The 120,059-nt window shown below is 44.3% G+C and overlaps 13 protein-coding genes and 1 long non-coding RNA gene across 32 annotated transcripts; 3 read left to right on the top strand and 11 right to left on the bottom strand.

The window, feature by feature from the left end:
* Positions 1-6,242: 6,242 nt before the first annotated feature.
* aqp10b (aquaporin 10b) lies at positions 6,243-9,506 on the bottom strand. The gene is made up of 6 exons (XM_062486509.1): positions 9,417-9,506; positions 7,546-7,672; positions 7,262-7,399; positions 7,041-7,159; positions 6,643-6,860; positions 6,243-6,532 (listed from the first exon to the last, which is right to left on the bottom strand). The coding sequence occupies exons 1-6, from the start codon at positions 9,501-9,503 to the stop codon at positions 6,361-6,363; spliced, it is 861 nt and encodes a 286-aa protein (XP_062342493.1). The 5' UTR covers positions 9,504-9,506; the 3' UTR covers positions 6,243-6,360.
* Positions 9,507-14,273: 4,767 nt separating this feature from the next.
* LOC134040563 (uncharacterized) lies at positions 14,274-16,189 on the bottom strand. The gene is made up of 3 exons (XR_009932888.1): positions 16,041-16,189; positions 15,836-15,937; positions 14,274-14,684 (listed from the first exon to the last, which is right to left on the bottom strand). It is a non-coding gene; the product is annotated as an uncharacterized LOC134040563 (long non-coding RNA).
* Positions 16,190-18,712: 2,523 nt separating this feature from the next.
* Positions 18,713-21,241, bottom strand: hax1 (HCLS1 associated protein X-1). The gene is made up of 7 exons (XM_062486506.1): positions 21,058-21,241; positions 20,556-20,812; positions 20,176-20,396; positions 19,959-20,019; positions 19,574-19,707; positions 19,255-19,375; positions 18,713-19,169 (listed from the first exon to the last, which is right to left on the bottom strand). The coding sequence occupies exons 1-7, from the start codon at positions 21,126-21,128 to the stop codon at positions 19,093-19,095; spliced, it is 942 nt and encodes a 313-aa protein (XP_062342490.1). The 5' UTR covers positions 21,129-21,241; the 3' UTR covers positions 18,713-19,092.
* Positions 21,242-21,738: 497 nt separating this feature from the next.
* ubap2l (ubiquitin associated protein 2-like) lies at positions 21,739-37,842 on the bottom strand. Of its 8 annotated transcripts, none has more exons than XM_062486493.1 (30): positions 37,720-37,842; positions 36,059-36,196; positions 35,665-35,742; positions 35,382-35,492; positions 35,060-35,234; positions 34,828-34,923; positions 34,632-34,677; positions 32,613-32,657; positions 31,841-31,947; positions 31,128-31,196; positions 30,947-30,999; positions 30,662-30,747; positions 30,258-30,438; positions 29,794-29,995; positions 29,379-29,707; positions 29,062-29,234; positions 28,807-28,927; positions 28,429-28,468; positions 28,074-28,263; positions 27,868-27,934; positions 27,440-27,740; positions 27,252-27,340; positions 27,114-27,167; positions 26,888-26,969; positions 26,294-26,511; positions 25,992-26,091; positions 25,182-25,307; positions 23,907-23,974; positions 23,536-23,730; positions 21,739-23,375 (listed from the first exon to the last, which is right to left on the bottom strand). In XM_062486493.1, exons 2-30 carry the CDS (start codon positions 36,152-36,154, stop codon positions 23,280-23,282), a joined length of 3,594 nt encoding a protein of 1,197 aa, XP_062342477.1. In that variant the 5' UTR covers positions 36,155-36,196; positions 37,720-37,842; the 3' UTR covers positions 21,739-23,279. The 8 variants fall into 8 exon arrangements, with proteins under 8 accessions (XP_062342477.1, XP_062342476.1, XP_062342479.1 ...); XM_062486492.1 differs by lacking the exon at positions 37,720-37,842 and adding an exon at positions 37,543-37,713; XM_062486495.1 differs by lacking the exon at positions 37,720-37,842 and adding an exon at positions 37,543-37,713 and having other exon boundaries at positions 28,074-28,254.
* A 1,413-nt stretch (positions 37,843-39,255) lies between these two features.
* LOC134040958 (protein C1orf43 homolog) lies at positions 39,256-42,427 on the top strand. 2 transcript variants are annotated; one of them, XM_062487159.1, is made up of 7 exons: positions 39,256-39,639; positions 39,818-39,919; positions 40,031-40,139; positions 40,241-40,294; positions 40,397-40,563; positions 40,689-40,747; positions 41,138-42,427. In XM_062487159.1, the coding sequence occupies exons 1-7, from the start codon at positions 39,580-39,582 to the stop codon at positions 41,343-41,345; spliced, it is 759 nt and encodes a 252-aa protein (XP_062343143.1). In that variant the 5' UTR covers positions 39,256-39,579; the 3' UTR covers positions 41,346-42,427. The 2 variants fall into 2 exon arrangements, with proteins under 2 accessions (XP_062343143.1, XP_062343144.1); XM_062487160.1 differs by having other exon boundaries at positions 39,275-39,328.
* A 282-nt stretch (positions 42,428-42,709) lies between these two features.
* tuft1b (tuftelin 1b) lies at positions 42,710-54,389 on the bottom strand. Of its 3 annotated transcripts, XM_062487158.1 has the most exons (12): positions 51,502-51,879; positions 50,804-50,898; positions 45,997-46,092; positions 45,841-45,924; positions 45,560-45,625; positions 45,347-45,436; positions 44,635-44,745; positions 43,915-44,138; positions 43,510-43,615; positions 43,173-43,256; positions 42,937-43,031; positions 42,710-42,813 (listed from the first exon to the last, which is right to left on the bottom strand). In XM_062487158.1, exons 4-12 carry the CDS (start codon positions 45,871-45,873, stop codon positions 42,741-42,743), a joined length of 882 nt encoding a protein of 293 aa, XP_062343142.1. In that variant the 5' UTR covers positions 45,874-45,924; positions 45,997-46,092; positions 50,804-50,898; positions 51,502-51,879; the 3' UTR covers positions 42,710-42,740. The 3 variants fall into 3 exon arrangements, with proteins under 3 accessions (XP_062343142.1, XP_062343140.1, XP_062343139.1); XM_062487156.1 differs by lacking the exons at positions 50,804-50,898; positions 51,502-51,879 and adding an exon at positions 54,117-54,389 and having other exon boundaries at positions 44,635-44,740; positions 45,345-45,436; XM_062487155.1 differs by lacking the exons at positions 50,804-50,898; positions 51,502-51,879 and adding an exon at positions 54,117-54,389.
* Positions 54,390-56,591: 2,202 nt separating this feature from the next.
* On the bottom strand, positions 56,592-70,595 carry cgnb (cingulin b). 2 transcript variants are annotated; one of them, XM_062487083.1, is made up of 21 exons: positions 70,425-70,595; positions 66,329-67,508; positions 65,922-66,022; positions 65,761-65,824; positions 64,062-64,177; positions 63,788-63,920; positions 63,476-63,688; positions 63,061-63,209; positions 62,517-62,543; positions 61,902-62,004; positions 61,485-61,697; positions 61,305-61,385; positions 60,856-61,101; positions 60,560-60,730; positions 60,294-60,455; positions 60,089-60,178; positions 59,912-59,995; positions 59,654-59,772; positions 59,257-59,365; positions 58,850-59,013; positions 56,592-58,047 (listed from the first exon to the last, which is right to left on the bottom strand). In XM_062487083.1, the coding sequence occupies exons 2-21, from the start codon at positions 67,481-67,483 to the stop codon at positions 57,912-57,914; spliced, it is 3,636 nt and encodes a 1,211-aa protein (XP_062343067.1). In that variant the 5' UTR covers positions 67,484-67,508; positions 70,425-70,595; the 3' UTR covers positions 56,592-57,911. The 2 variants fall into 2 exon arrangements, with proteins under 2 accessions (XP_062343067.1, XP_062343068.1); XM_062487084.1 differs by lacking the exon at positions 62,517-62,543.
* Positions 70,596-71,038: 443 nt separating this feature from the next.
* On the bottom strand, positions 71,039-75,871 carry pygo2 (pygopus homolog 2 (Drosophila)). 2 transcript variants are annotated; one of them, XM_062487257.1, is made up of 4 exons: positions 75,393-75,868; positions 74,626-74,776; positions 74,120-74,169; positions 71,039-73,913 (listed from the first exon to the last, which is right to left on the bottom strand). In XM_062487257.1, exons 2-4 carry the CDS (start codon positions 74,681-74,683, stop codon positions 72,297-72,299), a joined length of 1,725 nt encoding a protein of 574 aa, XP_062343241.1. In that variant the 5' UTR covers positions 74,684-74,776; positions 75,393-75,868; the 3' UTR covers positions 71,039-72,296. The 2 variants fall into 2 exon arrangements, with proteins under 2 accessions (XP_062343241.1, XP_062343242.1); XM_062487258.1 differs by lacking the exon at positions 74,626-74,776 and having other exon boundaries at positions 75,393-75,871.
* Positions 75,872-76,320: 449 nt separating this feature from the next.
* Positions 76,321-82,967, top strand: LOC134006762 (SH2 domain-containing adapter protein E-like). Its single transcript, XM_062445775.1, has 6 exons — positions 76,321-77,469; positions 78,922-79,048; positions 79,860-80,111; positions 80,240-80,453; positions 80,619-80,738; positions 80,933-82,967. Exons 1-6 carry the CDS (start codon positions 76,975-76,977, stop codon positions 81,114-81,116), a joined length of 1,392 nt encoding a protein of 463 aa, XP_062301759.1. The 5' UTR covers positions 76,321-76,974; the 3' UTR covers positions 81,117-82,967.
* Positions 82,968-85,183: 2,216 nt separating this feature from the next.
* s100s (S100 calcium binding protein S) lies at positions 85,184-87,393 on the bottom strand. Of its 2 annotated transcripts, none has more exons than XM_062487154.1 (3): positions 87,336-87,393; positions 85,586-85,739; positions 85,184-85,394 (listed from the first exon to the last, which is right to left on the bottom strand). In XM_062487154.1, exons 2-3 carry the CDS (start codon positions 85,736-85,738, stop codon positions 85,197-85,199), a joined length of 351 nt encoding a protein of 116 aa, XP_062343138.1. In that variant the 5' UTR covers position 85,739; positions 87,336-87,393; the 3' UTR covers positions 85,184-85,196. The 2 variants fall into 2 exon arrangements, with proteins under 2 accessions (XP_062343138.1, XP_062343137.1); XM_062487153.1 differs by lacking the exon at positions 87,336-87,393 and adding an exon at positions 86,078-86,125.
* A 2,163-nt stretch (positions 87,394-89,556) lies between these two features.
* Positions 89,557-94,309, bottom strand: s100u (S100 calcium binding protein U). Of its 2 annotated transcripts, XM_062487170.1 has the most exons (4): positions 94,100-94,309; positions 91,109-91,239; positions 90,528-90,733; positions 89,557-90,485 (listed from the first exon to the last, which is right to left on the bottom strand). In XM_062487170.1, the coding sequence occupies exons 2-4, from the start codon at positions 91,226-91,228 to the stop codon at positions 90,245-90,247; spliced, it is 567 nt and encodes a 188-aa protein (XP_062343154.1). In that variant the 5' UTR covers positions 91,229-91,239; positions 94,100-94,309; the 3' UTR covers positions 89,557-90,244. The 2 variants fall into 2 exon arrangements, with proteins under 2 accessions (XP_062343154.1, XP_062343153.1); XM_062487169.1 differs by having other exon boundaries at positions 89,557-90,733.
* A 990-nt stretch (positions 94,310-95,299) lies between these two features.
* s100a11 (S100 calcium binding protein A11) lies at positions 95,300-96,814 on the bottom strand. Its single transcript, XM_062487144.1, has 3 exons — positions 96,662-96,814; positions 96,408-96,554; positions 95,300-95,818 (listed from the first exon to the last, which is right to left on the bottom strand). The coding sequence occupies exons 2-3, from the start codon at positions 96,534-96,536 to the stop codon at positions 95,687-95,689; spliced, it is 261 nt and encodes an 86-aa protein (XP_062343128.1). The 5' UTR covers positions 96,537-96,554; positions 96,662-96,814; the 3' UTR covers positions 95,300-95,686.
* An 865-nt stretch (positions 96,815-97,679) lies between these two features.
* On the bottom strand, positions 97,680-105,973 carry pbxip1a (pre-B-cell leukemia homeobox interacting protein 1a). 4 transcript variants are annotated; one of them, XM_062486618.1, is made up of 11 exons: positions 105,536-105,973; positions 104,716-104,832; positions 104,398-104,482; positions 104,187-104,272; positions 103,160-104,009; positions 102,190-102,426; positions 101,730-101,753; positions 100,906-100,940; positions 100,732-100,821; positions 100,410-100,590; positions 97,680-100,182 (listed from the first exon to the last, which is right to left on the bottom strand). In XM_062486618.1, exons 2-11 carry the CDS (start codon positions 104,779-104,781, stop codon positions 99,146-99,148), a joined length of 2,691 nt encoding a protein of 896 aa, XP_062342602.1. In that variant the 5' UTR covers positions 104,782-104,832; positions 105,536-105,973; the 3' UTR covers positions 97,680-99,145. The 4 variants fall into 4 exon arrangements, with proteins under 4 accessions (XP_062342602.1, XP_062342604.1, XP_062342603.1 ...); XM_062486620.1 differs by having other exon boundaries at positions 104,205-104,272; XM_062486619.1 differs by lacking the exon at positions 105,536-105,973 and adding an exon at positions 105,416-105,499 and having other exon boundaries at positions 104,716-104,829.
* cks1b (CDC28 protein kinase regulatory subunit 1B) lies at positions 104,978-109,211 on the top strand. Of its 2 annotated transcripts, none has more exons than XM_062486622.1 (4): positions 104,978-104,997; positions 107,013-107,081; positions 107,242-107,369; positions 108,383-109,211. In XM_062486622.1, the coding sequence occupies exons 1-4, from the start codon at positions 104,981-104,983 to the stop codon at positions 108,430-108,432; spliced, it is 264 nt and encodes an 87-aa protein (XP_062342606.1). In that variant the 5' UTR covers positions 104,978-104,980; the 3' UTR covers positions 108,433-109,211. The 2 variants fall into 2 exon arrangements, with proteins under 2 accessions (XP_062342606.1, XP_062342608.1); XM_062486624.1 differs by lacking the exon at positions 104,978-104,997 and adding an exon at positions 106,511-106,649 and having other exon boundaries at positions 107,011-107,081.
* The last annotated feature ends 10,848 nt before the right edge of the window (positions 109,212-120,059 follow it).

Genomic DNA, 120,059 nt, shown 5'->3' with positions numbered 1-120,059 from the left:
ACCAAGCTTAAACTCATTATTTGTTGGAGAGTGTAACAAGAGAAAAGGTGAGTTCCTTGTAGTTACTTTTGTGATAGGCTCTACAGAAGGACAACCACAAAAAGTGCAAAGTGAAATCATGACTGATAGATTGAAGTTCAAGTTCAAGTCTTTTATTGTCAGATGCACAGAACAACACAAAGTCAACCTGGCATAACATAATATATAAGTACTATAAGAACATAAATTACACCTTAGATAAGCAAAAACATAATAAACCTCCTAAATATACAAAATAATATACAATACAGTATACTCAACCTCTAATACACATAAATACCTATACTGACCTTATAGACCTATACTAACCTAAAGAAAAATGGGGTAACAATTTTGCTGATCGTGAAACCAGTAGCTGAAAGTGACAGTGTGTAAAGTGGCTTGTGAGAAAGTGGTGGAACCAGTTGGAAACTACATTGACTAACTACAGTGTTCAAGTGTAAGGCAGCATCAGGATGTACATACATTTTGCAACAATCAATCGAGACAAACACAAAAGGTAACAGACAGGAAGAAGTGGAAGCTCTCTCCCTTGTTTGATCTTTTTGGCACTTTTCTACAGATACAAAGCCACCAACGCTCCCACATGGTGAGATGACAGAATTCAAGATAGTGGTGGTTTGCCTCTCTGCAGTGGTGTCTATGGCAATGGTCCTGGTCATCGTTGGTCAACGACAGGCTGTGGCCACGATATTGCAGCAACACATTCTGCAGGAGAAGAATTTACAGCTGTACATCCAAACAATAGAGGACAGTACTGGCTCTCACCACCTACTGGAAATGCAGTTACACAAATCTTTGAATGAAATAAAAGAACAGGAAGATGAAATAAAGAAACGGGTCAGTGAGGGTGGTATGAAGAACACTCAGTTTAAGACCTGTCAGGAGGAGAAGGTAAGAGAGAAAGAACCTTTATATGACAAACTATCCAGTTAACTCCTGTCTATTCAGTTAACTCCTGTCTATCGAGTTAACTCCTATAAATAAAGGTTGAGAGCACTGCATTTGTGTTCATGGTGTATAGCTGTTTGCCTAAGATATGCCAAACTGCTATGTTACATCGTGTTTGATCCCTTTGAGTATCAGGGGTATGCACCATGAGTTAAGTCACACAAACTCTTGGTACCCCATGTCTCAATATGAACTTTTGTGGGGAATATTCTCTCGAGCCAGAAGTATGCCTGTGTGTGTGTTGGGGGGGCTTACGTTCAAGTGTTATGGAAGTGTTATGTGCTTTGAACATCACTGTCTCCAGCAGCACGATTTGTCAAAAGATTCCCTTCCCCTTTTGATTTATTCAAGTCTGATTTGTGAGTGGCTAATACACAATATATTTAATATTTTACCTGCTAATGTTTTGATTATCAGACTAAAAAGGCGGAAGAACTGTTAACAATAGAGAAGGAGCATAATGATCATGAAGGTAAGTGATTTATTTAGAGGGTCTTGTCCAACGTGAGATTGGTCAGCATTGCCACCTTGTGGTGAACATGAATGTTAGTCTTTTATGCTTTTTTGCTTAAGTGTTTAGGTCTGCATATTTCTGAGTAGTTAATGTAAAAGGAGACAAGACATATACATTAAATCCCCCAACTCTTTTGGTGTTCAGCTGCCTTTAAAACGGAAACAGAGTCTTGGACTGCAGAGGTTACCAATCTCAAGCAGCAGATGGAGAAGACCAGCCAAGTGTGTGAATTTGTCAAACAGGACTCAGCAGATGCAAAGTGAGTCCACGTTTAAAGAACCTTTATGGCCACTTATCACAGCTTTGGATTCATGTACCGTTATTGTTACATTCTTGTTATTGCTTTAGTGTAATGTCATACTAATACTAAAACATTTTGTTTCCTCTAGGAAACTGTGTCCTGCCAAAGAGCCTACAGCAGCTGCAGCTGCCCAATGATGAACAATACTGTTTCCTTCTCTCTGGTTAGCTCTGGTTGTGTGACACAGCAATGTCTTTTGGCAATTTGATTTCTAGTTCTTTATTGGGTATTATTAGATTTCCCAAAACTACTATTTCAAAGCTTTTTAAATATCTTGTTCAGACTGAAAGAAGGCATGTTGAAGAACAAAGGTTGAAGAATAAAACGAAACATCTAAAATCATTAAGAGTTTATAATTTATAAGTTTATAATTTCTGTACCAATTACTATGTTGAAAAATAAAGATAAAACGAAACTGTGAAAACATCTCCAAATTGTTGTCATTATTTTGTCATTAAATGAATGAGATTCTGTTATTTGGCCATGTCATGACAAAGATCATTGAAGACTGCATCTCTGTTTTGATGACTTGTCATGAGTTGTTCTTTTCGAGACCATTTCAATCTCCCTCAGCAAATGTTCCCTGTTATAGGTGATGTTCTGGCCAGCCAGCCAGCTCCATCAGCTCAGTAATCATCTCTGGACTGTAAGCTCCTTGGAATGTTTTGTATTTCTCTCGCAACTTACTCAAGTCCTCAACTAGAAAATAAAGCTGAACATGTTAGAATGTAATCCTTAAAAAGTTGCACTGTATGCAGCATATGAATTAGGCATTGAATTGCAATTACCTTATTGGCCAAATTAATTATTAGACGTTATTATTATTTGTGATGCATTTACAATGTGCACTAATGTCTTACTTTTACAGTTCACCGTGTTGAACAATGGCATGTGGATCACAGTTGGAGCGTTGATGCCTTTGAAGATGTAAACCAACCGTTACCAACAACAGTTGGTAATGGAATTTTCATCTCCTTACATTTTTGTGTGCCTCCACAAATGTCTGAAAAAAGTAATCAGGAATGTTGAAGTAAAATGAATGAATGACAAATACTGAATATCTTTGCTTTGTGAAAGTTGAGGACAGCTAAAATGACCAGTGATCAGTACTGTATGTACATTTGTAAATATATCTAACTACCTCCATTGGGTTTCCTGCACCAAAGTCAAGGGAGATGATGAGATCTATTTGTCTCTCAGGCCTCAGAACACAGAAATATGGAGAATTCACCAGTAAACCAGCATCCTCAAAATGTCTGATTTGTTCAGTCAGAATTTGTGGAGCAACATCTGGAGCTGGAAATTAGACCAGAACATGTGTTGCATGTAACACAAATCTGCACCCATAGTCAGTCGCCCCCTCTGTAAAAACAGAGGTGCAGTTCTACCATCTTCTGGAGCACCAAAGAGCCTGGGCTGTCAGTCTTCTTCAGCCTGCTTCTCTCTCATACAAACAGAAAACAGTGAGTTACTGTCATTTCTAATATAAAGCACATATCCTAGATGAGTAGAGGTAGTGCACACATTGGGCTAAGTTTTGGGGTGGTGCAGGGTGTGCCTTTCCCAACATTTACAGTTACAAAAAAAGGATGAAAGGACATTATTAAATATGTTTCAGTTACAGAGCATTGGACGCCCAATCGCGCTGTGGGTCCCGTCTCGTCATCTTTCACCACCACACTGCTCATTTGCTTTGTCTGCACCTTCGTTTCTTTCCACATAAAGCGAACTTATTTTCTACATTTCGTACCGTTCTCTGTATTACATGCACCAACATTTTTGTACGCAGCATCGTCCATACCTTTTTCATACGGATTCGTCGGCTGAACAGTTGCGTCCTGAAGGCGTACAGTATTGCTATAACTCTTCACCCTGCCATCCTCTCAGAGCCACTGTATAAAGAAGCACTCTCGCTGGTCCCTAAGCTGTCGGCCATCTTTGTAATAAAAAGGCAGTGAAAAACTGTTCCATTCTCAAATCAGTGTCAGATAAAGCTTAGAGGCACCAGAAGCAAAAAATGGAGTACGAGGAGAATTTTAAACACTGATTTTAATGAATATTGACTTTGTAAACATTTTTGCTGCCAGTCTCATCTTAAGATGAAGCGCTATCGCCTGGTTAAAAGCGGTTCCATCTCTGTTGTTTGAACTTTTCGGTAGGAGTGGAGGTTACACACAGTTGTTGTAGCCCGTGTGGTGTGAGTGGTGGTGTTGTCTACAGTGAAGCTAGAACAAGAGAAATACGGAGTCTTGCCATTAGTGCACAACCTGTACGTTGTGATGTAAATACATATACAGTACACAAAAAGAAAAGCTTTTGAGTTTTGTTACTCGTTATGAAAATGTGAATACGTATAGTATTTGTACATGTACTGTTTGGTTTCTGCCCCCCCCCCCCTTGTCTTTCAATAATGTGTATGAGAACAAACATATATCTCTTTGATATGTTTCTTTTTGTAATATACAGAATCAGTGCTTGCTGTCCTCCAGTTTCATTTTCGATTAGTTTCATTACGACCTTTATGGTCTTGTGAAAAAGATCTTTTTGTATGGATTTAGTTATGTTCGTTTTTTTTTTATCACCTAATATCATATTCATATAATAGTGAATCCATGTTTGTCCTTTTAATTTTCTATGGTTGTGGTCTGCTTGATGAAAATGCCATACACTTTTTGTGTCATTTTGAAATAAATGTCTGAAAGTGAACATGGGTTAATTCAGTAATAAACGATAGACTAGTAACTTGTCACACTATTTACACCTATTTAAGTGCTTTTGTAATTGGGTGTGCTTTGCCTTCGGCAAGGGCACAACCTTTGTTCTCTCACATATATATTATTATTATTTTTTTTTTTTTTTGCCCCCCTAAAACTCAGTCAATATTTGGCCTACATAGACAACCTAGGTGTCAAAAGTTTCGTCTTGGTAGCGATTGAGTTGCTTCTATTGGAATTTACGTTCCGTTGCATGGTTTAGGCTCAAGTTAAGTTTTTGTGGCGAAAAGTGAAGCTAACGGTGGCTAATTTGCTAGCCACAGTCACTGACGTTACTAACGTTACTATGTCACTAACGTCACGAAAACACCTTTGGCAGAACATTCGTTTCGCATCTGTTAACTTGGGGGATAGCTAGGCTAACTATAGCTTTACTGCAAGGCAGCTGCAGAAACGCCACAAGCAAAGAGGCCAGGGTGATAACTATTTACTCATTTTACTTTGTGATATGACACACAATTGTGATGTGTAATGTACAATATAACCTGATATTATTAAGGAAGTACATCTACTTTCGGAAACAGTAGTCTACTATTTCACTGAAGTATTAGCATCATGACATTAGCCTGTGTTGCCCGGGCAACACATACTACAGTGGTCTATGATGTATCTGTTTTCAATCGTTAAAATAAACATTCCTCACATATACATTTTCGTTGTAGGATTTATTCTGACATTAGTAAACGATTTGTTGGTGAAATTACCATTACCTGTGGTTTCAAACCAGTGTAGCTCACTGCAACGCTGTAGCTTACGCGAGACACACTACAAAAACATCTACAGTACACAGCTGTTTAGGAACGACGGCGACAGAACATGTTCGGCACTCCCCTTACTTAAATCAAAAGTCTATCTAACTACTAACCTGAACTTCATTGCCACAGCCTAAACGTTGTCAATCTGTTCATGAAAATAATTAATTTCAGCCTAAACCTTACAACGGAACGTTAAATCCAAATCAACCAACGCAATCGCTACCAAGACGAACACAGCAGTAATCTCTAGTACTGTACTGTAGTAGTAGAATTTACCGGAGCAGCTTCTCCACACAGGGCTATATCGCATTTTGCGTTGTTACTGACAATGATCGCTACCAGTGAGCTTTTTATGAATGAGCGATTTTCCACTAAATAAATGTCAAGCTTATTTACGTTTTGGGGGGCATATTTTCAGTTAGCAGATGGTACTGTTTGAATCGCGATTCCATCTTCTACTGCCGGTAACGTCGTAGAATAATCTTCAAAGGGGGTTCTTTATTCATGAATGAATGCAATATGAGTAGGCTAAATGCCTGAAAATATCACGAGAAGGGAAAAACTTAAAAGGACGTTTAAGTCATAGAGATTAGGTCAATTTTTTACACCGGTCTGCCAAATGTATTCGTTTTGATTCAGCTATGAGGCTGCCTCTTGCAGGGGAAATGAGAAGACATCTATTTCATTCTACACTTCACTCGTATTTTCAGTTGTAAATGAGCAGCAAAAAAAATATGCTTTTAAATCTATGTAATCTTTATAAATAATAAGTGTGAATTTTTATATAAAATATACAGCAATATCAGTTGTAAAAATGTCATTAAAAAACGGACCCCTGTGCAACCGACGCAAGCAAGCACACCCTACAATTTCCCCAGAAATTGTACCCTCTCTAGTTAGTCTTATTCCCTCTATGAATGGGAAGCCACAACATGTATGGGTACGACTGATCCCAATGCTTTTTTCCTTTACATTGCCGTCCCACACTGCAACTCCTTTGGGTAGTAAATTAGGTCTGGTTCGCCCTCAACTTTGTCCAACGTGCTTGCCCTCAGCGTTCATATCAAGGCCAGGAGGTTCGGAAGAGGGCCCCGGCTCTAGATGGTGGACCTCGATCACAAGCTCGTAGATGAGTGTACCCACCAGGGCACCGATATTAGTGGCCACCAGCGGCACCCACCACCACCCATCTCCGGCACTGGGAGGGACAAACAGGGAGCATTAGAGTAGAGTGAGTCAGTGTCTACCATAACCCTTTGAGAGGAAAGGAGAAAGAGAGAGGGGGGAGTCTGTGAGTGTTTGTCTGACCTGAACACCTCTCCACCCCAGCCAGCGATATAAGTGAAGAGACGGGGCCCCAGGTCCCTGGCCGGGTTCAGGGAGTAGCCGCTGTTGGAGCCCATGGACACCCCAATGCACAGGATCACGGCCCCCACCAGGACCGGCTCCAGACCAGGAAGGGCCGGGGAATTCCTACGGTCCCCCAAAGCCAGAACGCACACCAGCAGGGCAGCTGTACCAATTACCTGAACAGCATGGACCAAACACGCCACAAGTCACACGATGGTGAGTCGATAGTATATAGGCCCTTTTGCTCTTCCTTGATTCTGTTTGGTATAAACGATTTGTCATCAATAAACCTTTGCCCAGGAAGATACGTGATATATGTTCTGGAGAAGTGTGAGTAGATACTTCTGGTTTCTGACCTGGTCTATGACTCCACCCCACAGACTGAGGTAGTCAGCAGGATAGGTTGAGAAGATGCCCGCTGTAGCAGTAGGTCCGGTCACAGTCAGTTTACCTCCACCGAAGAACATTATGGCGTCTTTAAATACATACACACAAACACACACATATTAGATTTTAGCCAGACATTTGACAGTATACCTGTAGTGAGGTAAGGAACATGTTTTGATAGATTCAGTACCGTAGTACTGCAGGGCAACAGTGGCTGCACCCAGAAAGGCCCCCAGCACCTGGGAGAACACATAGAAGGGCAGGTGGAACCAGGGATGCCGGCCCAGGAAGCACAGACTCAGAGTCACAGCAGGGTTCAGGTGGGCACCTTAGAACAATAATACATGTTATTCATTACAGTTACATGTTTATTCATTTGATTTGAGAAAAAAATACAAAGAGCCAAAAGGAAAGTTTTTCTAGTGACCTGGTTTCAATGCATTTCAAGTATAGATATAATTTCCCAGCTTGTACCTGACACCCCACGAGAAACATGGATCCCAAAGGTGGTCCCCAGAGCAAAGCCCAGGTTGATTGACAGGTATTGGCCGTTCTTGTCCTTTGAGGTTGTTACCTGGGCGACGGATCCACATCCAAACAGCTGCACTCACATGCCACAACACAACACATAACCACATCAACACAACACATAACCAACACAACACATAACCACATCAACACAACACATAACCACATCAACACAACACATAACCACATCAACACAACACATAACCACATCAACACAACACATAACCACTAAATGTAACAATGAGCAGGTTGTAAAGCCCCATGCTGTTGTACTGTTGTTATGTTTAGAGGTCTGTTCTGTGGAAATGTATCAGTTAATGATTTGTTCCATCGTTGCAACTGGCTGTAGAAGGTCATCTGTGATTGAGGTTTGGATGAATCACAACATTCAGATTATTATGTGCACCTTATTGCATAGGGTGTAACCGTAACCCTATAACCTTATTGCAATTTATTTTTTATACATTTTGATCGCTTAATTTGGACCCCCCACCCTCTCCGCCATGTTTTGCGCTCTCTGAAACCTCAAAGTCCCTGGTTAGCTATTGTGAAGATCCGCTAATTTGTGTACACAAGAGATTTTGTCTGTAGGCGCTGGTTTTGTTCTGGTGTTTTCATTTCTGCTAAATCAACTAATTAAAGCAAAGTAAAGATGGAGGAAAAGATAATGGACTGTGTATTATTGCATATTTGTACAGAAAGATTACAGGCATTACATCTAATAAACAGGAGAAGATTGAAAGTCTTATAAAGGAAAATAATACAGTAAATTACTGTAGGAATCATGAATCACTCCTGTTAGGACTTAATCCCCACATGGACAGATGTTAGTAATTTAAAGCCTTTAGAACCAAAGCAACCATATTGTTCTCGTGACTTCTATGCTTTCCTGTACTTAGCAGATACCTAGCAGATGGATATATTAGATAAGACTAGCATGAATAGTAGACTAGAAAAGTGGTTTATACAGGATTAGGACTTAGTTATAATAAATGCAATTATTTATTATAGATTAAGATATTCCAGTAGGAAACTGTCAAGAGGAGCAGAACCGCAAAATACCGATGTACTTGTTACAAATGGCAATAAACTTAAAACTTTAACTTGATTTTGATATATATAAGAATCTAAATACCGTATTTCTTCGAATTAACGCCGCCCTCGAATAAAAGCCGCTCTCGAATAAACACCGCACTGAAAACGGTTAGGCTTTTTAACTGGTTAAACTCAACCCCAGTATTTATTACACATGTACATAACTTTCTGCACAGCTTTCTGTTTGAAAGCTAACGTGTATGAACGTTTCAGCATGCTGCTTCAGATTTCTACACAATGTAGAACACTTGTATTTGAGACAGTTGTAGGCTACTACCAATGCACACCTAATTGATGGCCAATGAGAAAGGGAGTTGCCGCACTCATAGACCCACAAAGAATAGACAAGGAGGTCAGCGGTAGTAAATGAAACCTGCGTTTTTATCTGCATGATTCATTTGTCACAATGCCAGCAACGAAGATGTCTGTGGCTGCACTGCAGTTAATTCACGAAATCTCTTTTAATAATTAAACGCCGCCCTCGAATAAACGCCGCACCAAAATGAACGTTATTTAATAAACGACGCAGCATTTATTCGAAGAAAAACGGTAGTACATAATCACAGGTGAACAAACGGAACAATACATAGGCTATATATTGTACTTTGTAAACCCCAAGACAAGCGGTTAAACAATCGTAACCTATTACTGACAGCAACATTCGTGTTTGCTGATGAGTCAATCCAGACAAACGTGCAACTCCCCACAGTCTCAACACTCACGATTATAATGAAGACCCCGAGACACTCCGCCAGGCACTTCTTGACCAGGCTGCTTCTGATGCAACATTTCTTCAACAGTCTGTCCATACCTAAAGTACAATGAGGCTTTAAGGTCTAAGTCTAATGGGTCAGTGACCTAACCCCTTACGCCCCCCCCCTCCCCCCCCCCCAGCTCCTTCTGACTTCAGCCAAAAAAATTACATGTTGAAGGTATGGAAAAACTCCGTTAGGGCTTTCAGTAATATGGATTTCTTTTTATGATTCCCCAGTGATTGTCTGGTTGATAATGGGCAAAGTAGGTTTCACGTTTACAAATAAAAGTGAAATCAACCTCGAAACTCTTCCTACTCACGTGTTCTCTAAGTTATTGTATATTGGTCTTTTGTGAAGGGCTTTTGACAGATAGTAAAGTGTAGCATTGGCGTTTAATATGAAACCCTGCAATTTCATATCGGTTTAAGTTTTAATCTGTATTTATTTTTATAGAACATACACAGGCTAGTAAGACGTTAACAGTAGAGTCTTTTATCTTGGTTAGCCACTGGTTGTTCTTTGCGTGCGTGTTTGTACAAAGAAAAACCTTTTATCATGCATATTGGACAAAAAACTCCCACTCCAGAGCAGGCAGACCGTGCTGGTCCTAGTGGAAGCACTTCCCTGTCTCTCGGTACCAACGGTGTTGTGCCATAAGATGAACTGCTTCCATGAGAGGCACCCCTTCGCGGGAGCGAGCGCGAACCAGTCGGAATCAAAAAGTGAAGGATGTCGTCTTGATATCGCAATCAAACGGAGGGGAGTCATATCTCACATTTCTTTTATAATTACATATTCTATTATATATTCATATCTTACATATTCTTTTTTACAAACTTTCTTTGTTATAGAATTCAAGAGAAGAATGTCGGTTATCGGTGTAAATAACAGATGTTATTCTCAACACAAAATCATTCAAACTCGTCATTCAAACCGTATTGTAACGAACGCGAACCAACATTCTTTCTCCACGACATCGCAATCCGAGGAAATATACCACAGCTATGATTACCAAAAGTAATGTATTTGTTTAGCAGGTTAAAAGTATTTCACATGGCTCTTCATACTAATGTATAGGTTCAAAGGCATGCGATTTTAATGCAGTTAGACTGCGCGTATATAGGTGGGCTACTCAGACAGGTCGAAAACGACCTGTCTGACCTTCTGATCCATAATATCAACAGTCCTGAAAACGGACCAAAGGTTCACATGCCTACAGAAAGTGCCGACTTGCACTTTCATAGTGTTGTGGCCAACTTTATCCTTAAAAAGGAAATTACTGTGCAGCAGGGGTCAGAAACACAAACACAGAACAGCACTGCCAAATGCCTACATTACACAACACAGGACACAATGGAGACACACCTTCCCCCAAACCCAATGGGACAGTAGCCTACAACAGGAATCCATCAAAATGGCCATTGACAGGAAAAAAAATAATTAATAAATACTCACCTACTATATCGACAGAAAATAAATCTAGATGTCAGCCAAGTGAATTCAGGTTCCTAATAGCCACAGGAATAAAGTAATCTCTGGCACGACCAGTTCTTAACCTAGGTAGCCTAAAGCGGCGACCTTAAGGGAGCAGATTAAACTCCCCGAAGAGTGGGTGATCAGGCAGTTAAAAATGTGTATAGCCTTACCCATAACTTGTTTATCATATATGTCTTGCAGCGGGGCTAGCTGTACCCCAACCACCTTAGATGCTACATTTATCAGCTTTGTAAGCTTACGCTTGCTGATCATTGTAAGACCACTGTACCACACCACAATGCAAAATGTCAAGACAGATTCAATAAAACACTGGTAAAACAAAGTCATCAAAGTCATGCACACCCTGAATGATTTATTCTTCCTCAAAAAGAAAAGTCTCTGTTGGGACTTTTTACACACAGCCTCTGTATTGCTCTCAAAAGATAATTTGTTGTTGATGATGGTTCCTAAATATGTATATTCAGCTACAGTGTCAACAATCTTGTTATGAATAACAGTTTGCGAAACATTGTGCTGTGACTTACGGAAATCGAAAATCATGTCCTTGGTCTTGGGAACATTGATAGACAAACAAAAGTTATCACACCAAGCAATGAAATCATCAACTACAGGACCATGCCCCTCTTCCTCATTGCCACGCCAGGGGTGTTGTTAGACATAAAACTCTACTGGGGCACAGGCCCCTATTCATATCCCTTTTTTTTTCTTCCAAGCGTGCTGCGCAAAATGCACTACTCGGCTATAGAAACTCCCCTTGCTTAACCCACTATACAACAGTTCAGGGACGCAAGTTTGATATTGCTTTGGCAGGGACATCAATAGTTAATGCGAGCGCACACATTCGTATTCATTTGAGCGCAAATACAGTTTTTTTGAGCTTCATGTAATATTGTTATTATGTTTTAGTCAAAATAAGATGATCGGCCTATCATTTAGAAACTTTCTTTAGTTTTGTCGTGTTTTCTTAGCCTACCTCAATACTGACTTGTGTGCAGAGTCCGAAACCTGGACTTCTGTGTGCGTGCTGCAGTGGCTATTTGGCAAGCTCATGGAATTCTGCGTGCATCGGTTTGTGTTTTTGGTTAAACTGCTTTGATTTTACAAGCGTTGATTGGGATACTGCATTTATTTTTTCCGGGATTGTCAATCTAAATTAATGCACTGACTAATAAAGTAAATTGTTAAAACGCAAACTTTAGATCTTACTGGGTCACAGCAGATTTATACTGAGGCACGTGCCCCAGTAAAAAGGGTCAAACAACGCCCCTGGTTGTGGCCGAAAACTGTATGAAACTAGTAAGCTAAACTGTCTGATTGTCTTTAGATGAACTATCACTGACCTAAGAACCTGACACAGCATATGGAAGATGGAAAAGTACAAGACAAATGATTATTAACCAAATACCTGTACACTAAAGAGTGGACTTTAGTCCTTTTATGACTGATAGGAAAGTAACAGCTGACGTGTAAGCAACCAGGGACACGACTGAACAACTTTAGTTGGGCTCGTGAACTTGTAGAACAAATATGCGATAACAACCCAGTGGGCACCTTGATATGAATTTGAGGTCAAATATTAGTCAAGACTTGAGCAAGATGCTGTACAACATAATTAAAATTCAGTTTGCATGGCAATTTATTCCAGTCGTAGGTGGGTGAAAATAGGAAGCTAATCCCACACATAAATTGGTTTAATGTTCATGAGTAGGACTCATTCTCAGTCCTGGAGTTTCATGCCTTAGACCGGCGCACTTTAGTTCATGACTGACTAAATTAAAATAATGTAATTAAAACCTCAGAATATAAGTCTGCAATAGTGCACTGTTGTCTGCAGCCTTGTAATTCATTGTATTTAAAAAAAAATCTCATCATTTCCAATTCAGTGCAAATACAGTAGCCTAAGTTTTGCTTCACAGTGGAGATTTATTACAACAGTTAATAACAGTATTCCTTACAACAAAATGTAATTTTAACAGTATCAGAATCTGTAAGAATTAGTGTTCATAAATATCCAAACCTTGAAATGAAAAAATCTAATAAATACATAAAACAAAATAAAAAATAAAGATTAAAATAAAATTTATTGCACTTTCTAATGACACTATCATCTATTTTCAAATAAAGAAGAGCTGCTGAAGAACTACAAGAAAAGTTTTGATACATGAACGGTTGTATGACTCTTAAAAAAACTTCTATATCGTTAAGCAGTAAAAACAGAGATGCACTTTCCACAACACTGCCTGTTGTTTCTGCCAGTACAAGACTCAAAAGACACCAAATAAGAACCTGATTGGGGGAATGCTCAGAGGAGTGTAAAAAAAAAAACTAAACTGACCCTGCATATTAGCTGCACCATCAGTTGAGTTGCCCACACGAGCCAATGTCAATATTAAGGTTCGGTAGCACTTTTTTCAGAAGCTGTACAAACTTCTGGCCAGTAGATGTCTCACAGTCGACCACAGCAATCAGTCTTTCGTGAATGACACCTGTTACATATCAGAGTATGATTGAACACTGGTCTTTGGAGCTGATATCTTGGGTTGTGTCAATTTGAACTGAAAACATGCCAGCATGTCTCACTTCTTCTGCTATAGTCACCTTTATCAGTTGGCTAATGACATCCACAACTTTATTAAATGTTTCTTTTGACAGCAGAGTAACTACAGCGCCTCTGCCTTTTGCACCAGTTTCATGCTGCCTTTTGCTGTTTTCAATGCAAGTGTTAACATGCTGTTGGAGGCAAATGTCATATCTACTCAATAGTAGAATCAACTCCAGGACGTTGCCATGATTAACAGCAATGTTTTCTAAGCTATAACCGGCCTCTTCTTTATCTCCCCTGTAGCTAAGGCCACATTTGCCTATGACATTAACAACATCCACTGTGCGCTCCATCACTGCTCGTTTCTTTTTCACTTGCTCAGCACGTAATGACATTTGGTTGCCAGTCAACAGGCTTTTCACATCTGCCTTTTGTATTTCCAGAAAGAAAGCATCTGCACTATCTGTGTGTCTTACTTTTTTCGTGTTCCACTATAATTTGGTGAATGTGTTTCCAGTCTTTCATGACTCTCTTTATGAAAGGGCCATCACTTATGGAGGATTATAGGGACCAAAACTAAATAAATAAATAAATCATTGAATGGTTAAATACTTGAATAAATAAATTATATAATACAAACCTTAAATAAATGAATAATTATATAATTTAATGCCTAATTGACATACAAAATCTATAATGACCAATTAAATGAGACACTAAATATATAAATGTTACATGTATTTGTGTATATACAGTATATAGATTTCCTTTTTCATGTGTTCACATTTATTTATTTATACTTTCATTTATCCACGGTGTAACTTGTTGCAGCAAAATAAATCTGTTGTCACTTGTCAAAAGTCAGGGGAAGGGTTAAAGCCTCTGATTGGTGAATGAACAGTATTACACACCAGGCAGGCTCAACCAGTCATCAAGCTCTCTTCGATCCAGAGGGATCCTCTATTGTCTCACCTTGCAGCCTCATCTGCTGTACCATCTCGCCGAGGATCGTGAACACATGTCCATTGATGTCTGCGTCAGTCAGGGCCAATATCATTGCCATAATTTCAGCGAAGCTCTCAATATGATGTAAAAACAATGTGAATTGGCAGTTGCCTCCATCTCTTCAGCTACAGCCAACATTCGATTGTCGATTCAAGTTGAACCACCAAGCAGCTTCACAGGAAAACGTAAATCTATATATACACATACACACACAAGTACATGTAATGCTTAGTGTCTCATTTAATTGGTAATTTATAAATTGTGTATGTCAATTAGGCATTAAATTATATAATTAGTCATTTATTTAAGCTTTGTATTATATAGTTATTTATTTATTCAAGTATTTTACCATTCAATGATTAAATTATTTATTTAGTTCGTTTTGGCCCCTATAATCCCTCATAATCACTTACCAAAGGTGCAAATGCCAAACAAACCGAACAGTACAGAGATTGTTTTTTTTCACAGTAAGTTAGCCACTTGGGGTTTGTTCCATCTTTGCTATTGAAAACCTTTGGCATAGGAACATTGGGATTTGTTGAGGATGATAAGAAAAATTATGAGGATATCCTGTGACTGAGGTCGAGCAAAGTCATCAAAACTATCAACAGAATCATCTTTATCTGCTTTGTTCCTAGCTTGTGGTTCTGGGTTCTGCTGCTGAGTTGTTGCCCCTGTTATCTGTCCCTGAGTACACTCTGCTCTGCTATCTGTCCTTGAGTACACTCTGCTCTGCTATATGTCCCTGAGTACACTCTGCTCTGCTATATGTCCCTGAGTACTCTCACACTTTCACACTTCCCCTTTTGTATCGCTAGACTCGAGTGCACCTGTATTTAATCACAATACATTTTGACATTTTCATTTGCTTTGATTTAATTTGAACGTGCTTCCCATGTCAAATATGTTAAAGATTACACAATACTGACTTTTATCCTATTCCCTTTCCCTATTGTGGGCTTTGTATATTCACTCGTTTGATTAAAAACATAATGGGTCACTAGCAACACTTGGGCATAGAATGTTGTTATATTGTAACTAATGTGATCATGTTTGCTTATTCACACACTGTGGTACAACAGCTTACCTGTGTCTTGAGTAGACTACAGTGAGAGTAGTCTCTTGCATGATACAACTGGGTTCTGGCTTTGCTTCTGACACTAAATGAAATTTTAAACATTTTATTTCTCACCAAAAATCTCCCCTTTTTACAATGCTTTCAAGTCAAGTCATTTTCATTCATGTATTTCTGAATCATCAGGTATCACTCAGGGCATTTTTCATTGAGCAGGTGTACACACCATGCTCTTCATTACTATTAGTTACTCAATGACAATCCTACCTGCCCATTCTGGTGTGGTGGGCTCATGACTGGAGCATGGTAACGGACCTGGTTCTTCTCTGTTAGCAGCAAACAGGACTTGAGGCTGCTGCTGCTGAAGAGCTACAAGAAAGGTTTTATACATGAACGGTGGTTTGCAGACAACTTTATTTTGCACGGCCGCTAGCATCTTGCACTGCTCCTAACTACATTAACATTAGCTTACCGGCCGTCTCGTCGTCTTCATTTGTTGTTTTGAGGACAAATGTACTCAGCTTACAACATTTGGTCGCGTCCGTTTCTAGAGCTTTCTTTTTTTTTATTCTGGTCTTTTCAGCGCCGCCTTTTCGCTTTCTATGATCCATTTTTATCTCTGACGTTTTTTATTTTGAGCAAGGTGCCGCTGTCGGGGGCGTTGTCAAGTAGTCAAAAGATAAATCAGAGCCGGATGCAGCCTGCTTTGATTGGGGGTCATAGTGGTCATAGACCTTCTCTGGTGGTGGTGCCGTGAACATTTCCGGGGGGTAGCCTATCATGATTACGGAAAGGGATCGTAAAATATTTTATATTGCTACCATTTTTTAGATTAGCTGCTTATCGATCTGAGTGTTATCAGGCGTGGGCCAGATTTTGTAAACATTCAGGGCTTAGCCCAAATCTAACCCTAACCCTAACCACTTGATGCGACCGGGCGAAAATATTTGTCCTTCATTTGAGCGCAAAATAGTTTTTTGAGCTTTATGTAGGCTATATACACTGTTGCTGTTTTTTCAATTGGTAAATTCTGTTTGCAGAACCGGCTTCATTGGAGTACCGTCATTCAAACCATGCTCGCATTCACCCTCAGCAGCAGTGACGTTGGTACCGAGAGACAGGGACTTGTTTTTTGTGCTTCCACAAGTGCTTCCACTAGGACCAGCACGCTTTGCCTGCTCTGGAGTGGGGGGGTTGTGTCCTAGATCCCTTGTCGCAGGGGCAGTGGTAGATGGTTTGGGGATCAGAAATCGATGCATGATAAAAGGGTTTTCTTTGTACAAACACGCACGCAAAGAAAAACCGGTGGCTAACCAAGCTAAAAGACTACTGTACTAACGTCTTACTAGCCTGTGTTCTATGAAAACAAACAAGATTAAAACTGAAACAGCAGTATGAAATTTACATTTTACATTTAGCAGACGCTCTTATCCAGAGCGACTTACAGAAAGTACAGGGACATTCCCCCGAGGCAAGTAGGGTGAAGTGCCTTGCCCAAGGACAAAACGTCATTTTGCACATCCGGGAATTGAACCAGCGACCTTCGGATTCCCTAACCGCTCAGCCACCTGACTCCAATAGAGTGGGGCTGCGTTAAAATAATAAATAGTGGGGCTGCGTGCACTCACTGCCTGTGAGTGCAGGCAGCCTATGGACAGCATCCATATTTCAACCCAGTGCCATGACAACACTGGCCCTCGCGGCCACAAAAATAGACCGCGATTGGCCAATCCGGTCCTGCTCTTCAATAAAAAAAACCCACTTTGATTAAAACTAGGACAAATTCCCAAAGAGGAAGTCCCATTTTGAGATATAGAAAAAAGAAAAAAATTAGAGTCTCGAGTAAATTGTTAGGTACATAAGTGTCAAGGAAGACAATACATTTAGACAGAACATGAAAAAAAGTAATGACTATAAAATCGTAAGCTAAAAAAAACTGTATGACAGATCGCGATGTTAATTCATGTCCTGGGAGGGTTAACGGAAAAACGGGAGAAAAAGCAAGAGATTAGTGGCCACTAATTCTTAGTCTAAAGTTAAAAATAAAACAAAAAAAGTTCATTAAGACGCACCTAAAACCACAGGAATGAATTTTTGTAAATAAATATAAATAATGGAGCAGATAAAACGTAGTCGATAAATCAGGATAAAGGTAATGGAGCAGATAAAAAACTGAGTCGATAAATTAGATATAGAAAGGTTTGACATTGATGTTAACAACAACTGTACGCGGAAAGCCCACTGCCTGTATCTGTGATGAGATAAAATAAAGTACTTGCATTTGAACTTAAAGAAACAAACCTGACTGTCGTCCCTCCTTGAAAGCAACCTTGCTGAAACTGCCCACCAATAGCCACTGCGTCACATTTTTTGGCATGTCTGAGGTCCTTGTGTGTGTGTGTGTGTGTGTGTGTTTTTGTGGGTGTGGGGGGAGAGACATCTGCTAAGACCGGTAAAATATTACCTTCACATCAATAAAAAGTTTCACATCAAGTTTTTCCTGAGGTAAGAACTGAGGTAGCCTAATAAGGAGGCAAATATCAGCCTTTTAAGCACCAATGCACAATTTTATCAGCAAACTATTGTAAATAGAATGATGGACACTTGTATCACTCTAGCTGAGGGTGAAGATTATTGTCTGTCACCGGGGAGCATTAAAGACATAACACTTATAATCACTACAGTACAATTGTAAACAGTATTGTAAGATACGCCATGTTTTCCTTTACTGGCACAAGGTTTTTTGTGTCTCGTGCCACAATATATAATTCAATTCATTATATATAGATGTATGTCTGTCAGGTCTGCAGACTACTGTTCTGCATCCATAAAAATGAGTGTGCCCGTTTGCAGAGGCTGTCTTTTAGTTAAGTATGAAATAGATTAAAAGTCGCTAAATAATTGTCCAACTACAAAAGAGAAACTTTAAGATGAACTGACGCTGATAAATAATAGAACATATGTCTACTGGTGAAGGTCTTTATCCATCCTATCTTTGCAGCATTTATTATTTAGGAGCTGCAAGTTATCTTTAATGACAAAAGACTTAATCTTGAAGTGTACACTCTATTCTTTTATTGGACTTCATGTTCTGAAAGTATTTAGACGATGGGGTGCAAAAAAAATAAACAACAAACATTTAAATATATTAAGCTTCTTTATTGGTCAAAGAGCAAGATCTAAATAATGTTACAAAAATAAATGTGTATTGTGAACAACCTGGTAATAATGCCTTTTGTTGTATGTTGGTAACTGCATTATCAGCAGTGATTAGCTGCTAAACTTCCCATTTGGCGATCAGAAGTGAATACCACTGTCACATACATCTCTACATAAGAATATCTGTGATGTTTGGCAGTCATTCTCAACACATTGTTGACCTAATAAGAGACGATATAAATATCTGTTTTGATTCAAGCCTTACTGAATTTATAACGTCTAACTAAACAATAATATCACACACAAGCCAAAAACAGAAAATCCTTGCAAGATTTTATATCAAGTTCACAATCAACAGCTTCCTTTTACCCCTTGAAGCCTCCAAAGAACTTTGAAAACAAAGAAATATCATCCTGCATACTTGAAAAGGGATGTTGGTCACCTATGGATAATGAAAAAAGGAAACAATTGAAGAAGAATAAATCCATAAATCATGTTCTGCTGTAGCTTTAAGGCTATGTACTTACCAGGTAGATGAGCTCTAGGATGATCCTGAGTTCCCTCCACACTGCCTGGAGCCCCTGAGCGGGTCACAGTGGTCTCCTCATTCCCCTGGCCATCTCTGACTGTGCGTCTCTCCTCAACACTCTGCCAAACACAACAAACACCACCATCACAACGGCTGACTTGTAACTGTACCTTTAAACTCATACTGCCTATTAACTGCCATGATAAAAATAACATGAAAACTGATGTAGCATTAGCATGTAGATGTAACCAAAATAGCATTAGATAGTAGAGACAACTTGTTTCAACACTGCATTTCAATGTTGACCATAATCTTACCCCATCAGGCTTTACCACCTTGGTGACGGTTACTGACTGGAAGAAGGAGCGGGTTTTGGGCTGGCTGGGGGTGCGAGTCGGTGGAGGAGTTAGGATATGATCCAGACCTCCAGAGGAGACTTGCGAGTCGAGGTCTGTTTGAAGGTGATTTAATAACAAAATTAGACACCAGGGCTGCCGAACCCTGTTACAGGAGAGCTACCATTCTGTAGGTTTTCATTCCAACGTTAATCCAACATGACAGCTGGTGTAGGTAAAACACCTACATGATGGTAGATTTTCCAAATCAGGGTTGTACAGCCTTGTCATACACATAAAAAATACACAATAAACAAGGCTACTTATTGTTGCTACAATTGGGAGGGTAGGAATGTCATGTATCTACCTCTATCTTCTTTCCTCTCCTCTTGACCTCCCTGTGGTCCCCCTCTCCATATGTCATTAAACTGAGGGACAAGAAGGAACCTGGTTAATGAATTCAAGAGCTAAAATATATAGAAAAAAACATTAACGGGAGTGAGCCCATCAAGAAAAGCAGTTTTTCAAAAAGGCAGCTTCAATCTACTGTCAGGACATCTGAGTACAGATTTAACCTCCTGTACCTTAGAGAATGGTGTCCAGTGCTTGAACGGTGTGCTGGGGTAGTGTGGGGACCCAGAGGGAGGGTTGTCGTCATTCCTGGGTTCTCGTGGTGGTCCTGAGGGGGGCCGTTGTGGGGCGTCATCAGAGGACTTCAGCATGAAGTCTCTTAGGGTGTTCCCACTAGAGCTGCCCCCTCTTCCTGGCGTGTCCTGGGGGGGAGGCGACTGAATACTGGGGAAACCTGACATGAAACAGCGGGAAGGATAGGAGAAAGTGATTAAGAACACAAGTGTTATTTTCCAGTCAAAAAGCAGTATTACCTTATCAGCTGGATGAAAGAAGCTCAAGGTTGAATACTTAATGTTCTGAGACTGTAACTAGGAAAGGGTAGTTATCCTACCAAAATTCTCCGCCCCATGCTGTCTGTCCAAGCCACCCAACTGAGAGAAGATCTCTTCCATCTGTCTGAAGACCTCGCCGAACACCTGTGGCTCATCCATCCTCATGCCATTGGGGCCAAAGCTGAACCCAAACCTCCAGGCATCATCAAACGGGTCCTGCTGAGCTCCCCTGAAACCATCATGGTAGAATCCACCATCTTCATCATCCTCTTCGTCATCATCATCGTCATGGGTCATGCCATCAAAGAAGGGGTCCCTGTTGAGATTAGCCATGAACAACAGGGCCAACAGCAACATCCACGTCAGCTCGACCTAATGAAACTACGTAATATCTCATAAAATATTGAATACTGTACCACATAACAGTTATTACAATCTAGTCATGTCTTCTAAATAATGTTTTGGTATGACAGTTGTGTTCTACTAGTACTAGCCAGCTAGATAGCTAGCGTTAATACTCAAACTAGCTAGCTAGCGTTAGCTGGCTTCATTATAACTAACCTTCGGCCCTCCCCACGGTAGTGACCTCCAGGTACTCCAAAAAATCCTCGAAATAGATCAAATACACTCATTTATAGTTTCTGAAGATGCTGGGTAAAACTATACCATGACCAGTCGAAGGCCGGTGACATGTCAACAATGCCGTAAAGTACTAGACGTTTCGCTGTCAATGACGCAACCAGTCGCAAAAAACCGTGATAGATCTATGCGCATCCAGTTTATTGCTGTATTCCGTCTGTCAGCCAGCCACAAAAGGGCGTGAGCTTTTTTGTTCCCAGATTGGGGCACTCAGACATTACTTGATAAATGTCGATTTTTAAAATGTTTAAATATCTGTACTTGTCACCTAATAAACAATGTAAAAAAATATATGGATAGTTTATACACTTTTTTCTCCATTCCTAATTCTATGCCAATATTGCTAAACTATCACTTTAAGGACCAGTAGCTCGTGTAAATGTAATCCTCTAACAAGGCGATATAAATCACCTGAAGTGAAAGTAAAACAAAAGTGGATAATGTATGAAACAAATGGCACAAACTACAATGATATTCTCGTCCTTGGGGACTGGCATTCAAGGCTTAACTGCCAGATTATATAAACTCATGAACTGTAGTTAGCTTTGCTGATGGATAAAAAAAACAGGGAAAAAATCCACATGCAGATGAGTAGAGAAACAATCAGGGTGTTTTGAGTTTTATTTGATACTGCTGAACCTCCAGTCAACTACCTTAGGACAACACAACCTTCCCTCCCTGGACCCTCTCCCTCAGAAGACCTCAGACCACGATGACACACATGGTAACTATTCTTCCATGGAATGAGACAAAGGACAGTCCATGGACCAAGCCAGGACATGAGTTAACCTAAATACAGAATCAAAAAGGACACTGCTCTATTTACAAGCACATGATACAAAAATAAAGTTTCTTAAAAAAAGACATTCACATCCAAAATGATGAAAATGTCTTTTTCCTTTTTATTTCCTTAATATTTATATTTTTTACAAAATAAAAAACATATGAAACAAAAAAAGCTAACAAGTCTGTGAGGTTTTGAGAAAGGGGTAGGGGAAAGCAACTGAACAAACAAGGACTACTGTACTTGTGTATTTTATATATGTACAAGACAAGTTTATCCATTTAAATTCTCTTTAAAACACACAGTACAAAAAAGAAAAATCACTGACAAAAACCCATGGTACAATTCTTTCCCTCGGTATTCAATGCTGCTTACAATATAATGGGGGACAGGTGACCACAGGGTGAAGTGTGTTTGGGGGAGGGGGGGGGGGCTTAGAAAATTAACTTGAACTTCAACAGGGAGGAAGGTGTAGGGTGTGTATTGGCCTTTCATGTAATGCCATTTTCTGTGAAGATTTACTGCATAACATGTAACTTAACTTCAGAAATGGGAACTACTATTACATAAGATGAGATAACTGAGGGGCATGTACCTCACTGATCTGTTTGGCAGTAACAAGAGAAGCAGTACACACCCAAGGCCTCCTAGTATATACATACACACGCACACACACAAAAACACACACTCTGCACATATGTCAAGCTAGTGCGCTCACATTATACATCTTTTTATATATATATATATATTTATATTTGGTAAAAAATAAACTTCACAACTCTTCTGCCAATTTAGAGAAATTTTCCATGGAACTAAAATATTGTAAAAACTTAACAGGGAACAGAAATTATTTGGAGTATTCGGTTAGGGTGATGCAATTCGACGTCTGGGGGGAGGGTGGGGTTCAGAAAAAGAAAACAAGCCTGTCCCCCACCTTCAAATACATCTTCCTTTCTGCCCATCAGTAAAAAATTTAAGGAAAGGAACAGAAAGAACCAACCAAATACATATTCCTTTAGAAAACAGCTCTATGTTACATACAACAGAGAAAGGGAAGGTGAAGGGGAACCGACCAAGGTACAAATTCCAAACACTCAATCATCTTGATGGTTAAATATAACCATTTAGCTGTAGACCTCTCCATTAAGACTGTCCCCTACCCTAACCCCATCACTGCTTTACAGAGCTCCTTATCGACACAGAGGAGGTGGTTGGTACTGCAGGTATGCTGAGCCCAGAGAGCAGGGGATGGGATTTTTTTGTGGGAGAAAGGGGGGTTAACGTGGAGAACACACGAAGGAAAGGAAGGACCCCCTCTTTTCCGATCAGACTTCGGGACACAGAGCTGGGATGATGTGTGTTAGTTGGCCCCCCAGTTGTAGCTGCCATAGGCAGTCTTGTTGATCTGGGACTTCTGTTGAATGGATGCATTCTGGCTGCGCTGTCCAGTGCCACTCTAGTAGGAGAGAGAGAGAGAGGGCAGAGAGGGAAATACAGTGAGGAGGCCCATTTTATCCATCACAGACACACCAAATATTTTTGCTATAAAATGCATGGGATGGATATAGCTGCATCCCTCATATATAGAGAACAAGATGGAACCCAGTGTGTGGTACCTGTCCATCCTGCTGCAGGTGGTGGTGCAGAATCTGGGAGTGGGGTTGCTGGTGCGGAGCCAGAATGTGCATGAAGGGCGCCGGGGCGTAGGCAGCCCCGGCAGGGGGGTTGATGGGTCCCCCGCTGCCCAGGGCCGAGGGCAGGCTGAAGGAAGCGGTTGGCGTGCCAGCGTGGAAACCCTGCTTCTCAAACGACTAAGAGATGGGAGGAAGCCTTATTAGTTAACATTGTAAAACAGTCGCCAGATGGCAGACAAACTACTACAGCTGCTGCCAAATTATCCTTGACCAACCACCCCCCCCCCCCAAAAAAAAAAAAAGAATACAAATATGTAGTTTGAAATCGATGTCCATCAGTCAAGTTCTCCTACCTGTGTCTTTGTGTAAACGGACCCTGAAATGTCTGGTACTCCCGTGTTGCTAGATGTCACTGAAACTCCTGCGTAGAGGACAGACGGAGTACATTGGTAGATGCCCTGTTGTGACGCAATCAATCTCTGCCAGAGTGACACAGGGAAGCCCCTGCCAGAGCCACAGGGAAACCCCAGTGTGACTCCAGCCACCGAGTCACAGCCATCTGTGATGGGCACGGGGAAATTCTAGATCTCTTAGGTTACCAAACATTCTACAGCATTAAAATAATCTCAGAGAGCGCAATTCTTGATGATGGCATGAGAGGATGGTGGTGGAGAAAAAGTTCGGAAGAAAAGAATTATGTGGCCGTGTCAGTTCTGAGCATGATGAAGGCCAGAGTCTTGTTTGGTGTTGAGCTGACCTCCGTCCTTTGGTGCCGTGGTTCTCAAAGTGGGGTCCGCGAACCATAGCCAGGGGGGTCCACAAAATAGTTTGCCATAAATTATAAAATTGTGCTGTATCACAACAAAGTGATACAAATATAATCTACAGATGGGGACCATTTGCAGCAATAAAACAAGAATATTGTGTCAATTTAAGAGCACAAAGGGTATGCTGAATGGGTGTTACGATTATTGGGGGGGGGGGGGGTGTCCTTGGAAAATGTTCTCCCCTGTTTGATAACCCCTGCTTTAATGCTCTGGGACACAGCACTGGGTGCTCCAGAGCAGAGACACCAGGGCACTACAGACTGGATCCCCAGCCACAACACTAGCTAGCCTTATACTCTCACTTTAGGGAAGTAAGCAAGCAGCAACTATCCTAAGCATTGGGCTTCCGTGTCGTCCGTTTTCTCGTTTCCGACACCCAAAGGCCAAACACACAGGTACATCTGAGGGACGAACACTGAGGCGACAGCACCACAGGGGGAGAGCGCAAGCAGCACAGAGAATGACGAGGAGCACCCAGGGCTACGCAACACCTGTGAGAGGCTAAGGACACCTCCACTGACCTGCACACCAGCCCAGGCCAGCTCAGAGACGAGGGCTTGAAAGAAAAAAAAGAAGGGCTTTCAGCTCCATCTGTGGGGTTTCATTGTCCTTGGTGGTGCCAGGTGGTGAGTAGGCCTGGGAGGACCTCTGCAGGAGGTCTGCATGACGGCCGTCAGGATTAGGGCTCCGCTCAGACGTGGTGAGCAGCGATGAAGGAGAGGATGGATGGAGCGAGGAGGTGATGGGAGGACAAGAGGAGGAGGGGGGGGGGGGGGGGGTTTGGCATGTGGCGGCACTCACCGACTCCTGGCCCGGTGACAGAGCTGGCTGGCTTGTTTTGCGCGGAAGCGGTGGCGGCCACGGCAGTGCCGTATCCACCCTTACAGAAATCCCCACTCCCCGAAGCCTGGCCCATATCCTCATAGCCTGCAACAGTCAGACACACAGCCGCAGCCCACAGCGTTAGACACACCAGGCGGGGGGAGGGGGAGTCGGATGGGTAAGGTGGAGGGGGAGGAGAGGGGGGCAGGCAGGGCACGTGGGACACGTGTGGTGGGTGGGGCAGAGGCAGGAAGCAGCGAGTGGTGCAGATTTAGGAGGATAGAGGTGCATTGTGAACCCGCAGGAGGAGAAAGCGTGCAAGCGATGAGGGGCACACTGGATGATGGGCTGAGGCATGGATGAAAAAATAAAATAACAAACGAGGCAGGGGATCCTTGGAGAGGAGAATGAGCACTCAGGTTGGTGTTGAGAGAGAGAGAGGTTTCTGATGACCACTGAGAGAAGGGAGAAGCTGAGCTGAACTCCTGTTGCTTGATGAGCAGAAGCAGTCGAATGCTACACAGCAACAGACGACCCCCCCCCCTCCCCCCCCCACGTAAAAAAAAGAGGACATAACTCAAGTCCACCTTTCCTCACTCATTCAGGTACAACCTAAACAAAAATACACAAAAAGTACTGTGGATTGAGGACAAATCATAGCCATCGTTTTTTTCCATATGTTTCAGTGGATGGTTTTAGGTTGGGGGGGGGGGGCATCCGTTGCCGATCCATGAACCTGAATGAGCTGCCGCTTTGTACAGCCAACGTGTATGTGGCTGTGAGTCTCACCGGTGCTGTATCCGTGGGAACCGTAGCCGGCGTTCTGCTGAAACGGCGTAGCCGAGGCGCCGACGTTCACGCCGTGCTGCTTGGATGAGGTAGGAGCCACCTGGGGGGCCACGCACGGGTCAGAACTGCTCGACGGCCACACACACACACACACGCTCGTCTACAGAGAAACAACCCTGGGGGTTCCCTGCATGCATCAGTGTTACGTCGCCATCACAGCTTCAAAACCCCCTCCTCCTCGGCATTGTGAAACACTGAGCTAGTCGGTTGTCGGCCCCCAAGAGTGAGTGACTGGCGCTTACTGGGAACATGGCGGGGCCGTATTGGAAGGTGTTGGGCAGCCCTGGCACGCCGGTGTAGTAGGGCAGGCTGGTGTAACTGTAGCCGGGGGGCAGCGCCGGGTTGAGGAAGGGCTGCTGGGCGCTGTGGTGGCTCTGGCTCTGGTTCTGCTGCGTCTGGGCCAGCGTGGTGGAGGGGGACGGGGAGGACGAGTCGCCACGGCCGAACTTCGATAAGTCGCCTAAAATTGGGGGGGGGGGGGGGGGGGGGGGGAGATTGTACAAGGTTAGAAAGAGAGGCTGTACAAACAAGATCTTTTCGTCTTTCATTGAAGAGGATGGAAGAACATTTGATGGGGTTAAGTGAGCCAACAACAAAAACTGTAGCAGCTTATCAGTTTTAGTCAGCCACGGTGACAAAGGCCTGACTAGATCTGGTGGCAGCTGCTCTCGTTGTGTAGCACACACTGACCCCGTTTCCCCACGGAGGAGCAGGCCAGGGTCAACTGCGGTGCTTCGTCAAAAGAAACAGATTTCAAAAAGGCATCGGACCAAGTCAGCAACACAGCCCCACAGTGTGTGGAGGGGGGGGGGGGGGGGCAGGAGGCAGGGACTCACCGGAGTAAGGGTTGCTGGTCAAGCTGCCCTCTCTACCTGTCAGTGCTGTTGGGTTGGTAGCAAACGGGATGCTGTAGTAATCCTGAGAAAAAATCAAAAGAAAAAAATCCTGAGACTAGAAATATGATTACAGGATGTTCATTTCAAAAAGGTGGACGGCCTGTCATTCCTCTCCCTCCCCGCCCAAGAGTGCATACTAAAATGTGTCTTCATTGCTTGGACTCACCAGCGGTATTCTGGTCTGCAGCATCTGCAGGTCATCATAGCCATACATCTGAGGCTGAGAGGAACAGGGATGAAATGAATGAGAGAACGGGCTTTCGTTACAACCGAGAACACCGCCTAGACTGCGGGGTGAACTTACAGGGTAGGCATGCAGCAGTCCCGGGGCCATGATGTAAGGGTTGGGCAGCAGAGGGGGCACTCCAGGGGGCAGGTTTGGAGGTGCTTTCCCTGCGAGGACACAAAACGCATGGAGGATGATCTTTCAAAATAAAGGCGTCACCCCCACCCCCCCCCCCCCCAACCTGCCCGTCTGTCCCCGAGCCCCACCTGAGGAGACGGCAGAGCCGCGCGAGGAGGGGACGGAGGAGGTGGCCGTGGAGGCGGCGGCGGGGGGGCCCATGGAGGCGACGGAGGGCGCGCCGAGGCCCATGGCCAGGTTGCCGACGGGCCCCATGCCCGAGGGGGACGACACGCTGCAGACGGAGGAGGCCGGCGCCCCGCCCAGGGACGCCTGCGCCGCCACCGAGGAGCAGGAGGAGAGGGGGGGGATGGAGGAGGAGGCCACCGCCGACACGGACGAGGGGAAGGAGGACGAGGGCAGGCTGGAGTCGCCGTCAACGCCCTGGTGCTGGGGAGCGGGGGGGAGAGTTAGGCGTCAGTATGATGAAATAAGAGCCATTTCCATTATGGTGAAGAGATTTTTAAAAGACTTCTGCTTCCCCTCATCATGGAGAATGCAAACACCCACTACTCACCAGTAAACTAGAATTAGATGTGCGCCCTGATGACTGGGAAATACTATTTTGTTGTGTAGGTAGAGAACTGGAGGGGAGAAAAAAGGACCAATCAGCGGACGGAACACTAAGTAAATGCATAAATGTAACCGGTCCATTCCAAAGAACTAACCGACGAGCACTTCAACACAGTGGGACCAGAGTGTTTGAACATGTTGCGTTCTTACTTGCTGTGCTGAGGCGGGGGCATGGAGCTCGGAGGCAGGTCTTCGTTGTGCCCCAGAACACTGAGGGACGTCTGATTGGATGTGCTCAGCAGAGAGGCGGGTCCTGAGCCTCCGTCGTTCATGCTGGAGGCCGACGCTGGCACGGTCGAATCAGAGGGCGGCTTCACTGACGCTGCAGAGCCTGCTGCAGCTGAAGTGATAGAGAAAGAGAGGGGGGGGGGGGAGAGAAATAGAAAGACAGAAAAGGGGTGGGTGGAGAAGTATAAGGGAGAATTCTGGGATTAATGCCAATCCAATTAAACAGCTAGAGAACATTCTATAATTGACAAGTAGCCACAGAAGTAGAATGACGAACCTTCCACAGACTGCGTCATCTGGATAGAGCTGAATCCGTTCTGTAAAAACAGTCGAGATGACATTGGTGAATGTTTCCATGCCACCAGTCCATTTAACAAAAATTCCCACAAAAGAAAAATCCCCAAGAAAATGAATGAGCATCCAACTTCACCAGCAGAATAGACAATTTAGGCCTTAGTAATAAAATACAAGTATTAATCCTCAAGGTGGGGGAAATTTGGATGTTAAAACAGCAGAAAAGAGCTAAAGTAATGAAGGAAAGTAATATGTACAAATGACTCACGTAACCGCAGGTTTGGTTAAAACAGTAACGGGTTGAGCCCAGACGAGCACACGAGTGTGTGAGGCGGGAAGGAGGTGGTGAAGGGAGCCTCACCTTGGCCTGCAGGTCCTTCTGTGGGGAGGTGGAGGTGGAGGGGGGGTAGCGGCGTCCCTGGGGGGCTCTCTGGTCATACATGTCGATCTGACCGGGGTTGGGGAGAGCAGCCGTCGACTCGCTGGAGGACAGAGGGGATGGGTACATCGTTTCTAGATAGAGGTTCTCCAGTAGAAAGCTTATTAAGGAAGTTTGGGGGTGTAAACCTGTCTGAAACCCCCAGTCTCCTAGTGTGCTGTGGTGCTGAGATGTCACCTGCTGGGGCTGGTGTACAGGCTGTTTGGAGCCTGGTTGCCGGGCGCGGAGGTGACGGGCGGAGAGTCGTACTCTGGGAGCGCTGGTTCAGCGCCGAACTGCAGAGCGCCAAACTGCAGGTTGAGGCCCGAGATGTCTGCAGAGCCAGGCATCTCCACCGCCAGAGCAGGGATCTGAGGTGAACAACGCCAAGAGAACAGGGGAGATCATCAGTACATGATGAGACGGAAAAAAGAAAAAGGTTACAAAGCAAGAGCCCAAAAGGAGTTGGGCGACTCTTCCACTGTCCTCACATTAGACCGGACGACAGCGGCTACCTTCGAGGTGATGGAGGTCCTCTTCTTCTGCTGTTTGAGTTTGTGCTGCTGCAGAGGCAACGGGCTGGAGCCCTGGGCGTCGGACGAGCCGGGCGACACCTGCTGGCCGAGCGAGGGAACGGGCGCCATCTTGGGGAGGCCGGCGGAGGAGGCCGGCGCCACGTGGGACGAGGGCGCGGTCTGATGAGACAGGGAAGCGGAGGAGGAGGGGGGCAGGTCTTTGTTCTGGAGGAAGGCATCTATCATGGAGGGGGTGGATGTGGTGGGCTGGTAGGGCTGGCGCTTGGTGAAGGGGGCGTGGACTACAGGCTCTGCCTGAGCCTTCACATCTGGATGAGGAAGAGAGAGAGAGAGGGGTTGTAAGAGTGGAGCTGGACAAATGCATTCTTACATTCAATACGAGAAGTCTTCTCACCGTACTGCCCCAGCGCAGCAGGGCTGGTGTCCCAGGAGGAGGTGGTTGTGTTGGGGGCTCCAGCCTGGGAGTGCTGGGCGGCCAGCTGGGCCAGAGCCTGGGCAGTCTTGAACTGCTCCAGGAACTGGGAGCCGCTGGTGGTCCCTGTACAGCCCCCTTTAGGGTCCCCCACCTCCCCGTAGCCCTTGCTCAGCATGCTGACCTGGAGACAGGGACAAGAATGGGAAGTTGTAAGATATCTGCCAGGGAGGGATTACCCCCACAGTGGTGTTAGGCGTCTTAAAGTGGTCGTTAGGCTGTTATCAGGAGGTGACACGTTACAAACACAACAGCTCGTTGAAACCTCCAGCAGTAAAGAGGTTCCCACAACAAGTCATAAACTTTGGGTTAGGTCTGCCGGTGTACAGAGCAGAAACTGACACCCCAGTTGTCAACTTGCAAAGTGCTTCCGAGAGCGTCCTCACCATGCTGTGCTGGCTGTACGGAGTGCTGGAGGGGGGCTGTGACAGCGAGCCCCCCTGCTTGGAGTTGCTGAAGACCAGAGACTGGGAGAGGGGGGGAGGCTGGGCGGCCTCCAGAGGGGGGTTCTCGGCCTCAGAGGACGAGGATGGGGGAGTCTTCCCCAGCAGCACCGCCAGGTCGATCCTGCAGGGGGCACAAGCGCTCACACATCACACTCTGCCTTCAGACGTGGCTGAACGGCCCGACACCCAATCCAGCGCGGGCCATTTAGAAGGACGACGTTGACACGTCAGATGTCGTCGGCTGCAAGTCAGCAAACGTGTCCTAACGGATACGTTTCTTATATGTTATATGTGACCGGCCTACATGAGGAAGGGGGTGGGGGATGGGCGGGGTCCCCAAGTACCTTTGTCCAGCAGTGATGGTGACGTTCTCCTGGGGGAGGGGCATGGATGCTACACTGGAGGCTGTGAATATCTTGGTCTCTGACAGCTGGAGAGAGAAAAAGAGAGCGTGTGTAGAACAAACAGATTGATTGACTGGCAGCAGCACACAAAGTCACAAATGATCCCTTTTGGAGTTCTTCAACTAGGCAAGATCTCAAATCAAAACACCCAAGGTTGGATTTCTCTCAAACTAATTAGGCCTCATCAAATTGCATGTTTGTGAGTTTCAAGGCGGAGATGCTTACGTCCTCGTTCCAGTCCTCGGTGCCCCACTCGTCTGTAGCCGACCTCCAGGCACCTAGGAGAGGAAGAACGGCTCCTTCAACACGGCTCCTTCAACACAGTCGAGTAGGAGGCAAGTAATGTTCTAAACCAGAGCGGGGGATGTGTGTGTGGGGAAATCAAAACAGAAGATGGGGGACTCACTCTTACCAGGAGCGGATTCAAACTTTGGCTGGTAATTTGTTCCCTCACCCGCAGAAGAATACTCCAGCCCTGGGGAGGGGAGGAGGGATGGGGGGGAAGAGGGAGAGAAGAGCAGACGAGATGTTAGCAGAGGAGCCAGACAACGTCAACTGCTCTACCATGGCTTGCCTAGAACAGGGGATTGGCCACTGGGGGAGGTGAAGACACTTCTCAGAGGGCTGTACAGGAGGCCCCGTGTACACTTGGCTTTAAAATGTCTCTTGAGCAATATAGAAATTCAGCATCACAAGGGAGCCTGGCATCGGGAGGGTTGAAGGAGTACAGGATGGAGTTCCTTCACCTCAGAATCATTCGCTCGCTCACTCAATTGCCTTATATTGTTGGTAATCTTCTGTCAAAGTGGGTTACAGCCGACATGCAGTGGGAGGCTCAGACAGACCACTGGGCAGTGACTAATTGAGATACTACTGGGCTGCGAGCCCGGTTCCACGGGCTCCTCGGAAGACATTTGGCCTACGTCTCGGCCGACCGAGCCGTCGCCTCAGTGAGCAATTTAACAGTGACGAGGCGCCAACTTCCAATATCATAATCGCAAAACAAAACATCCGGCACACGGAACGCGGAAGCCTTCACTCTACGCAGATCGAATTTCGAATGGATCAATGATGCATTAGGGCTTGGGAGGCTGGGGGCGGGATGTTTGTAAGACTTACTGGCTCCTTCCTCCGGCTCGACGCTGCCCGTGTTGTTCCAGGTGCTTCCCCCTCCGTAGCCGTCCTCCGTCTGGGCCGGCTCGGCGTAGTCTGCGGGGTTGAACGTTCTAGGAGAGAAGGGGGCACGGTTGAACTCCTACACTCTGCGTAGCAACAGGAGCATCTCACCAGCGTTAGGTGCTCAACTTGTGGTAGAAGCCAGAGAGAGATCAGATAAGACAGAGGGGAGAGTGGAGGGAGGGGGGGCGGAGATGTCTGCTCGTCCGAAGGACAGGGGAGGGGGCGGGGAAAGGCTGAATGAAAAGATGAGGAACAAGCGGAAAGGAGGATTTATCGAGCGCCGTTTTCCTGGCACACGAGTGTGTACGGGACGTCACACTCGATGGCTGGCGCGGCACTGGCACATGGCTTCATAACACAATTACGTAGGGGAAAAATCTTTATAAAAACACCACGCCCTCTTTCAACCTTTTGCACACGCACTAGGTTCACCCGTGCTGATCAGAAGCCTCTTAAGAATGGTCTGGAATTTTGCAGGATGTTTCGCTTTCCGACAGCAGTATCATAGTGGCTTGTGTGAACAGGTTATAACCCCAAGTTCAAAAACATATCTCCTTCATCTCTCCATATCAGGTTCTCTGGCCCTGACACTCCAATCATTCTACATCCTCCATTCTCTGTGGTGGCATTTACAGAACCCCCCCTCCCACTCATCCCCAACACACAGAAAGCAAGATTCACACACTTGACACGCCAGTGGCGGTGCACTCACCTCTCGTCTCCTGAAAAATCATATCTGGGCCCCTTATCAATCTGGCTTTAGAGGAAAAACAACAGCAACGATTACAAGCAGCACAACAGGGGGACAGTGGGGGATGCAATGTACGGGAGAATGACAGACTACTAATAATGTAGGGGGGTGGGGGATTACATGCAAGGATATTATAACGTCACTGCAACACTAACAGTCTGAAACGCACACACAAACCATTGGTGGACACTACATTGTAAAAGGCAGTGACGCGCTCTACAGGTGTGCAAACAGGTTTTCCCAAGAGAGGACCCGGCAACCAAACAGCACGCTCATAAAACTGAACAGGGAACCAGTACTGAATTACAATTGCAGCTGATCATGAGAAGGAAAGCAGTTAGGAACCGAACGCACACCACGCACATGCAAACAGGGGCTCCAGAGGCCACACAGGAACAGCAGCAGAAGCCACATCCACAAAGTGGGACGTCTTGGGGACACACGCACAGGAGCCGTCTCGTCCCCGTCAGTGCAAGCCTATGCGCACCACTCAAGGTTAGTCGCTAATCCAGACCAAGCCAAACTTACCAGTACACACGCACACACACGTTGCTGTTCTAGCACAAACACTGACCCTCTCCCATTTCCACTACACAGTGATTTGTCTATAAAACCTTTGGGACAACAGTAGGAGGGGCTTGTGTCCACTTGTTACTTTAAGCGCTGACAGTGGAAGCTACGAACAGACCCGTGGGGAGGCTCATCTTCTGCGTCCTAACAGAGGTTCATCTTTCCCATGATCCATCACAGTCAAAGCCCCAGCTCTCAGTGCGCAACACTCGACACACAAAACCAGCTGCTTTGGACGTAAACCCTCATTTTTTTTTGTTTCAGAAAAGGTGAATATGGGAAGCTGGCTTGTCCCTGAAGAAGCTTCACACCCTGCAGGCCCCTTGAAGGGGGCCATCTTAGCGCCCAGCTCAACCCCAGCGACAGCCCAAACCATAGTCAATGAAACCATCATCACCAACCACAATGAGTGTCCAGTATTTTTATGCCTCCAGTGACAGTTTTTCCATCCAACCAGCTCTAAGATTGATGGTCTTATGGTTTAATCTGTGTCTCTATTAATGACTAAATTGCAACCCGTTTCACCAAATAGGCAATAAATGAAACCATAAAAAATTATTAGATAAACCAACTAGTAGTAAGTACAAGGAGGTAATTTAATTATTAGTCATTATTCTTTGAGTAAGACTTGAAACATGCTCTTTGACATTTGGCTGGTATGCCATCCTGTACCAAAATATGATCTTAAATTATTTGTTCAGAATCTGAACAATGAGGTCACAACTCCAACTGATTGGCTGTTTCGGTTGTTCTTAAGGAAAAGCATCTTCAAAACGCAGGGGAGGCATAGAAATACAGGTACCAGCCCAGCAGCATACATACTGTACATGCATTTGTCTAATTTAATTCAGATTTGATTTACTCTCATTGGTGCAGGTTTTAATAACTGCTTGTGAGTTGTCCAATGAATATAGTCTGAAAGTAGATCCAAAGACTTCCTTGGTGATGATATCAAGGGCACTCAGTGACCAGGTTTAGGTAAAATACTCGACATAATGACAACTGCACGCACACGCACACAAAACAAACCTAATGCCCCAAAAGACAAGAACACACCATATGCCAGAGACAGAGAGCATGTGAGACCCCCTTACACCCATCTGAATCCCCCCCACTAACACACACACACACACACAAGACCACATGAAATGGGTCTATCAATATGTGACTATAGGCTAAGAAGCAGTAGTTTGAGACCTGTTCTCTCACTGAGGCTTGAGTTACATAAGGGCTGTTCTCAACCCACATGCTTTTATTTGATTGGTTGATGCACATCCCTCCCCCATGTGGATTACGGATAAACAATGGGCTGGGGGGGGTGGGGGTGTCCTGCTCTCTGGTGACCATGGCAACAGGTAAGAGGGCGCATACGGCCCCTCTGGTGCCACAGGAGCACAGGTGTTCACTTACCCCATGCCCTGCGCCGAGAACCTGCCCCCTCGCCTTCCAGAGCCTCCTGGGAAGAGATGGAAGCAAATTCACCCCGCCCTCAAGCCATTTCCTCACTGCTCTCCCTCATTAACTTAAAGGCTTCTGGTTTTTGTTTTTCTTAAAACACACATCAGCTGCAGTGTAGCTGTTGAGCTTGTAAATCTAAATAATTTACCTCTTCCTCTGCCTCTTCCCCTGCGGCCTCTCTCTATGCCCCGGCCTGCGATCCCAGCAGCCTTGCTTCCATCAAGTCCATTTTCCTGACCGCGGACTGAGAGAGGAGCGTGTTAGAAATCGTACTTATTCACGTCACAGACATAGTCCTCAGTTATGTGATGATATTGATATGGTCTCTTCAACAAGAGAAAGACTGAAGCTCTAAAAAAGTCGTGTGACATTCTCCTCACACTCTCGGCCCCTGCTGGCTCCACGGCCGCGGCGCGGGACCCCACCTCGACGACGGGCCACATCCCTTTCTCCTCCTCTCTCCCGGTTCTCCTTGCCCTCGTCCCCGACCTCCGCCTGACCAGACTCTTTGGGGCCCGACACACCTTTCTTCTTCCCCACCATCTCCCAGGAGTCCTGAGGATCAGAGGTATAAGCGAGTTGTTCTGGTAGTGCATTAGCATGGATCTACATGGGTAGCAACCTAGTTTCCTCCGAGCCTTTGGGCTGTGCCAATAAGCGCCCCACAGGCACCCCCCCCCCCCTCACAGAGGTCATACTCACAGTGTCTGGGCTGCCCTCCAGCAGCACATTGATGGCTCTGTTCACATCCCCATTACAGTCGTGCAGAGCAATCATAGACTCGTCCTGGTCCTTGCCTGTGATGTCGATCAGCTGTGCAGGGTGAAGTGAGTAGATGGTGAGGGTGACTGGCGATTATACCTGGTCCCAAAATCGACCCTACCACGGTGGACTTAAAGAGTGCATAACTGATTGGATCAGACAAGCCCATCTGAGATAACGGAGTAGGTCGTCGCAAAAAATGCAGGTTTCACAAGAAACTCACCTGCTTGACCTTCTCTTCAAAGTCAGCATCATTGTGGTCCGAAATCATCTGCGCGAGTCGGATCTGCTCAGCGGTGGCCTGGGAGGGACAATTAGATCAGCTTCTAAGATCACTTTACATTTATGGGTCTCCCTTACATCAATCTCAATTACAGTACTTATTTTAAAGACAACAGACCCAAAGTGCACTGCCCAAATTTAGATTCATATCATTTAAGCTCTGCAAAAATCTAGGTAGTATAGATAGGTCTAGGCACAGCTAGCTGACAAGGTAAAATATCCTTGTGTCTTCTACTCAGGCAGTAAAGCCTATACAATCTCTGAACCTCAGAGAACCTCATCAACATCGTGTGGTTAAGGTAGATGTGTGGATGCGAGTCAGGAAGTAAGGTTACCTGAGGCCTCTGCTTGTGCTGTGTGTGACTCTGTGTCTGGCCCTGTGTCTGCTCCCAGCTGCCCCGGGCTCGATTTCCGCCCACCGATGTCATCATTTACAGTATATACAAATAACAGTATTTACAAAGAAATAACACCTGTCAGAGAAAAAGGAACAGGAAAAGAATACGTTGAATATGATTTCATCAATGTGTAATCAGTTGCAAAAAGTAATCGTTAAAAGAAAATGTGGTCACTGTGATACATCGGTTAAACTGAAAATGAATATTGTTACTTGCTAGTGAAATGGCGGTTAACAACTCGGTGGTAACCAACAACCGAGGAACTGATGCTTACTTAAGGAGCGGCAGAAGTAGTTTACTGTGCCCTCACCACGAGCTGTTTGGACAAACCTTTATCACATTTCTCGCGGGGTTTAACCCGGGAAGTAAGGTTACCTGGACTAAAGATTTGAACTTTACAAGCTTCGTATTGTCTTTTATGGAACCATCTTGCCACCTTATTAAACGTTAAAATACTGACGGATGTGTCGACCATTTATTGCGATGGCTGACATTTTGAGCTGAAAAGCTTCAGTCACATGCACCCAGCTAGCTAGCTAATTACGAGGATGAAACTAGTCTTGGTTGGGTAGCTCTACACTGGTAAATTATGTGCACAAGTAGTAGATGATCTACTGTACTGTAACTAGACATCTGACAGTTAGATTGTCTTCGATTTTGAATGAGTTCAGAGCAATATATGAAGCTGATGAATCGAGGTTCGGTTTTAACCCGACGGCAGTTAGCCAACAATGCCTATACACACCCACTGCTAGCTAGCTACCTCCATCAAAGTAGTGCTATTTAACTGGACAAGTAGAGACCAACTAACTAGCTGGTCAATTAGCTTTTAGCTGACATTACGTAAAAGGGATTTTTTGTACAAACCGCACTAACGACATATCAAAAAAGATCAACTATCTTTGCAAGCAAATCGAGCGACCACATAGTTCAGTTAGAGCTATCAATAGTATAAACATTTGAGGACACCGTGTTCAAACTCATCGAAGCCCTAATGAGCTTCCGTTTCTCACAATCTCACCTCATGGCGAGCAGCCTGTGACTTACAGCTAACGTTAGCTCGTGTATAGTGAGTGGTGGTGGTAGGTAGGAAGTTAGGGTCTAAACGGCCAGTAGGAGCTGGCTAGCCTAGCTAAGTATTAGCAGCTAGCAGTAACCTAATTTCTTAAAAAGTAAACTTGTCGACATGCTCCGTTTATACAAAATAGTATTGTATGTTGAAAAGCGCATTGTCAACCCACACGAATGATAGCTTTATACATTATATAATTGAAGTATGAATTCGCATCAACCACCCACGAACGTGCTCTCTGCTTCAGAAACGCAATAGAAGAGCTCTAGCGTAACACAAGAACCCGAGGCCCAAGGTAGGCCTGCAGTAGGCCCAGAAAATGAAAATAAATAACAGTCGATATACTGACCAGAAACCTAGGCGATTATCAGATATTCTGCTATACAACCGACCAAGTGGTCTCTTTGTCGACCTCCTTGACGGATTTCGACGAAGTAAATCCCCTAAACCCTCAGTTTATACACCAAGCTGAGGAAATATACCGAACCGACTCGCGCAGACAATAAGCGAGAGACTCGGAATTTACCTGTTTCTTTTCCACTGACACACCAGATAGCTGCGTCACGTGGTTGGTTGACAGGACGCTCCAAGGAAACTAGACCCACTCATGTGATCACCCCTTAATAATCACCGATAATTATTATTATTAAACAAACGCATTGATAAATACCTGGCTCACACTAAATGTAATGATGCTTTGTCAGTTTGCACTGCATCTTATAACAAGGAAGTTGCAATACAACTAATGTTAAATACAGTTGGCTACACTGTACAAAACATTGTCTTTATACTTTGTACTTCAAAGCTTTTACTGTGGTGAAGAAATATTTTCGAAAAAAGTTTGGAAAGTGAAAAAAAAGTTTTTGAAAAATATTTTCTAAATGTTTGAAAAATGTTTTGAAAAAAAGGGTTCGCAACTAACTTTTTTCCTCATAGTACCGTCCCGAAGTGCAAAATTAACCGTCCCAAACTGAACTTGACCTGGCCCAAAATGTAAATTCTTGTGTTTTCTTGTGAATTCTTGTGAATTTCAATGTGAATCCATACACAATATAGAATACACCATTTTCTTGATTCTTTCTTGATGTTGCAGCCCAACCAAGTAACAGCCAAAAAGAGAGAAAAAAATCCTGAAATTCCCAGGGGGGAAACACTTTCCTCAGGCCTCCAGGGAAATGTCCCCCCCTGTGTTCTCAGTGTAAAAGACTGGTGTCTGGTGTATAGATGAAACTTGTTTTACATAATGATCACAGTAACATACACCAGCAGCAGCACTGTATTGCTTTATAAATGGCCAGACTGTAATATCAACCCAGTCTCATCCCAACTCGTCAAATATAGACGTTTGGGCAGAGCCCTTTGTCGTCACTATACCGACGCCGGGGGACGCCTTTTTCGTCGTTTGTTGGTAATATACAAGGGGGGAACCACTTTCCTCAGGCTTCCAGGGAAATATGTTCCCCCTGTGTTCTCAGTGTAAAAGACTGGTGTATAGAGGAAACTTGTTATAATGACCACAGTAACATACATCACCAGCATCACTGTCTTGCTTAATGCTAAATGGCCAGACCGTAATATAACACCGACTTGCCTACTTATCATACAATAGTTTATTTGTGCTAGCAACAAAACGTAAGCTTGTGTGTTACAAAACGACGCACACACACACACACACACAATAATACAATTAATACAAATAAACTAAAATATAAACAACCGTCCAAACAAGACAATGCTCACGAAGAACTAGGCATTTTCATTTCAAATTTGGATACATTAGTACTGTAAATTACAGTAGCGCTACTACTGGCTACACTAGACGGCACTAGCTCTAGCTGTTCTCTGAAAGACTCTGAAAACAGGCACTGACTAACGATTGAGTAATACAACTCACTATACAATACTTTAAAGCCTGTATTTGAGTGCAAATGAACTAACCAACATCAAGATATGTACCTTATGCTCATGGAAAGTAGGTAGAGTACATTATAAGATAACACGCGATTATATCACATTCAACTCAACCAAGCAACAAGAGAAAACGTCATGATTTCGCGCACGCGCAAGGAAGGGGGAACAGAGGAACTGAATTCTCCGGAACACCGTAAAGCAATGTGTATGCTGATTGCTATTTGATGCTCATTCCACTTGTTTACATTATCACTTGACACATAGGTAGATATTTGACTACACAGAGTCTACATAAACAAGATCAATGTATTTGCTACTACTAGCTAAATGACTATCTATCGAGCGAGCTGTAGGTTGCAGCCAGTCAGGGCAGGCAGTCAAGTCGAGGTCTGCGTTGCCATTTGCTAGTTAGCAACACAGCAACCTAATAATCTCTTTTCTAAATTGCACCAAAGCTTTAAAAAGTTTTCACAAAATGGCAGAGTCACCTTTATCGGGAGTCAATGTGGTTCTTGTCATGGCCTACGGTAGCTTGGTAAGTGTGACCGATTCTTAGACGCTAGCTACTAAGAAAGCTGGATAGCTACAGTAGCTAGTCTAGCTAGCTTGGTAGTTTACTGTGTGCTAGCATTAGGGTATTTCTCACAAGCAAGTGCTAGCTACTATTATCAGTGGTTAACGAGCTAATTGTAAAAATATTTCGTCCCGTGCAGGTGTTCGTATTATTGTTCATCTTTGTCAAGAGGCAGATCATGCGTTTTGCAATGAGGTCTCGTAGAGGACCCCATGCCCCTATTGGACACAACGCCCCTAAGGTAGACTCCCAACGTGTCACTTAGTTTAAAGCGTGTCCTGATCAATTGTTTCACCGACTCAAAACCAAATCAAACGTGTCTTTGTTAATTCTGTGCATTAATGTTTTGCAGGGTCTGCGGGAGAACATAGATTCTCGCCTGTCTAAGGTCCACGATATTCGTTTCGAACCTCGGCTCCTCTCGGAACAAGATGATAGACTCAAGCCTGGCACCCAGCTTAGTGAGTCACTATATATTATTAAGCTGAACATTTGAATCTCTGCAATATGGCTGTGTATGGAGTTTTAGTAACACTGACATGCAATCATGAATATTTCCTAGATTGCTACAACTACCTGTACAGAATGAAGGCCCTGGATGCTATTCGTGATTCGGGTAAGAACAGGTGGAGAGACACCCAAACGCTTCTCTGCACTTGTCCTTGTGCTTATTTCTTCACAATTTACCGACCTGTCGCTTCCATCCTTCTAACTTCAGGTATCCCGCTGCAAGAGATGAGTCGAAACCCAAATGCTTTGACTGGACGCAGCTTCCTGAACTGGCTGCTGGAGCTGCGGAACTCCCATTCGTTAATTAAGAGCAGCCGCAGCACCCTTATAGACAACCTGTTGGAGGGCTATGACAGTGCCCGCCACGGGACCGGGGTGTGTTTTTATGTGTGCAGGCATCTTGTCTTTGCCTCTCTGTGCTTGGGGTTGAGTTTCTCACTATGCGTTGTTGTTATTTGATTTGCCCTGTGGTTATTGTCATTCTCTGAACTGTGTTGCAGGTTTTTGGGGAAGCAGAGTTTCTGAAATACCAGGAAGCTCTTAATGAACTGGCAGATGTGTAAGTATTTGCAACCAATTCTAGCCAATATAAATACAATAGCTAAGCTGTTTGCAGCATGTCAGACAACATATAGCTATATAACCAAAATATGTGTCTGAATGAGCACACATTCCCACAAACACACTGCTAAATCTTGTCGACAGACTTTCTAGTGGCAGTTTTATAGCCACAATGATGGCACCAACTATATATTTATGCTCAAGGATTTGGAATGGGATGTCCAACAACCTCATATAGGTGCATACAACATGTCAGGTGTCTTTTAAGGATGTTCTTCGAAATATATATATATATTTTTCCCCCTAAGTAATTTTATTGTAGAATAACTTCATTACACTTGCACTGATAAAGAAACAGAGATAAAAGCCAGTTCCCTTCTTCCCTTAGTGTAAAAGCCTACTCCAGCACCACTAGTCTGGACCAGCACCACCAGTCTGCAGCTAAAGATCTGACGTGCTCCCCAACGCGTGGCACTCCCTCCACCATCCAGGTGACCTACCTGCCGTCCACCGGCCAACGAAGCAAGAGGCCCAAGCATTTCCTGGAGCTCAAAAGCTTCAAAGACAATTACAATACCCTGGAGAGCACCCTTTGAGACTTCCTCACAGAATGGGCTGGACTTGACGAGCAGCCTGACCAATGTGGTCATGTTCAATTTTACTACAGAATGTTCACTTACTTGATCAGGCTGGTTGCTCAAGGGGTGGAATGCAGTGTTTTAAATTGCAACACAGTCAGCCAAAAACAATATTACTGTGTAGAGTGCATGGCTGGTTCATTGCAACATTTGTCTCCATGAGTTAAAATGCTCATTTCCCCATGACAAAACACAGTGCTTCTGGACAGTCATTATATGGCAGTTATCATTGTTAATGTTTCTTGAACATGCTTTTGTCTGTCTACAGTACATTCAAATGTTAACAAAAATTTGTTTGTACAAATTAATGTATTTATAACATTTGATAATGTATTTCGTTGTTGTAAATTGTATTTGTGTTGATGTTCTCGTGTGGGGTAAAAGGTAATTCCAATGTGCTTAATGTTTCCACTAGGTGGCAGCTGCAGTATAAGCGGCTACAATATAAGCAAAAACAGACAGCAGTCTTTTTTATATATATTTTTAAATAAAATAATTTTAAACAAAGTCAACCATGAACAAACAATAACAATAAATGTAGTTCACCACTACACTATATTACCTATCAAAGAGGGACATATTTCACATTAAGTACACATACAGTATATAGTGTGTTGTAGTTAAAACCAGGTTTGACTAACAGACAGGAAAGAATATCTCACAGTCCGAATGAACAGTTGATAGCATACCTGATTACTGGTTGTAACAGTGGATCTTTAAATCCACAGCCTTGTATGATGAGGGAAACTTTAAGCGACTTGAATATTGATGAGTATTGACTCATAAGTATTGACACTTCAACTAGCAAATCTAACACTGCATTGATTTAAGGAAAGCAAGGAAAACAGGACAACATTTGTAAAATGTACATTTAGTCATTTAGCAGACGCTCTTATCCAGAGCGACTTACAGTAAGTACAGGGACATTCCCCCCGAGGCAAGTAGGGTGAAGTGCCTTGCCCAAGGACACAATGTCATTTTGGCACGGCCGGGAATCGAACTGGCAACCTTCAGATTACTAGCCCGACTCCCTCACCGCTCAGCCATCTGACTCCCAAATTTAGAAGTAAGACAAATTCAAACTACTGAAACTTAGTGTTCTTACAACTCCTCTACACAGTATACAAAACTAGTATGTTGAATAAGTATTTGCACTGCACATTTAGCATATGGACTCAACAGGTAACATTTTCACACTTTAGGAATTTCATGCTTTAAAACATTATTCTGGGAGGGGGTAACATATCCATTTATTTACATTTGTGAGTTGGAATACGGAGTTGTTTGTCCAGGTCAAGACTGTTTGTGTGTTTGTATCACTGTTTTCTTTTTTACATCTCTCACACCGACTGCTCAGGACTTAATCTCAATGACTTTGATGAAGGGAAGAGACTTGTTGGCAAGGGTGGTTGGTGTGAGCGGCTTGCTGCAAATAAGAGGAAAATTATAAGTCATGGAGAGTACACAAACATTACTTGTAGTTGTTCACTCATTTTGCTTTGTTCTGATGTCTGTTTTGGGAGATGTGACTTGGTGAGTGAGCTGTCACCTGAAGATGATTTGAGGTTTGTGTTCAGCGGATGTCTGTGTCTCGGGTGCCTGCCCTCCCAAGAAGTACTCCATTTGATCGTGCATCTCTCTGTTCTGTTAGGGAACACGTTACGAAATGGTCAAAGGTCATTCAGAGAGGGTTGGAGACCCCATGCAGACCTTCCCGCCTTCTCTTGCAGAAAGGGTAGAGCTGAAGAGAGCAGAGTGGCACACAAGACTTGTAAGCATCCTCACCTCAGCCTCCAGGAAAGCCACTTTCTCCTCCAGATCTCTGATCGCCCGATCCCTCTCCTGGATCACTGTCCGGGAGTTCTGCAGCTGTGGACAAAAGGAAAACAAACAAAGGGATATCACGATTGGAAACTTGCTCATCACTTATTGATGATGTTTTTTGTTTCCCCGCAAGCTTCCGCTCCACTCCACTAAACAAATTAAGTGCTTTCTTGGCAATCAAATTGCCTGTTAATTGCTTCTGGTACTCTGTATGCAAGTTCCTGTGAGTGTGTATGCATGTGTATATGTGTGTGTGTGTGCAAGTATACTGTGTGTGTGTGTGCGTGTGCGTTGTCACCTGTTCGATCATGTGGCGGACCTTCCTCTGATGGCACTTCAGCATATCGTCAAGGTGATGGATCTTTTCCTTCTGAACGGCTAGTTGCTTCTCCAAGTCCTCAGACCTGAGCACACACACACAACATGTGGTTACTGTGGTTACATCACCATAACTCTTGATCAGGACGAAGTAAGGAGGGTGGGTAATATACTGTAAATACAGTATCTGGCCTGATCAATGATACCTTACCAACAGCACAGCCATAATTAAATGCATGTTTCCTGATGTAAAATACATTTGAATACGGTAATATCAGCATTAGTATCCATGACCCTTTAACCTATTCAATCTTTCTTTCTTTTTCATTATAAAGAATGTGAATACACAACATAAGCGCCATATCTGTGATCAGCTGGACCTCACCTCCGCTCCTTCTCCAGGACCTTCTCCTTAGACTCCCTCAGCTGCTGTAGCTCAGCCTCCGTGGCGGCCATCTTGTCCTGCAGACCGGCGCTCTCCACTTCCATGCCACCAAGCAGCCTCTGCAGCTCCTCCACCCGTTGGCCGCGGTCCTCGGCCTGCCCCTCTGCCCTCTGCAGACGTTCAGACTGCTCATCCAGGCGCTGGCGAAACTCGCTGCTTTCTGCCTGCAGGGGGAGCCAGAGTTCCAAGGTTACCATGGCATTAAGCTTGTTGTGGTGCTTTGGCCCCTCTGGAAGTATGGAACTGTTTAGACCTATGGTTTAGACAAACCACACGCCAACCTGTAATTTAGGTTTCTGCATTAAACTTACGGGAAGTAAAATCTTAAAAAATATTGAGGAACTAAAGCAGTTTCGCGAGTCAGGAAGTTATAGCCTTGTCACAAAGTCGGGACTTAAATTGTGTATTATGTGTTGCAGTAGAACCCTATATTTTGGAAACTAAGGATTGTCATTGGAACAATACAGTTTCAGCCTTCTGACACCAAGACTGATAACTTCACACACACAGGCTCATGCCCTGAGGTAACCCTGGATAAAGAGCGAGAGAACCAAACAACAATGAAAAGAGATGGATAGAGACTGAAAGAGTGAATGGTATGGATTTAAAGGAGGGAGAAAGGTGGGAATGAACCATTAGGTGAGCCTAACAAGTACATACATGCAGTCTGTCTTTTTCATCCTGATGTTTCTTCTCTGATTCCTTCAGCTGGGCGTACAAACGCTTAGTCACCTCCCTCAGCCGGCTGCTCTCCTCCTGGTTGTCCTTCACCTGAGAGAATGAAGACAGACAGACTAAGAGAGAGAAACACTCTCGCACAGCGATTGCCTGTGCTTGAGCATAGTCACTGGGCAGAAATAGATTCCCTGTAGATTCTCCTGCATTCTCACAGCAACACAGCCTTTAGGATAGAGAATGGATGTCCGGCTTCATGTGACACAGGCTGTCTGTGCTGGGCTGTGCGGAAAGAATGCCTTTTTACAATATCCAATATCTGTTGCTCGAGCCTTGGCTGTGCATGTTTATGTGTGTATGGGGAGGCTGTAACACATAGACACCAAGATATCTCCCAGTGTGTAGTCAGTATGACTACCAGCGTACGGAGAGCAGCCGCGTACGGAGAGCATCCGCCATTTTAAATAACAACAGAAATGTTGTCATGTTGCGTAGGATGGAAAATGTCTGAGGAATTCTGCCTTTCTTTCATTTTCATATTAGTTTGAATACATTCAATTTATACTTGTTTTGACTGTAGGCCTGTGTCAGGATGCACTCCTTTAAAACAGATGCAAAAGAAGTAAAACAAAAAAAGCGAAAGCCAAACCACTCTACCACTCAAGTTTAACATGTAGATGAGCTAATAATAGCTTACATGAGCTTCTGACTCAGTCCCATCAAGGTTACCATTGGCGACAACAGCTTGGTTGCTAGGCAGGCTGACTCTAAAGCCATTAACAGGAAACTGAGAAAAAGAGCATGGTTAGAGATGTTAGCGTCAAGCCAATATTCTTATGTATTCACAAGCAGACGTTTCTCATGGATCACATTCTTTTTGGTTATGTTTATTCATTTTTCATTGTCGTACCTTTTTAATGTTGTTGTTCTGTCTGGCTGCCATTTGCTCCCTCAAGGTCTTTAGACAGTACCTCACCTAGTAACATGGGAAACATTTTTGATAAATGTGCCCATATTTGTGGAAAAATCACACACACACACACACACACACACTTTTCTTTACTGACACACCCTTTTAAACATCCAACCTAATAGCTTGTCTATCCATCCCCACCCAATGACTGGGCCTGACGCACTGACTCATCCTCTACATACTGGTGCAGACAACTGTTCCTAGTTGGCCGTACTGACCTCCTGTATTTGAGACACCTCATCTGTCAGCATCTTGACACTCTGTTGTTTGGCTTCTCTCTGTTTGCGTGCCTCAAGGTACACCTGGACATTGGAGAAGGGGGTTAGTTTTTCAAAAACGCAAATACAGCCACACCCATCTCACAGACAACTCACCTTGATGACCTCTACTTTCTCTTCTGAGGGTGCAACCAGACCAAGTCTCTGGTCTTGATTGATTGGCTGAGGTAGGTCAGAAGCTCTGCTGATTGGCTGTTAATTAAAAAGCAAAGAACATTCACAATAGTCCATTTGGATTTATAAATATCATACAAATAATTGTCTTTGCCCTGCTAGATTCTGCGGGCTGGCTGGACTGGTTCTGCTCCTGCAGAGTTAGTCTAAGCTGCCTGTATCTGGCCTGATTTAAAAAGACAAAAATATAAAAGGGATTTGTATGAGTAAGAGATGTGAAAGTAAAGATAAACCGCTTGGGGAGAAAGGAAAGGGATATATAGCCCCTTTCATACGGGAGAACAGAGGGAGAACAGAGAGAGAGAGAGAGAGAGAGAGAGAGGGGGAGAGAGAGAGAGAGAGAGAGAGGAGAGAGAGAGAGAGAGAGAGAGAGAGAGAGAGAGAGGAGAGAGAGAGAGAGAGAGAGAGTAGAGTGAGCTGTAGCTAGGGGACAAGTTAAAGCTGCCCATGAAGAAATGACCCAATGACTCACTGGAAGACAGTGGGCCCCGTGACACAACACCAGACTGTGGGTGGACGTCTCCAACACCACCCCACCCAACTCTGGGTCTAACGCTAACTCTTTATTAACTGGAAAAGCCAACCCAGTCCAAACCAGGAAATCCAAAAATACCCCGACCACCTAAACGAGTGCTGAGTCACTGCACGACTCTGTACCCAAGACAATACAAACAAGGAGTTGGTAGAGTGCCAGCTGTCGATTTGTTGAAAGTGTTGTTACTAAACTGTACAGGCTAACTGCCAAACATTTTCAAGAATGAACTGTCAAAAATCATGAATTGATGCCAATATATCAAGTTTTAGATAAGCAAACTTTTCAACAGACGTACCTTCTGCTATTATATCATGTTACAATGACTTTCAGCAAGATCCTTGCCAACTGTCTTGCATGACAATAAATTACCTGTTCTTAATCTTTAAACATAATCTATAGTAACAATTCAAATGTCTCTCTGCATTGGGTAACAAACATTTTGTCCCTCTTAAGTTATACATACATTGCTTCCAAAATAAACGGGAACACCCATTTCAGGTATTATGGTGAAGGATAAACAAACTACTTGAATATTTCTGAATGTGAGAATCAAACCAGATCTAAGAGCTTTTCAGCATGAAGGAAACCTTTTCAGGGAGGGATAAAGGTGTTTTACCGAAGAACTAAGTTGAAAAAAGCGGTAGTTCGACTTTACATAACCCTTTTGTCAATGCAGTCTCCCAAGATGTCTTTGTGTTATCATAACTGAGCACAGTCAAGTTCATCCATCACTTTATGTCTGCTCAGTGTTTGAACAGTACACCTGGGCTTTTATGTACAATGTGTGTGTATGTTGATGTGTGTGAGTGTTTATGTGTGTGAGTGTTGATGTGTGTGTATGTTGATGTGTGTGTATGTTGATGTGTGTGTGTGTTGATGTGTGTGTATGTTGATGTGTGTGTGTGTTGATGTGATTTTTTTTACGGCAAACCCTGGACTGGGAAGAGACCCCGGGGAAGACCCAGGACACGCTGGAGGGACTATGTCTCTCGGATGGCCTGGGAACGCCTCGGGGTCCCCCACGAAGAGCTGGTGGAAGTGGCCGGGGAGAGGAAAGTCTGCGCCTCCCTGCTTAGGTTGCTGCCCCCGCGACCCGACCCCCGGACAAGCGGCAGATGACGACGACGACGACAAACCCTGGACATCATAGACTAACATACTGGAACATACTGGATGTCCAATAACATCCAGTATGTTCCATGACTAATCTGCATACTGCATTTTAGCAGGTACAATGACATCATTACATTGTTGGCATGGGTTGATATATTATTATCTTATAATTACTCTTAAGGTATGTTGTGCCATGCCAAATACCACAGTAATTGTCTGAGTAAGATAATAAGTCCACATTTCTGCCTTAGGTTCAAAGGAACCTGTCTGAATACCATATGGGATGGTCTGTATCAGGTGAGATTCTATGATAGCAAAAAACCTGGTGGCTAGGTTTAAATCTCTGAATAATGTCTGGGAAGATGCAAAAAGCAGACTGCTTCTGCATTCAAACTTTTTTAAAGATTAGTGTATTTTGATTACATTATCACGAAACAATTATCACTATAATTCAAATGATTCACAAGTACACTGCACTATTAAAACAAATTGGTTTTGCTCATTTTTAAGCTCTTGTTTCTCTATTATGATGACATGAACATGTTTATCTCTCTTCAGGTGCCTTTAAATGATGTGGGTTTGTTGCGTAAGTCATCTTTTCATTAAGTTATTTGACTGAAATCTAATAATGAATTTAAAATAAAAATCTATTTAAAGTCCTTTTGACAGAATCGGTGTAAAACATAAACATGAAAGATAATGGAAACATTCCTTGGAACTGCATTATTAGGCTTAGCTGCCATAGGCTACATTACTTCTTTACCGAGAAAACCATTACTTACACCTGTCATTGTCATTGTTTTCTCCTACGCAATGCATTTTTTAATGCTACCTAGAAAATACTTTTGACAAGACACACCCAGTTAAACAGAACAGTACATCCCTAATGGTTCACTGTAAAGAGCACACAAGGGATCATAGCACAGGATTAATGAGAAAGAGAAGGGGCAAACACATTCTTAGCATACCATCATCTGTTACCAGTAACCAGAGAGAAGATTGTGCCAACGCCAACAAGACACATACAGCAAGACAAAACTGCAAATATGTTGTCAAACTAACAAGCATAATTGTATCGAAAACTTCTTAAAATATGTCAAGTGTTCAAGCGAGCATGGACTTTGTGTGGGAGAGCCTCTGTGTATGAGTGACCCAGTTAAATACCTCCCCCCCACACACACACACACACACCACCACCCCCTCCTCTCCTGTCAGTATGGAATCCTGAAAAACCATCAGAGCTGTGGCTGTGGTTGTAACAGGCAGGCAGCTGAACCACCAGGCTGAGAACAGAACGAGTGACTGCAGCCTCGGGGGCCTCTCTGTCTCTCTCTCTCTCTCTCTCTCTCACACACAGAGAGAGGCTCTCTCTCTCTCTTTCTTTCTCTCTCTCACATACAGAGAGAGGATCCTGACACACCCACAGAGGTGTTCAGACACACGCACACACACTCATTAACAAGGGATGCTGGAACAGACACGATGTTCCCTTCCTGAATCGTCCACAACCACAAACTCCATCTCTGGCTCTCCCACCACGCATACACAGTCATTTCATATCCCATGATTTTCCCTTGTTGCTTCGCCCAGTACTGTATTATGCAGCAGAAGGCTAGTTTTATGTTAATGTATCGTCAACCAGAAAATAACTATGACCCATATAATTGGTTATTACATAGGTAGTAATCTTATTATTACTAAACTAAATGTTTAAAACATCAACAAACATTCAAGTATTAGGATGGTAGTGGAATAATGACTAAATATGTGTACTTATGGTACTTTTATATACTCCCCTAAAACCATTCTATCTGTTCCAGGACCCTTCACTGGCACACAAATACGTTATGATAAACTTGTGAAACCTGAAATGTAATAAAGTTTAAATCAATATGCGTTTCACTATGGTGGGCTTGTGTGAACCCATACTCTTGGATGTGGAAACTCTTTTTTATCTCTGTCGGTTTACGGCCTGATAAACATCCCCAGCATCTGCCTTCAGTAGGGAGCTACCCTGAGGGCTCTGTCCCAGGCCTGTCTGTACAGATCCGCCTCGGCCATATCAACATCTAATCCACAGGCCTAAAACCATGGACCCTGTCCAGCGAATGATCCCATTGTGTATTAAAAGGTGAGCGAGACAAACGTCCTGAGCTACTTCATCGCTATTAAGGATCACAGATTTGCTTTCAAGGATGGTGCGTGGTGTACGTATTTGTTCACTTCCTTGGGGATATACACTTGAATAAAAAAGACAGTTTGAATTCTAACAAATCAAACAATAAATAACACCTTTCTTGGAAGTACTAGAGGACTACACATTTGCGTGCTATTCCCCTCCATACACAAATTCATATAAAACATGTGGGCGCCAAACCACTGATTGGCCCACATCCAGTTTTAGATTGGCTCAACTTGTTAGCCAATGTGCTATTGCAAAAGACTCATCAATCATTTGTCTAAATGTTTGAAAACAAATTGTAAGCAGACCATCAAGTTGTTTTGTGCAGGCACTGTATATGCACTGTATACAAACCACTACATCTGAGGGCTAGAAAACTCCACAAGCCACACAGCTAAGAATGGCCTGTTTCTCCACCTGGTCTATCAACTGCACAATGTAATCCGCAGAAAAAAAACAACGAGATACATAGGAACACAGTCAATAACTGGGCTGAAAACAGCGGCTACTCTTACAAGCTGCACTGAGACTAAGGCCTCTGAGCTCCCACAGCGAGTATCAGTTTACTGTACCTTGCTCTCCTCTATGGACGCACTGGAGCTGAGAGCTTCACACACTATGGTGCTCCTATACGATCCCTCTACCTCTATAAATACAACCACCTAGCCTCCCCCTCTGATGTACAGCATCAAAGAGACCCACCACCCCACTCCCATCCCTTCCAATGAAGACTCCACTGCTCTTATTGGTTCACATACTGAACAAGTTCAGCTACTGGCTCAGAGGATTGAGCACTGGCTACAATGTTTAGCCAAATATGCAACTGACCATAGTGGAACATCAACATACAAGTAAAGAGTTCCACATGCACATGTTTAGTCAGAGGCTGGGCTACTCACAGCAACATGTCAGTTTCCACTCCTTGCAGGGTACCATTAACACATTCAGACACATATTGACGTATATCCCGTCTTGGGTCATATTAACAAGGTACCTAAATGATTACAAAAGAGATTATCAAAGATAATAAAACACTTTCGAACGTCAGGAACCTACTACTGGTGATTTCATGTAATTCCGACAATCCACAATTAAGACGAAAAATGTGAAACTCTGAGCCTGTCAGACATGACTGTTTCTCTTATGTCTGCTATGAGGCTTCCTTTGTTAGCCTTGTTAAATTAAGCTCAAAGTTACTCTGATGCACACACTTATGTATCTTGAACACAAAGTAAATTATAATACATTTACAATGTTTCTGTGTATTAGGTATTTGGTATTAGGTATTAAGTATTAGGTACATTTGGCAGTACTATTCAGTATATGATTGTATTATTTATAGGAGGAGTGAGTGTATATGAAATATAACATATTAAATCAAAATATGTAAATATATTACTTTATGTAGTTATTTTACTGGAGCTACATGGTAGACACTAAGAAAACAACACAATTGCCTTTTCAATGGCAATAGATAAAACATGTCCGAAGAAAGCATACAAGTAATAACACACAGACTTATACATCTACAAAACTACTTCTACACTAACTTAGGTGAAAACAACACAACACACATGCCAACCAGTTTCAAATGTACCTGTCTAGAAGTAGCAGTCTGGAGCCCTTTCTGTCGGTGTCCTGAGTGTTTTGAGTGTAATCGTGTGTGACTCAGTGTGGGAATCCACTGCTGTCTTGCCTTACATGGAAGGGAGAGGCTCCAAAAACCAGCCCAACCCTATTGTACCAGACCTGGTCCTGCCTCCAACCCCTGGAGGGCCTCACAGCTCCCCCTGCAGGAAAGAGACGGCCACTGCACTGGCCAGAGTGAGGAAAAGACAGATGGGTTGTTGAGATGGTTAGATTTTGAGCACAATTGTTTTGATTAATATTCGGTCTGTTCGGAATTTTGTACATTTGACATGTTTTCCCTAGGTTTAAGAATTTTTGTTTAGACTAGCAAAAATGTCATACGACGCAACTACAAGAATTCCATTATATGAATAAGTGTGCAGGCATATTAACCTGTGTGTGGTTATGTGTGTGTCTATATAGCATGTCTGTCACCACTATATGCAGGTATCTTACAGTATAGCACACAGGTAGGTAAATAGTTTGCACAAAAGTAAATCCTCATCCCTACATGGTGCCAGCAATAGAGCCCTGGTGTAGAATGTGGGGTGTGTTATATAACTGAGATTAATGAAGTGTCTTTATGTAAGAGTCCCTTGACATGAACTATGCATAAAGTAAACAGAGCTATACAAATGAATGTGTGTGTGTGTAAGTGTTTGTGCATTCAGTATGTGCATGTGCTTGTGTCACGGCCACAGCCGTGCCCCCCCCCCCCCCGGTTTCAGTTTTTTGCCCTGCCCTAGTGTTTCCCTGTCATTGTCTTCACCTGTTCTCGTTAGCGTTATTGTGTCTACCTGTGTGTCGTTTGGTTCTGTGTATTTAGGTTTCTGTTTTGTGTCCAGTCTTTGTCTTGTCCTTACTACTACTTGTCCCTGTGAGTACCCTATCTGTTCCCCGGTTTGACAATTAAACCCTTTTGTTCTACCATGCCTCGCATCTCTCGTGCATTTGGGTCCTACCCCTCCTCACACCCTGACAGCTTGTCTGTGTGTACATACCTGCTCTCTCTCTCTCTCTCTCTCTCTTTATCTCGTGAATGATCTGAGGGCATACCTCCTTCTAAGAACCTCAAATACAGCAGAGTCTGTGTTTGTCCCAAGTCCCAAGCTAAGTCCCAAGCTAATTCAAGACCCTGTGCCTGGCCCACATCTTAAATCCATCTAGTCAAACAGGATGGTTCAGTCCACCCCCTATACATCAAATCAAATTACATCAGGTCAGATTAAAGGTCCTGTTCCTGTCTTTACAGCTCCAAGTCGTCCAATCCTTTAAGTGTAGTTACTCTGTGAGCGTGTGTGACTGCACAGAGTGCACCAAACCCAGAGGGAATGTAAAGGCACTGCATAGAGGAACAGGTGGTTCAGGAGGAAAAGTGCCATGTGTACGGAAACCACAAGACTGTTCACCAAGAGGTGTAACAACAGACCTCGGGAGGAAGAGCTTTTGAGAAAAGGCTGTGTTTGGCCAAGGGCATTCTAACACTTGCTAACAGTCACTTTAAAATCCTCCCGTATCAAAGAGGCTGACAAAAATCAAGTGAGGTCAGAAAGTGACAAAGCGAAAATAATCTCTGATTGTTTCCTTCCAGATGACAAAATGCTTCTAGTGCCAATTTAAATCAATTGAATATGTCAAATCCATCAAACACTTAAGGCATACAAAGAGCATTATGCAACAAACTGGGCAGGGTCCAAAACGGGGTGAGGGCCATTAAACATTGCTGAGTTTGTTTATTTAGCGAGTTATATTTGTATTGTGTCAAATAATCTCATTGTGCAATTCGAAAAGGTCACCAAAATTAGGAGTAATTTATTAACAAGTAACAAGAAAAGGCAAATTTGTTGAAAACGACATAGGCCTGTGATTTTCTACTTTGTGAAACCACATAAAAGAGTTTTGAACACAACAATGATTTCAAACTGCACTTCCAGTTTTTCTTCGTCTTAAATCAGAGGTTGAACTTGAAGGAAAAAATGCTGGCTGCTGTAGTTCATAGATGACACTTTAATGTTCAAGGTCCCACAGGTAGTCTGTTCACTACTGCAGGTATGCCACGCAAGAAAACAACGTTTTGAATTCATATATTAACCTATATAGACAAATCTGTATTGTTTATTGAACTGTCTGGAGTCACATTCCCCAAGATAGATAGAACAAAACTGACTTGCCATTTTTGGAAATACTATATTAACCATTCAGTGTTTGGCATTCCGTTAATGATAAACATGACCCTCTCTTACGGATTAATGCCCCGTTTACTAATTCAGTTATTTTTTCACCTTGACTAGAAGCTGTTGCCATATAGGCCAGCTGAACTGTAAAGGATTGATATGGATAGTGCTCTAATAAGCTAGCGCAGGTACTGTCAACGTGGTTGTGATTTAGTGTTTATTCTCAGTAGGCTTCTCTTTATAGGAAAAATGATAAATCCTCCACATTCTACAAAATGGTGACATATAGCTTGAGCCTACTATACAAATACCAGGGGTCAAGTGAAACACGAAATTAATGCAAACAAAAATCCAGAAAATGTGGGTCAGTTATCAGAAGTCAAATTACTGACAATATTGCATCACTTACATTCATTCCTGTATCTCTTCTGACATCTTCGTTAGTATATAATATTTGCGTAACGTCGTTCATCTTCTCTTGGGCAGCAGGAGTTTAAAGAGAGGACATATGTAGGCTATCCTTATTTGTCGATTTGACACAAACATTTCCGCGGGCACCATGCAACAGTTGACTCGAGTCGATCGTGCCTTTCATTGAATGATTTGTCCATGAACTACCCACTTCCAAAATAACATCACCTTCCACTCATTGCCTTGCCCTCAGACGACTAAATATTTAACCATGACTTGTCCTATCCAATGAGATGAAGTCACACCCCCCCCAACTGTCTGGAATGTTAAAACTTCAAACTGACAAAAGCAAGGAATGCAAATGCAGCATATCCGTTAGGTAAGCGTCGTCTCAACTGGACTGGTAAGAAACTAAAACAGGGGCTGACTGAAATTAATGTGAGCCATGCAGCAGATTTTCAATATTTTGTCCTACTAAGTAATCACACACACACACACACTATGTTAATTTGACTGACCTCGTAGATGTTCATGTTCAGCATCCCACCACCTGGAAAAAGTTTCATATGATTCCATCATGCCTTGTTATCTGCTGTCTACAGTTCTGTGTTCTCAGATAGACCCCTTTCTCATGGCTGTGATTCCTGTCAAAGGTTGCTCCACTGCTTAGTCACAGACTAAGCAGTGGATTAAGACTTAATTGATAGCCATTGGAAGCATCTAACAATAACAGTTCCCCAGCTTTACAGATGTGCTGCCAAGCATCCCTATTCTACTGTAGTACAAGTATTACCATACTATTATTACTATACTGTAAAACCAATACTCAATCCATGAACAGAGGTTGGTGGTAAATGGGCTAGAGATTGGTTCTGTGTTCTTCCTGGTGGATGCACAGGTCTTCTACTATAGCCTTAGATGTTGAATTTGAGGAGTATAGCCCAGTACAAATTCTGCACTACATGAGACAATCAAGATAGTTGTTTCAAGGTTTTAATATTCTGTAGTCATGTACTAAACATCACAGAAACACAATGACATTCTTCACATATGACCATTTAATCCTGAGTGTCACTTTTCTTCCTATTGCATTTAATCAATTTAATACCAATCTATTCATGACTTTTAAGCCCAACCCAATGCAAACATGAATTTGCAGTTTCAAGGCTCACCTTCCGGAACAAGTCTTTGCCAGATTGTAATGCGAAACCTCTCAACTTAAAAGGAACTTTGGAAGGAAGATTGATTTCTCAGGTAATCTTTGCAAAACCAGGGTGAAGGTTACGTCAATGCAGCAACTCAATGACACTAGAATCTACTGCATGGCACCTAGCCAATGGTCTAAAGTAGTGCTAAGACAGAATGTATGTTTGTGCATGCAAAGAAGTTGTGTGTAGAAATTAAGTACATCATTATTTTCTTTAACTGTGTAAATCACCCAAAACCAGCATGCTCTCTTTCTTTTCAGTCAAATTTGTATCAAATCAAATTGAATGTATAATTGCCCTTCTTACAAGGAATGTCTCAGAGGGATTCCCAGATACCCATAACACTGCACCCAAAACACTCAAGGAAGACATTGGACAGGAGTCATTCAGGCAGAGGAACCATAAGGCCGAGGGACACGGAAAAGGAAAGATGAGAGAGGGAGATGGAAACAGACAGATGCACACACACTCACACGCGCTCACACACACACACACACACACACACACACACACACACACACACACACACACACAGTGTAGTTGACTTGGCCAGACAAGGCGGACTGCTGGGAGTAGAGCCGAGAAGCCTGGATAAAGAGGAGCCAGACAGAGGATAATAACCTGATGTCTCCTGTAATCACAGTAAACTAACAGGGGGATTAAGGGCTAGCTAGCTTTGCAGGGGAATGCAGCCAGCTCTATAATTACAGTCTCTTGCAGGGCTGCGATCACTGCAGTCCACACATCAACAGGAGAGGGACAATAGGATATGTATGATCATTATTATGACATGCAAAACAATAGGAGTCATTTAGATTTAAGAGAATTAAGTGATGTTGAGTATTCCTTCAGTGAAACATGGGGGAGGTTTTACATGTTTAATGGGGTGAAATGGAGAAGAGAGGCGATTTAATGAGAGTGGATGTCGTAGACAAAGCTCTGTTCAGATACTTGCAGCAATTTCATGGAGTGCCCAGAGCATAGCATTGGCATGATGTCACAGAAAGCTCACCATCTACAGTGGCATGGGGTCAAGGTTTGTGTGACTGTGGCTATGTAATAAGGAAGTTGGACCATTTGCTATTATCAAAGAGAGATATAAGTTCTTTGCCATTATACACGATCGCTGCCTCTGATTGGTCTGCTAAATCTCTTCCTTTCACTTTATGGATGGTTGACTCATTTCTGTCCTGCACAGAATCATACTGACTCAAATGGTAGTGGGTGAAATAGTCTGAGATAAAAAATAAAACAACCCATTCATCTGTATGTACAAAGTCTAAAATGTATTTGAGATAGCAAAGTGTCAACGTTCTAGAAAAGTGTAAACAATTGTGCACTACATATCAAATATACCATATATCAACCATATAAACATACAATTTTCATCTTTAGAATACCAAGAATTTTGAGCTTCACAAAGACATTTTAAACAGAAAAGTAAGTACTGAGTTTCCGACAATTCAGTTGTTTGTAAGAAAAAATTATAATCTAAAAGGCAGTTGCAAGGAGAGAAAATGACACAATTTCAAGTCTAACCTTGGGATTCAAAGTCAAAGAAATGTATAATCAACACAAAAATAATTTGCAGCAGCAAAGTACAACACTGAACACAAACAATCATAACTACAACTTCATTTGATAACAGGTAACAATAAAACCTTAAGGCATTTCAGTAGAGGCTGCAAAGTTCCAGAACAGCCTGGGGTTTGAGGGCATTGACAGAAATAAAAAGAAGAATGTATCTATAGCTGAGAACTTCCCTTGGAGGGTAAACAAACTGTAAACCTGACTGACCTGAATATCTGGTGTTTAACCAGAAACGTTTGGGCCTTCCTTTAAGCTGCCCTAAATTAAAGGCTGAGGGGTACCAAAAAAAATCATTAACTTTACTTCAGATAAAAAGGTATACCATCACCAAAGTAACATAGAAGACATGCTACAAACACAAAGGGTACAGCAGTATCATGTATAGTCGTCATGTCGTGCCTGGAGCTTAACACTACAACATTGAACATAAAACCGCAGTGCTTCTGAACATATTAAGGACAAACATGCTTGTTGCCTTTTGGATTTAAAACAGTATGACTCTGGAAGTCGGAAAAACGTGCAAAAGTTGTGAAAACTGTAAAAATCCACATTAACAACTTCAAACAACTATAAAAGTAATTTCTTGTTTCATTAATGTTCTGCATCAGTGAATGTTGGAGTAATGATGCAGTAATACACATTAATAAGCATTCTGAAAAACACATCAAGAACAGTAAAACCGTCACTCCAAGTAGATCGATACGCTTCCCTTGTGATACGGAACATTCATGAAATCAGCACACTTATCACAGCAGAAGGTGCCAGGATGGAGTGCCAGAATGCTACTCTGTACTGGCAGAATGCCTGGTTTTGAAACAGCCAGCTTTATAATAGCTCCTCTTGAACATTTTTATTTTGGCTGCAAGGCATTTATGTAGTGCTTGGCATCTATGCTTATCATTAAGCCCTAAGAACTTCTCGTTGAGACAATCCAAGTTAAAGTCTGAAACACTCGTTTTTCACCCTTTTCTCTCCCTCTCGCCCTTCCTCGTACTCTAGCAGTTGGTTGTCTGCAGTTGTGCCTCGGTGAGGATGGAAGCGATGCTGTTGGTGTCGTACAAGCCGTCCTCGTCCTCCGAGCTGAGGTTGGACGAGCCCATGACCGGGCGACGCGCCTGCTGCACCTTCCTCCTGCAGGAGACAGCATCAACACACCACTGAATCTGGAGCGTTTATCCAAAGCAAAGCTGTGCAGAGTAGGCATACCAGGAAGTGCTGGTGTATACCGAGAGAATGCCTCAGATACTGTGCTTGTGCTTCAGATCAAATGCCGGAGAGTTTCAGAAGAATTTAAGACATTCAGTGAGTGATAGAAGAGCACCACCTGCTGGATCTGAGAGGTTTCACATTCAGCCTCTAGGAAACACAGAGTGGGAGTGATCCAAGAGGAATGTATACTACAGCAGTAATAACGAGTATATAAGTGGCAGAGTCATGCCCTGCATGGGATAACTAGTATACCAGAGTCACGTCCTGCATGGGATAACTAGTATACCAGAGTCACGTCCTGCATGGGATAACTAGTATACCAGAGTCACGTCCTGCATGGGATAACTAGTATACCAGAGTCACGTCCTGCATGAGATAACTAGTATACCAGAGTCACGTCCTGCATGGGATAACTAGTATACCAGAGTCACGTCCTGCATGATATAACTAGTATACCAGGGTTACGTCCTGCATGAGATAACTAGTATACCAGAGTCACGTCCTGCATGAGATAACTAGTATACCAGAGTCACGTCCTGCATGAGATAACTAGTATACCAGAGTCACGTCCTGCATGATATAACTAGTATACCAGAGTTACGTCCTGCATGAGATAACTAGTATACCAGAGTCACGTCCTGCATGGGATAACTAGTATACCAGAGTCACGTCCTGCATGATATAACTAGTATACCAGAGTCACGTCCTGTGTCGAGAGTCTTACTTGAGCTCAGCCTCCAGGGTGGAGATCTTTGCCTGCTGAGTGTCCTGCAGCTCCTGCTGCTCCTCCAGCTCCCTCAGAACCTTCCGGCGCACCCCCTCCAGACGCTCCACCTCGCTCTCGCTCTCGTCCACCTGCCTCTTCAGGGCCTTCACACGCAGCGCCAGCTGGTATGAAAAGAGAGACAGGTGGGGGTTTTACGGGGGGCAACGGAATGTTCAGGAAGGCTTTGAGAGGACGAAAAACTTTGGATGAGCTGGATGACTTTGTGAGAAGGGAAGACAGAGTTCCATGTGTTCCGTGAGGAGAGGTTGGAGAGTGGCCGCGGGAAAGATGACACACGGGACCAAATGCAGCCAGGTGGAGGTAGAGAGATGCTGCTCAGATGATGTGAGGCTAGCACGTCGTACCTGATCTCTCTGCTCGGCGTGCGTGTTCCTTTCCTGGTCCAGAGTGATGTTCAGGTCCTTCAGCTTCCTCTCCATTCTCCTTTGGGAGGCCTGGATACTGCCTTTCTCCCTGACAAGTCAGAGTTACAGTGCATGTCACTACGAGTTGCAGAGCTTGTTAAAAACGGCAGGACTCCTTTAAGCGAGCACGGATATTAATAGGATTAGTATCAAGCAGAAGACAATTAGTGACTGTGCACATCAGACCAGCGGTTGAGCTCATCTTTAACAGAGCTAGACTGTAATACAATATCTAGACAAAAAAGCACGTGTAAAAGCTTGGAAATGCATGTACATGTGCAAATTACATGTGCTTGCTATGCCCAGTGGTTTTGCATGCGTGCTCGTGTGTTCGCACCTCTCCTCGCTGCGCAGCCTCTCCTCCAGCTCCTGGACTTTGCCCTCCAGCAGTGAGATTCCAGCCGGAAGTCGAGACTGGCCCTCCATATCCGCCACGCGAGACTTCAGATCCTTCACCTGACAAGAGAGACACGAGAAATGGCTCAGGCTGGATCATAACCCAGGCCCCTGCGGCAAGGCCTCAGCCTACATGGCACAGGCGCTTGACCGGTGAGATAGCGGTGCACCCATAAGGTGTCTCTCTCATGGCGGGTACCTGTCTCTCCATGGAACTCTTGTCCATCTCCAGGTCATGTCTGGAGGATCGCTCCTGCAACAGGTCTGCACGGAGCTGGTCGACCTGTGACAGGAAGGGGAGGACAGAGAAGTGTTACCAGTCTTGTTTTCAAGTGCCGTTCCAGACACATGGCCCCGCGTGTTTTCACATCTCTACCTGTTCTCTGCTGCGGGCGATTCGGTCGTTCAGAAGCTCCACGCTGCTCTTCTCCTCGTCCAGCTCAATCTCCATCGTCTTCACTTTATCCTGACGCACAAACCAGAAAGTGAGGAATCCTATATTTTCTCGAAGTCCTCTCATACCACTGACTCGATGACACCCGTTTTCGCACCAGAACCTTTGAGCCCCTGCGTGCCCTCACCTCAAGGGCCCTGATCTCCCTGCCTCGGTCGGTGTGGGAGCTTCTCTCCGACTCCAGCTCGCTCTCCAGGTGCTTGAGGCGGCTGCTCAGTAGGTCTCTCTCCAGCTGAGCGCCGTCTCTCTCCTCTCCACACGCCAGCAGATCCTTCTTGAGACGGGACGCCTGCAGGAACAAAAGGGCCAAAAACGCTCAAAGCCACTCAAGTCTTCCCTCCTCCTCTTTTCTCCTTTTCCTTCGGTCCCTCACCCCTCCCACCCTTTCCTCACCTCCTCCTGCAGGCTCTTCTGGGCGGCCTGGGCCCTCTGCAGCTCAGCCAGCCTGTCCTTGCTGTTGCGCTGGGCGTCCAGCAAGTCCCTTCTGGAGCGCTCGCGGTAGTCGTCCAGCTGGCTCTGCAGCGTCTGCACCGACTGGCGCGAGTCCCCCATCATCATCTCCATCTGGGAAGGGGGGGTGGGGGGGGAGGAGAGGATGGATGGATTATTGACCATCTCAAAAGAGCATAACTGTGCAACCACACTCTCAATTCCTCCCACTCCCCAGCTCTCTTAATACGCACACGCACCTCCTTGTTGATTTTCTCCAAAGCCCTGTCCAGTAGCCTTTTCTGCTCCTCCAGGTCGCTTTTGCCCCTCTTCAGCACCTCCCTCTCCAGGTCCCTCTCCTCCAGGCGCCGGCTCAGCTCCTCCTTCTCCTTGCCCGCGCGAGAGGCTGCTCGTCTGGCCTCCTCCAGCTGGGACCTCAGGGAGCGGTTCTCGTCCTCCAGGGCCTGCTCGGTGTCTGAGCTCAGGGGGACGCTGGAGTGGAGACGCTGTGGAAGGGAAACAGAACACCAAGAGTGAGATCATCAACGTAGGCGTCGTGTACGTCTGTATGAGAATGTCGAATCATTTAAGTACAATTGAGTCAATTTAGTTGAATTAAAAATGTGTTTTCATGTCAGAAACTCGGTTTTCTATGTGTCAGAGCACTGGTCCTGTGTGTACATGAGTCTCTCCATTGAATGTGTTGTACCATGCGGGCTAGTCTCTCCCTGAGACGCGTGTTGGTTTCCTGAAGCTCCAGGTTGGTCTCTTTGGTGCTCTCCTGATCCAGCTGTGAAGGTGGGAAGGGAGAGGGGGGGGTTGTGTGAAAACCCTTCACTCAAAACACATTCAACCAATCATGGATGGGTTAAGGACACTGATGTCTCACCTCCTTTGTCTTCTCCAGTGCCTTCTGGAGCTCATCCCTGTCTCTCTGTGATTGGTCCTTCAGTCTGTCAATCTCGGCGCTCAGTCTGGCCTCCTTCTCTTCGCTGGCTGCCCTCAACGCTCTCAGGTCCTCCTCCTTCTTCCTCGACTCAGCTCTTTGTTTGTCGAGCTCTGAGCGAGTCTGCTTGATATCATCATGGCGACGCTGAGGGTCCTTAAAAAAAAAGTAATCAGAACGGATGAATTAAGTGCATGTGGAGGGGAATGTTCGTGAGTGGGCATAATGAGTGTGTGAGACAGTATGTGTGTGTGCGTGTGTGTGTGAGTGTGTGCCCTTCAGCGTGTGAGGGAGGGGGGGGGGGAATTCAAGAATTCTTAAACCAGTTTCTTTGTGAAATGCTTTGTAAGCAGGAGTTACCGGTGAGTCTGTGTCATCTAGCACAGGTATCTTCTTCATGGATATCTGAAGCTTTTTCAGCTCCTCCTCAAACTCATCCTTTTCCAGGCAAGCTCTCAGGAGACTAGACAAAGAAAACAGACAGTGAATAATTAACGCCACACCCGGTGTAAACAATAACAAGCACACACTAGGGCTATGGAGCATTGCAAACAAACACATAGTAAGTTCTACTTTCAGACACCTGAAAAGTGTTTCGTGAACCTGAATGAAAATCACTGAATCAATAAAGATTTATACTGATCAGTGTTCGAGTTGATCACAGATACCATATTGATCAGACACCTGATTCAAGTTGACTTGAAGTTGAATCATCATTCATCATGTTAAACTTGATTGAAATGAAGTAGGATGAACTAAATCAATTGATTCATAAATCTCAACTGATCGGTTGCTCATTGGTTTGTCGGACAAAGACCGATTGTTGTTATTGAATGATCAGAACTGAATGATCAGCCAAATGTCACTTGGGATGCATGCAGGAGGGTTGCATATCTCAAGTGAAGATTTGGCTCTGACACAAAGCTAGTCTGCCGTACTCAGATCAAACAGAGTGAGTTTGAGCTTCTCTCTCACATGCATGTCGCGCTCTCCAGTCTCTTCCTGCCCAACACAAGTCAAGGAGGAAAACAAAAAGGAACAAAGAGTGACCGCGTTAAAGTGAAGCAAACAGTAGAAAAGGTCAACATTTTCAAGCCTGAAAATACCTTTACCAGGTCAAAATACCCTGAATTCAAACCCATTTTCCTTTGACTTCAGGATTTGAACTTAGACATACATGTTAAGAATATGTGCACAAGAACGTTCTCAGAAATGGAGTCGATACCACAATGCAAACACTTGACCATGAAGAGAGGTTATGTTTAAAAAAAAACACAGATAGGACTTATCTTAAAACTGGAGTCTAATCTGCTTTTGCTTACTGGCCCACTTGACATCGTTTTGGCATAACAACAGAGTGCCCTGTTCTCCAACCATGCGTTCTGTTTGACTAAGGTAGTCAAGACATTGCTTCACATACAACACAGAGGGGGGGACAGTGTTTTGACAGAAACGACGTACTACCACGTCCGGTGGTGTTCGTCGTGAGCGTGGCTGGTAGGTGGAGGGACAGACTCACTCTTGTTTGCTGTTTTGGAGTTCCTCTGTGGCGGTGTCCAGCTGGGACCTCCACAGGCCCTCTTGGTCTCGGCAGCTCTCTAGCTCCTCCTCCAGGCTGAACATGGACTCGTTCACCTTCTGCCTCTCCTCTTCAATCTGCTGCTGCGACTGACACACGGGAAGAGACCATTGAGGGGATCGGGTAGAAGACCCGTGCATACATGGTACCTTAAACGATCACATATAGTACCCAGGCGTAAAGTATGTGTGGCGACTGTGCTCCAGCGTGTCCCTCGTCTTGTCCAGCTATTTCCATACCCCAGTCTATACCCTCCCTGTGACAGAGTGGCCCTTGGACATCTGAGAACAAGCTCAAGCTTGTCCTTCCTCCCCTGCCCCCCCCCACCCCCCTCGTCCTAGATCTCTGCGTCTACCTGCGAGACCTGCTCCATGGTCGAGTGGAGGGTCTCCATGTCCCGGTGGTACTGCTCTCTGAGGACCTCCATCTCCTTGTCGTGAGACTCCACCTCGTCCTTGAGCGCCCCCTTCAGGGCGGTCAGCTCCCTCTCGCGCTGGTGCAGCTGCTCCTCCTGCCGCTGGCGCAGCATGGCCGCCTCGGCCAGCTCGGCCTTCAGCATCATCACATCCTGCGGACAAACCGGGGGGAGGAGATGAGGGGTTCACGTACGAAGGGGCAGTGCTCCTTATTTACAGTTCTGAGTCTGTGAGTGTGTGTGTGAGTGTACCGTCTGCAGTGAAACTGTGTGTGGAGAGCTCTCCGAGATTCCCCTCAACTCTTCCTGAAGCTCTGCCAGTTGGTCTTCATGCTGACGGACGCGAGACTCCGCCTCCTCCCTGGCCATCCGTAGCTGGGTCAACCTTAGGGAGGAGCCAATCCATAATCAATTACTAATCAATATACTCATCAAGCAGCAAAGCAGTGGATTTAAAAGACACACCAAAAACTATCTGCCAAAGTGAAGTGGCTTGACTAGTGTTTGGTCAAAAGGGAGTCCTTACTCTTCCTGGGCCTCCAGCAGTTCAGTTTGTTTGCTGTCTAGTTGTTTCTGCAGCTGGGTGTTCTCATGAAGACAGTCCTCCAGATCCTTCTTTAGGTTTCTCTCAACTCCTGATGGCTGAGAGCACACACACACACACACACACATCAGCACAAATATGACACAGCAAACTGTAGTCCTATTTTGTCTCCTCCTCAGGTACAGTATGTACTGTACAGTATCATCCAAACTAAGTCGTCCAATAAGGAAAAAATCCTAGCTTTCCATGCAGCCATCAAAGCAACTGATAACAGGACTAAACAAGCTCAAATTCTTTCCAGTGGCTACAGTAGCTCAATTGTATAGCAGGCAGGACACAGTGTGAGAATCAACCAATTTTTCATACTTCAGAGTACCACCGTCCTTCAACACAAGCGACTCCATTTCAATGTTTTCAAAGAGCAAAGCTGTAGCGTGCCTTATCCGCCGCCTACACCAGAGCTGCACTGTTTGTCAGGACTGCTAATCCCTGAATAGACCAGCAGCAGCAATAGCTGCATATGAAACCCTCCTACACACTCTTTCTACAGAGTTTAGATGGGGCTCAGAGAGAGAGAGAGACAGAGAGAGACAGAGAGACAGAGAGACAGAGAGACAGAGAGACAGAGAGACAGAGAGACAGAGAGGGAGAGAGAAACAAGTCATCCTTGAGGATCTGTCATTCCTCTTGTTCGGGGTATCAGACTTTGATTATCGAGTGTGCATTGGAAGAGATTATTGTCGCTTTAATGAAAGTGTGATAATAGGCAACACATACCCACACAACCTCAGGCACAACCACGCTAGCTAGCGCACCAGGAGCAAGCCCTCACCAGGAGGACCAGGAAATAAAAAACTGTCCACAGGTACGAATGAGGGCTGAAAAACAAACCCTCTTCCTTATCACAGGATACTCAGCTCACAGTAAATGGCTTTGTCCTCCACCACTCCTAAAATGACCCCTCATTAGGGGGGGGCAGTAACTGGGGCCTAGGTAAGACGGACACTTCCCGCCCCACGTTGCTATGGATACCACAGAACACATGACCCCACAGAGGGACACTTTCCTCCAGCTAGCCAACCACCACCTGGTGCCGGGTTCCAGTCCAATTCAATTATTGATGTGTTCCAAAGACCGGGACTCCAAATGCACTGCCCCTTATCATCTTCCCTCTGCGGGTGCAGCGTTGCTAAGAGACCACAGGGATGATTTGAATGCAGGCATAGATATAAACCCAGTGAGAGTTACGTAATAAGAGTTCATACTCAGGAGGTTAAACAAAAACATACAGTATATTAACATGCTACACACGCATGCATGAATATTGATGCATGTGCAAAAAAACTAATGTAATTAGCATTAGAGGACACCAAGGCCACTACGACTAAGACTATTCTGTACAATAAATACTGTACAAAGAACATAAAGTGACAAACAGGAGCTTAGTCTGTCCAGCAATGCTGAGATACTGCCAAAACTAGGCGGATCATTTGAAATTCTCTGCACAACACTTAATCTTCACATTTTTCCTCTGTTAACATGGGCGGCCTTGGAGACAGACAAGCTTACTGGCAAACAAAAGAGTGCATCCCTTTCACACACAGGCCCCTACATCCTCACATAGTGTCAAGTCAAACACACAGACATACATCCACTCACTTATACATCCACTCACTTATACCTTAGCATCGTTTGGTGTCTCATTGACATGGTTGACTTTTCGATTGATGGACAGGTCACTGGGCCTGGTGCAAAAACAAGCATGGCAAGAGTAATGCCGGATTAGATGGGTTGCGATGTGGCCTGATGGGAAGGATTTGACTGAGTCACTCTCTCACGTACCCTTCCTTCAGGAGGGAGGGGATGGCCTGCTTTGTCAGGGCTTCCTCTCCGTTGATGACCTCTGCACTTCGACCCCGCTCCCTCAGAGGGGGGGGCATTCCCTTTAATGAGAGAGAGAGAGAGAGAGAGAGAGAGAGAGAGAGAGAGAGAGAGAGAGAGAGAGAGAGAGAGAGAGAGAGAGAGAGAGAGAGAGAGAGAGAGAGAGAGAGAGAGAGAGAGAGAGAGAGAGAGAGAGAGAGAGAGAGAGAGAGAGAGAGAGAGAGAGAGAGAGAGAGAGAGAGAGAGAGAGAGAGAGAGAGAGAGAACGAGTGAAAGAGAAAGACAGAGAAAGGGAAGGTAAACCAGGGTGAATGGTACCAGCACAGGGGGAAAAAACCCTGTAAGTCACAAATAGCCATTTTACTCACAGGTTTCTTGGGTGGAATGGCTGGAGGAATGTCCTTGGCAGCGAACTTCCCAGGTGTCTTGTTGATGCTCGCTGGCTTGGAGGCAGAGAGAGCTGTCCCCTTGGCAATGGAGACGGGGCTCTTTGCTAGGCTACCGTGAGGAGGGGTGGAGGTGGCGGAGGAGGCGGAGGAAGGCGTGAGCGAGGAGGCGTAGGGGTTGGGAGTAGTAGCCGGGTGAGGAGTCGCGGAGTCTTCAGGGGCGTTCTTCCGGGCGTCCAGACTTCGGGAGCGCCTGCGTTCGTCGAACCTGAGCCGCTGTCTGGCCCCGGTGCGCCCCCTGGTCTGCACGCCGGGAGTGCTGCTGTTAAACTTGCTGATGAGCTTGTTGATGGGAGCCAGGGAGTTGGTGTCTATGGCGGCCACAGGCTCCTCCTCCTCAAACGGCACTGGTGGAGGGGGTTCTGGGAATGTCTCCGGGGATGAATCGAGCTTCTTACCGCTGTGTCTGCCAAGTGACCCAGTAAGCCCCACCCCATTCTTAGGCCCTCTGGACCCCACCCCTTTGAGACCAACAGGCTTGAGCCCCGCCTCGTTAAACACATCTTCGTCCTGACTGGGCCAGCTGCTGTCCTTTTCTACTCCATTGGTCGGTTTCGGGTGGGGGTCCATCTTCGCTCTGTCTGCCCGCCCCTCCCTCCCTGTCCCGCCCTCCCCCTCCCCCTGGGTCCCTGCCTGACCGTCCCCTGGGGGTCTCCTAAAGGGGCTCCCAAAGGCCTCCTGCTCTTCTGTCGGGGAGGCTGAGGAGACTGGGGAGCTGGCTGGCTGTTCAGGTTTGTAAGGGTTTGGTATTTCTCCAGGGTCCTTCCCTCTAGGCAGGCTACTGTAGGGGGAAGCAAGCGCTGAGCTTGGGGCCTTGGGCTGCACCTGGGGAGGATCGGTCTTCAGCTGGACCCCATACGAGTCTCCTTTCTCCCCATCCTTCAGGACCACGTAGGGCTGCCCGGATATGCCCTGCACTCGAACCGCAACGCCATACTTGTTGGAGGGGGGCGTTGCGTTATTGCGACCCCTGGTCTTTTCCGGGTAGCCCCCGCCAGTGTCATGGAGGTCTTTGATGAAGCGGATCTGAACACCGTAGTCCACAGGGGGCTTCCTGTCCGAGGAGAGAGCGCTCATGTTGACTTCCTGAGCTGCGAGAAACCTGCACAAAGAGAGGGATGAGAGATATTCAAATGGGTTCTAAGAATAGCACCTTCCTGAAAACAAGCTACTTAGTTTTTCAGTTTCTTTGACAAAACATTATAAAAAAAGGAAGTGGATTATTTTTTCCCTATTGATCTCTATTCTTCCTGTTCTCCTTCTGAAGCCATGAATCTTAAGGGGTACACTGTCTCTCTAGATCTAACAAAGAACTGGTTCTGACTCAACACATACTTCATCCTCTCTCTCTCTCTCTCTCTCTCTCTCTCTCTCTTTCTCTCTCTCTCTCAATACACATTAAAGGAAGTGCCCATTGCTTTTGTACATCACACATTCCCAGATAGGATTTGCATGTTGCTGGTTTTCTAGGATACACCTGTCTCTCTGCCACCCTTGCATATAGCCTCCATCATTGCAATGACAACACTGACTAACTATCCGAGATCTCATTGACTTCACCATTTGGTTCTTTCTACCTTTCCTCTTTAATCACACACTTATACATACAGAGACCTACCTTCTACGTGAAATACTGTGATGATAGCTTATCTAACTAGTTCACTTTCCTAGAACTCCATGTGCACTCTATTCATCTCGAGACAATTGGGCCACTGGGACATTAAGGGGCTCTTTATTCTACTTAAGACCTCTTTTGACTGTGAGGGAGAGAGAGATACACAGAGTGAGAGAGAAAGACATAAAGGGAGGAACTTGTTATCTATGTGTGTCAGTGTGTCAATGGGAGAGGCAACACCTCAAGCCGCACCACTTCCGAGAACCTAAGATGTTTCCTTGACTTCTTCTGAGATTCTACCTTTTTAGTCAGCTGGTCCATCCGTTTGTATTCTGAAAAGCAAAGCTACTGACCGTGTTCTGCTTGAATAGGATTTTGTTGACCAACATTAATCAATTTAGATCCAAAGAAACACATAAAACAACCAATGACCCTGTGTGTCAAAACAGAGCACCCTCCCATGTGCCTCTCCAGACCTGGCCTTGCTAAGATAGCTGGAAAGAGGTGGATACTCCTCCCCATTGTCCAGGCCCCCTAGACCATGAAACACTATGGGTATGCTAGGAATGGGTTTCTCCCAGTCCACAGCAATGTCTCCCTAAGCTCTCCGTGTTCACAAGACTCACTCAGGTGGACGCATGTTTGCTTTCACACACCTGCACACCGCAGTCACTCTGTCCAAGCATGGCTCTTTATTGTTCATTTTGGGGTGACAAAAGCTGCCTTTCCTAACCTCAACCCTTGAGGCACAGTATCGGCTGAGTTAATAACCTGGAGACGATTAATCAACAGCCAGGGTTAACTGACTACTAGGTTACACTGTAACAGTCTGTGCCCTGACCAAGCTTTAGGTTAGTAGATTAACCAAGTCAATGGAAGTATTTGTCTTCTGAAAAGATTCCTAGAATTCCAGACATTCTATTTATACTAAAAGTTCCGCGTGGTTTGCATTGGTTTAAGGAGCGGATTATGAGCAACTGTACAATTGGGGAGTTGGGGCATCGAATGTATTCAGTCTCACTTGAATCTGGAAGATGTGGTTAGACTCAACAGTGTTTAGTAGGTCTAGTAACTGCATTCCCATGTAGCCTACTATGTCAGAAAACCCAAGACATAAAGATGCTTTCAAATCTGCTACTGCATGGCTGTCAATGGTGTGGCAAAATCATAAACCCAGTCTCACACATAATAACAGCATCCTATCCCATGTTGCATATATTACTCTCTCTTGCTCTCAAACAAAGCGCTCCTGTCACAAGGAGTTACTGTGTCAACAGACAGAGGAATGCCACCAAACAGGACTGCATGTCATCATCCTTCTCTTCTCATGCCCCTCTAACTCTAACTCTCACCACCCTACAAGATGTCTGAAACGTATGAATATCTGTTATTAAAACGAATGCTTTCACAAACAAGGTTTGACCAACCTCAGAATGACAACCTAACACAGCGACACTTACATTTGTTTAGGAAGGGTGTTTGTCAATCCATCTGTCTTAGGGTTATGTTGTCATTGTTGAGTGTAGGTGTGTGAGGGGGGGTAGGGTGGAGTCGTAGGTCATATGCAAAACAGCAATAAGGGGGTAGTTTATCATCAGAGGATCTGTTTCCCCGTAATTTTACTGTGCTTTAATTAAATATGTGTGCACCAAGGCATAGCTGTCAGGAAAGTTAAGCATTTTCTATTATATATATATATATATATTACACACACACACACACACACTACTGACTGTAAATGCACGCGGACACATCAAGATTTAGGCACGGTAAAGTAGGCTTGGTCAACTGTATCCAGATTGTCCAAGACTTCGGATAGCCTATAGCCTAAATTTCATTTATCCCACAATGGTACAAACTGATTATGTTTAATATCGCTCAGATAGCCTACACTAACTAAGACAGGTAACTAGCTGACACCCGACCTCATGAATTAATTGCGTCACACCCACCCAGCCGGTCAGTCGGTATCGGTTAAGCCGAAACCGGGGTGTTTATGTGGCTTGAGAACCACGAGTTGTTGTCATCGCACAGGAAAAACTGAATAGGATCAGTATGTCATACATCAGAACATGTAATGTTTGCGACGTTATTTTACAGTCACAGAGGTTGTGTTCCCGTCTACACTGGAATGCGCATTAGACTAAATTACCCACACTAACCTATCGTTCTACCATCTGGATTCAGGTTATTGTTGTGATCAGGGAATGCTGAGTGTAGTGAAGAGGCTGCCAACGCACCACAAAGCCACAGGTGTCCCCTGCTTATCCCAAAACATGCGCGATCAGCAAAAATCACCCGATTCAATAATTCTCTACATAACACATCCTCCTCTACTTCACTGAGTACAGCAAACAGTGAGCCGATAGGCTACACAGCTGTGCAAATACAAACGGACTGTACCTTCGAAAAACGAGTCCAACTCCGTCGATGAGATATTTTAGAAAGCTGTCTTGTCTTGAGCCCCTTTGATTTTCCCGTGATACGTTTGGAATAGTTGAATAAAAAAGACGACTCACAATTGCCCTTGGGCAGACTAATTTCTACTGCTGCTCGAGCAACCTGTTGCTAGTACGTCAGATAATAATTGTTTCGCCTTACTTACGCTATTGGCCGAGGACACCTTGAAAGGCGGCGCCTACTAGCCGTAGTACTCTAGTCATTGCCAGTCGAGCGCTTTTCCCTGGCGCTCCCAAAATTATGCAGAGCCATATTTTCTGTCAAAATCACATATTAATATGGTTGACAGTTTTTGTTGTTTTTTAGGGGGGAAGGGTGCAAACGAATTTCCGGGCCCATGGTTTTCTTCATCATACCTGCTAGTCGCAGTGGACCTACTGTGGGCTACTTCACTAGTCATTGGGGAAGAATAGCTTAGTGATTTTTTTTAAGTACCAAATCATGTCGGACTGTGCGTATTTTATTAACTGTGACATTAATGTGTCAATGTAGAACACTAAGTGTAACTCTAATTATAACGCGTCGCGACTAATAATCATTTTTATGACAACACAAAATAGGTTAGTGGGTTTACAGTACCCGATTTTAATACCACAATAAGCAACAAATAAAAACGGACAAGGAACAGTACAAAAAATTCTCTTTACTTCAGAGTTCAGTACCTTCCCCTTTCCCCACCCCGTGTGGGAATGGTCCCTCCATATTCCATTAGAGGGCGATGTAGAGCACATTTAACAGCACAAATACCGTACAAAACAAAGGAACGGCTGAGAAAAGGCAACTTGGACAGAAATATAAAAAAAAAAAAAAAAAAAAAAAAGTTACAAACATCTGCCATGACAGAAATATGAAAATTGATATTATTTTCGTTCAGTTATTTGGTCTACTTCAAGGCCTCTAACAGAGACCAAATAAAAACAAAAACAGATCGGACATGTTTACTGCATTGATTCACATGCAACCCCAAAGACTACACACATCCGATATGACATGTAACTACTTGCTATGCCAACACCATCCAAAAGCACTGATATCACAATTTCTGTGCACAGCGAAGAGATATAAAAACAGTTGAATCAATGTATAAAACCATTAAGTCCATCAACAAAACCAAAGACTCAAAAGAAAGTTCCATTTCATTCTGTTCATTGGTTTAAATTCTCCAGCATTCCACAATGGACGGAGGCATGTTTTGGGCGAATGTTCAGGCTGAATATTTATTTACACATATCCTTGTGGTGATATTCTTCTCTCAGGGATGTGGGAGGTGAGAGACAAGTCTGGTACACAAAGAGGTGGTGGGGATATCATGGGTCTCCTTTGGATTCAACAGATCAGAATGGGTCAGAACCGGTTTCAGAGGAGTGTTTGTGTATGTGTGTGTGTGTGTGTAGTTGGTTGTGGTGATCACACATTCTCCTTACGTGAGTTATTCAAGTCAGTCAAGTCAGTCATGTTCCAGTCAGTGCGTGGTCGCTGTGCTGTCAGATAAGTGTGTGAGGTAGTGTGTTGATGTCAGTGCTTTGCTGGTCGGCAGACACAATGTCTAAATTAGGATCCAGGAGTGGACATCAGTTACACGATTAACTCAAAACAGGGAGGAGGTGGTCGTTCAGTCCAAAGGAGTCACTAAAAGTGCTATACATTAGCATGAGAGTGTACTGTGTGAGTACAGTGAGAAAGTCCAGTAAGCAGTTGGTTGGTAGAAGTAAATGTCTCTTCCCTTCCATAGCATTGGTAGAAGTAAATGTCTCTTCCCTTCCATTGCATTGCATCCCCCTCTCTGGTGCCCTATCCCACCTCACCCTCTGTTCCTCAGCCTTCATTAGCTGCAACTAACTGGCCGAGGCCCTGGCGGACATACACAGCCTGGATCTCCTTGGTCTTGAGACAGAAGTCACAAGCCCAGACGGCGGCACTTTCCCGGGTCAGCAACCCATACGCCGGCTCCGTCAGACCCGTACAGTCGCGGTGGAACCAACGCTGGCATGACGCCTCACATAAGATGGCATCCTGATCGTCATGCACCTCCGACAAGCAAAAGCCGCAAGGGAACACCATCCCTGAGCCACCCAGCTTTCCAGGGCCAGAGCCTGGGCCAATGGAGGGGGCAGCGGGGCCGGGGGGCAATGGGGACTGGGTGTTCGGGGTGGAGGTGGAGTTGGAGGGAGGGTTTGGGTTGCTACCTGGAGTATTCCCCCCACTGTTGTTTGTCATGTTGTTCTGGGTAGAGTTGGGGGGGGCATTGGACATTGGGCCTCCACCTAGAGTGTTGTTCTGCTGGTTGTAGGGGGCAGAGCCTGGAACAGAGTTGGGAGGAGTAGGCTGTTGCTGTGATTGGTTGTTGGAGTTGTTGGCAGAGTTCGGTGGCTGGAGCTGATTGGGTGGTGGTTGCTGGGGTTGGGAGCCATTCAGTGGGCCCGTAGGTGAGGAGTTGGGGTTGGGCTGGGACGGAGCTGAAGACGGCTGGCCAGGGGTGTTGGGGTTGGGCTGCTGGACGTCCGGGTGGCCAGGGAAACTGGGCTGGGGAGGGCCAGAGTTAGGGGGGGGTCCAGAGTTGTTGTTAGGAGGGGGGCCGTTGGGATTCATGTTAGGCTGCTGCTGCTGGGGAGGCCCGGGCTGGGGTCCACCACCAAAATTCTTTCCCTCCTCGTTCCCTGGGGGACTGGGGCCAGGGTAAGGCCCATCTTGCGAAGGAGGAAACTGTCCTTGAGGAGGTAACCCCGAGAGCCCTCCCACCATGTTTCCACCAGGGCCAACCCCCATGCCGCCCATCATGTTCATTCCACCAGACATCCCCCCCATGGGATTCATGGGGCCATGAGGGGGTCCCCTGGGGCCTCCACCACCAGGCAAGGGGGGGCTGTTGAAGGGATGCCCTCCCTGCCCATGCTGTTGCTGAGGGGGCATTCCAAAACGGGGGTGTGGTGGTCCACCTCCTCCGGGACCAGGCCCCCCCATACCTCCAGGGGATAGCATGGGGTTGAACCCTGGTCCGGGGTGCATGGGCGGACTGAAGTTGGGGGGCATGTTGAACTGTGCCGGACCCCCTGGGGGGAACCCTCCTCCGCCCCCACCTCCTCCACCCCCTGGTCCACCAAAGCCAGGCATACCTCCAAAGCCCAACTGGTGGTGTGGTCCAGCGTTGGGTGGCGGAGGGCCAAAGGGTGGTCTGCGTCCGGGCTGCCCGCCTCCTGGTCCTCCAGGGCCTCCCATGAAGCCCATGCCTCCACCCATTCTCCCTCCACCTCCATACCCACCTCCACCACCTGCCCCTGGGCTGGGAAGGAACGGACCTCCTCCTGGACCACCCCCCCCTCCTGGTCTTGATGGAGGGCCAAAGTCATCGTCAAATGGGTTGGACGCCACTAAGTGGTCTACCATAGGGGTAGGTGGGGGCGCAAACTCAGAGAGGTGGGAGAATGCTGCCCCCTGAAAGAGGGGAAAAAGGGAAAGCATAAGAAACAGCACATCTCATAATGTAGTAGAGTGCTTGTTTTAAAGGGTAGATATGTGCCTTAGGGACAGTGAGGCTAGTACAGGAAGACACAGGTTTTCAACTGTTTCAACTGATAGTCCTCGTCAAACATCTTTACATTATGTAGGAATGTGTCCAGGTTGCTCAAGGCAGCCTTTACCTGAGTGTTGGTTTTTCTCTTTTTTTTCTCTGGGCTTTTCATTTGTGAACCTGCAAACGGGAAAATGGCTAAATTAGAGAGAATAATTAAATGGAAATATTAAATGACTGACACAAATCGGACAGGTTATGGGCTGTGTTAAAGGTTTAGTGGTAGAAAATATAGGGCATGGGATTAGTTTTTCGAACTGGCAAGAGACTGACATTTAGAATTTAACGCCGAATTCCCATAACCGTTGTTCAAGTCTGATGGAAGTACAACATTATAGACCAGGCCAGGCAAGAGAGCCTTGAAAATTGGACTTGTGAAAACTTTAAGAGCCGAATTTAGAGCAAGAAAGACATAAACCCCCAGATAAACCCAGGGGTATGCAAAAAGACATACAAGTGTTGGCACGGGGACAGACAGTCGTGAAGTTTACACACGTGGGGAAAGGATGAGATTGAGGAGCCAACGTAGCTATGACTGCTCGTTCAGATCTGACACGGAGACGAACTAGTGCCTACCTTTGCCTCGTTTTCCTTGACCTTGTCCCGCCAGTAGTCTCCCCGATTCGGCAGCCATTAATATGACTGTCGGTGCGGTGCCATGTCACCGTTCATATACAAGAATTTTTTTTTAAATGGACCGGCACAGTCTGGAGAATTTGTAGCCGGGCTGTGTCACCAGACGGAGTCAAAGAACAGGGTTCGGATGAGGAATCAACGTGGTATGTGCTATGAGCCCTTGCAGAATTATTGGGTATCGGCAGGGTGGGTAGCTGGCTAGCTACCAACCTTTCGCCACGCTGACTGTCACGCCGGGGTTTGGTGATCAACAAGCCTGTTCATCTTGCAACTTGAACACCGAGCTATGCCCGGGTGACACACAACTAGAGTGCTGAATGAAACTGGTCACGGGCTAGATAACTCGCTTGTTGGCTACCTTGTGTTTGCCAGTGTGCATGCAAGTTGCACTCCCCCTCCTCCCTCTAAAAATGATCACTTACAGATGTGTAGCCTACGCTAGCCACGTTACCCACACAAGCTAGACTTGAGTAGCAGGTTAGCTAGCTAACTAATTAGATACCTAAACCTGCAGCATGCAAATGGGTAGTCAGCGAGCAACAAATAGTTAATTAGCTCATAAACCTTAGTAAACTTTGGTCAGTAGACTTGATTCGTCTCTTTTGTGACTAGTTAGTAAATGACAGAAAAATAATTGGTATTGTGAAACGTTGCTAGCTAGCTATCACTAGCTAGCATGCTAGCTAGCTCTCTGGAGGCAACTATACCCTTTATCCGTTGCTTGCTCTGTTGTCCGTTAAATTGGGGCCCTCCGGTGTGTCATTGTCGATAAACCAGTCCTCGCACAGTACAACCCTTTAGTTGCAATACAGCATACAATTATAATTCGTATAGATACGCTAATTTTGTCATATTAATCACGGCCTACTGTCGCCGCTGGACAAAGAGGGACAGGCAGTAGTGTAGCAAGTGAAGTGGATTCTTCAAATGATTCGCAGTCAAATCTTTTTAGTGAACCGAATGAGCTGAATTGTATTTCCCAGTCGTGTGAACTACTGATGGTTAGAAGGACTCAATTCAATTTAGTGATTCGAATTGCACATCAGCAATGAAGAAACGCGAACCAGGGACGTTTGCAATTTGTAAGAACTATGGGGGTGTCATAAATATAAATTCAACTTGTGTATTGCCTGCTTCAATGGTATGCAAACAGATTCAAGGTTAGTCCTAAAATAATACATATTTTGATTAAATTGTAAGAATTTAAAGCTTAAATCTCCACTGTACTTCGTTTTTTCTTTTGCGTTTCAACAGTCAAACCTTTTCCACTGGTCGTGGAGTAGTCTATTTTAGAACCGACTACTTTCAAACGCTGCCACCCGCAGCAAATCTCCTTTCAGATAAAAAAAAAAAAAAAAGATATGGAAAATGCAAGATTTGACATAAATATTGTCATTTTCGGTACTAGGCATTTAATTACCCACGTTTTAAATGACCTATAGCCTACTGATGAAAGAAACAAATAAAATAAATTGAATACAATTATAATAAATATGATGGATTAATTAATTGATAGACTCTTTAAAGTGTCAGCATGAATCGTTAAATAGTTTCCAAAAGACCATCTTTAGCCACAGCCTTTAGTAAAGAGCAGACCCCCAAAATCACCGCCCCCTATAAATGAATCCCCCCACCCTTGTTTCTCAGCCGCTCTATTTCTGAGAGATCACTGAGACACACTGTAGCCCACGGATTGGATACTGGGAATGGGACCTCTAAGAACCAAGACCAACTTTCTATTATTTCGAGTCTTCCCAATCCGAAGACACATTTTTATCCAAAGAGAATAATTAATCTGCTGAATGGAAAAGGGAACTGTCCAAAGGAAATCACAAATGGGATAAAGTAGGGATTTTTCTTTTTCGTCTAACTAGGTCTCGGCAGTCATTTAGCCTAATGTTTTTGTAAATAGGCCTAATTTGATTTGTTTAGAATTTCTGACCATAAATTGTCACAGGTAGGGTATTCATATAATGTCCTAAAGAAAACAGATCGAATAGCCTAAATTAACATGATGATGGCATTTCCATCAAATGCAAATATTGTTTGTTATATTTTGACAACAATTTAGTAGTTGTATAATGAAATCTTTCTCCGGATGGAAAATAACCAAAGAATCCTTGTAGCCTACATAGATCACAAAGAACCTGAGAAACCTTTAGTATTATAGCCTAAGCAACGGAAGTCTATTGTGTAAGAATATTTCTAAAGGTGCGTCTCTGGGGTCTCCGTGCATGGCGCTAAAAGGTGTTGAAGCAAATAGGTTTTCGGCTTTCTACAATAGTTACAATGGCAAAGTGGTTCAAAGACTTTCCCATCAATTTGAAGAACGGTACCGACAGGATCCGCTCTGCCTCTGAATCAGGGTCCCAGTCACGAACCAAAGCGGGGCTGGTAGCTGGCACCAAGGCAACTAGCTCAAAAGGTAGTCTGCGCAAAAACTCGGGCACAGATAACGGCGGTGGAGGAAGTGGAGTTGGCTCTTTATTGTCTGGAAGAAATCGAAAAAATTCTGCCATCGAATTGGGAAGAAATGGCACACCAGGTTCGATAAAAGACGGCAAAGTTTGGGATAGTCTTATTCCAGGGAAGAGTCGAAAAAATTCCAAAGCCGAGATGGTGTTTGAGGAACACCGGCCCAAAAGTGCAAGTTCTGCTAATGCCTACATCAGTCGCCTGATAAAAGTAGACAAACAGGACAAGAGTCCAAACTTCAACAATGGTACCACCTGTCAAGTGATATCTGAGACAGAGAAAGGACAGACCCAGTACAAAGCAGAGACGGTAAGAAGTTGGGAAATGCTAATCTATTTATTCTCACGCTTTGTATTGGTTATGTCTTATGTCTTCATCCGCAATATGCGGATGAATTGGTCAATGGTCAGTGAACAACACAGCTAAACATTATGTTGCCTGGTGTATTTACCTCATACCTGTAGGTTAATATGACTAAGTCCTCCCTCTGTAAAACTTCCAACCCTCAAACCTGAGTGAAGAAGGAATCTGTAGAAGCTATGTTTTGCTTGAAGGCTACTTGCATGCTTTGCCCTGATAAGTAAGTGTCTAGTAAAATTGTATTCTGCCCAGAAATAGAATGTAGTGTCATCAATATTGTTGACACTGAAAAGTAAATTAACGTTGAAAGCCCTGAAAGTTTATATTTTTTTTCAGCTCTCTCTCCTCTTTGTCTCTGGTTCCCATTGTGTTCACTCCTCCCTGTCTGTCTCTATCTTTCTTTCCTTTCCTCTCTAATCTCCCCCCCCCCCCCCCCCCATGAATATAAAGCCAATGTATGGCTGGACTAACCTATATAAATCCTAAACTCCCTCCCCTATCTTTCCTGGCCCAGTGTTCCTCCCCTCTCACCTCTCCACCTCATCCCCCTCTTTACTGGCATTCAACCCCCGGTGAGGGCTATCATGTTATAAAAAGCATTGTGTCATCGGAGACTTGGGCGCAAACCCAAGTCCCCTCTGGCACCACTTTGAAAAAAAAGAAAGAGAAAAGTCAGTGAGACAACGTAGCAATATGGTGTGAAGAAAGCCATATAAAAGAAAGCAGGTGAAATAGAGAGTTGAGAGTATTATGTTTCTATGGCTTGTTTACAGGCCTGTGTTCACCTGTTGTTGGCAGTGGCAGTCTGTTGCAAAAACATTGAAGGGTTTCAGCTTTTAGAGGACCCAGGTGTGTATTGTGTGTATCACTCAGATGCATGTGTTTAGCATCCAGGGGAAATGATTCAAGGCCGTCTTTAGCATTAGAGGGCCTTTCAATAGTTTAGTTGGCAAGAAAACAAAAAGTGGAGAGAGAGAAATGAGAATATGTAAAGAATCACTGTAAAGATTGTCTTCTGGCATGGAGATAAACTACAACGTTTATGACAGTGATACGTCTTTACAGTCAAGCGTGAATGCCTCTGAAGATCTGGCAGCACTTAGCAGAGAGGTGTTAGTAATGACAAAGAGAAGCAATAATGAAGACAATGGCTTTAGTACAAAGCTGGAGCCCTTGTAAAGGGACCGGTAACAGGAGAACTGCCGGTTAATCAATTACTTTGAAGAAGTTATTGTTATACTCTCGGTGTCTGTGGAAAAGCACAGCATCATGCAACTGCCCGGTCACTTAACCAATCACTGATTTTGGTTAACTCACCTGTCCTTCAATTACTGACAACCTCATACCTTTTAAAGCAGTGAATACCAGTCATCAACCATAATCAAGTTTTGTTGGTCTCAGGTGATCATACTGGAGGACTATGCAGATCCCTTTGACGCCCAGAAGACCAGGGAGCAGAGAGTGGCAGAGAGAGAGGGCGAGAACGATGGCTACATGGAGCCGTATGATGCCCAGCAGATGATAACAGGTGAGCGGACACAGCAACAGTCGGAGACTGTTCCCAGTATAGTTGGAAAGATTACTGAATAAATTGAAGTCACTCCCCCTAGGCTGTAGCACTGTACCCCATGGGGTTGCCACAGCAACTGTGTTGTGCTAGGACAATGGGTGCAGTTTCCTGTCTCGACTTCCTTTTTCCTGTCTCTGTTTCCTGGTACTATTCTATGAAAAGGAAGTTGGCTCTCATTGACTCCCCCCGACTCCCATCCCTCAGACCAAGGCCCTACATGGCCCCCCATATTGGCAGGCCTTAGACCATTTCTCACAACTTCCCCGCATCCAGGAAGACAACTGGTCAGTCATCCAATCACGTGCTCCCTTGACCTTTAATTTCGTCATGCCATTGTTTTACCCAAAGTGGTAACACAAAAGCATGCTGTGACGGTGAACATGGTTGTAGCACTCTAATTCACTAGACTTCACCTACGTTTCTTTCACTACATTTCCTCAGGGAGGTCCAGTCTGTAGTTCTAATGTTATTTGACTGTTCTTATTTATATAATGTGTAATACTGTACACATCAAATGGATGACTCCGGAATACCATAGAGGCCACTGATGCACACAGATTTTTAGGGAGGCAAACTAGTTCACAGTATTATCTTAACTTCAATACGTTATTTTTCCTGCTGTTGGATTGACAAGGAAAAAACAGGCCCTTGTGGGGCATCATTTTGTTTAATCTGATGAACAGTTAAAAAATAAATACAGCCCATAAGACTTTCTGTAAACTAGCCTAACCTAAACTGACATGTGAACCTCTCCTACTGTTCCCTTCAGAGATCAGACGAAGGGGCTCCAAGGACCTGCTAAAGATGTGTGTCCTGCTGGAGGGGGGCGAGGGGTCCACAGACGAGGACCGCCCTGCCGGGGCCACCCAGATCTATGACATCCCGTACGACGCTGGCACAGAGAGTGACGGAGGAAGTACCAAGACCCCCGTCACCCGTCCAGAGTTAGACCCCAGGCCCTCTGTGGAGTACGAACTGCCCTGGGAGTGGAAGAAGGAGCAGATAGTGAGGGCCCTGTCAGGTAGTTCAAGAGATTCTCCGTCCAGGCATTACAGCTAACACTTGCACCTTAGTTTGCATTTCTAGCTCACTCATCAATGTCAAAATCTTCAGCCTGTGAGCCTTACATAATCACACTGTCTCCTTCAGCTCAGTTTGACAGCGCTGAGCGCCACTCCCCAACCAAAGATGAGCCCCCCCACCCCACCCTAACGAGGCAGCCCCAGCAGCATCTACGACAAAAGAGCTGGAGCCAAAAGATCCTCAAGTCTTCCCCCACCCTGTCCCCCTCTTCTGCCCCCAGCCTCACTCCGGAGGGAGAGGGGAGCCGTGTTGACCCCATGCTACCCCTGGAGAAACAGAAGTGAGCATTGGAGACTGGTGCATACTAGGACAAAGAGGGCGAGGGGTGTTGAAGTGGCATTTTCGTTTTTTTGTCTTCTTGACGAGCAGACCTTTTTTTCATCTAACTCTTGTGCCAATTCCACCTCTCTCTCTTTTACTCTATCTCTCTCGGGTCTTCTATCAGCTGGTACCATGGCTGTGTGACACGCCAAGAAGTAGAATCTCTACTCCAGACCTGCAAAGAAGCTAGTTTCCTGGTCAGAAACAGTGAATCAGGAACAAGCAAGTACTCCATTGCCCTTAAGTGAGTCCTTTTGTGCTTGTCCCATGATAAGTCCATTTTCTTTTCTTCCCATGTTTACAACTATAGTTTATGTATGTGAACCCTCATGATATAGATCTTGATATAAAAATAAACAATGTCGACATGAGTTTTATTGTTCGTTTTTGCAAATGTTCACTGTTTCCCGGACCTCTGTGTTCTCGTCTCCTTCACAGGACGAGCCAGGGCTGTGTGCACATCATCGTGGCCCAGACCAAAGAGAACGGCTACACACTGGACCAGAGCAGCTGTGTGTTCTCCAGCATACCAGAGGTGGTGCACCACTATGGCGCCCAGAGGCTGCCTTTCACCGGAGCCGAGCACATGACCCTCCTGCACCCTGTGCCCCGCCCTCACTGACTGACCCCGCTCCGCACAGCGCCCTCGCCTCTTGGTCTGATTCTGACCTTCAGTCTCACTTAGGAAAAATAAATCTCTGGACAACCGAATGGCCCTCACAGGCCGTTAAAGCACAACCTGAGAGAGAGAGAGAGAGAGATGACCCTTTGACCCATCAAGATGAACGTCTTCACTCGTCTCCCTCTCTTGCTCAGCCTCTCTGTTGCTCATTCTCCTCTACCCTGTATATTTGTTGCCTCGCTGACCATTTTGGTCTTTCCCAGAGCTAAGAGCTGCTCTTCCATGCTGCCGGGCCATCTTATCCATTCACTTGCAGCTCATGCAAAACAGCTTGACGACTACTGTTTTGCATGTGTACATGGGAGTAGCTCTGTCCAGATGGCGTTTTGATTGCGCAAACATGGGGGAAAAAAGGGTTGGCCTGAAGAATGCTGCTGTTTATGATCCTCTAGCTCTCTCTGGTGGATGTGCTGGCTCACTGCACCAATTAGACAAAACTATATACTAAACTGTGGTGACTCAACAAGATGGGAGTTTCACACCATACCGAGTGAAGAACACACACAAAGACAGATGAACCTTGAAGTAGAAATCTTAAGTTATGGTCTTACGTTTAGAAGTTTAGAAGAGATATATAGTTTCAGATCCTTCTTTTTACTTTGTGGTTCTTTGTCTTTGGAGATACTGTGAAGAATGCTGTTTGTGTGTGTAGGCAATCTGCTCCATAATCCATAATGTCCTAATGCAAAAGTGCCTTATTTTTTTTAATAAGTTGGTATCTGAAATTTTTATTCTAGTAGAAACTCAAGCACAATATGATGATACATTTTTGCATTGTATTAGTGTATTAGTTCAGCCCCTGGTGCTATGGAAAATGACCAACCAAATGATATGTGCCAACTGGTAATTTGTATTACAATTGATGATTACTGTATGTAACCCTTGATTCTTGTCTGTTGGTGCATGCATGTTGATACCTACTGTTTAAGCATGGATGTGCTGGATAGCTGATTCGAATTAAAACACAATCCTGGATTATCCTCCAATTGATGTTTCCTTATTTTAGGCCACCTCTTGTCAGATGCAAGGTGGTATGGGTTATGTAAGGATTTTTGCTCAAGGAATAATAAGTGTTAGGCCACACATAATCCATCATTGTTTTTAAAGTATTAATACTGAGTACATATGTAATAAATGTAAAACACTAATATTTAATTCATATGTAACAATGCCTCAGAGCAGAATTATGGTGTGAATGTCATCCTGCTTCTGAAGTGTCTATGTTGCTGAAAAATTGATTACTTTGTCAGTATCGGGTGATTAGGTGGTTCATTAAATCTATCCGTGTTCCAGTAGCTTGCGTCGCCCACCGAAAGTCTATGTAATGCACTCTGGTTAAGAGTTCAAAGGATGGGGAATGAGTTTTGTAAGGGATTGAATTCAAAGCTGTGTGAGGTTCAATTTAGGTCCAGGACAAGGGAAGTGGCCAACTCCCTTAATGTGTACTTGAGGTAAACGCAGCACTAAAAATGGCTGAAGTGTGAGAGTGGTATCATTACACCAATGATACTTAGGGTGAAGGAAAAAACGAGGAACTGACACCATCCCTCTCTCCTTCCTCATCTTCTGTTTTGTCTTGTCTCTCCCCCTCTCTCTTACCTTCCTCACTCGATCACTGGTATCAGGCTCTGATCATCTGCTGTCATCAGGCTCCCCTTGAGTACTGAAGGACATTGTCTCGAAAGCTGAGTCAGGCTTAGGTCACAAGGTTGGAGGTATGTGGGTTTGGACCTGATGTCAGGGTGGGAAGCCAACATGCCAAGAGTTGCTTTATGCGATTCAGTGTTTGTCTTATTTTTGTCTAACCGCCAAGAGATGCAATAAAATTAGATGACAAACAAGTGACTATTGTTTTGTTTGTATCGTGGGTTCTTCAATAAACAAACCATGACTTGAAGAGAATGTTCTTTATATATCAGAATATATCATGTCTAGTATATGCAACAGGCTTACAACATGAAACATGCAACTTCGTGAATTAACCTCTAGTAACGCTCTGCGCATGCGCCATCTACAGATAACAGACTTGATGCTGTCGGTCTTCATGATCTCAAATTGAATAATCAATTATCCTATTTTTGGCGATGTCTGTGCCAAACGCGCACACACACACATACGTACACACGAACACACACATACACTCACACTGACACACACACACTGATATGACATAGTCCTCCCCAGCTTGTGTAACAGCACAGGGCCACCTGAGGAACGTGGCAGTTTGACATCTTGGTGTTGCTTGACCTGGCCGGTGGTAACCGAAGTGTCTTTGCTGCCATCCTTATCTGCTGCTTCTGTCTGTGTGTCCTGACATGGGCAGGCTCCGTGTCCTGCCCCTCCTTAGTTTACACTGCCTAGACCTGACAGGGGTGTCCCATTAAGTCAATCTGCTGGCGAGACCCTGGCCAAGGTCAAGTGTGTTTTCTAGATTGAGGTGTTTGTAAGAGGCGTGGCATCATTCGTTTCAACGTTTAGTTTCTCTGTGTGTAATAAAGTATTGGTGTGAATTATTAATTATTAAATTAATCATTCACATGATCCCAGAACACCAAACAAAATATGTATCATGTTGCTTTCTGACATGATTAATCTCAGATGACATCACTCTACACCTTGTTTGTAACAGCTCATCTTAATTTCCATTCTGCATGCATTTGTTAAATGGTATGCTGGACTGTTTTACCAGGTTGACATGTTTGTGTCTTTTAATTCACACTACAAAAGACCAATAAAGTAGTGTAACCTCACAATTTACTCTCACCTTCACCTTAAAATGATGTTTGTTTTTGAATGAATGTTCTCTTCTTGTTCATAGGGCCCTGGAGCTCAACCTGTCGCTGAGGTTTTGAACCTTCCAATCACTTAGCTCCTCTCAACGTCACGCGCTGTCGGCAAAGGAATGAGGATGACTAACTCTGCCAGGAAGAGGCAGGTCTATGACTCGCCAATCATTTTGCATACTTTCAGTCAACTGAGTGTGGTACAAGCCAATAAGAGTGGTGCATTCTATTTGACTGACAGACTGGGGCTCGCAACGATCTGAGCATGTGCATTCCTCTGTAATTGTACTTCTGCATTGCCCTCCAAGCTAGTTAACTCATGTACTCCAAATGTTTCACTCTCAAGATCACATGCAAATTGTGCTCCTCCCTGGTTCTTTTCTGCCTTTCCAAGTTCAACATCTGGGTCAACTTAACTCGGGGGGAACAGGTTTTGATATTGTTGGCAGGATGCGTGTGCTGGAGCATTTAACTCTGTGGGAATCCCCACTCCAAACATCCTCACACACACATGGATGCTTGCACACACACGCCATACACACCGACAAACACACATACATTGTTGTTTTGGACAAAGACAATACAACAGAGTATTGATTTAGGTCTGGTTAAATGTAATGTTTAATATGTTGAAGAACACAGCAGTTATTACCAAAAAGATTACAAAATAGTTGCAAAGAAAGAGATAAATGATATTCATATGGTCAACACTGAATACATATTAACTTGATTTGACGCCCAGAAAGTCTTTCATGTGAAAGAGATGTTAAACCATTGTCATTTAATTTCCTTTGATCTATCTTAATTCTTCACTTTCACCAACCCATTGCACAATTTGTCTGAATATACAACACATCATCTGAGTAGATACATTTGGTCTTCTAAAGGGACAATCCTCACTCATACCCTGAATAAAGTAACAATCATCTACACAAGAACTGTGTCAGTGATTCCGTGTCTGTGCTAGGAAATACGTTTGCAGACAATGGGAACACACAGCTCCTTCTGAATATCCACATGACACTAAATCATCCCTTTCCTTCTACACAGGAATGACCCCCATCCCTAATCTTTCCTTCTACATCAAGACATTGCGTGATACCACCCTCTCGTTGACCCTGCATCCCAACTTTCCTTTCTTCAACAGTTCATTGCCCTCCATCCATTTTCCATCCATCTCCTCCCTCCCTCCCTCTGGCCCCACCCCCACCCCTCCCTCCCTCCCTCCCCCGCCGCCTCACTCCTTCTTCTCCCCCTCTGTTGTCGCAGCCGTGCCTGCCGGTTTTTCGTCCTGCTTGAACTCCAGGAAGAAGTCGTTGCAGGCGACAGTCAGCGCCCCCATGAGGATGATAAACTCAGTGAAGTCCACCTCTCCGTCATTGTTGGCGTCCAGGTCATTCATCACCTTCTCTACCCCGTCATTATCTTTAGCGTTCTGGTGGGTGGGGGTGAGGGAGGGAGGGGGAGGTTAGGGTAAGAATGTCAGATATTTTCAGCGTTTGTGTGTGCCTGTGACTGCACGGGTGCATGTCTGGTCGGCACGGTCGGTATACGAGTGCATGTTTGTGCATGTGTGTGACGTGTGTGTTTGTGCAAATGTGAAATGTGTGTGTGCTCTCCTCTTACCCCTAGGTAACTCCCCAGCTCCTCTGTTAATAGCTCCCTCAGCTCACCCCTGCTCAGAGTATACTTGTCCCCCTCCTTCCCTGAATACTTGTGGAAGGTCTTGATCAACATCTGCATGGCACTCTCCAGGTTGGTAGTGGGCTCCTTGGACATGCTAAAGGGGTGGAAGGGGTTGGGGGGGGGGGCGGGAGAGGTCATAGATCAGACTCTGTAGTAGGATGCTCGCTCCAGTCCCAACCGCATGTGCGATCACATGACAGACAGGGATGAAGCCACCTCCCAGATAGAAGGACAGAGACATGCCTGGCGGATGGAAGGAAAGGGTAGAGTCCCAGTTTACTACAAAGGTCAGATGACAGATAGGAGGCTATGGCCGGCCCCACAGGGGGCTGCTGTTTGTGTGTATTGTATGTAACCTTGGTTTGATACTGGAAAGATTTTGAGGTTGAAAAGGGACAGGGCGGGCTTTTGAAAAGCAACAGTCTTACACACATTGTGTCCGGCATCTTGAATCTTCTTGAGCTGGTTTTCGTGGAGAGACTGTGCACACATAGACACAGATAGGTCATTGTCAACGACACTGACTCACATAGATAGTATCCTAAGGTGAAAGACCTGTGCATTGAGAAACGTTTCAGAATCACTTCTCTACTGTTACAGTATTCCAATTTCAATTTTGTTCTTTTTACTTTTAGTTTGTAAAATTCTCGAGTTTGGAATATCCTATCTACCTATGTTGGCCATGTAACAGTGAATCCCAACGGTGGGGTGGAAACCACAAGTGAAACATGAAACTGTTAAAATGTAGATCAACTACCGAGTCATCTCAAACAAGAACAGGGAGACAAGTATCCTGAGGTGCCCTTACACACACACTGGTGCACACGCACACACACACACACACACACACACACACTGGTGCACAGGCACCACACTCACACACACACAACCACACACACACACAGTGATATTCAATAATACGATAAATTTAACATTGACGTATTTGTGATTCTTGTTATAGAAATAATGAATTGGCTGATTTCAGTACTGTAGTTACATGTTTATCATGGAACATTCCAGAAGTGATGATAAAGGATTGAGAAGAGAACACAAGCGAAGAAAAGAGAAGAGATTAGAAGAGAAAAGGAGAGAAAAGGAGAGAAAACAAGAGAAAACAAGAGAAGAAGAGAAACAATTGACTGGAAAATCAGTAGGGGTCAGTTGTCACAATGACCGACACAATACAAAAGGATACCATGGTGACCAAAATGTTGACTGTATTAAATATTGCATAGGATACTGAGGAGTGCACTTTTTCAGTGCTTTAGGTCCTAAAGTCTTCCTTATTAAGAAAACTATTGACAGCATTCACCCTCACATAGACAATTGACCATTAGAATGTATACCTTTGTATATAAAACATAACAAAATAGTAGTAACTTATCTATTTTGATGTTGATTGGCAGTTGCAAATCAGCCTGATCAATGATTATCTACAGCATCTAAAACTCATCTGTCCTATACAAACCTTTTGACTTGTCAAACTACAACAAACTATGTTCATTCAACATCTCCTATTGCTCTGTATCCTAATATATTTCGCTATCTTTACATCCAAAAACCCTCTCTACTTTTCCTCCACAAGGCATACCTGTTAAAACATGTGTTCGGTTGATCCAAGCATGCAGTCAGTTATCAGATACAGGAGAAAGGGACTGAGTGTCTCTCTCCTCCAGGCTGTCCGTCTTACCTGAATGCTGATGGAGGGCCTCCTTTGTTTCTGACGAAGAGGGAGATTGAGATAGAGCCAAGGGGAAGACGGATGGGGAGAGAGTCTGACAGCAGCTTAAATATCACCTGTCCCCCCCCATCCCCCCTCCATCCTCCACCCCCTCCCTCACCTACCTACGTACGTTACCTGCTTCTGTTTCTCTCTCCATCCTCTCCGCTTCCTGCCTCCTCCCTCTTACCTTAGACGCCTGTAAAAATACACACTCGCACACAGACACACACATGCGCACGGAGACACACACACACACCAGGAGACCACAGAACAGTTGTAGCGTGTTAGCATCACAGTATAATTTATTATTGGCCATTGTTACACAGCGGTTACATACAAAGGTATAGATAGATGAAGGGCAAGAATCACAGCATAACGAGAAAAGGTATAACATTTGGCTAGTGGTTTTTACTACACAACTTTGAGTGATTGGAAAGGCGGAAAGGCAGATGGATTGTAAACATACTATCATCATAGTGGTGAACCTCAGAAATAACACTCATTAAAAAACATTGGTTGGAAGTGTGGGAGCCTGTGTCTGGGAGGGGTAAGTTAGTTTGAGCTCAAATTTTCTCCTTATCCAAAGGATGATGTCATGTGATGTCTAATGCATTGAAGGGTTTTAGTGTGTCTAGACTAAAGGAAAGAGTAGGTGACCTTGTTTGAGGGTTCTTATGTGCAATGGCTGAGGTCAATGTTCAGAAGCTATACTACTGTAATATTGATCATGAGGCAACATGCTAATGTGACTAAAACTGTAGAGGGCACCTCGATATACCAATTCTTCACAAAAAGCATTTATAGCAACGTTACATTGTCCAAGTATGCGTTGTATACAAAAAGGATAATATAGTCTGATCTGTGATCTAGACATAACGTCTGGCGAGGCTTTTTGTCATTGGTTAGTCGGGTTCAAGGTAGGAGTATAGAAAATAGAGCAGTATTTACAATGGGAGTGGCGACAGGCAGACCGACCTTATGACTCACAAAAATGTATTTCTCAGGTCAGCTTAACACCCAATGCTCTGGAAAACAACGTGTTAAAATACTCAGGTTGATCAATGTTTTCCCAAAATGTGTCTTTGCGTTACAGGGTAACATGCAACATGAGCTTTTCCTCATGGTTGCATTATTAATGATCCAACAATTTACAAACCATTAAACTCAAATTAACAAATGACAGATGTACAACTGACACACAACTACTAGGTTTATGACCCCCCTAATTTACCATGCGAGGTAATGTGCCACAAAACAGACCCAATTCTCACAACATTCACCTTAGCATGAAATAGTATCATGTTAATCACACAGGAAAAGACATAGGAGTGGCTTGAATTAATTAATAATATAATAAAATAGTTAGGAAAAGAAGGTAGTATCAAAAACATACTTTATCACTCTAAAGGTTCTTAATGTCTGAAGGATCTATATGCTGTTTTCTGTTTAAAAGGTTATGATCTCAGGCTACAAAGACATCCCTCTGAGACACTGCTGGGGCCTAGTGGATCAGCAGAGCCTCTGGATCTCAAAGTGGCGTTTGTTTGTGTCCAGGGTGTGTCACCCAACAAGGGCTTCAGTCCATGTTTTTAAGCCCTTTGACTAAGGGATCTAGTTGCAGAGCGAACTGGCTGGTGAAGCAGGCGGCCACTGGGAAAGCCACCCTTAGTAGATCTGGGACCAAAATCATGAGAGAAACAAAACACCAATATCAACGTGCAGGAAAACAAAACGACCAAAAACTTGCGTCAAAGAAAGAGGACAAGTTTCTAACCCTGAACCCTGATGTATATCCACTGTGTCTGTGTGCTGGGGTGTCTGTAACCTTTCATGGGTGTGATTAGTTAAGCTCCTGGTTCTGATCTTGGTGGATTGGGTAGCATCGGGGAATGACTCTGTCTGCATCTCAAGAGTCTACAGGGGCCTCCCCAGGTCAGAACAGCGGCACGCTCCCAGTACTAATTTAGGCCCTCTCAGGGCCACAAGGGTCTCCTGGTGTGGATTCCATCCTGCATGGGGCCTTAATTATTTAGTTTGGGGCCATTATTAGGACACATCAACACCTGATCTATCAGCTCCTAATTCCATGACTAAGTAAGAGCGAAGGAACTCCTGATGTTGCGAACATAGCTGAAAACACTAATTACATAGGGAGACAAAGAAACAGACAGACATTTAGGCGACTATGTAAAAAGGCAACACATGTTGTTTATTGTCATGCCAAACAGAGATCCAGAGTTTGGTGAGAGGCGGGAAGGACTGAAAACAGCAGAGACAGAGCAGAAACACTGATAAAATCTTAGCTTGTTTCCTTCATTCATGCATCAGGGGTTGGCATGTAGCTCGCGGGGCAACGTCGTACGGAGGGCTTTGAGGGTCCCACTTGTACACGCGAGGGGGACATTACGTCACAGTGCAATGCTCCCAGCTAAACAGACAGCGATAGAGTAAGGGGTACACGGATCTGTAGGTGGTGTAGCTAGCATACACTGACCCAGGAGGATGTGTGTCAGTGTGCTATAAGGACATGTTGTGGCCTACTCTACTCTGGCCTACGTAGCGTGTAAGAAACTCACAGGGAGAATGAACGTGTTGATAATTATCTGTATGTTATTATAGGACCTATCACAATGTCCTGTTATAGGAATATCATGAAGTAAACACAGGGAACTACATCAAATATATAGTGGTACACAATGCAGCATCACGTTTGTTAGTAATACATTAGTTAAGAAAATTTCAATTGGCTTTGTAAGGTGGGAAATTGTGTGTTTTTTAGGTTGGTGTCATGTGCTGTGTGTTTGGTGTGTAGTGTGTGTCAGTTTGTGTTTGAGTTTGCTAAGAACACAGTGTCCAAATTCGTCAGTGTGAGTTCCCTAGGATGTCTTCTCCACCTCCGCTGGTGCTGCTTCCTCCTCCTCGACCTCTTCATCCTTCTTTTCCTCCTTCTCTTCCTCTTGATTTTCTTCCTTCACCTCCTCTACCGTGGCCACAGCAGCCTGAGGCTGTTCCCCCTCTTTCTTCTCCTCCTGCTTCTCTTCATCTTTCTCCTTGGCCGGAGTCGCTGGACTGGCGGCAGCAGGAGCTTCCTTAGCGGTGGAGGGGGCTTCCTTAGCGGTGGAGGGGGCTTCGTTGGCGGTGGCTTCCTTAGCGGTGGAGGGGGCTTCGTTGGCGGTGGCTTCCTTAGCGGTGGAGGGGGCTTCGTTGGCACTGGCGGGGGCCTTGTTAGCATCAGAACACTGCTTGCTGAGGGAGGTCGCCAAGTAACCAATCAGCTTCATGTACTCTTCGAAGCTGACCTTCCCATCATGGTTTTCATCCAGACCTTTTCGCATCCCCGTCACTGCCTCAGAGCTGTCTGCATCCTACGGGGTTCAAGACATGAACAAGAGGATGTGACAACTATGCATAATGAATGTGAAATAATAGCACATAACACTACTACAGAGTTGGCTTTGTCTTGGGGGGAAACAAAGTTAAAGGAAGAGACTTTTGACTCAACACAGCCCAACCCCCACCCAGTGTCATCACAAGATATAATCTGTAATTCAAAAAGTTGTTAAAAACACTAAATTCTAAGAGGGAGACATGTTGTGTCCATACTGTGCGGATTCAAAATCTATTGATAATTACGCTAATGGTGTAAACTTGGGCGGAAGAGAAAGTTCACTGCGTGGACAAAGAAATCTCATCATTTGAGTGCCCATTATTCATGGACAATGGAAAAGGGGCGTTCTAACCGTCAAGATGTTTCCAAGCTTGTTCTTGACCAGATTCTGGAAGTCCTTCCCTCCCAGGTTCTCCTTCCCCTTGGAAGACTTCACAAAGACTGTCACCATTGTCTGTATGGCTGCCTCCATGGCTCTTCTGTCTGAACATACAAAGGGTTTAGGACAGAGGGGGCATGATGTAAGGGGGTAAATAATATAGGGAGGCAAGAGATAGAGTTGAAAAAGAGAGACAATATGTCATAGCATGCGACTAGTAAGATACTTAGTAGTAGACACATGAACAAATGTGACAAATGAACTCAAACAGAACAGCTCCACCGTGGTGAAAAAAAAAAAAGAATACATGGATCTCCCTGGAGACCACACTTGGCCTGTTTGTCGTTTCAGGTGTTGGGTCTAGAGCTGCAGTCAGCGATGGACGGGTGATGTGAGATAAGCGGAGAGCCTGAGGGGTAGTCTGATTGAGAGACGACGCACAATGGAAGTTCTGATCTTTGATAGGTCATCTGATCTACTAAAGCCAGCAGAGGGACACAAGGATTCAGATTACCCGAGGGATTACCTCCCACCTGTCTGCTCCATCTTCCCCTTCCTATACCTACTCTTCTGTCCGTCTTTAGCCTTCTCCGTGGTGTGTCTGTCTTGTCTTCAATCCTAGGCTCAATCTTAAACACCAGTATCATAAAGGCATTTGAGGATGGGACCATTCTGTGGGCTTTTTAGAAACTGTTTTGCCTGTATGTTTGTGTGTGTTTTATTGTGAGTGAATGGTAGCATGCAATTGGTTTTATTTGCTTATGACTAATTGGGTGACATAAGGTTCTCATTTAGCCACAATACATCTATGTGTAAATAACACTAAGAATGCGTACAAGACACAATGCATGCCACTGATCGACACATCCACGCTGGAATTCCATTCAGTGCTGTCTGTGGAAATTACTTAAACAGGAATTTACAGGCCAACTATGCGAGTTTTCCCCAAAGCAGAAAAGTGAGGTGTTGCTTTTGTAAGATGACGCCTTGTTTGCCTGTCAACTCTCAAAGTAAAAAAGCTATCCCAAGTCGCTTCCAAGGATTGGATTCTCATGATTATCCATTTCGATATCGTTCGTGGCCAAAGGGTCCTTTCAAGCCTGTGACTGCGCTGATCTGTTACACTCCAGCACCCTCTCAACTTCCTACACCCAGTGGCGGATCTAAGGGGTGGCAAGGGGTGGCAGCTGCCACCCCAATAAAAAGTACTTGCCACCCCAATCTTCCCATGGAAAAATATTATTTGTACATTACAGAACATTTCAATAAATAATATTAATATTAGTGTTTAATTTAAACTACAATGTTAAAGCCTAATAATTTACCGTAGGGAGTACTGTACCCCCCTATTTCGGGTTTTGATTCGCCTCCAGGAGGCCACCCACCAACTTCCTTCTGCCACCGCATTGCCACCCGAATGAAAATCTCTAGATCTGCCCCTGCCTACACGGCCCCTCCCTCCCCTTAAGCCTACTGCAATTAACACATCCTCAGGCAACGACAGGATAGAAAAAACACGGCTATTAGCTTAATTATGCCGAGAGAGCAACAACAGCATATTATAAGATACAATTCCATTGGCCATCTGACTCAGCTGTCGACCACAACCGGTAGGCTCCTCACTCAGCGGTTTGTTGCTGACCATTTATGCTATACATTGCATTAGCCTGTCCACAGTTCAATAATTAACCCTAACTCTTAAAATATGCTCATGTACATAATATATAACACATGTATGCTAAGCCACTGATAGGTTTCTAGGAATGCAGCCGCTGAAAATGTCACGCAAGGTGTCACACCTTCACTGACCCCATGTAAAGTAAGAGACCATGATAACACACAGGTGTTTTCAAATATTTGTTCCAATTCCTGTCTATAACACTTAAGATTTTGCACCGTTTTACATAAGCCTATTCATTATTTACGGGATGACTGATCTGAAGCGTATCTGACGGCGGACTTCATCATCTCCAACAACCGCCAGACAGCACGTGTTCCCGCAACGCTCCCTAATATGACTAATGAATGCAGGGCTTCCTTTACTTAACCAACGTCAGAACCAAATTCGCCCCTTCCCGCGTTCCGACACGCACAAACTACCCCCCCCCCCCCCTAAAAAAAAAAAGAAAAAAAAAGAGCGCAAATAATTAAATATACACCCATAGGTTTCCCGTTTCCCTTCAGAGCCCAAAGTAGATTGAGTGTTGCGTTTCCAAATGGGCGAATGCGATACGGTACGTGCTCAAGAGTAATGACAATACTACCGCTCGTGTGTCATGAAATATTAACAGAGGAACATTTTAGGTTGTGGCTATTAGCTGCATAAAACAGGCTTCCAGTGGTCTTGTATCGCATAAAAAAAAAGAAATCATGGTTGCGCACAAACAATTGCGGCTACATTTTCTACCCTTCTTCACCATTACAGCCAACGCAGTCATTCGAAATGACTATGACAGTCGCCAGTAGAAAGTAGGCTACTAAAACGTATTCTCATCAACTATAAAGGAAGGTTGTCTGTCGTCATCTGTTGACAACGTAGCCTAGTTGTTTTACAGCAAATAGCAATATGTTTACTGCCCAGGCCTGATTGGAATTGTAAACATTTAAATGTTAAAGCTATATAGGCTAGCTCTCAAAAGTGGTGTTCGATTTCTAAAACCGAGTGGCTGGGCCATCAGTGACAGGTAGCCTGACAGCTGACGTCTCATACCCAAGTAAGTTTGCAAAAGTAAACGGAGTGCTTAATAAACGAAGCATATAGCCTAATACTATTTGATGAATAGACAGATGAGCAGATCAATCTCTCCAGTTGCGTCGTCACTGTCCAGTCGACTCTGCAGCCAGTCTATTTCACGGGACGGATCTCGCAAGGGTGCATAGAAAACGTGGCATAAACGAAAAGCTTTATTCTATTTCATGAAGCAAAACTTATTCATTTGAGCATGAACAGACGTTTCAACTCACCAGATAATGTTTGCAGAACAAAAGAACAATACGAATGTGCTCTTATTTACGTATTAAGTTCTTCTCGACGTCGTTCTCCGTTGCTGCGCTAAAACTTGCCTAACTTGTAAGCTACGGCTTCCGTGAATTAGTTTTTTCTTTAACTTTTTTCCCCTGACAAGTCAAAGGGCGTGTACCTGAGAGAGTGCGAAAAAGGGGGATGTAGAAGAGGAGAGGTAGACGAATCTTTCTAGGAAATAGCAAAAAGTATATCAGAACGTTGAAACTGATTTCCTCGCCTATATTGTTGGCATGAAGTGGAGTATGGTTCACGTCATTTGTGATTTGTACAGTCAATAATCTAGGCTGCAGATGTGGATTCACATAAGGCAGGCAGGAAAAGAGAGGAGGTGGGAGGGATAAATGACCAAAGCAGTTTTAACTCTTCATATCAAAAATAGATTCCCCTTACATTTAAAAAAAATAAAGTACCAGAGGTCTCCTTTAGCCTTTCACAGTTCTGTAACTGTATAGGACAGGTAAGTTCTAATAGGTCATAGTGGCAGTTGAAGAATATCCGTACCAACATACACAAACACACACACAGACACACATGCGTCAGGAGGTGTGCCACGCTGTGTCAGCGGGTGCCACTGTGTGTTATCTCTGACACAGTCATTTGTCAGTCACTGCCACACCTATTTGCCATACAATGTCCACTGTGTGATGCCTGCCCAATCTGAATGACCAAATCCAGAGTTGCACTTGCAAGTGAAGAAGGGGAGCACACAACAAAAGGTTGAACCCAGACAAAGAAATCAAAGCAACACGGCTATAACACCAAGATAAACAGTCTTACATTTACAACATAAACAACTGCAGTGCATGTACAGACACCTGACTCATGAGTAGCCATCTGCGGATTAGCACACAGGTACTCAACACACATCACAGAGTCACCGAAGGATTATGTTGTTTGTAGCCCATACTGTTACAACTCCATGTAACACATGGATAGACTGCTTTGCTTTATGAGACCCTGTGGAACTGGATCAGTCTAGGAAGTGATGTTTGTGAGAGCAGTGTAGAGTTACACACCCAATTATGCCATTACATCAAGGTTGTAATCCCCCCCCCCCCCCCTTCAAATGAGAGGAGTGGCAAAAGGGGAGAAGGGGGTTGACGTAATATAATGGAGTAAACAAACCATTGAAAACAATATGGAAGAGTTCAAACAATGGATCCTTTAATAAGAGCCGTCCGTTCAGGAAATGGTTAACTGGAATCACGCATCATACAAAGATCAAAATCTAACCCCAGACAACATGGACAGGACAATTTCATTGTGTTGCATTGCTCAATCTTGAACAGTCAAAAACTGACTCTAGAGATCTGAATTTGCTAAAGCAAAATAAAGGACAAGCATAGAAGGGGCAATTGGCCAATATCATTTTAAATAACTGTGAGAATGCAACTTTATACAATCTTACTTAATGTGGGGATATCATGAAACCATGTTTTAAAGATATACTTCAAAAAATAATATGTATATTTTGTATGATCACTATGTTTTGTTCCTGCAATTTTGGGCCCCGAAGCTGGTTCTCATTAGCAGAAGCCTCCTTGTTTGCCGGCTAGTTTCCCAATCAGCTGCCAGAATTCAAGGAATGTCAGCTCGCCATCGTTGTTTTCATCCAATGAACTCATGAGTTGGTCAACGGTGGCTGGATCAGTGGCGTTCTGCAGGCAATCAGAAAGAGGACAGTGACACTTAAGAACAAACATAAGGAACCAAATGGACTGCAGCCTGCTCTGCCATCTATTGGCCAAGAATGGAACTACATTATATTCCGAACGCCACTAAACTTACCCAATATGATACATTTTGGTTATTTTGGTTACTCTAGCGCATTGTGTTTGACAGGATAAAATGACAAAAGATTTAATTAAAGAACTGGGTATTTAATACATAAAGAATAAAACTGAGAAATTATAGCACTTCCTTAGTCCCTACATTTTAGCACCAAAAGTCATTGGACTTCAAAATGACGTATCTACAATAAAGTAATCAGGTTTTAATACTTGGTTGTATACAATCGTATTTAACATTACAACATTTTAAGTTAAACAGTATCATTTCAAAAAGGTCTCCTGGTATTATTTTTGCCTCAAATTAAAAAAGCCATTAGTCTACACTTTTACCTCAAAATATTCCTTAATGCTTCTTGACAAACCAAAAGTGCTTTGAGGACAAAAGCAAATAAGAAAACGTGTGTCACTGTCCAAGGAATTGTGGAGCTAACTGTTCAGAGCTCATGCAGTTGTTTACCTTGACAAAGTTAGGAAGCTGGGAGATCAACAGACTGGTGAACTCTTCTTTGCTCAGGGTATTAGAGGACCCATCCTTCCCAGCAAAGGTCTTGAACTGAGAGACAATAATGTTGATGGCAGGTTCCATTGTGTTGTGAACAGAGAGCTTGAAGAGAAACAAACTAACAAATAAGTACTTTTCTACACACAATGTACTATATTGGTAACATAGAGGATGATAAAACTTAGCAAAAGAAGGATATAGAGTCTCACCTGATAGTCACTTTCCTGAGGTATGGTGTGGTGATGTATTAGGAAACTTCTAGACTCCTCATGTTTTTCTCTGCTCTTTTATTCTCTCTATTCCTCCCTGGTGATGCCGACATCAGCGGAAAACACCAAACAACTTTTCCCCCTCTACCAAGATATCCTTATCTGCCATTTGTTCCATCACACACACACATACACACACACATACACACACACACTCTTGAGTGCCTCTTACCAATAACAGAAAACCATTCTTCACTTGATGACAAGGCAAAACTTATTTTGGTGCTCGGCTTGCAGTTAAAGGGATTAATGCCTAACCTTCTTCAGGTCATTCTTATCAGGGGTCTGAATCAAAACTGAATAAACACAAACTGATCTACACACAACATGGCTCAACACAAACTGGTGGAAACACAGCCAAGTCAACCCACTCAAAAGACATTGAAAGGGAAATAAATACAGCATGTGTGCTGTAGGTTTCCCATGATCAGCTCGTACAGAGCTGTTGGGTGTCATACGAACAGGCCTGTTCAAAGCCACTGCCCAGGTGTACTGCAGAGATAGAATGTTAGGTATGCCAGCCTCTGCAGCTTCAAAGTCCCTGACAGAAACCATTCATCATTACAGATGGCTGGGACCATCAGCTCTTCTAGTCAAGACCAGTCCAGCCACACTTTTTTGGTTCCCGGACAAAACAGTAATATATAAGGCTGTATGTTATTCTACAGCTCACTGGCATGTGGGAGCTTGACTGTGTTTCTGTGTCTAGGATTTCTACTCACTTTCATCATTCCTAATTGTTTAGCGAGTTGTTTGAATCATACCTTGCATTGCAGATGTGACAGTGGATTACACACATTCTTGCACGTTCATTCTTTGAAGGAGTCACGTAACTTGCTATCAGAAAGCACTTGGATGGATCCAGATCATCTGGATTGTAGAAGATTAGTGTTGAAAGGCTACAGACATTTGTTTCCCTATGCAAATACACAGGAAAAATATGGATTGAGCCAAAAGACAACATTCAAACAGTTTATTGTTTAAAATGTTTTATCAAACTCAACGCAAAATAACTGCTGATCATGGCAGAACTTGCATTCAATGACATTCAAACTTGGTATGTGTGTTATGTGATGCCCTTAAGGGCTTTCTCACGCTACAAGATCATAGAAAAAAGAAAAGCCTGAATCTATGAATGTCAATTAAAGCATAGCATCAAGTTATTGTACATCCTTCTATACATTGTTAGATACTTTGTCTCTCTTCCAAATCAGCAGGATAATGGCTCCAAAACAATTGCAATTTTAGATTTCAAACTGTCATTGTTATTTAATTATAAATAAAAGGCACAAAAGCAGTAGCTCACTGAAATAAAAGGTTTCTAAGAAACAGCATACCATTTTTTTTAGCCACTTGGCTTGCTTTTCATATAATGATCAAAAATACTGCAACGGTGGACTAAAAGAAATACCTATTAATATGTATTTAAGGAGGACCAGGGCTATCCTTCCTTAAATACAAAATTCAAACAACTATCCTACATATCTGATCAAAACATCAGCATGGTAAACTCAAATCTCAAAAAGTGTTACAGTGATAAATGAATTAACAAAAAAACATCAAAGGGTCTATCTGAAATGTACAGGTTGAACGTCCTTTTTAAACATCTTCTAAAAACCAATAGATTGCACTTTTTACCCAATTCAATAGAAACAACATTGGGTTGTAAGACTCAAGATTTCCATTACAATGCAGAGAGCCATTACATTACCGTACTCAGAAATGCACAGTGTGACAAATAATAATGTAGAAATAAAATCTTCACGTGCTGCTATTCTTTATTAATGTGTGCTGGGCTTGCACCATACATCAGAATAGGTTAATCCTGCATTATAACAGCATTCTATGTGTGAGTGAGAGAACCATGTCAAAGAGAAACATAGCAAGAACCTAGTTCTCTCCTGGCAGAAATCTCCTTTCATTTGCATGTTCCAGAATGATCCGTGTGCTGTTAATAAACACTGACAGTTACACACAGAGCCGACAGTTGAACCAGTCCTACTAGATCTGACGGTAACCTTGACAACACTACGGCAGCTTCGGATCTGAGTGTTGGGCACGGAGTTCACAAGGAAGTACATCTGACCATTATCATAAACGGCTACATTCTGAGTGTTAAATACTAAAGGTAAAGGGAGAATTTGTTTCACAATCACACACGCATTCGAACACACAGCTGATGTGACTGAGGACAGTGTCCTTGAACTGACAGAGGTAGGTAAACAACTAAAATCCAACACACATGAACAGCTTGTAATTACAGACTCAGGGGGGAGTGTTTATGAGGCAACAGATCACTCCTGGGACCAGAAGCATTTTCCAAGATAGACCACAGAATTGGCAACACCTTGCTGTAAACAACCATGTTATACCATTGTATCTTGGTGTTCATTTTCTTTCCAGTTATTTCTGTTGTTTTGGTTTCTAGGCTGGAACAGCAAACCTCCACAAAGCCTCAACAGGAAACTCCTCCATCGCCTCCTCCAGCACGTCATCCTCCCCCTGCCCTTCGTCTTCCAGGATGTCTGCCAAGTCTTCCAAAATGTCTGCCACGTCCTCTGCAAAGTCGCTGAATCGCACCCTGTCGTGTGTGAACACACCGCCCTTGAAAAACTGAGCGGTCAGCTTGCGGATCTCCTTCTTGCTCTCTGGCGTGACCCCCTCCAGCTTGCTCAGGTAGCCCTCGAGAAGGGCCTGGAACTGGGACTGGTCCACTGGATTCAGCCCCTCCTTGGCAGCACAGTCCTTGATGCCATTACATCCTGCCCTGATGTCCATGTTGCGGATGAGTTTCTCCTCCTGGTGCTTCCAGAAGGTGGTGTGGTCGAACTGGTGAGACTGATGGGGCTGGTGTTGGGGAGGCTGGTTCTGTTGGGGGTTCTGATGCTGATGGTGTTTGGAGTTCTTAGCAGACTGGACATGCCAGTGTCCCTCCCTCTTCCTCTTCTCCCTATCCAGCCTGCGCTCGTCCTTCTTACTGTCCCACTCATCTTGGTACTTCCGCCAGGCTTCCTTGTGGGAGCTCTGCTTGTGTGACTTCGACTCGCCTTCGTGCTTGTCTTTGCTGTGCTTCCACTCCTTCTCTCCCCTCCACTCCTTCTTCTCCTCTTTTTTCCAGTGGTCCTTCCCGTTATCTTTGCCTTTCTTTGCGTCCCACTTGGACCCACCCTCCCATGGCCTCCTCTTGCCGAGCTTCTCCACCTGCTCAGTCAGCCTCTTCTGGATCTCTGATAGGCTCTCCCTCACGCCTTTCCTGGGCCCTCCATCTTTCTTCATCCCCTCGAGTCTTTTCCTGCTTTCCTCTAAGAGGACCCTCTGTCTCTGTAGCTCTTCCTTTATGCGGCCCCCCTTCCCGAGGTCCTTCTCCCTGTCAGGCCCGGCTGTGCTCTGGCTGCTCTTCCCTGGCTGGCCAGCAGGAGGTGGGGAGGAGCTAGGTGGTGGAGTGGGGGTGTCATGGTTGGCTGAGGGGAGACATGGGAGAACATCCAGTACAGCTTAGCAACAGCTATCACATTAGAGGATTACATCACAACCACTACGAAAAACAGCCTGAGCCTTAAGGCTACAATTACACGAATGGTGAGTTTCATCATTCAAAATTCAATTCTACTATACTTTCACCTAGAATAAAAAATGGCCCTGCGGAATTATGAATGATCTGTTTGACGGAGAAGACTACAAAGCCTACCTGTGAGCTGGGAAAGCTCTCTCACTCTGGATCTTAGGGTCTCCAGCTCCACCTTCAGGTCAGGCAGGGACGACAGCTCCTCTCTCATGTTGCCATTTTCTTTTTCCAAAGCTCCTTTCCCTTCTTCCTCTGCCTTTGCTGATGCTAACTTTAGTGCTGAGTCGAGTTCTTCTTTCTGGGTCTGGGACAGAAGGGACCAATTAAGTTGATTTATTCTACAGCCAGCAGAGACAGTACATAATGTTACTGCCTACCTAACAAACTGACGAGTCTTAAGATTTCATACAATTCCAAACAGTTTGAATGTTGTTTAAGGGCTGACCTGTAGCTGGGCGTCTAATTGGGTGATTTGATGGTTTTCTTGTGCCAGTTTGTCCAAAACCTCCTTCATTTCCTGAGGGTTTACCCAGTCCTATCCAGCATACATCACACCAGACAATCAACAATGTATCCCTCTAGTTATTACACTGGGCCAATAAGTGTATGCTTTACCAACCTGGTCCCCATCGCTCATCTCAGAGTCAACGTCGTCTGTAGGCAAAAAGAACAATGTGCTATTCTAAAACCTGTGTTTCTACAACACTAGATGACACAATGCACAAATAGCCTGCTTACATCACTGCTATATTACAACAGACGAATGTATGTTGTCTGTATAAATAATGTATTGCCAATAAAGCACATACAGCAGTAGTTGACAGGTTGGGCAGATTCTTTAACAACCAGTGGACAGGAAACAACCAGGTGCACACCCTTTCAATTGAATAATTATTATAATCTTTGAATTGGTGGTGGTGGTGGAAAGGGGGGGGTGCATTATGCATTATGCAAAGGTTTCATAAAGCAGTGTTTCTCAAACCATGCTCATTAAGAAATTCCTGTTGGTCTGAAGCATATAATTTCCATTTTAATATACAACTAATAAAAAAGCAGTTGCTGTACGAGCAGGGGAGGATGACAGAATCCAGTAGTTGGCCAAGGCCAAGCTCAAAACAAAAATGCCAAGACACATATTAAAATGATGTATTCTTGCTGAACGTTCTAATCCCTGGCAGCAGAAATCTTGATGAGTGCTGGGAACATCCTAAGCACCACCCACTCTTCTGACCAGCACTAGGCTGCAATACGCCAGTTATATGCCATCATAGACACTGTACAGTATGTCTGTAAGTGTTAAGCATATGGGCAAGCTGCCATAGTGTAAGCAGTCAGTAGTGCATGATAGTTGAGACAAGATTAGCGCTTGGGGGCGAGTGCATGAGAATTAGCTGGCCAGTGCAAAAGCTACAACTGCCATCTTATCTCAGTCTTTGGACCCACCATTATCCAGATTGGTGATGACACCTGCGGGCACAACATAGCTCAGTAATGCACATCTACAGGTGTCTACATTTACTCAGCACCTTCACTGGAGGTCAAATAGAGATGGATTAAAATGTATACAACATTGTAATACGCAGTTTTTCAACTGAGGTTTTGAAGCTGTCAAAAAAGTATGATATTGATGCTGATGTTTCCAGTCAAGCGCATTAATCATAGTTTGTCATATTTCTACAATATAATAAAGAAATATGTATTTATCAATACATATTTTTGGAGTGGTGCCTTTGATTATGATAATTAATTGAAAGTGCTGCACACAAGTATTTTAATGTTTTCCCTCACAGTCATATACTCTTAAAATAATGACACTTAAACAACAAAAAAAGGATACAAAGCATAATAGTCAGAATAGAAAGTATGGTAAACGCTGATAGTGGGTGCTGAGTGATAGGCTAACCTGACAGGAAGAGGGATCCTAGGCATAGCAGGACTACTGCTGCCACGATCAGCTTGTTCAGGGAGAACCCACGCTTCTCCTCCTCCTTCTCCGGCAGTTTGAACTCCACATCCTCTTCCTCGTCTTCTTCCTCGGATGTTCGCCTCGGCGCCTCGAAGGACGGCATGGTCCTCCTCCTCAGGCCATCCCCCTCAGCGCTAGTGTCACCTCGTCCTATGTCAAAGCTCCTAGGTGGCTCTGGAGGAGAAACAGGCAATATGAGCAATATGATGCACCTGAAGTATATGTGTATTACAAATACAATATAGAGTATAAGTGACTAGCAACATGGCTGACACCCAAGCTTGATTAATCACACCACATAACTTTAAATCTACTGAAACACAAAACAATTATGATAACAATTATTATATAGGCTATGCTGTACCAAGACGATACACTTATTTTAATGCACCACTTCTTGCATAGCAGCTTTGAGCAAAAAGTTCCAGAAAACAAACTTTTTGAGACATCTAATAGCAGAGAGCACGTTAACCTCAGAAAAGTCAACACATAAAAAGTCAATGATAACACTAACTCTAGTAGACAACACAACATAAAAAAAGCAATTTCCTGCAGATTACTAACTAGTTGGTGGTAGGTGGTACACAGTGTTGCTATTTACTGGAGAGCATGCATCCTTGTTATATCAATGTGTCCTTGTCCAGCCAATGTCCTTCTGAAGATAGGAGACACTTTCAACAACTGCTCCTCTACAGGAGGATCTCACTTAAAACCTCACACTAGATCTCAAACACAGACCTTCCTGAGCAACATGTTGTGCAAGGTGTTGACTGTTACCAAGGAAGAACGACTAAATTAGCTACCTTATGTATGAAACCTTTTGATGTAATTTCTCTCTAAAAAGGAAGTATTTCCATCTCTCTTAACCTCTTATTCACAGTACATACTACACCGTACTATCCCATACCTTCAACCTGTCCAACTTCCTCTATTTCCTCAGGAAGTGTTGTCTCCTCCACTGCTGGTGCTTCGGCTGCCTCAGCTGTCTTGGTTGAACCAATGGTCATTGGGAGAGGACTGTCGGGGGCGGGGCTTACACACTCCACGCTTTCGAGGGCGGGGATTACAAACTCTTTGCTCTCGGGGATGGGGCTAGCAGATTCCTCGCTCTCGAGGGCGGGGATACTATCTGTGTGAACGTCCAACGGGGTGACAATCTCCACAGGGAGGCTTTCTTCGGGCAGGGATGGGGCACGGATTTCAAAAGCTTGACTCTCAGTGGCAGGGGCTACGTCTGCAGTGGTGTCTAGATCGGGGTCCTTGGGTACGGCACCCTCTGGAGGTGGAGACTCATGGGCCCAGATCACCTCGACCTTGACCTCAACCTCGGCCTCAACCTCGACCTCTGCCTCAACCTCGGGCTTGGCCTCAACCTCGGGCTTAGCCTCCGCCTCGGCCTCTGCCTCGCCCTCGGTCTCAGGCTCCTCCTCAACCTCGGGCTCCCCCTCAACCTCAGGCTCCGCCTCGGCCTCGCCCTCAGGCTCCGCGTAGGCAACGTCGAAGGGTTCAAGCAGGTCAATATGGGTTACAAAGGGGGTGGCCGAAAGCTGGTCATTGTTGTCAGAGGGGGAACTGGTGACGATGTCGTGGATGACCGGGGGCTGGCTCTCTGGGTCAGATTCTAGGGGGATATAACTGCTGGGGGAGGGGCTAAGCACCAGGTCAGATTCTAGGGGGATATAACTGCTGGGGGAGGGGCTGAGCAAGGTGGGGTTAGAGGAGCCCTCGCCAACATCTGGAGTTGTTTCCTGGCAAACCTGGAGGTAAAAAGGCAGTCAAGGCATTTATAAAGTTAGTAGTCATTACTAATAAAGACTCAACGAAAACTAAAGATTGTACTTTTGAATCATGTTTGAGGTTGAATATTATACATTTCTAAGATGAACATCAAGAATGAATCCATGGGAAAACAATGTGTTTTAAAGGGGACTCACGATAGGATACAGACTGACCTGTTGGCCTTCCTCCGACAGAACCGTCTCTACTGAACCCTCACCCGGCCTGACCTCCAGTGTGTGCCCTGGAGCAACAACAACCATCTTCAACTCAACACACAGAATTAGAATCAACCGTGACTTTATGACGCTATATTCAAAAGTTATATTCATGTTAATCCCGTTGACAAATGTTTAGAGAAAGAGATACCTGTCACTTCCTCGTAGAGACTAGGGACATCCCCCAAACTCTCTGGTCCATCGTCCACAAGGCCAACACACTCCACTGCAGCATCCTGAAAGAGAAATATGAGTTGTAGACTGAAATGTAACATACAGCAGAGGGATGCACAGGTCTCCAGAATGCCCTTGTCAAATATTTTGAAACATACTGAAATACCTATCATCACATTTCACAATACTACATGTTGAAATCATTTATATGGTTAGAGACCTGGTGTGTTGACCTGAACTACACTGTGTTTTCAGTTTTGTGATTTCAGTTTGTATGGGGCTCAGAATGACTTACCTCCGGGTTGATGATGGTCCAGCTGTTGGAGGAGCCGCTACTGCCTGTGCTGCTGCTGTCCGACATTGCCCCCTGGTGGCCAGGCACAGCAACAGAGATATTTAATCTCTTGGCCTGCTGACAACAACAAAATTATCATTGGAAGTGCTGTAGGCCTGTAATATGCTGAAAAGGGACACTTTGAGCTTTGTAGTACAGCATATACAGTACATGCCTAAAACTCAATCAGTCAACCAGAGAACACAGATGAACACTGGAATTGTGGATGATCATAATACAGGATTTTTGCAGAATAAATCAAATAAATGACTCAGATAAAGAGAGTAATCCCCCAGATATGTAATAAGATAGATAGACAATCAATAGAAATATGGACAGTGTAGTCTATTGATTCTAAAGAGCAAAGCCTGTTAGCCTATTACATAACAGTGGTCATAATGCATAACGAAAATATTGTCATAATGTTTGGGCACACGCTTCTCTTTCTGTCTTTAATGTTCATAGCTAATATTTATTTCCGAACATGCATACTGTAACCAATATGACCAAAAATAGTCAGACCAAGGAGAGTAGCCAGGCTAGAATAGCAAGCACGATTTTCTGTGAGAGCTCACTTATTTTTTATCTTCAAAGGACTCTGGTAGCTTACTTAGTAAATCGTTTCTTGAATGCTGAATCGATTCAAATAATTCCCACACACCTAGTAAACACATGATGTTGTGCTGTCTGAATCCCACGTTCTCTTTTCCGCATTCACAGGCCAGCCCCCAATCAAACGTTTAAGGCCGCGTGCCATTCTAATTAAAGCGCAAATACTTACCTTTTTGGTTTATTCAATGCTACAGTTTTACTCTTCGTTTTGGATAGTCCTTGGCGGCGTTGTCGAGATGCGCAATGTTCCTCGTGAACTTACGAAGTTTGGGAATTCCAACTGCGTCACTACAGCGAAGCTCCGTGTTTTCCAATAGGATTCCAACAAAATTGTATACGTTTACGCCCTAAAGCGATAGAAAGCCAATCACAGTGAAGACAACTGCCACGAAAGCGATTGACACGCTGCTTGATTGATGTTCGCAGGTGAAAGTGACAGGTGATGGATTTAGAGCAGTCCCTTCTTTTCCTTGACTTGTAGGAACCTTACACTCAAGATACATGCATGCATGTACATATATATATAACGAAGGGAGAGGAATTCTCAACCAGCCGTCCATTGACACGTCTGCACTGCTATATTTGTCTGGACATTAGTAAGGGACTTACCAACGGACTGTCCCTTCACTCCAGCTCCTGACTGTTGGAAGAGATTGCCCTTTTGTTTCATCACACTTGCACTCTGTTTCGTCAGATTCGATTCTAACTTATTTGTTTGGGTTGGATTTAACGTGAAAAATCAAGTGGCTGAATATTCATTCACCCAAATAAGTAGCTACATTATCATGTAGCTATATTCTTCATAGACCATGCACAGTGTTCATATGTCTTGTAACTGAGAACTTCCTGTAATGTCCCCAGAATCCGCCGTATACTAATTAAATCTAAAAAGCACATGGTTCTGTTAATTTTGAAATTATTTTATCAACATAAAATGTATGGTCACTAGTTACATGATATCAGATGAATGTGTGTCATCCACAAAAACGTGTCTAATCTGTGAAGCGTAACGAATACAGTAACCAATTGTAATCTTTGCCTGTGACGAATGAGAAGCCTGATCGGAGCCACATGACAATCATTGTCCAATAGGAAGCAGTGGAGAGTGTTTGAATGATCAAGGCGGGATCAGGGGCACATTAGAGAGGGAAACCTAGCAGTGAACGGTGGAAGGGGATAAGACATCCAGCACAAAGCAGTCCAACCACTGGAATAACATTCAGAAAAGTGTTTATTTCTGGATTTACAACAGAGATTCAGTAGACACGAACAACTAGTTAAAGGTGAGCTAAGATTGTTCTGCATGCTGTCTTCCTATCTAGCTAGCTAACAATATCTATTTGATTTTGTGTCCGGACACCAGGCCAGCTAGTTAGAGCTAGTTAGCTAGCTCCCCATCTCTCAAATCAAGTTAGTTGGCTAACGCCCAGTTGACGTGTAACATCCCATAACAACAACATCGATTGTTAATGACTTCCATTTAAATGGTTACACCTAGCTAGCTAACCAGTTGTCATACACACAGCAAAAACTTTCGGCTACCATTGTGGGTCGTAGCTAAAACATAATGAAATTTGCTAGCCAACTGGCTAAAGAACTGTCTGTGTGGACTGCTTCCTTATACTCTCGTTTTCATGTTTTTAGGAGATACCTACCATGTCTCAAAAGCAGATTTATTACTCTGACAAGTATGACGACGAGAAGTTTGAGTACAGGTGAAGTCCAGCTTTTCACTGTACATTATCATCAATATTAACGTGGTTCTGAAAGCTTCTCATTTATTTTAGCCTTGCCTGCTCCATGATGCACAGCTTCATGATCAAGCAGGCAAGTGCTTTAGTGCCATTCTGCCTCTAATGTACGTCTTCATTGTAGGCATGTGATGCTGCCCAAGGACATTGCCAAGCGCGTGCCCAAGACCCATCTGATGTCAGAGACTGAGTGGAGGAATTTGGGTGTCCAGCAAAGTCAGGGCTGGATTCACTATATGATCCACCAACCAGGTACAGTTAAACCAAAAGACTGATTCTGTTGACTGACTGGCTGGCTTGCTTATAGGCAGATGTAGAGTAATGAAGTACTTTATTGTGCCTTAGAAGGAAAATGTATTGGTACAGTCACATTGAAAGGCACAATGCAAAATATATATCATACAAGGACTTATAAATACGAATATTACGTTAAGTGTAGTGCAAATATGACGTGTTAACCAGTCGTCCTTGCCATGCCTGGTAAGTGCAAAATATAAATGCAATACAGTGGTATCTGAAATGCTGACGGATTGCGAAACACATTTAGACTGACTGAGCCACTTCTAAGAGTTATTTTCACCTTTTGTGGCATCAACAGTTGACAAGATAGAGGCAGGATGTATTTGGGAGGACATTTTCTTTGTTTAATATCACCAACAGAACTAAAGGCAGTGGGCTAGGAAGCAACTAGGCTATGGCAGTATTATTATATTATTTACTGTTTTGCTACATGCCTAGGTCTTGAGGAAGACTTGCAAATGCATTGGACTTCATGGGTATATCTCAGATGGAAATACAAGCCCCATGGGTAGGTAACAGGTGCTAGGGCTTGATTGAGAATTTAGCCAGCAGGTAGACATCAGGAGAATGGATACTATATGTATCTAATTACACTTTTATTAGTGCAGCTTACTGGTCACCATATGGTCTGTGTGCACTGATTTTCTTGGAGCCAGACATGGTCTTCCCATATTTGTGAAAGGCTATAACGGTTGTTTAGAGTCATTACCTTAGCTCATGTCATGCTGTCATTTACCTCAGCTAACCTCCTGGGGCCACTGTACACATTACCCTGCTGTTCCCATTGTTATCTTAGGTTTACTCATTTTATACTGTTTTTCGAGGGATGGTAGAGCTTAATGGTTAGATCAGTTGACAGCAGTAGACTGTCAATTGAAAACTACAGTTTCAAACCTGTACTGTGCATCACTTTGGATAAAAGCGACTGTTAAATGAATACATTGTCATTATCATTTCCCTTCCAGAGCCCCACATCCTGCTCTTCCGTCGACCACTACCCACAGCCTCCCACTAACTGTCAGCAGAGAGATCCACTAACCCACAGACCAGAAGAGAGTGCAGGGGAGGATGAACCAACATAACACAGCCGGATGAACAAAAGACTTTATCTTCATGCGTCTGTACAGCATCATATGCCCAGTCTAGGGCTCTCCATAGCTCTGTCCTCACTGCAAAAACATTCGCCTTCAGTTCCAAAAGGCTTCTTTGGAGTATTTTCCTGTTGCTGAATTGTTTTAACTTTCCAGCTGTTTTTTTGTTTTTTTTTTAATCAATGTGATAATGTTACCAGTGTATTGGAAGAAAATGGAAATGTCAAATTTGTGTCAACATTTTTGAATGATTCAAAATCCCACTGAAGATATTGTAAGATATCTAAAATGCCATGCTTAGTATTTGAAACCAGTTTTTAAAATTGAGAAATTGTACACGAGTGTGACAATTTGATTATTTTTTTGTTTTTACGACTGGTTGTATGAATTTTTACATAGGCTACTTTCATGATGATTGATTCCAATTAGTTAAGTACTGGAGTTAGAATTAAGCAGTATCTAACCTTTTGCATACACATTATCTACATACAGTGTACAATAAAGACAGCATTGCTGCAAAAAGATTTTATTGAATACATTCCCCTGCAAATATGAAGTATAGGCTTACTGTCAAAATAGGGCCCATTATCTTTGTTTACTGTCTTTCATGATTGTAATAATCAGCTGCTCAGTATTTATACGTCTTTTTAATTTTTTTTTTTATTACCCAGCCTGAAATTAAACTTGTAACTTTTGGACAGTCTTTTTAACTCATAATATACAGTCATGCCTGTTGTGCCAGGGTAATGTACGTGTACACTTGTGTACATGCTAAATAATAATTTAGGATTGTGTTCTGCATTTTCCTTCTTTGAGCTGAGGAGGGCAGTATAAAGCAGGAGAATACGATGCAGGTCAAATGTCGCTCTCACGATAAGGACGAGATCATGATTTATCCATTGGCAAATGTAAGTTGGGCTGGAGGTGTTTGTCTAGCTAGATCTCAGCTCTTTGGCTTTTTCACATCCAGCTCAACAGTGATAATGTTGATGCTGTGTTAGCTGACTCTTGCAGCTATTCAAGATTTTACATGGAAGGTGCATATGTTTTAAACTGAAATCAGACCGTTACGTTATTACGTGAACAAAAGGTCTCTTTCACAACCAACTGTGTAGCAGTTCCTACAGTATAGCCAGTTTACATTCTGGTATTGACAGTTAACTTGGTTGTGGCAGTGAGGGAAGCCCTTAGTTGTATTTTAGTAAAGATACAGCACTTTTAGGTGATATGTGGTAATGGAAGGAAAAAATGTTTTAGGTATCAGAAGGACATTTCCCACAATTGCCTTGGAAAATGTTTTGGAAGTAGCAATCACCCGGGCCCAATGGTCAGCTATTTTGGGCCCCTGGTGAGATTGAGAGATGTGATTGTGAGAATGAGCAGTTGGCCTCTCTGTGTAGAAAAATGGTTTTCTTCCACACAGAGGTATCTATGAATCATACTGGATCGGTTAGCCTACAAAAGTGATACCAAAACTGGTAACTATATACCGTTGCAGGCAAACAGAATTACTTATCACAACAATGTGTCCACCGGACTTTGTGAGAAGGAACTGATATAGAAGATTAAATACCTGCTATATGAAAACTGCACAGGTTTATGATACTCTAATACTTTTATTTATTCCACTGCACATTTAATAATAAATACTCTTTCACATGATAGGTGGATCCAATCAAAATGTAAGGGAAAGGTTTAAGAGAGACACATTTGTGTCTAAGAAATCCACTGCCAAAGATAGGATGAGAAAGACTAAATCTTTAACAAATTAGAATGCAAGGTGGGACACAGAGAGACAAAGCTAACCCAGCAGAGAAAGTCAGGAAGAAGAGAGGATTAGAGGAACAGGAAGATGTGTGAGGGGAGTGAAGAAATGCAAAAGAGACAGACAGACAGAAAAAAAAGCGGGAGGGAGGGGGGGCTGAGAGAGAAAGAAGGTCAGACAGAAAGATGGGGGGTGCTGTAGAAGGGTGGGTATTTGTGTCTGGGTGTCGCTTGCGCAGTGGGGAGTCGTCTAAAGGACGGGAATGGGGAATTTTGCACTCAAAAAGAAATGGTTGACAGTAAGAGTAGTTTATTTTTCTTTTGTATTAACCCCTCACCTGCTTCTACAGTTATCTTGTTGAAATGTGTGAAGCAGAAAAAATTGATGAAGTTCATACAGAAACGTTGCAGTGATTGACATGTTTTGTATGCAAGTGAAGACAGATCAAGGGATCCTTTTATTTGTTTGCCAACCTTTTAAAAAATCTCATAAGAAATCTTTCGCCCAATGATGCAGTTACAATATTAATATTAATGAAAAATATATTGAAGTAAATACAAACTTGATTTGAAGGTTTAATATTATTTGGCACCGTCTCAGTTGAAAGAATGGTCCTATAAATATTAGATAAAAATCCATTATTTAGTCTCTTAAAACAATAGAGGTCTGCCTGTATCTTCCAATGGAGGTATCTTCTTCAGTTGTTAGAACCTATCCCGGGCCATTTCCTGCATGTCATCCCCTCTCTCCCATTCATTGCCTGTTGCTCTATACTGTCTCTATCCTAATAAAGCATGAATGCCCTAAATAATATCAGACTTTTTCTGTGATAGTCTGTTCAGTGTGTATGAACAGTGTGTTACCCCCATCATTTTGTTTACTGATAAACTGTACTGTATACCATCCCTGCATTACCACCGACTCATTCACCTCTCTGCATCACTCTTGTTTGTATAAAGGCTGAGTCTACAGACTATCGATCTGGTTGGAGAGAAACATTACGATCTCCAGGCAGCATGAGATGGAGGACTAGGACTAGGAGTCTTGCAGGTTAGCTGTGTTGATTTTAGGGCAGGTTTCTGCTGGTACATCCATGCTCCTGGAGGGAGAGTTGTTTTGTGAGCTGGCAGCCTATTGGAACATGCCCCCACAGATTGTGTCTGATAAGCCAGAGAATCAGTAGAGGTTGTCAATATGTACAGTCGGGGCCAAGCGTCCAGTCCCTGTGGCGTTTAAAGGTACAATACTGAGGGTGAGATTGTTTCAGTCTAAAAGAAATGTTTTGTCCGCCAATAAACACGTGTAAGCTAATGAGGCACTCTGAGGGTTGTTTAGCAACACAGATAGCTCAGTGCTAGTGGAATGTCAATTTACATTTTTAGACTGGCCCGTTACTTTCCTTCCAGTTATGTTCCTTTCTGGATTCCAGTTTCAGCCAATGGTCTTCGGCAAGCCAGGCTTTCCTCCTTAACTTATATTGTGAAAACACTGTCAATCAAACTCGAGCGGGAGGAGAGCATGGAAGTTTAAACAAGGATTTGTGGCACTGTTTCTCATATTTGAATTCCTTTTCATAATATTACTTAGCGCAGCTTTAACATTGTGGAGGTACACACCTTCCAGGTGTCTGGCTCATTCTGAGTTGGGAAAGACAAACTAAATGCCCCGCCAAGCCAGGTTTTAGGCTAAGTCAAAAAGTTTGATTAATACGACTCCAGTAAAGTAAGTCTTACCTGTGGAAGTAGATGTGTCAATGAATATATTTGAAACCAGCGTGGAACATGAATAGGCTGACAAATCCATTTTTAGAATCGACGTGCTCCTTTGGTTGATGTCTGACTTATCCTTTAGGAGACACTTTTTTTACTTCCTTTCTTCTTGCCACCTCGGACGGCTCTTTCAAAAGAACTGGGGTTCTCATAATGGCGAACTCTGTATGCTCACATAAAGGAGAATATTAAACGGCACTTGTTGATGAAAAGGTGTCTAATGGAGTCGGTAGATTATTGATTCTACTGGAAGGGAACTCGGTAGACTTCCATGGCCTTGATTTGAGCCCAGACTGGACCTGGAGACTGCTCTATTGATCTCTGTGTGGAGCCTTAAGTATCCTCTCCATTCTATTCTCCTGACAGCAACACACTTCCGAAATGACATTAATCAATAGGAAAAGGCTACACGACCTGTTCTGTTCAAATGAAATGAATTACTTTGGCACTCCAAATCTGTCTTTCAATAGGCTATTCGTTATGGTCTGCGTAATTGACCTCTTGATGTATGAGATATTTACCCCAAGTGCTTAAATAAGCCATTGTGTTTATGCAAAAGGAACCTGTGTAGGCTACAAAACAGTTTTAATCTACCATCTAGTGCAAGTAACAATGCACCGTAACTGCATTTTACAACCGATTCTGAACGCCTAAGAGCAGATAATTATTAAAGTACATTGGAGAGCCGCACAAACAATGAAACAAACAAATTAATCATAAAACAAGATGTAGCTGGCAAATGGCTTGACAATTGCCCCTGAACATTTACTGTGTTCACCAGAAGAACAAACAAGCCGTTACTTTAGCAACAAGAGGGAGAACGAAGAAGAGAGACAGAGGGATGGTCATTCTGAACGGGGGAGGGGGATAAAAGGTGGATGAATTTACCAGGGTCTTTTTTAATATATGAAATGGGGAAACTCAAGGGGGATGGGGGAGGGGGATTTCCATTACAGTGAGAACACATCAGGGGGGAGAAGGGAGAGGGAGGATCAATTAGAGAGAGAGTCAAAATGGCTGTAATGGCTTCTCACAGCGGGTGCGAGATAGTGCGAGAAAGAGAGAGAGGTAAAATGTTTAGCCAGGCTCCTGTTGTAGAGAAAAGCAAGGCTGAAAAGAGAATGTCTATGGTTTTGGGTGCTCATTCATCAGCAGTAGTCATCAGTGTTGAGCTGCTGGTAAATCTTGGTGGAGACTTGCACCCAGCGTTAGGCACTACGAAAGTCGAGGAGTAGGATTTAAGAAAGGAGAAAATAACACCGCAAATGAATTCATTGTTGGGTGTGTTTTCTGTCTTTGTCTGTATTTGCTGCTCCATGTGTGTGTGCTTGTGCACATCTGACAACAACTGAGTCTTTAAAAACTGCTGGAGCCTCTCCAATATTTCTTAATGACAGCCCCCTCCATTTATTTGTATTTTCTATCAGAGCCTTTTTTTAATGCCCTTTTTTGAATACCCCACACTCTCTCAATTAGCTGTCAGCAGTTCTGGCCTCCTTCTCTGGGTTTCTGTGGAGCTCAAATGACTGAATTAGGCTCTACCTTTAAAGATAATTGCTTAATTGGGGCCTTTTCATATGCTGTCACTGGCTGAGGGCTTGAGAAAGGCTTAGATAAGGCTGTAATTATGTGGCTAGAGCAGATCCACTCAGCTGCTGTGGTGTAGTGAAGAACGAGCTGACAGCTAGGGCTCCCTGTACGTTTCCGTTCTTTACCAGGGCCTGTCAGATACAGCTGAATGTGCAGGCGAGGAACTTACCGTATATGTGTGTGGTACCTCGGTGTATGAATGAACTGTCAGCCGAGACTGAACCTATAGAAACGCCAACGCCTAACAGAGATCTTCTTCTCTCCTTATCTGTGTGTGTACATTATGTCTCTGTGTGTGTATTTGTCTGTGTGTGTGTGTGTGTGTGTGTCTGGTGCTACAGGATATGGATAAAATGTCAGCTGAGACTGAACCTATAGAAATTCCAGCATTTAACAGAGATACTTTCCTGACCTTGGTCTTAGTGTGTATGTGTGTGGGTGAACCTACAGGCCCTCCGAGGTTTAACAGAGATCTGTCCCCCACTGTGTTCTACTGTTCCACCCCGCCCTTATGGTGGAACTCTTCTCCATGCTGCGTCCCTGCCCCGCCCCCAGATGCACAGACCAGAGCAGGTGTGTTTGTTTCAGGGCTTGGTGGACAGCTAGTAACTCTACATTCAGTGTTGTTCCATGTTGCATTTGAAAGGATTGTGTCTCTGATGTCTCCCAGAGAAGACAGGAGAGAAGTTCCACGGGGCATGCAGACAGAAGTAAATACAGTCGAGGTCTGAGGTGAAAAACAGTAGGGTGTCAAACCACCAGGGAAGAGAGGGAGGGATGATGGGGGGTACAGAAAAAGAGAACAGGGGGTCTGGAGACAGAGCAACGTTGGAAGGGAGGGAAGATTAGTTTTGCTCCGGTAACGACAGATCATAAAAACACGAGAGGGAGGAAAGAGGAGATGAAACAGAGAGAGGGGGGAGGATTAGTGCCACTCCAGGAGCGACAGAACAGGAGAAAGAGAGGGAGAGGAGGAGGAGAGGGATGGGAGAGGGGGAAGAATCCGAGGAGTTTACTTAGGATTAGTTTTGCTACGGGGGCAGGGGATTGAAAGATGAAGCTGAAGTTGGCCCATCGTGTTGGCGTCATGGAAACAAACCCTCTTATCAATCAATTTGTGACCAAGTAAGACCTAAGGCAATCTCTCTCGTCTCAAACAACTGTCTTATACAAGCAGAAACACTTTGCCCTTTTTATCACTTACTAGTGTGGATGTTTATGTTAAATTAATAACAGTAACAATGTAAACATGGTTTTGACTTGACAGCTCAATGCTTAATGTTTATTGTGATGGTATTAAGGGATGTTTTTTCCACGGCCTCAGATGAAAAGTGACTGACCCTCTGCTTGGTCAGGTAAGTGTTCCTATTTTAGCCTGCATACATTTCCTGCTGTGAGCTGACAGAGGTAGAAAGAAAAAGAGAGAGAGAGAGCGAGAGAGAGAGAAAGAGAAAGAGAGAGCGAGAGAGAGAGAGAGAGAGAGAGAGAGGAGAGAGAGAGAGAGAGAGAGAGAGAGAGAGAGAGAGAGAGAGAGAGAGAGAGAGGGAGAGAGAGAGAGAGAGAGAGAGAGAGAGAGAGGTACAGACAGAGAGAGCAATGGAGAGAGCGAGAAGGAGGGATAGACAAAGAGAGGCAGACAACACAGCGTTTCTATGGCGACACCATTAACGGGGTGCGGGATGACAGACTTGGGGGACTCAGCTGCGGCGTGGGGGAACATTGTTAAGAGGAGACGACTGTCAAAACTGGACACTTGCCTAAAGTGTACATGTGTGAGGTCACACACACACACGAGCGCGCGGGCACACACACACACACACACACTGCATGGTTAACACCATCGGGATGGGAACAAGCCTTGCACTTTGTCCAGATTGACTCTGAGGACCAGCTGCTTGTCTGCACCCCCTTCCCTAACAAATGGACTCAAGCAGAAGAGTAGAGGAGAGGTGCGGCGGGGGGGGGGGGGGGTAAGAGGGAGAGAATCTGGTGGGGGAGAAAGGAGGGGGGAGACAGATGGAGAGAGGTGATGACGGAGAGCAGGGAGGGACGGAGAGGGAGAAGGTTTGTGTTTAATTAGCGACCCTGGAGAGCGTCTTCGTGGAGCCAAAGAGGAAACTGGGATGTTCCCTAATTGGCCCTGCTCTGTCGAGAGCGGGAGAGGACGGACAGCACCAAGTGTATATGTCAGTTTCTCTGTGTGTGTGTGTGATGTGTGCGTGTGCGGATGTGCTTGTGTGCGTGCCTGTGTATTTGTGGACGTGTGGGTGTGTGTTAGCACGCCGTGTTTTGACTGCCGCGAGGAGGGAGAGAGATGGTTGCCATGACACACGATAGAGTGCAGAGAAAGCTCTGAGGATATGAATGAGAAAATGGGAGAGATGGATGGGAGGAGAGGCTGGAGACGGCCGTCAGACAGAGATGGATGGAGTCAAAACTGTGGATACAGAGAGAGAGAACTGTGGAGAGAGAGAATTCGCAAACGCCCAACGGAGAACTGGGGAGTCCAAAAAATGAGAACAGGGGGATAATGAGAAGAGAGACAAGAGAAAGCGTGCGTAGGTGTGTGTGTGTGTGGGTGTGTGAGACTTTGCCCACAGGGACTACAGGTCAGACTCCAAACAAAATCCCACCAGCTCAGCAGATTCCAGTCTATCCAACATTTAGGACAACAGCATTATTCTAACCATTGTCTCGATCAATAGATGTGACAGCATATTGGTGATCAATCAAAGTGCCAGGACTGCATTGATCATGTTCAGTCAAATGTGACATAAACAAGGCAGCGCGGTCGATTCACTGTGAGTCTATTCTAGTGCAAAACAAACGCACTGTATCTCAATTAACTCGTCGTTACTTTGCTGTATAGTTTGATAAACAGACCCATTTATGCACATCAGCATGTGACATAGACTGTAAGCCCATGATGCCAGAGACAGAGATCTCTCCAGCTGTTAGTAATGACCCAATGGGAAACAGAAGAGCGTGGTGAACAAGCAGCCATGTTGGAAACCCGGCTGTGCATTTCTGTTTAAATATGAATGAGTTGGAAAGAGCCTCCACAGCCTATAGCGATTTTTACATAAGGATTGTTCTGCAAGGAACCTGCAAGGTAAGATCTCATAAGGGCTTAGAAGATTATGTTCTTTAGCCTTGGGGGGAGGGAAGGGTGGGGTGGGACTGCTTCCTGTAAATTAAAAAAACAGATTGTCCACTGTAAAATGGGCCTCTGTCAGCAACACACTCCAAGGAGGGATGCCAAGTCTACAAATTCTAGGCTGAGAAACATTGGCCTAGACAGTCTGGTATCTGACTGTCCACCGTACTGTCAATAAAAACATCTATCTCTCAAAGCTCACAGGCACAGATGAAGCCCCAGTTCCCGTTCCGGTACAAGTTAATGTACACAGCTTACTGAGGCGCAAAGAGGTGGAAATGGAGACAGGCGATGGGGTTGACCCTTCTAGGTTGCACCTGACAGCACCTGAAAGCAAAACAATGAGACAAGAAGTGCCTGAAAACAACGTAATATGTCTTTATTATAGGTGGAGTCTAATTACAGCGGATGGCTGTTATTCCTGCTGCCTGGGGACTTCTTGATAATGAGATAGAGAAAGAAAGGGTCGTGGCCCTACTCTACTAATACAGAAGCAATGGGTGACGGCAAAGATCCAAAATCTTCATTAAGCCATAATTGTGGTGCATATTAAATGTAAATGAGAAGCGGAGATCAATACTGATGTGCACAGCTCTCCTAATGGTGTGAGTCTGGACTATGATCTGCCGTTAGGACGAACTAAGCTTCACATCCAGGACGACCTCATCGTTCTCTCGTATGCCCTCCTCACCTGCAATTAAATGATAGTGCTGAGGAGAGAGGGTTTTTTTTTTGTGGTCTCGCAACAGAGATGCTTTTACACTGGGCTAAGTGAGACTTTTCACTGACCTCCGGGGATGTGCGTGTGTGTACGTGTGTTTGTGTTTTTGTGTGTTGGTGTGTGTGTACAGCCTCACTGGAAGCCCCATTGTCGTAATGCACCATTACGATATTGAGTGGGGGCTCTCTCTGAAACCACTGTGAGAGGCACTAACAGGTTTCCAGGAGTGAAAGCCCAGCGGAGGAAGCCCAATGGCTAAACTGACTAGATTACTGAGACTAATTGGTCCAATCCACAGAAATTGCTCATTAAATAGTTTGAAGAGATAACGAAGCATGTTTGCAGACCAGCAGAATGAGGCAAACAGAAGCACAAGACACAGCTTTTCCTGTGTGTTTAATTAGACAATGACAAGCCTCCTCAGTGTGAAATACTTAACTTAAAAGAATTTAACCCGTAAAAGGGATACTTTACCAGTGTTTGCGTGTAATTAGCACGAGCATATCAATGTACAGAAGGCACACTATGCTGCTCATGACAAAGGCAGTCTGAGAGATGAAGACGAGGAAATGGAGGGACGAGCTTTGTGGGAGAGTGCAGAAGTGAAAGAGCACGTTGCCACCCAGAAAGGCAGGCGGTGGAGGAGCGAGGTAAAGGAGGAGTATGTTCCCTCCCCCGGCTCTCCAGCGGTCCGTCCCTCCACCGAGGGCCTCCGTCGCTTCACTGCTCTTTCAGTCCACAGGCCGTCCCTCCATCACAGAGCGAGCGAGGGGAACGGACAGCCTCGCCCGCAGCCGATGGAGCAATAGAGCGAAGGAGGGATTGAAGGAGGGAGAAGGAGAGAGGCAGAGACAGGATGGGGGCCACGAGAAGACCGGAGAACATGACGGAGAGACCGAGAAAGGCAGAGGGACGACGAGAGGAGGAGAGACAGGGAGCCAAAAGTATCGGGCGAAAAAGAGTGAGAGAAGGAGAATGTCTGAAAACACACACTCACTTGCCAGGATGGTGGAACATCTTTCCCTGTCCTCCTCGGTTCTCCTTGGTCACCCTCTACATGTTTCCCCCCCCCATCCTGGTAGCTCTCTCCATGACCCCATGCCTTGTGACCTCTGTGTCTTCTGCCATCCCTTGTCCCACTCTGTCACTCTCCCGCTGGCCCACAAGGGAGGAGGGGGATTGGGAGGGACAACACCGCCTGCAGGGCTTGAACCGCACACAGATGTAACACGGTGCAGGTCCTGCGACAGACAAAATGTGACAGTTGAATAACTGCCCTTCCACCCGCCAAACCCAGACGAACGCACACACAGCCCGACTGGCATTTACATTAATATCAAAGGTTTGCAGCAAGGCCAGCCTCTGTCGGTGTGTGAACATGGGAGATATGCACACGAGTACGTCCATAAGTCTGTATGTCTCATGCTCATACACTGCCTTTAACCTCACTGACATCCAGACATGTGCAAACCCACAAACGCCTCTTCTGAAGCCAAGACAATCTTCATATAGCCTGGTATATCATATAATAGGATCTCCATGGGAGTCCATTTTGATGTGACAGCAGGTGAATCCAGAACAGTATGATGAAATAATGTCACAACGACGAAATGTTACTGTAACAGTATCTGACTGTCAGTCTGTCCATCTAGATATCATTGCTTTTATCTTTGGGGTAGATCCCCCCCCCCCCCCGTCACTTCTTGCATTGCGTGTACATTGCGTGTACATTGCGTGTACATTGCGTGTACATTGCGTGTACATTGCGTGTACATTGCGTGTACATTGTGTGTTCTCGTCTACTTGACACACCGGTCTGAAGGACTGGACAGTGTGTTAAAGAAGGGTTTGGTAGTTCCTAGGGTAGTTCCTGCCAGCAGTCGTGTTCTAAATCCATCGATCCATTTTCTCCCTGGTCACTCCTATCTTTTTACTAACTGCATTTACTCTCCACTGCCTCCACTTTGGCCCATTTCTCTGCCTATACCTTTATCTACTCTTTATCTATCTCTTCTTTTCTCTTCTCCCTCTCTTTCTCTATCTCTGTGATCCGCACTCTTGACCTCTCACCTCTCTGTCATGTTCACTTTCTCCCTCCATGTGGCCACTTTCTTACTTTATCTCTTTCCCTCTTCCTGTCGTTAATGCTTCGAGTGTCTCCCCCCCAGGTTCTTTCTGGAGGCCTGTCTTCCTTGCTCCCCTCCCCTTAAGGATGCTGATCTCTCTCTGCTCTTTCTTTCTCTGAGTAGCCCAATCTTCCCTCTCTCCCTCCCTCTCCTGCTCTCTTGCAGTGTTTATTTAAGCACTTTCACGGTCACTGCACCCTGCTCTCACTGGGTGGAACTGTCCTTTCTTCACCCCCCCTCTCTCTCCCTCAGTCCCACTCTCTTTCTTAACACACTCTCTCCTTCCCTGTCTCCCTCACTCTTTTTGTCTTTGTCTCTCTCTCTCTTACTTCTTTACCCTCCTTTTCTCTTCCTTGCAGTGTTCCTTTAAACGTAAATCGGAAATCGTATCGGAAATGTATAGTTCAAAGCCTTCCCGGGCCT

The sequence above is a fragment of the Osmerus eperlanus genome, chromosome 20, assembly GCF_963692335.1.
Source record: "Osmerus eperlanus chromosome 20, fOsmEpe2.1, whole genome shotgun sequence".
Classification (NCBI taxonomy): Eukaryota; Metazoa; Chordata; class Actinopteri; order Osmeriformes; family Osmeridae; genus Osmerus; species Osmerus eperlanus.
This window is presented reverse-complemented; position numbering and strand designations above follow the sequence as displayed.

Excerpts from the sequence above, each read along its gene's own strand:
- aqp10b (XM_062486509.1), bottom strand. The coding sequence starts at position 9,503 with ATGGACAGACTGTTGAAGAAATGTTGCATCAGAAGCAGCCTGGTCAAG. Across the intron at positions 7,160-7,261 it reads TGTTGCCCTGCAGTACTACG|ACGCCATAATGTTCTTCGGT; the intron begins GTACTGAATCTA and ends ATGTATTTAAAG. Across the intron at positions 6,533-6,642 it reads TGGGGTGGAGAGGTGTTCAG|TGCCGGAGATGGGTGGTGGT; the intron begins GTCAGACAAACA and ends TGTCCCTCCCAG.
- hax1 (XM_062486506.1), bottom strand. The coding sequence starts at position 21,128 with ATGAGTGTATTTGATCTATTTCGAGGATTTTTTGGAGTACCTGGAGGT. Across the intron at positions 20,020-20,175 it reads ACTGGACACCATTCTCTAAG|TTTAATGACATATGGAGAGG; the intron begins GTACAGGAGGTT and ends CTTGTCCCTCAG. Across the intron at positions 19,376-19,573 it reads AGGTGGTAAAGCCTGATGGG|AGTGTTGAGGAGAGACGCAC; the intron begins GTAAGATTATGG and ends TGTGTTTGGCAG.
- ubap2l (XM_062486493.1), bottom strand. The coding sequence starts at position 36,154 with ATGATGACATCGGTGGGCGGAAATCGAGCCCGGGGCAGCTGGGAGCAG. Across the intron at positions 28,264-28,428 it reads GATGACGCAGTCTGTGGAAG|CTGCAGCAGGCTCTGCAGCG; the intron begins GTTCGTCATTCT and ends CTATCACTTCAG. Across the intron at positions 23,975-25,181 it reads TGTCACCGGGCCAGGAGTCG|GAGTTTCAGTGACATCTAGC; the intron begins GTGAGTGCCGCC and ends TCCTCTACGCAG.
- LOC134040958 (XM_062487159.1), top strand. The coding sequence starts at position 39,580 with ATGGCAGAGTCACCTTTATCGGGAGTCAATGTGGTTCTTGTCATGGCC. Across the intron at positions 39,920-40,030 it reads TTGGACACAACGCCCCTAAG|GGTCTGCGGGAGAACATAGA; the intron begins GTAGACTCCCAA and ends AATGTTTTGCAG. Across the intron at positions 40,564-40,688 it reads GTGCCCGCCACGGGACCGGG|GTTTTTGGGGAAGCAGAGTT; the intron begins GTGTGTTTTTAT and ends ACTGTGTTGCAG.
- tuft1b (XM_062487155.1), bottom strand. The coding sequence starts at position 54,179 with ATGAACGACGTTACGCAAATATTATATACTAACGAAGATGTCAGAAGA. Across the intron at positions 44,139-44,634 it reads ATGAAAAAGACAGACTGCAT|GCAGAAAGCAGCGAGTTTCG; the intron begins GTATGTACTTGT and ends CTCCCCCTGCAG. Across the intron at positions 43,257-43,509 it reads TCCGCCACATGATCGAACAG|CTGCAGAACTCCCGGACAGT; the intron begins GTGACAACGCAC and ends TTTTGTCCACAG.
- cgnb (XM_062487083.1), bottom strand. The coding sequence starts at position 67,483 with ATGAGCGCTCTCTCCTCGGACAGGAAGCCCCCTGTGGACTACGGTGTT. Across the intron at positions 62,544-63,060 it reads CTCCAAAACAGCAAACAAGA|GAAGAGACTGGAGAGCGCGA; the intron begins GTGAGTCTGTCC and ends TGTGTTGGGCAG. Across the intron at positions 59,014-59,256 it reads ACGCCGAGCAGAGAGATCAG|CTGGCGCTGCGTGTGAAGGC; the intron begins GTACGACGTGCT and ends TTTTCATACCAG.
- pygo2 (XM_062487257.1), bottom strand. The coding sequence starts at position 74,683 with ATGGCTGCCGAATCGGGGAGACTACTGGCGGGACAAGGTCAAGGAAAA. Across the intron at positions 74,170-74,625 it reads TCAAGGAAAACGAGGCAAAG|GTTCACAAATGAAAAGCCCA; the intron begins GTAGGCACTAGT and ends TCCCGTTTGCAG. Across the intron at positions 73,914-74,119 it reads AGAGAAAAACCAACACTCAG|GGGGCAGCATTCTCCCACCT; the intron begins GTAAAGGCTGCC and ends CCCCTCTTTCAG.
- LOC134006762 (XM_062445775.1), top strand. The coding sequence starts at position 76,975 with ATGGCAAAGTGGTTCAAAGACTTTCCCATCAATTTGAAGAACGGTACC. Across the intron at positions 79,049-79,859 it reads TGCCCAGCAGATGATAACAG|AGATCAGACGAAGGGGCTCC; the intron begins GTGAGCGGACAC and ends TGTTCCCTTCAG. Across the intron at positions 80,739-80,932 it reads AAGTACTCCATTGCCCTTAA|GACGAGCCAGGGCTGTGTGC; the intron begins GTGAGTCCTTTT and ends TCTCCTTCACAG.
- s100s (XM_062487153.1), bottom strand. Across the intron at positions 85,395-85,585 it reads AGCTGGGGAGTTACCTAGGG|AACGCTAAAGATAATGACGG; the intron begins GTAAGAGGAGAG and ends CCCACCCACCAG.
- s100u (XM_062487169.1), bottom strand. The coding sequence starts at position 91,228 with ATGGAGGCAGCCATACAGACAATGGTGACAGTCTTTGTGAAGTCTTCC. Across the intron at positions 90,734-91,108 it reads AGCTTGGAAACATCTTGACG|GATGCAGACAGCTCTGAGGC; the intron begins GTTAGAACGCCC and ends TGAACCCCGTAG.
- s100a11 (XM_062487144.1), bottom strand. The coding sequence starts at position 96,536 with ATGGAACCTGCCATCAACATTATTGTCTCTCAGTTCAAGACCTTTGCT. Across the intron at positions 95,819-96,407 it reads AGCTTCCTAACTTTGTCAAG|AACGCCACTGATCCAGCCAC; the intron begins GTAAACAACTGC and ends GATTGCCTGCAG.
- pbxip1a (XM_062486618.1), bottom strand. The coding sequence starts at position 104,781 with ATGTCGGACAGCAGCAGCACAGGCAGTAGCGGCTCCTCCAACAGCTGG. Across the intron at positions 100,822-100,905 it reads AGATGAGCGATGGGGACCAG|GACTGGGTAAACCCTCAGGA; the intron begins GTTGGTAAAGCA and ends TATGCTGGATAG. Across the intron at positions 100,183-100,409 it reads AGAGCTTTCCCAGCTCACAG|CCAACCATGACACCCCCACT; the intron begins GTAGGCTTTGTA and ends GTCTCCCCTCAG.
- cks1b (XM_062486622.1), top strand. Across the intron at positions 107,082-107,241 it reads GACGAGAAGTTTGAGTACAG|GCATGTGATGCTGCCCAAGG; the intron begins GTGAAGTCCAGC and ends TCTTCATTGTAG. Across the intron at positions 107,370-108,382 it reads CTATATGATCCACCAACCAG|AGCCCCACATCCTGCTCTTC; the intron begins GTACAGTTAAAC and ends TTTCCCTTCCAG.